Raw genomic sequence first — 119,942 nt, forward strand, 5'->3', positions numbered from 1 at the left:
AAGACCCCAGGGAGGCAGCAGTGTGATGGGGACACATGTCACCTTATATGGGCTAAGATCTGCACAGGAAGGTTTCCGTTCCATAAGAAACCCAAACTGTTGCAGGAAGGGGGACCCCTTCCAGGGCCCGAGAGTGGGCTCTTGTCTAACACTCAGAAATGAAGTGTCCAAGGAGACACACTTGCTGACAAAGCAAGACTTTACTGGGAAGGGGCGCCCAGGTGGAGAGCAGCAGGGTAAGGGAAAGCAGGAGAACTGCTCTGCCAGGTGGCTGGCAGTCTCGGGTTTTATGGTAATGGGGTTAGTTTCTGTGTTGTCTCTGGCCAATCTTTCTGACTCAGGGTGCTTCCTGGTGGTGCACGCATCACTCAGCCAAGATGGATTCCAGCAAGACGTATTCTAGGAGGTTGGTAGGACATATGGACTGGCATCTCCCGTCTCCTTTTGACCTTTCCCAAATTTTCCGGTTGGCAGTAGTTTGTTAGTTCCGCGTTCCTTACCAGGGCCTCCTGATGTAAGATAACTCATGCAAGTGGTTACTGCTGTGCCTGGCCAGGGCGGGTGGTTTCAGTCAGTGGTTCCCAAAACAAAACTAGGAAGAAACACAATTTGTACTACAAAACATTTTTATATACTTCTGTAGAATTCAGTAAGAGGTAATGTTTTCAATCTTAATCTTTGATTCTAACCCCTGAATGTGTCTCCGTTTCAAATAGGCAACCAAAGAACCTCTAAAGAAACAATAGAAAATATGTGCATCAGACAATATTGCTTCCCTCCCCAAAAACCATTTTCTTTTTTTCCTTATAACACTTATTTTGTTCAGATTTGAGGAAGCAATGTGCTCCAGGAAGTTTGGACCCCACCTCAGTCCTAGAACATTAAACATAATTAGTCTGGTCAGTCATGCTCATCTCATTTCCTTTACCAGTGATTGTTATGCAATTGGGCCTATGACCGACTTCTGGTCAAAAGGGCCAGAGGAGAACTTACGAGGGAATTCTCAGAATGATTGTTCTCCATAATTAGAAAAAGGAGGGGGGCATAAAGGAAGCACTCTCCTTCCTGTTTGGATTCAGTGGTGTGAGGACATGATGCTTAGAGCTGTGGCAGCCATTTTGTGACCATGAAATTAAAATTAAAAGAATTGCAGAGAAGCTGACCCAGAACTCACACAATTGTGCTGCTGAATTAACAAAACTCAGAACCATTATTTCCAGATTTAGGTTATGTAAACAGTTAACTTATTTTTAGGTTTGATTAAATATTCCATTTCATATAGCAAAAAGCATTCCATCTCATAAAATATTCATGAATGACATCCATCTGCTTCTCTTTCACTCAATATTTCAAGGTTATTGAAGTTATTATAAATGAAATCATTGAATTTTATTATAAATAGAATCTTCACTTTTATTTAGGTATAATTAGATATAATTCATAATCTCTACTGATAACATTTGATAGGTATAATTAGAGTTCCTGGGTATATAAAGCTAAATCTTTACAAAGGTTATCACAGCCAGGTCATCTTACAATGCCTAAAGAAAGTCTTTACCATCTTATTTTCATTTTCTTATCTGACTGGCTGAATCCAATGACTGTCCAGCCAAAGAGGCTGACAGCCAGGTGGTGTGTCCATTGCGTATGAGTCACGCTCTTGGTGCTTGACTTCAGTGTGGGCGTACAGATGGCCCAAAGCATCTCAACAGGATGAAAAGCAAAGTGGTCAAACTGGAAGATCAGCACAGAGAGCAAAGATAAGATCCTTGTGGAAAGTTTAAAAGTGAGAAACCAACAACAGTGAGGCTGAACTGCTTTTCCCAGCTAATGCAGAGTTTACCCGAGTGCCCCAGGACACAGTGGATGTTTATATGCAGTCTTCTTCATGGCCATTTTTCATTATCTTGGATATGGAATATCACATACCCAGGTGTGTAATGTACCTGCCCTAATGTGCAAAACATTTATTTTTAAACGCCATTTGTAGATGATTTCTCTCAAGCCTGCAAAAGACATGAGATAATGTGATGGAAAGCACTTTGTAAGCTGTGAAGTGCTACAAAAATGTCGCTCTTTTTATTACAACTCTAGATTGTTTTTTTGTTATTTTAAAATACTAAAGTAAGTAATGGCTTTATGAAAACCCTCCCATGGCTCCAGAGAGGCTGCTACTAAGACATTGGGAGCATATCTAGAGGTAAATCTGTGCTAATGATTTTACCATTTTTATAGGCTAAAATTCTATCCAAGAGACAGAAACAGTTCAGGAATTGCACCTTCTTCTGTTTCTTAAGACAAATATGTAGTAAGCACTTCCAACCCTGGACAACTGAAGCAGAATAAACCCTTAGATCATCTGTAAAAGGGATGCAACACCTGATCCATCTGTTTGAAGCCAAATCCGGCCTCTGTACCCAATACTAAATTAAATCGTGGAGACAGAGTTTTGGGTGAAGTAGAAAAGAATAGCTTTATTGTTTTGCAGTCAAAGAGGGCCAAAGTGAGCTAATGTCCTCAAAACTATGTGTCCCAACCTGGAGGGGGTAGTGAGGAGTTTTATAGTAACGGTTCAAGGAGGGTGTGATCAGCTCTTGGACATTCTTCTGACTGGTTGGTGGTGAGGTAAGTGGGAGTCAACATCATCAACCTTCTGGTTCCAACCAGTCTGGGGTCTACGAACTTGTGGGTGGCATACTGTTAACTTCTCCCACATGCTGGGGGTTTCTGTATCTGCAAAATAGCTCAAAGATGTTGTTATGTGTATCCCTTTATGGGGAACCAGGACCGTGCCCTAAGGTTGGACTATTGTTTCTCTTGACTGTTCCTCCCTTGTCTCTGCATCCCCTCCCTTCCCTAATTAGCAACTGTTTGAACCTGCCCTTTGGAACTCAGGGAACGTCATGGAGGCTAAATAAAGCCTACTTCCTGTAATCAAGAAATGGGGGACATAGAAAGGCTTTTGTGCCCAGGAGCCCCACAGGGCCCTGCTCAGTATCATGTTCTGATCTCTCTAGTCCCTGTGGCAAGCACTGGTAGCCCCAGGATCTAGCTCAGCAAGTGACCAATAAATACATGTTGAACTGAGCTGAATTCATGAAGGAGTGTGAAACTCTTTCTACTCAGAGTCTGGTCCATGAATGAGCGACATCTTCATCATGGGGAACTTGTTACAAATGCAGACTCTCAGGCCCCACTCCAGACCTACGAAACAGACTGTACTTTCACAAGAGTTCAGTGTCCACCTTAAAGTGTGAGAGTTCTGCTGTCTGTAGCAGATGTCATCTGTGCTGCATTCTTGTCCCTTCAGTCCACCCTGGAGGTGACCTGAGACAGTTCCCATGCATGCCTTGCTACACATCTCTCTCTGGTGGCTCTCTGACCCAGGAAAACTGCTGCTAGACTGATATGTGCCAGGCAGACCAGAAGTGCTGGGAACTTAATGCCTTCATGGGGATAGTGAGTTGATATATGAGCATCACAGTTTTCCTGGCCTTAAATAGGAAAATTCCAAGGCATATTCCACATTGTTTTTCAGAGGGTCCTCAGGGATACTAAGCTCCAGTTGCCCATAGAGATAATCCACGTTGGCTTTCCTATCTTCCTCAGTCTCACTTCCCCACACCCTCAGCATTGCTTCCTGGACTCACCTCCCAAACAAATTGCTTTCATTCTAATCCTTGTCTCAGGATCTGCTTTTGGAAGAATTCAAACTAAGACAAGTTGCCTTCCACTTCTGATAGTCTATCTTCTCTCGTCTAGCCCCTTATATTAGTCTGTTCGGGCTGCCATAACAAAATATCATAGACTGGTATTATACCATAGGCTTAAACAACAGAAACTGATTTTCTCCCAGTTTTAGAGGCTGGAAATTTGAGATCAGGGTGTCAGCATGGTCGGTTTCTGGTGACTACTCTCTTCCAGTTTGCAGACAGCTGCCTTCTAGCTTGCAACATGACAAGTTAAATAAATACCCACAACTGACGTATCAGGACATTAAACAGGTGATCACCAAGTACTGTAAGACCGAGTCCAGGGCAGGAGAGCAGGTGCAGGAACCATGGTCTCCAGACTCCAAGTCTAGGGCCCTTCCAACACACCAAATGGCTTCTCTTAGTAGTTTTGGTAGGAGCTTTAAGGGCAATAACAAAGCCCAACAAGTTATTACATTAAACTAAAAAATGCACCTCATTCTTTGTTCCTCAAACCTCAATCATTCTGATTACATCCAATTCATGACAATTCACAGTAATGAAAGGGAACATTGACATAAATAATTCAGAAACTCACTAATAATCGGCCCAGCTGTAAGACACTCCTGCCAAGGGAAACATCCCGGGAGGCCACCCCGGCTGGGTAGGTGGCAGGCAGGGCTCCCGGTGCATGCAGATGGTCTGCAGTGTAGAGGTGGCCTGCTGCCAGCCTCAAGATCAGTTTTAGGAAAGCATCAGGTTCAGGTCCTTTAGTGGTGAGGACTGAGGCGACCTTTAGTACACGTGGCCAAGAGGCCAAGAAGGCAGTCCAGGGTTTTTAAAGCTGACTAATGTATAAGTCTGTGCAAGTATTCTGCTTGCTTCCTCATCAAAACCCATCACTTCTGTGTTCCAGGAGCTTTGTCTACAGCTGCCCTCATTCCACACGGCCTCTCCTAGCCTTGGATACTGCTGCAGGAATCTGATGGAGCAGTGAGAGGAATGCCAACCATCCTGTGAAACACCATCTAGCTACTGGGCAAATTAACTCACTTCAGTATTCTCAATGGAAAATGGGTGGGGTGTTGCAGAATCACCTATTAAGCAACTTCGAGCAACACATACTCTCGTCCTTCGATCCCCTTCCATTTCCCCCTGCCAAGAGCATGACATTGTAAGAAAAGCTTCCCAAGTGGATCTGACTGAAATCTCCCCCATCACTGGAGCCATAGATCTTTGTTCTGGGCTCTCTCAAAACTTGGAGTTCAATTAAGTCGATGTCTACCTTCTCTGACGCAGAGAGGAGCACATTCTACACCACTACTCAGAAAAGCATCAGCAACCCCATAAATGTTATGCCAAAAACATGTGCATGGCACTAGCCACGGGAATGTACATCAGCCTTAGTTTAGATAAAGCACCAAATATTTGTGTATTCAACGTGAACTTGAGTCTGTACCACATTTGTGAATGCTCCAGGGCAGGAGCTAAGGAGGAGCTAGGGAAGTCCGACCAGCATGGCGTCACGAATGCCCTATACGTGGTGTGATTTGAAGCCGACTAATCCAGACTTTAGGAAATGTTCTGTTATATGACTACTGTATGATGATTTGTTGGAGCCATAGAACAAGATCATATCTGAATCTGACACCAGTTGTGTTCCACGTCACATGCTCTCAGCCCATCTTTTTACTCCAGTCATTCCTGACACAATCAACTGTGCTCAGAGGTAACCTGACCGCACATTATGTCAGCTGCCTCAATTACACTGCCCACTTTCTGCCCCCAGGCTTCTTTGTTACTGTCAGGCCATGTGAGATGCTGCAGAGCAGCCCTTCTGATCCCACAGATGTCTGGAAGTGAGAGGGAGTTAACACCAGAAAGCAACCCTTGGCCAACTGGGGATGAGAGGCAGAAAACAAATTCTCCCCTTGTCTGTCCCTCAGGGAAATAATCCTGGGGTACATTTCACACAGCTCCTCGAGGGCTCCTGAAGGGATCAAGCCCTGGGGCCCATACTGGAGACCACAAAGCACACTTAGATTGACTTTTTCCCCTTCCCACTTTCATGCTTCCCAATATAAATATCCTGAATGCAAGACCTTGTTTTGGGCACTGGTTTCAGGAAGAACCCAGACCAATAGCTGTTACCAAAAGTGGCCCTACAAAGCAGACACTCGAGATGGGATTCTGGATCTGAGTCTCTTGTGGTCAGAGAGAAGGACCACACAGCTGTTGGTGAGGAGGTAATGACTCTGGCATGCAGTGGCATCACAACCACTGACAGGTCTCAGTGGGGGACTGAGGAAAGTAGCCAAAGGAAGGGAAGCATTGGAGTATGTGCTAGCAGTGGCAGACAGCATGGGGCCCAGGATAATTATCATGATTCTGAAGCTGTCTGGTTTTATTTAATAGATTTAGAGACCTTGACAAAAGAAAATGATAGCTTTGGGTTAGCTAACTAGCAATTCAAAGTACACTGAAAAAGTCATAAAATCTCCATGTAGAGTTTAAAGAGACCCTTAAATCCTGCAGTCTGTGCTGAAATTCAGGTATAGTATTTAACTGTAAGGGCAGCAGAGCTGCAAAGAAAACTGAATGCACAGCCTCAGCAGGTCTCCTATCCAAATTCAGGGCCTGACGTGAAGAGAGGGAGACCTGGAGACATTGAAGAGACTCAGTGTGGAGACACGGCAGGGGTTGGGGGCAGAAGGACCCGGGGCCATTCTCTGTTCCCAGGACATGCATAACTAGCTTGGGAACGTTATGACTTTGGCCATAATGCCAGTGGAGTCTCCTATCACTGTAGTTTGAATTATATTTTTTAATTATACCATTATCTTCATCGTCTCCAAAAAAATAGCCTTAGATTTCATTTTATATGTATATGTATGTATGTGTGTGTATATATATATATATATATATATATATAATCTCTATATTTTAATTTTTAAGGAGTTTAAAGCAAAAGGGGGGTGGAGAACTGGCACAGGAGGTAACTTAGGAAATCAGAAAGAGCAAAGGCTTTAAAACCATGCAGATGAAGTTTCAAACAGTGTCTATGCTTCTTACTGACTGTTCGCCTTGAGGATATCAGTTTCTTCATCTGTAAAATGGGGCAAATCTTGCTGTGAGCTGTTGGGTTGTTAAACAGAATAAAGTATGTAAAGCTTCTAGCTCATAGAAAGCATTCAAAACATGTTATCTGTATTCATTTTTTTCACTATTTAAAATATTGAGCCATATCTTTCAACAGTAAATAAGCACTGACAATTATCAATATTGTATATGTGGTATAAACCAGGAAAATAATTCAATTTACTGGTCTAGATGGAAATTTCCTTACTTTGAGCATAAAATAAGCCAATTTCTCATAATAATAATATAGCAATTCCAATCTGGTTAATTTACATATAACATGTGAAGCAGTTAACTAATTCTTTAACAATAAATATAGCAAGAGATTATATTAGAAACCTTTCACTGAGGTTCAGCTTAACTTTTATTGCATTAAACTGCTGAAGAATTTGGACTGTTAGTAGTTTTTAATAATTACTGTCAAGGTTTCAAAGCTCCAAAATTGGCAAGAGTGTTATCTTACTCCAGTTTTAGTGCCATAGCATAACGTGGAGCAGATATTTGGCTACTGTCCGGGGAATCTGATCCTGTAGTCAGAAAATAAGTGAAAACATCCACTTCGGTAGCTAAACCTATGGCAGCAGACTTTGAATTGGCCACTCCATCCTGAATTTTTCTGGGCAATAATCATGCCCAGGAACACAGCTGAGAAGAAGGTTTAGAGTAGCCAAACCAAACAGTAAGAGATGGTTGCACAATTCAGTTCAGAAACCTTTCACGAGACAGAGATTGACAAGGGATTGAATCAGTGTTCTCTAGTTTACAGGCTCCCTTCAGAGAAACCATTTGTAGAGAATTTCTAAAGTGGTGATCCCTGCTGAGAAAAGTCCTTCCAGAGGGAATGTGCAATTCAACTGCCAAGTCTCATCATTTACATGAATGAGTTTTGAGTATTTAAAAATTATCTTAGGTGAATATTTTCTCCATCTAAGAAAGACAGTCCAAAGCACAACTTATTTAAAAAGCAATACTGACACACTACTATATATAAAATAGATAACCAACAAGTACCTACTGTACAGCACAGGGAACTACACTCAATATTTTGCAATAACCTATAAGGGAAAGGAATCTGGAAATATATACATATGTATGTATAACTGAATCACTTTGCTGTACACCTGAAACTAATACAACATTGTAAACTAACTATACTTCAATTAAAACAAGCAATACTGGTAGGTTAGAAAAGGATCACAGAACAGGTGATAAAGATGGGATTATAAAAATGCAACCCCTTTTTTTTTTTGGAAAGAAAATGTAGTATCATTCACTCTTCCTTTCATTCAACACATGATTATGGAAAGTGTATAATGCACCAGCATTAGGAAGGTAAAAACAATTAAAACCTAGTTCTTGCCTTCCAGAACTGCACAGTGCACTCTATTTAAAGACAAACTAATAAAATATCATGAAACCGGGCCTCCCTGGTGGCGCAGTGGTTGAGAGTCCGCCTGCCGATGCAGGGGATACGGGTTCGTGCCCCGATCTGGGAGGATCCCATATGCCGCGAAGCGGCTGGGCCCGTGAGCCATGGCCGCTGGGCCTGCGCATCCGGAGCCTGTGCTCCGCAACGGGAGAGGCCACGACAGTGAGAGGCCCGCATACCGCAAAAAAAAAGAAAAAAAAAAATATCATGAAACCATCTTTATATATAAACAGAATGTAAGCATACTGGGAAAATAGAAAGAGAGAACAAAGTTATTGAGTGTGACTGAGTTTTATACATAAAAGATTGGAACAGAAGATGGTGGAGTACAGCTTCCTTGGTGGCGCAGCGCTTAAGAATCCGCCTGCCAATTCAGGGGACATGGGTTCAAGCCCTGGTCCAGGAAGATCCCACATGCCGCAGAGCAACTAAGCCTGTGCACCACAACTACTGAGCCTGCACTCTAGAGCCCGTGAGCCACAACTACTGAGCCCACGTGCCACAACTATTGAAGCCCACGTGCCTAGAGCCCATGCTCCGCAACAAGAGAAGCCACCGCAATGAGAAGCCCGTGCACTGCAAAGGAGAGTAGCCCCTGCTTGCCGTAACTAGAGAAAGCCTGTACCCAGCAACGAAGACCCAACACAGCCAAAAATAAATAAATAAAATAAATAAAATTTTTTAAAAAGATGGCGGAGTAGAAAGACGTGCTCTAACTCCCTCTTGTGAGAGCACGGAAATAAATGCTGAACAATCATCGACAGGAAGACACTGGAACTCACCAAAAAAGATACCCCACATCGAAAGACAAAGAAGCCACAATGAGATGGTAGGAAGGGTGCAATCACAATACAATCAAATCCCACAACTGCTGGGCGGGTGACTCACAAACTGGGGAACACTTATGCCACAGAAGTCCACCCACTGGAGTGAAGGTTCTGAGCCCCACATCAGGTTCTGAGCTTCCCAACCTGGAGGTCCAGCAACGGGAGGAGGAATTCCTAGAGAATCAGACTTCGAAGGCTAGCGGGATTTGATTACAGGACTTTAACAGGACTGGGGGAATCAGACACTCCACTCTTGGACGGAACACACTAAGTACTGTGTGCATCAGGATCCAGGGGAAGGAGCAGTGACCCCACAGGAGACTGAACCAGACCTACCTGCTAGTGTTGGAGGGTCTCCTGCAGAGGCAGGGGGTGGTCGTGTCTCACCGTGAGGACAATGACACTGGCAGCAGAAGTTGTGGGAAGCAATCCTTGGTGTGAGCCCTCCCAGAGTCTGCCATTAGCCCCACCAAAGAGCCCAGGTAGGCTCCAGTGTTGGGTCGCCTCAGGCCAAACAATGAACAGGGAGGGAACCAAGCCCCACCCATCAGCAGACAAGCAGATTAAAGTTTTACTGAGCTCTGCCCACCAGAGCAACAGCCAGCTCTACCCACCACCAGTCCCTCCCATCAGGAAACTTACACAAGCCTCTTAGATAACCTAATCCAACAGAAGGCAGACAGCAAAAGCAAGAACTACAATCCTGCAGCCTGTGAAACAAAAACCACATTCACAGAAAGATAGACAAGATGAAAAGGCAGAGGGCTATGTACCAGATGAAGGAACAAGATAAAACCACAGAATAACAACTAAATGAAGTGGAGATAGGCAACCTTCCAGAAAAAGAATTCATAATAATAATAGTGAAGATGATCCAGGACCTCGGAAAAACAATGGAGGCAAAGATCGAGAAGATGCAAGAAATGTTTAACAAAGACCTAGAAGAATTAAAGAACAAACAAACAGAGATGAACAATACAATAACTGAAATGAAAACTACACTAGAAGGAATCAATAGCAGAATAACTGAGAATAACTGAGGCAGAAGAACGGATAAGTGACCTGGAAGACAGAATGGTGGAATTCACTGCTGCAGAACAGAATAAAGAAAAAAGAATGAAAAGAAATGAAGACAGCCTAAGAGAACACTGGGACAAAATTAAATGCAACAACATTTGATTATAGGGGTCCCAGAAGGAAAAGAGAGAGAGGAAGGACCCGAGAAAATATTTGAACAGATTATAGTCGAAAACTTCCCTAACATGGGAAAGGCAATAGCCACCCACGTCCAGGAAGCACAGAGAGTCCCATAAAGGATAAACCTAAGGAGAAACACGCCGAGACACATAGTAATCAAAGTGACAAAAATTAAAGACAAAGAAAAATTATTGAAAACAGCAAGAGAAAAATGACAAATAACATACAAGGGAACTCCCATAAGGTTAACAGCTGATTTCTCAGCAGAAACTCTACAAGCCAGAGGGAGTGGCATGACATATTTAAAGTGATGAAAGGGAAGAATCTACAACCAAGATTACTCTAACCGGCAAGGATCTCATTCAGATTCGATGGAGAAGTCAAAAGATTTACAGACAAGCAAAAGTTAAGAGAATTCAGCACCACCAAACCAGCTCTACAACAAATGCCAAAGGAACTTCACTAAGTGAGAAACACAAGAGAAGAAAAGGACCTACAAAAACAAACCCAAAACAATTAAGAAAATTGTCATAGGAACATACATATCGATAATTACCTTAAACATGAATGGACTAAATGTTCCAACTAAAAAGACACACACTCGCTGAATGGATACAAAACCAAGATCCATATATATGCTGTGTACAAGAGACCCATTCAGACCTAGGGACACATACAGACTGAAAGTGAGGGGATGGAAAAAGATATTCCATGCAAATGGAAATCAAAAGAAAGCTGGAGTAGCAATACTCATATCAGATAAAATAGACTGTAAAATAAAGATTGTTACAAGAGACAAGGAAGGACACTACATAATGATCAAGGGATCAATCCAAGAAGAAGATGTAACAATCATAAATATATATGTACCCAACATAGGAGCACCTGAATACATAAAGAAACTACTAACAGCTCTAAAAGAGGAAATCGACAGTAACACAATAATAGTGGGGGACTTTAACACCTAACTTACACCAGTGGACAGATCATCTAAAGAGAAAATTAAAAAGAAAACAGAAGCTTTAAATGACACAACAGACCAGATAGATTAAATTGATATTTATAGGACATTCCATCCAAAAACAGTGGATTATACTTTCTTCTAAAGTGTTCATGGAACATTCTCCAGGATAGATCACATCTTCGGTCACAAATCAAGCCTCAGTAAATTTAAGAAAACTGAAATCATATCAAGCATCTTTTCTGACCACAACGCTATGAGATTAGAAATGAATTACACAGAAAAAAACATAAAAAACACAAACACATGGAGGCTAAACAATATGTTACTAAGTAGAGATCACTGAAGAAATCAAAGAGGAAATCAAAAAATGCCTAGAGACAAATGACAATGCAAACACGATGATCCAAGATCTATGGGATGCAGCAAAAGCAGCTCTAAGAGGGAAGTTTATAGTATATAAGCCTACCTCAAGAAACAAGAAAAATCTCAATTAAACAATCTAACCTTATATCTAAAGGAACTAGAGAAAGAAGAACAAACAAAACCCAAATAGTAGAAGGAAAGAAATCATAAAGATCAGAGCAGAAACAAATGAAATAGAAACAAAGAAAACAATAGCAAAGATCAATAACACTAAAAGCTGTTTTTTTGGGAAGATAAACAAAATTGATAAACCATGAGCCACACTCATCAAGAAAAAGAGGACTCAAATCATTAAAATTAGAAATGAAAAAGGAGAAATTACAACAGACACCACAGAAATACAAAGCATTCTAAGAGACTATGACAAGCAAATCTATGACAATAAAATGGGTAACCTGGAAGAAATGGACAAATTCTTAGAAAGGTATAACCTTCCAAGACTGAACCAGGAGGAAATAGAGAATATGAACAGACCACTCACAAGTAATGAAATTGAAACTGTGATTAAAAATCTTCCAACAAACAAAAGTCCAGAACCAGATGGCTTCAGAGGTGAATTCTTTCAAACATTTAGAGAAGAGCTAACACCCGTCCTTCTCAAATTCTTCCAAAAAATTGCAGAGGAAGGAACACTCCCAAACTCATTCTATGAGGCAACCATCACCCGATACCAAAACCAGGCAAAGATACTATAAAAAAGAAAATTACAGACCAATATCACTGATGAACATAGATGCAAATATCCTCAACAAAATACTAGCAAACAGAATCCAACAACATATTAAAAGGATCATACACCGTGATCAAGTGAGATTTATCCCAGGGATGCAAGGATTCTTCAATATACGCAAATCAATCAATGTCATACACCATATTAACGAATTGAAGAAGAAAAACCCTATGATCAACTCAATAGATGCAGAAAATTCAACACCCATTTATGGTAAAAACTCTCCAGAAAGTGGGCAGAGACGGAACCTACCTCAACATAATAAAGGCCATATATGACAAACCCACAGCAAACATCATTCTCAATGCTGAAAAACTGAAAGCATTTTCTCTAAAATCAGGAACAAGACAAGGATGTCCTCTCTCACCACTATTATTCAACATAGATATGGAAGTTCTAGCCATGGCAATCAGAGAAGAAAAAGAAATAAAAGGAATACTAATTGGAAAAGAAGTAAAGCTGTCACTGTTGGCAGAGGACATGATACTATACATAGAGAATCCTAAAGTTGCCACCAGAAAACTACTAGAGCTAATGAATGAATATGGTAAAATTGCAGGATACAAAATTAATGCACAGAAATCTCTTGCATTCCTATACACTAATAATGAAAAATTTGAAAGAGAAATTAAGGAAACACTCCCATTTACCATTACAACAAAAAGAATAAAATACTTAGGAATAAACCTACCTAGGGAGACAAAAGACATGTATGCAGAAAACTATAAGACACTGATGAAAGAAATTAAAGATGATACCAACACATGGAGAGAGATACCATGTTCTTGGATTGGAAGCATCAATATTGTGAAAATGACTATACTACCCAAAGCAATCTACAGATTCAGTGCAATCCCTATCAAATTACCAATGGCTTTTTTTTACAGGACTAGAACAAATAATCTTTAAATTTTTATGGAAACACAAAAGACCCCGAATAGCCAGTGCAGTCTTGAGGGGAAAAAAAGGAGCTGGAGAAATCAGGTTCCCAGACTTCAGACTATACTACAAAGCTACAGTAATCAAGACAATATAGTACTGGCACAAAAACAGAAATATAGATAAATGGAACAGGATGGAAAGCCTAGAGATAAACCCATGCACCTATGGTCAACTAATCTATGACAAAGGAGGCAAGGTTATACAATGGAGGAAAGACAGACTCTTCAATAAGTGGTGCTGGGAAAACCGGACAGCTACATGTAAAAGAATGAAATTAGAACACTCCCTAACACCATACACAGAGATAAACTCAAAATGGATTCAAGACCTAAACGTAAGACCAGACACTATAAAACTCTTAGAGGAAAACACAGAAGAACACTCTTTGACATAAATCACAGCAAGTTCTTTTTTGATCCACCTCCTAGAGTAATGGAAATAAAAACAAAAATAAACAAATGGGATCTAATGAAACTTAAAAGTTTTTGCACAGCAAAGGAAACTACACACCAGATGAAAAAGACAACCCTCAGAATGGGAGAAAATATTTGCAAACGAATCAATGGACAAAGGATTAATCTCCATAATATATAAACAGCTTATGCAGCTCAATATTAAAAAAACAAACAACCCAATCCAAAAATGGGCAGAAGACCTAAATAGACATTTCTCCAAAGAAGATATACTGATGGCCAAGAATCACATGAAATCTGCTCAATATCACTAATTATTAGAGAAGTGCAAATCTAAACTACAATGAGGTATCACCTCACACCAGTCAGAATAGGCATCATCAGAAAATCTACAAACAACAAATGCTGGAGAGGATGTGGAGAAAAGGGAACCCTCTTGCACTGTTGGTGGGAACGTAAATTGATACAGCCACTACGGAGAACAGTATGGCGGGTCCCTAAAAAACTAAAAATAGAATTACCATATCATTCAGCAATCCCACTGCTGGGCATATACCCAGAGAAAACCATAATTCAAAAAGACACATGCATCCCAATGTCCATTGCAGCTCTATTTACAATAGCCAGGTCATGGAAGCAACCTAAATGCCCATCGACAGACGAATGGATAAAGAAGATGTGGTACATATATACAATGGAATATTACTCAGCCATAAAAAGGAACGAAATCGGGTCATTTGTAGAGACGTGGATGGATCTAGAGACTGTCATACACAGTGAAGTAAGTCAGAAAGAGAAAAACAAATATCGTATATATATATTTGTATATTTCCACATATTCCACATATGTGGAATCTACAAAAATGGTACAGATGAACCGGTTTTCAGGCTGAAATAGAGACACAGATGTAGAGAACAAACGTATGAACAGCAAGGGGGTAAATCCGCGGGGTGGGGGGGAGTGTGCTGAATTGGGTGATTGGGATTGACATGTATACACTGATATGTATTAAATGGATGACTAATAAGAACCTGCTGTATAAAAAAATAAAGAACATTCAAAAAAAAAAAAAAACGGGAAAAATAAACAGTACTTACATTGACCAAACCCGAAAGGACTTCTCAGGAAACCTGGATTGGGAACATCCTTAAATAAAATAGGTAACTATATTGCTTTTCTTGGTTAAGAGTTGTGACATGATTATGCAGCAGTAAAAGTATTTTTTAAAGTATTGTGAGAGGTAGAAAAGTTGAGGAAGTTACCCATGTATGATAGAAGAGCAGGTAAAAAAATACAGAGGCAGTTATTTCCGTAGCAGTCATATTATTTATTTTGACTCATTATTTGGACTAGGAAGAATATTTTTTTTTTTTTTTTTTTTTTTAGCTGTACGCGGGCCTCTCACTGCTGTGGCCTCTCCCGTTGCGGAGCACAGGCTCCAGACGCGCAGGCTCAGCGGCCACGGCTCACGGGCCTAGTCACTCCGCGGCATGTGGGATCTTCCCGGACCGGGGCACGAACCTGTGTCCCCTGCATCGGCAGGCAGACTCTCAACCACTGCACCACCAGGGAAGCCCTAGGAAGAATATTTGAGCAAAGCCCAGCCAATCAGGTTCCCCCTCAACTAATTTTTTTAAATTAATTAATTTAATTTATTTATTTTTGGCTGCGTTGGGTCTTTGTTGCTTTGCGCGGGCTTTCTCTAGTTGCGGCGAGTGGGGGCTACTCTTCGTTGCGGTACGCAGGCTTCTCATGGCGGTGGCTTCTCTTGTTGCAAAGCACGAGCTCCAGGAGCACGGGCTTCGATTGTTGTGGCTCGCAGGCTCTAGAGCGCAGGCTTAGTAGTTCTGGCACACAGGCTTAGTTAGTTGCTCCAAGGCATGTGGGATCTTCCCAGACCAGGGCTCAAACCCGTGTTCCTTGCCTCGGCAGGCAGATTCTTAACCATTGCGCCACCAGGGAAGCCACCCTCAACTAATTTTGAACAGGGACCCAGCAACTCCAGTCAGTCAAGCTTTCTCCATCATATGCTGGGAAGCAGAAAAAGCAGGTCAACATAGAAAAGGGGCAACAAGGCAGAGAGAGAAGCTGAGTTGCTAGACTAGGCAACTCCAGGAAAAAAGAAAGAATGGCTTCCTTTGTTCCTGGCAGGTTTCAAAACCCTGGTGTCAGTCCCACCTAAGACCCAGCAGTACTACCTTCCTGTGTTGTAGGAGACAACCTTGCATCCATCCAATAAACACCCCATTTTGGCAAAAATAAGGGTGAGTGATTTGTAGCAAATAAGATTCAGCTACAACACATCACTCCAGCAAGATTGATCTGCTTCCTAAACCCCAAAATGCTGCTGGCATTTCTAACAAATGCAATGTATCCTATCCTTTGAGTCCCACCCCCCAAACCCACCCCACCTCCAACTCAAGTCCCTGGCACTCAATAAAGTCTTCTCCAATCACAGTAGCCAACATGGCTCAATAACTTTTAGATGAACTCCTAAGAAGAGATTGAGGCTGGAAATGAGGTTTTAAGTCTTATTTCACACCACAGCATCTCCCAGATGCACCACAGTGTGAAGTCTTTGAAATCTGGTATGCATTTTACACTTCCAGCACATCATAATTCAGGCTAACCACACTTCAAGTGCTCAGTCGTGGCATTTAGCTGGTAGCTACTTAATTGGCCAGTCAGTGCAGAGTTAGAGGTTGAATCCAACCTCTGCCATTTCCTTGCTGTGTGATGCTGAAATGATTGCTTAACCTGTCCAGGCCTCATAACGCTGTTTTGCATATTAAATGATATATTACCTGCAATTCCTTTAGCATAGAAAGCTCTCGATAAACTTTAACCACTAATTTTATCACAAAATACAAGAGTAAACAGAAGGGAGAGTCAGAGAAAACTTACACTTTGGTGGAACCCAATAAAATAATTTAGAATAAAGTAACAAATGAATAAAAATCATGTATAAAAAAATCGTGTATGACTGTTAGAATTTCTGTGTTTTGTAGTGTTTAAGAGCTAGTTTGAGATTCAAATTCTGGTTCTGCTGTATGAAACTGGGAAATTTATTTAACCTCTTGATATTTCAGTGCTTCCATCTGTAAAATGGGAATAGTGCCACATATGACTGGTGAGGAGAGATGAGTTAGTAGATGTAAAGCACTTAGAACAGGGGCCAAAAGTAAAGACAAGCAGTAGCTATCATTATCATCATTATCACTATTGCTGTTGTTATCCTACCATCCCAGATAGTTAATGGTAGTGTAATTGTTGAGTCTCAGGTCCTTGGCTTTAACTAAATACAGGCTGACTTTTAGTTGACCTAAAATCAAACAATCCACTGTGATTATAATCATGAATTTTCTCTATTGGATATAAAGAGCCACACAAGGGCAAAAGCATAATTACAGCAGCCTAGTTAGAAACATCCAGTTCACAAACATCACAATCCCATTCACAATTATAAGTGCTGAGAAATAAAATTAGGATGCTGGGGACTAGGCATATAAAATGAACAATAACCAGATATTGCCTATTGGACCTGCACACGCATCCATTTCCTTCTCTGTTCTCCCTTATATCACAAGGACAGAAAGCCTGAGAACTAAATGTCACAAACTCAGTTGCCAGCAGGTTTATGGTTTAGTCCACAACAGTGAGATACACTCATGCAAGACATAGAAGGCAGAAAGGGGATAGAATTACTCTTCTCCTTCTGCTAGCTTTAGCAGACATGTGGGCTTCATAAATGGGTGGTTTTAATAATAGCTTCCATGTTCCCTTGAAATTCACCCCCTTAGGGCTGCACAGAAGCTATGAGGCTAGCAGTAGTTTCCTATCAGTTCCGGGCCTCTGGGAGGCATCAGAATCTCTCTGGCCCCTTGGATAGACTATAGCTGTGGTTGTCCTCTTGACTTTGGCTTCTTCTCAATGATTTCTGTAGGTAGCTTATTCCCCATACTAAGTCTTGTTCTGTTTGAAATACCTGGAATCATTTGTTTACCTGCCTGAACCCTAACTGATATTGATGTTTTTCTCTGAAAATTAATCTTGACTCTCAGATCTAGCTGATGCCTTTAAGAGATGCAGGCAATAAAATGTCAGGAATTAAATTTAAAAATTTTAATTAGCTGGCAAAGTTTGATTTCAACAATAGTAACAAAAACAATGAAAAGTAGCAGTCATTGCCATTTCTAAATGACAAATAACTTTTTACAATAAGAGATCTCTTTTTCATGACTCTCTCCTTAACTCGAGTCAACAAAAACCATCTGCTACAAACTGAATGCTGTGTCCCCCATAAAATTCATATATTGAAGCCCTAATCCCCAATATGATGGTATTTGGAGGTGGGACCTTTGGGGGATAATCAGGTTTAGATGAGGTCATGAGGGTAGAGTACTCATGATGGGATTAGTGCCCTCATAAGAAGAGGAAGAGCCCAGAGTCCCCTCTCTCTCCCCCATGTGAGAACACAGCAAGAAGGCAGCCATCTGCAAACCAGAACTAAGGCTCTAATCAGACACTAAATCTGCTAACACCTTGATCTTGGACTTCCCAGCCTCCAGACTATGAGAAATAAATGTTTGTAATATAAGCCACCCAGTCTATGTTATTTTGTTATAGCTGCTGCTCACACTAAGACACCATCTAACACCAAAGCCCATGCTCTTAGCCATGAGGTTGTATCTCCACATTGCAGTGTAATTGAGAACCACTGTCAACCATTGGGGAGATAGCCTTGGGCCATATTGGTACCTGTGGTCAGACTGCAGCATCAGTGCCATCACCATGGAAAGATAACTCATCCCGTAACTACTCTGCTTAAAATTTGGTTTCTTGACCACAGGAAACATTAACCATGAGTTAGCATAATTATTCTCATTTCTGGGAACAGGAAGGTTAATGCTGAAAGAATCTACAGGCTGAAAATAAGACTGAGTCTAAGATGGATCCACGTGAACTTAGATTGAAATAAATATGCAGTAAGTGAGATTCCCAGCAGTCATTTTGAAAACCATGCAGCACAAGATTTTGTCTCCATCTAATTTAGCAAATATTACCCAAAAATACCCCAAGATTCCCACTCACCCAGGAGAAAGTCCAGGGGTGGGGCCTTTTCTAGAGAACTGGGTTGAACAGAGATGTGGTCAAAGCCTCCTGTCTCGCTAGGCTCCGTCTGCTAATGAGACACAAAGCAGATGGATAAAGCAGCTGGGATTGGAACAGAGTGTTCTTTGAGGCTTCAGGCTCTTGTGTTTCCACAGCAACATCATACCTGGAGGAAAGCAGCCCTGTGATGAAGCCCGGCACATCTGTCTCCATAACGACAAGATCAAGGCAACTTGGCCATTGACTCCTCCCTATTCCTCCTCAGTAGTGACCACAGTAACTATGCTACACACCCTCACATTACAGATAAACAAGCATCCACAATGAAACTTCTTTGATGGTTGTTTTGGTCAGGTTCCCCAGATGCAGACTCTGAAAAGAGGATTTGTGTGATTTATTAAAGAAGTGCTACAAAGGGAAATGAGGAAGGAAGCAGGGGTGGGATGCGAAAAGGGGGGGAAGCCAAGCAGCAATGTCACCCCAGGTACAGTCCCCCCAGAGAGTAGCTTCAGCCTGTTCTCAGGGAGGAAGTCAGAATATAAGTTACACCGTATAGTTGCCTGCTTCCAAATGGGTCACCCCAGAGGACATAATTCCCATGTACTTTCAGCTTTCTGCCTTTTAGGAAAACCAGGCTCCGGGAGCCAGGGAGTCCAGAGAAAGGCTATAAATACTGTCTTTGGAAAGCACAGAAAACCCAGGTGGTGCACAAAAATAGTAAAATGGTATCCAAGGGGATCTGAGCAGAGCATCACCATTATCCTCTACACTGGAGAAGACTAGTGAATCGTGGAGAGATGGATATAAAAGAAAACGTGAAGTTGACCATACTTTCTTTCTCATACATCTCAGACAGTGTTTGCCTAGAGTTATCCAGGCTGAGCTTTAATACCAAGGTCAAGCCTTGGTAGCTACTGGTCAACATTGTGCCTTGCACAGGAGTAGGAATTATGGAAACATCAAATAACAGGACGTGTTATCCCATACAATAAACTGAGATTTATGCTACTCAGTGAGGGACCATGTTTTGGTGCAAGCAGCAGGAAATTAGGAGTCACAGAACTTTCTTGCATGGCTTCAATGTTGACCACTTGATAGGGACATTAGAGAGAGGATTCAAGCATTGGAAAAGGTACTAGAAAAGGATGGCTCCTCAACTCTGACATTCAGGACTTCACAGCCTAGGTTTGATCCTGCTTTATCTCTCACTTTCTGTGTGACCTTAAACATATTCATTAACATCTTTTAACATCAGCTCTTTCTTCTGTAAAATGGAAATGTTAAAACCCACCCTGGTCCTCCACTTCTGGATTTTCTCTATTCTTCCCACTAACTATGACTAAAAATTCTAGATATTAGATATAAAACTAATATAAGAAAACTCTGAAATGTAGAGAAAAGGCAGACCAGCTAGGGAACTCATGACCTAAAGAATGACACAGTGGTGAATTCCATGGGTTTTCTTCAGCTCCAGACTCGGAGCTGAAGAAGATGGCAACCTGAAAATACCAAGCCCTGACAAATGAATCAATAAATAAAATTAAAATAAAAGCTTGCTCACTCTAGCCAAAGGACCAGGAAAGGGGTAATCCAGTAAGGCAGAAAACTTTCAGACAATGACCACTCTAGTCCAGCCAAACGCCAAAAATACTGTGGTCCCAGCACTATCCATGATAGAAAAAGTAAAGTGGGAAGTCTAGTTTTCCACTCTTGCAAGGATGTAATGAGGCACCCCAACACAACCACCAGGGGCAGAAATCCAACTAGAGAGCTAGGCAATAACAAGCCCTCTCCCCCAAAGTGTCAGTGGGGACCATGGGATGAGTCAGAACTTCCATCTCCACTTGGCAGTAATGAGCTATCCCCATCTTCCCCTCAGGGGTGGTATCAGATGTATCTCCTAGTGGAGAGTCAGAACTTTCCTCATCACCCACTGATAACACTATTGTGTCGGTGGAGACCATGTGGGGAGATATTACTCCCACCCACCCCAATCCAGGGGTAAAGAGGAGCTCCTTCCCCATCTTGGGTGTCAATGGAAACCAGATGGAGAACCTGGACTCCTATCTCCACTTAGAAGCAGTGTAGTGGCATCCTCAGAGCAGTGTCAAGAAAGTCTAGCTAAAACAGAAGATTTGAATATGATCCAAGGTCATATAACATGATACAAAAATGTCTAAGTTACAGTTGAAAATCACACATGACGTCAAGAACCAAGAAGATCTTAAACTGAATGAAAAACGTCAATGAGCAGATGCCAAAAATGAGGTGACAGAAATGCTAGATTTTAAAGCAGCCATCATAAAAATGCTTCATCAAAGAGTTACTAACATGCTTAAAACAAATGCAAAATATGCCTCAGCAAAAAATTAGAAGATATAAAGAAAAAACAAATGAAAATTTTAGAATTATAAAATACGAAAACCAAAATAAAAAGCTCAGTGGATGGTTCATAGCAGAATGGACAGGACAAAGAAGAAAACACAACTCATCCAATATTAGTTAAATAATTTAAATATCCCTACAACTATTAAGGAAATAGAATTCATAATTTTAAAACTTCCAAAAAAGAAATATCATTACTTTGGAAAATAGTTTGGTGGTTCCTTATAAAACTAACCACACTCTAACCATATGACCCAACAATCACACTCTTTGGTATTTATCCAAAGGAATTGAAAACTTATGTCCACATAAAAATCTGTACACAGATATTTGTGGCAGCTTTATTCATAACTGCCAAAACTTTGAAGAAATCAAGATATCTGTCAGTAAGTGAATGAATAAACTGTGATACATCCAGACCATTGATTATTTTTCAGTGCTAAAAAGGAAATTAGCTTTCAAGCCATGAGAAGACTTGAAGGAAATTTAAATGCATATTACTAAGTGAAATAAGCCAACCTGAAAATTCTACATACTTATATGAGTTCAACTATATGACATCCTGGAAAAAGCAAAACTATGGAGACAATAAAAAGATCACGGATTGCCAGGAGTTAAGGGGGAGGAAAGGATGAATAGGTGGAGCATATAAATTTTAGGGCAATGATACTATAATTCTGGATATATGTCATTATAAATTTGTCCAAACCCATAGAGTGTACAACACACGAGTGGACACCAATGTAAATTATGGGCTCTGAGTGATGATGATGTATCAATGTAACTTTATCAATTGTAACATATGGACCATTTTGGTGAAGGTTGTTAATAATGGGGGAGGCTATATATGTAAGGGGCAGGGGGTATGTGGGAAACTCTGTACTTTCTGCACAATATTGCTATGAACTTAAACCTGCTCTTAATAATAAAGTCTACTTTAAAATAAATCAAGTCTATTTTTAAAAACAGGTGGGTTTTCTGAAGGATTCTACCAAATTTTTAAAGAAAATTTAACCCCAAATCTATACAATCTCTTCTGGAACATAGAAGAGAAAACACTCCAATTCGTTTTAGGAAGCAAGTATTATCCTAATATCAAAAAGCAGACAGAGTCAGCACAAAAGAAAAAAAAAGAAGAAGAAGAAGAAGATACTACACACCAATTTTGCTCATGAATATAGCCATGAAATTCCTTAACAAAATATTAGCATTTAGAATTAAACAATGTGCAAAAAGAATTATCCACCATGTTTAAGTAGATTTTATTCCAGGTATACAAGGCTGGTTCAATATTCAAAAATCAATCAGTGTAGACCAGCAGATTAAAAGGCTAAGAGGAAAAATCATATGATCATATCAATGCATAAAAGATATTTGTCAAAATTCAACACTCATTCATGATTTAAAAAACTCTCAGACAAATAGAAATAGAGGGGAACCTCCTCAACTTAATAAAGAACATCTAACAAAACCCCACAGCTAACATCATACTTAAAGGTAATAGATTAAATGCTTTCACCCAAAATCAGAAACAAGACAAAAATGTCCACTCTCACCATTTTTATTCAACATAGTGCTGGAAGTTCTAACAAATGAAATAAGGCAAGAAAAGGAACTCAAGAGAAGGAACTTTGTAGGAATCTACAAAACTAAAAAACAAACAAACAAAAATCTCTTGAACTAATATGTTATTCAGCAAGATCACAGAGTACAGGATAAATATTGAAAATCAGTTTTATTTCTATACACTAACATGAATACATAGACACCAAAATTTAAAAACACAATACCACTGACAATCGTTTGAATAATTAAACATTCAGGTATAAATCTAGCAAACCATGCCTGGAACTTGTATGCTGAAAACTACACAACACTAATGAAAAAAAGTCAAAGAAAATCTCAAGAAATATAGAGACACACCATGTTCATGGTCCAGAAAACTCAACATAGTAAAGATGTCAATTTTCCCCAAATAGATATACAAATTTAATGCAATTCCTATTAAAATCCCAGTGAGATCTATTGCATATATAGACAAGATTATTTAAAAATTTATATGTAAATGTAGAGGAATTGGAACAGCTAAAACAATTTTGAAAAAGAAGAAAGTGGAAGGATCAGTCTACCCAATTTCATGACTTATTATATAGCTACAATAATCAAGACTGTATGGCAATGGCAGAAGGATAGATTTATAGACTAATGGAACAGAACACAGAATCCAGCAATAGACTCAGACAAATATGTCTAATGATTTTTGATAAAGATGCAAAAGCAGTTCAATGGAGGAAGGATAGCCCTTTCACCAAATGGTGCAAGAACAATTAGACATTCATAGGCAAAAAATAAACCATGATGTAAGTTTCACACCTTATACAAAAATTAAGCAAAATAAATCATGGACTTAAATGTAAGATATAAAACTATAAACACTTTTAGAAAAAAAGATAGAAGAAATCCTTGAAATCTAGAACTAGCAACAAGTTCTTAGACTTGAAACAAGAAGCAAAATCCATAAAAGAAAAAATTTGCTGGGTAAGTAAACTTTGAGCAGAGACCTGAAGCAGGTGAGGCAAAAAAAAAAAAAAAAAAAAAAAAAAAAGATAAATTGTACATCATTAAAGTTTAAAACTTCTGCTCTGTGAAACACCCAGTTAAGAAGATGAAAAGCTAAGCTACAAATTTGGAGAAAATATTGAAAACCACATATCTGACAAAGCATGGGTGTCTGTGATATATAAGAAACACACAAAATTCAAAAATAAAAAAACTATCCAGTTAGAACATGGGCAAAATACATGAAGAGACATATCACCAAAGAAGACATACAGATGGCAAATAAACAGATGAAAAGATGTTTAATATCATTAGCCATTAGGAAAATACAAACTAAAACCACAATGAGATATTACTACATACTTATCAGAAAGCCTAAAATACAAAATGCTGAATGCATAAAATAAAATAGCAAGAATAAGTTCTAAATAACAGCAGTTATTACAAATATAAATTGAACTCTTGGTTTATATGGTAGGAAAAAATCCAACAACTGTTACTTACAACAGCCATACTGAAAACAAAACGATGTGGAAAGATTGAAAATAAAGTGAGATTGCATACAGTATTTTGCACACAGCACAGATAGATGATAGATAGATAGATAATAAAGGACAAAATAAAATCAGCTTGTCAAGTTGAATATTTGCATAACTTATGCTTTAGCAATACCACTCCTAAGTGTGTGCCCAAAGGAAACTCATGTACAGGAAGAGTTCATGACAGCTCTGTTTGTAATAGCAAAAAGTTAAAATCCTTTGATAGGATGATATTTTCAAATGGTGAAATACTTTACAGCAGTAGAAATTAATGAGATGCAGTAACACAGAGTATGGATGAATACGAGTAGCATAATGTTGAGTGATAAAAGCAGGTCCCAGAAGACTACACACAATGTGCACACTCTTTTTAAAGTTCAAAATCAGATAATAAAAAACAATATTTTGTTTACCTAGAGTACATATATGTACGTATGATGTAAGTATACATATATTTCATAAAGTAGTTTTTTAAAACAAGGTAACGATATACACAAAATTTAGCATAGCTATTACCATTGAGGGAAATAGGTGAGTGGAATAGGAGGAAGGGGAAGAGAAACACTAGGTAGATTTAATTGTTACTGTTTTAGTTCTTGAGTCAAGTGGTTAGTTAAAATTATTTTACTCTAATTTTTAAAAGGGATGAGAAAAGCTAAACAAGTTAGATATAAACTAGAAGAAATCCAGTATAGCAATTTTAACACTAGACAAAAAAAGAACATATAATATGAAAAACATCATATGGGATATATAGGAGTAGTATATATTAGCATCAGGAACAAAGGACCAAGAAGATGCAATGATCATGAACATATATGTACTTAGTAATACAGCTAAAAATATACGGAACAAGAACTGATAGAACAATGAAATAAATTAACCTTCTACTTGGAAATTTTTAAGTCATTATTTTCAGAAATTAATAGCTTAAGTAGAAAACAAAAGAGCAAAGATATAGAACACTTAATTCTCAGGTTAAAACTTTAGAAGTTACTAAAATAGATGCAAATTTTATATAACCCATTCCAACTGAATTTGGGGCTCTTCAGAACTGTCTCTTTTTCTTTTCATACATTTCAACATTTAGCCTTGAAAAACTAAAGACTCTTCTAACTCTGGCGAAAAGTCTTTGCAAAAGAAGAAGCAAATATTTCCAATTCCCGCAGAAGCTGCCAGAAAAGCATAGAATATTCTGCATCATAAAAACTGACCTGACAACTTTAATTATAACAAAGATTTGTAAGACATCCAGACTTCAGAAACTGTTGTTGTATCCTGAGGAAATAGTTCCTCATCTCTAAGAGGCTTATAATGCTGATTGGTTGTTTTATAATGTGTTGCCCTGGTGATAATATTTAAAATGGCAACTTAAAGATATAAATACTTGTTGACTTTCTTTGTTAAGCCAGAAAGGGATCATTGGCACTTAACATGCCTAGAGAAAAGAGAAAACAAGGAACATGACTCTTACGTTTCCATTTTATGCAGAATTTGATTGAAAGTCTCATGTTATTTAAATAAATGACTAACACTTGGGTTAAACAGAAAATTAGAAGCTACTTAGAACTAAATGACAATGAAAGTACCATATATTAAAATCTGTGAGATGCACCTAAATAATACTTAGAGAGAAATTAATGTCTTTGAATATATTGATGGAAGGTTAAAAACAAATTAACTATTTCTCTTCTTCTTCCTCTTCTTTTCCTTTTTTTTTTCCTGCTTTCCTTTCCTGAACAATTCAGTCCTAAACGTATTAGATGAGTCCACTTCTAAGAGATGTAGGCATCCACACCTCAGGAATGAGGAGAGGGTGAGCCATGGCAGCCCAGAGCATGGAGTTGGTATCTTAGGAAGATAAGAAGGACAAGAAGCTTCTTAGCCAGGCAGGATAAGAGGTCACCTCCACCTTGAGGCACAGGGAGTCAGAGCCCCAGCAGGGTGAGCAGGGCATCCCCATGGAAGAGCAGCCTTACACAGGAGATTGGAATAATGGGTACAGTGAGGAGGGCATCACACAGAGGTGGGCATGATGGCAGAGATGAGAAATTGATTGCATAAGGAGAATTAATCAAATAAGTAAATAAAGGATGTCCCTGAGGTCTTCATGCAATTTTAAGCTTTAATAACTTCAGAACCATAAATTCTACAAACTTATAAAAAATTAATTTGAATGTTTAAGTATTTTAAATTCTTCTATGCTTATTTAAGTTTGTATATTTTGAACAATAAATATTTAATTTTCTTTTCAGTCTGATTGAAGATGGCAAATAACCAAAATGGGATAAAAATAAAATATATTATTCAAAATTCACACCAAAAATATGTGTAAAAGAAATTTAAACAATTAAACTTTCAAATGAGGATGTAAAGGAAAAAAACTAGATTATATCTGTGATGTTGGACTGGAAATGAAGATATTGGTGCAAAATCATGGTCTTCAATTTATAAAAAAAGAAATTAATAGATGTGTTAGAAAGATATTCCGTGTTCATGGACAGGAAGACTTAATATTGTTAAAATGACCATACTACCCAAAGTAATCTACAGATTTAATGCAATCCCTATCAAAATACTCATGACATTTTTCAAAGATCTATAACAAATAATCCTAGAAAGCTAGAATAAATAATTTATATGGAACCATAAAAGACCCAGAATTTCCAAAGCAATCTTGAGAAAAAAGAATAAAGCTAGAGGTATCATGCGCCATGACTTCAGACTATACTACAAAGCTACAGTAAGCAAAACAGCATGGTACTGACACAAAAACAGACACATAGATCAATGGAACAGAATAGAGAGCCCAGAAATAAACCCATGCACATATGGTCAATTAATCTACAACAAAGGAGACAAGAATATACAATGATGAACAGACAAGTCTCTTCAATAAGTGGTGCTGGGAAAGCTGGACAGCCACATGCAAAAGAATGAAAGTAGAACATTTTCTCACATCACATACAAAAATAAACTCAAAATGGATTAAAGACCTAAATGTAAGACCAGATACTATAAAATTCCTAGAGGAAAACACAGGCAGAACATTCTTTGACATAAATTGCAGCAATATTTTTTTGGATCTGTCTCCTAGAGTGATGGAAATAAAAATAAAAATAAACAAATGGGACCTAATTAAACTTAAAAGTTTTGCACAGCAAAGGAAACCATCAACAAAAGATGATTTTAAAATAGGCAGTTACATTAAATGTGTAAATGTAGTCAAAAATGTTTAAGGGAAAAAAATACATACACAAGTGCATACACACACAAACTTCTAAATTCCCAAAATTTTATTACACTATTTTTTCTTCATTTACAATATTAGATAATCTTAAAATTATATTTGTATATAAGGGTCAAGTCTTACTTTCCTCTAAATTTCTTCTAGTTTAATATTTATTAAATAATTCTAACTTATCCCAACATAATAAAATACCAGTTTCTTGCATTTTAAATTCTCTTATACACTAGGATCTATTTCTGTATTCTCTATTTGACCCATTTATCTATTTGTCTATTCCTATGCCAGTGCCATATGTTTTTACTTGAGTGGCTTCACAGTACATTCTAACATCTGATAAGAGAGTCCCTCCTTTGCTAGTCTATGTTTTCAAACTTTTCTTGATTATTATTAGGCACCTAGTCTTACTCCTAAATTTTAAGATAATTTTACCCAGTCCCAAAGAGTTTTTTTTAAATGTCGTTGGTATTCCAATCTAAATTTCATCAGTTTATATTAATTTAGGGAAAACTGACATTTTTATTACATTTTCTTCTCATTTAAAAACATTGTCTTAACAATTTGTTCAAATCCTGTTTTAGGTCATACAAGGAGATTTTATAATTTTCTTCATAGTATTCCTGTGCTTTTCCTTTACAACTTATTTCTAAGTACTTTGTAGTCTTTGTAACTTATGTATAAATGCTATTTTTTGTATTTCCCTTACTCAGTGCTTATTGTTAAAATAGAGGAAATGACCAATTCTTGTATAAGAATCTTGTAGCAATCACCTAACCAAATTTTCTTATTAATTCTTGTGTGGTTTTATTTACTGTTGTCTTGGGTTTTCTAAAGATAAAATCATATCATCAGCAAAACGTGATTGTTTTCACTCGTTTTCTAATATTTATATCAATTACTGTATTTTACTGTCTCACTACATCACTAGTACCTCCCAATCAGTTTCAATTATAATGGTGAGAGAGGACATCCCCAACTGGTTCCAAATTTTAATAGAAATAGTTGTTATAATTTGATTTTAGGATTGTCAGGTTTTGGTGCATTGTTTTTATTTTAATTAATTCTGTAGTAAAACTGGAAATAAGCAGTTACAATGGTAATTAGTGTGTAAACAAAGACATAGGACTACAGGTTCGAGTCAATCATCAGGTTAGGCTGCATTCATCCTCTTGACCTTCAGTCTAGACACTGTATACAGTTCCCTACTGTTAGGCAAAACTAAGGTCTCATAGCATCTCATATCACAGTAATTAGCAGAATGTCATGAGCATTTTGTAACATAAAAGAGTCTGGTGGTTAGCTAAAAAAGGATAACTTGTCTGGCTAACTAGTTCTCTGGAAATTTATGTGGCCAGCTGCTTGCAATCAGCTGGTTAGCAAGTTCAGAATATTTGTATTTTATCATAAAGGTAAGAAAGCTTAATTTTTTGTTTTTTTGTTGTTGTTGTTGTTGTTTTTGTGGTACGCAGGCCTCTCACTGCTGTGGCCTCCCCTGCTGTGGAGCACAGGCTCCGAACGCGCAGGCTCAGCGGCCACGGCTCACGGGCCCAGCTGCTCCGCAGTATGTAGGATCTTCCCAGACCGGGGCACAAACCCATATCCCCTGCATCGGCAGGCGGACTCTCAACCACTGCGCCACCAGGGAAGCCCCGAGAAAGCTTAATTTTTTAAATAATCGTTGTCAGCTAAAATGTACTACCCCAAAGAATTCCCTTCTTTTCATTTTATTTCTAGTTTAATTGGGAATGAAAGTTAACTTTTATTGAAAACTTCCATATCTATTAAAATGATTGTATGATTTGCTGATATAATAAAGTATGTTGTCAGATTTCTTACTATTGATTAGCCTTAAATTCCTAAAATAAAAATATTTTTGATCAAAATGTATTATTCTTTTGATTCATTACCAGATTATTTTTGCTAATATTTTATTTGTAATTTTTGCATCTATATTCATAAAAGAGATGTCTATATTTGTCTATATTTTTTCCTACTTTCTCAGGTTTCAGTATTATAGTTATGATGATTTCATGAAATCATTTGGAGAGATACCTGTCTTTTTAGGTGGCCTGGAATCACTTGAAAAACAATGGAGTTCTTCATTCTTTAAAGATTAGATAATTGCTCTGAAACCATCTGTGCCTGGGTCTTTTCAATAGTTCTTGAATCATCTTTTCATTCTCATCAGTAGTTTCCATTTCTTCTTTTTTCAATTTTGATTGTTGATATTTTTCTAGGAAATAAACATTCCCTCTAGTTTTTCAAATTTGTCATAATAAAACTGCATGATCATGAGTTAAAACAGAGAAATAAAATGAGAGCCAGTCTCAGAAACCCAGCAGCTTCTCTCTTAGTTGTAAAGACTGTTCCTCTCCATCATCAATCTGAGTTCCTACACAGCCTTCAGTTGCTGCTCAGACATAAGCAAGTTTCTCTCAGCCACTTACTGGCCATGTGACCCTCTGTTATGACATCAGATCAAGGCACTCTAATCTCATCTCTGGACTGTAACAGCCTCTTAACTGGTCCCCTGAGACTTGCTCCACTACTGTCTATCCTCCAGACAACCATTAGAATACTTTAATAGTATAAATTAGATGAACTATCATACTTAAAACTTTCCAAAGTTTCCCACTGAACCAGAAAAAATATCTGCACTTCTTAATACAGCACTGAAATCCCTACATGAACTGGCCACCCTTCAAATTCTTCATATACATCTCACTCTACTCATACCCCAGCCACCAAGGTCCAACCGCTCTGTCCTTTTTCTCTCTCCTTGAAGATGCCAAACTTGCTTCCTTCTCAGGTCCTTTGCATCTGCTGTTGCTCGTGCTTGGAATACATTTCCTCCTTTCTATTTGTCAGTTCTTACCTCAAATGTTACCACCTCAGAAAGGCCTGATCTGACCTCCCTAGCTAGAACAACCATCCCCAAACCCAGGCACTCTCTTTGACAATATTCTCTTTTATCTTCTTCGTAACACTTATCACTACCTATTTCTGTGTTTATTATCTGTGTTCCCCCACTGGAATATAAGCACCCTCAAGGCAGGGACCCCATTTGACTGCTATATCCTTAGTGCCTAGAACAGTGCTTGCCCATAGTAAATATTCAATAAATATGTGACTAACCACCTATTACTTTCTGGATAAAATCCAAACTTAGTATGGAAATCGAGTGCTACATCATGTGACCTGGCTAATGTCTTCAGACTCATCTCTTGCTTCTTCACTATGAAGTAGTGCTGGTCTGATAAACTTAAAAGAGTAATTCTAAGTAACTCTAAATATATCAAAGCTTCACATAAAATCTTTACCACAATCCAAATACCAGGAAGGACAGAAGAAAGGAAGAAGGGAAAGCAGAAGGAAGGAAGGAAGAGAGAGAGAACAGGAAGAGGAAGGAAGGAAGAAAAGGGGGGAAGGAAACACAGTTGCCATGTGGTGGGCATGTGTCAGGGTGGGTGAAGGATACAAAAGCAACAAAGTAAAGAGCTTTGCTTCTTACAGAGGAGAATTCAAATAAAGAGAAATAGAATAAAGGACAGGGTAAGCTTCTATGGCACATGGAAAATTATGATGCCTGACAGATGATGTTGTGTTACAAGTAAGCAAGAAAAGTGTCCATAGACACTGATGATTTGCTCTGAGAACTTTATATATACATTTTAGTTCTCCAACTAGAAATTTGGTTTTTCCCAAAGACAAGAACCACCTTTTCTCCTTTCTTCCTTCCTTCATTTTGGTGGAGACCCCGAAGCCTTGAGTGCAGCATTCCACATGTAGTGGAAAATCAATAAATGCTTACTGAACAGTTAAAGGAATGGATGCAGGTCTACGGTTCATGGGGTTGAAAGTGGGTGAGAGGTGGGTTAGTGGATGGCAAGGAAAAGTTGATGCCTCCTTCTGCAAAGTCAAGAGTATTTCCATGGAGGTCGTCCATGGACCCAACCCAAGGCCAGAGTCAGAACCAAGAGTCACGCTTCAGCCACAGAGGAAAAGGCAGTGGAAAATCCTTCCTGATAAGAACAAATATGACACCCAAAGTACTTATCCTTGTAGAGAAAAGGAAACCTGTATCTGGCCCTCTAACTGGAGCCACTGCATGCTTTCAGGGCAGAGAGAGAATTTTCAAGCACGAGAGCAGAAAACACTTAACATAATGATGGTCTGAGTACAATTATCTCCTCTCCCCTCCTACTCCACTGCAGGCAGGAAAATGGCTACCAGGGTCAAGTGTAAGTGTAAGGTGGCCCTGAACAGCAGCTGGAGGGGACCTGCCTGTTTCAACACAGTCTATGGAGAAGCATTTCCAGAGCATCTGACAAATGATGCTAAGTGTCTGGGAACAGCAGGCTGAAGAGGAGAGGCTGCCCATCAGTTCCTGATCTGCTTTAGCATCTGAGCAGCACTTTCTTTTGGGCACATCAACAGCACTTGTCTCCCTATAGATGAGTAGCAAGTATGGATGTTTCAAAAGCAAAAGCATATTCTCAGTTTTAAAGTGAGAGGGGAGGAAAGATAAAGTTCTTTCTTTAAAAATAGGGAAGAACTCATTCTGTTTGTGATCAACTATGTGTGGTCAGTCTAAAGGGTTTCCCTTGAGAGAGATGGTCCTGTCCCCAAACCAACATTTCATTTCACTGAGGACACCCACACTCAGGGTAGCAAGAGGATGGAGGTGCAGGTGCTAACACCATGCCTACGCACAAGATATATAAAATGATATAAAATGATATGGATTTTGAGAAGGAAATAGCCATGTTCCAAGATGGCAGTGATGTTGCCAAAACTGAATTCTTTGTCATAAAATCAATTTAATGGGTTGCAACCAGTATCCCTTCCTTCTTCTTTTTAATGATAAGGTAAACATACATAATGCTTACTAAGTATCAGACAGTGTTTGAAGCACTTTGTGAATATTAACTCATTTAATCCTTGTACCATCCCTAGGTGAGTACTTTATGCCTCCATTTTATAGATGATGAAACTGAGGCAGAAAGAAGCTACATGGCTTGCCCAGAGTCACGCAGCAAAACCAGGATTTAAAATACAAAGACTGGGATAAAATATTTGCAAATGAAGCAACTGACAAGGGATTAACCTCCAAAACATGCAAACAGCTCATGCAGCTCTATATCAAAAAAACAAACAACCCAGTCAAAAAATGGGCAGAAAATCTAAATAGACATTTCCCCAAAGAAGACATACAGATGGGCAAAAAGCACATGAAAAGATGCTCAACATCACTAATCATTAGAGAAATGCAAATCAAAACCACAATGAGGTATCACCTCACACCAGTTAGAATGGCCATCATCAGTCTACAAACATCAAAAAGTCTACAAACAATAAATGCTGAAGAGTGTGTGAAGAAAAGGGAACCCTCCTACACTGTTGGTGGGAATGTAAATTGGTACAACCACTATGGAGAAGTATGGAGGTTCCTTAAAAAACTAAAAATAGACCTACCATAGGATCCAGCAATCACACTCCTGGGCATATATCCAGAGAAAACCATAGTTTGAAAAGATACACGCACCCCAATGTTCATGGCAGCACTATTTACAATAGTCAAGACATGGAAGCAACCTAAATGTCCATCAACAGATGAATGGGTAAAGAAGATGTGGTATATATACAATGGAATATTACTCAGCCATTAAAAAAAAAACAAAATAATGCCATTTCCAGTGACATGGATGGACCTAGAGATTATCATACTACGTGAAGTAAGTCAGACCGAGAAAGACAAATATCGTATAATATCACTTATATGTGGAATCTAAAAAAAAAAAAATGATACAAACGAACTTATTTACAAAACAGAAACAGACTGACAGACTTTGAAAACAAGTTTATGGTTACCAAAGGGGAAACTTGAGGGGGAGGGATAAATTAGGAGTTTGGGATTAACAAATACACACTACTATATATAAAATAGGTAATCAACAAGGACCTACTGTATTACACGGAGAACTCTACTCAATATTCAGTAATAGCCTATATGGGAAAATCTGAAAAAGAATGGATATATGTATATGTATAAATGAATCGTTTTGCTGTACCCCTGAAACTAACACAACATTGTAAATTAATTATACTCTAATATAAAATAAAACTTAAAAACAAAATAAATAAAATAAAATACGAAGACTGCCTCCAGAGACCTGGCTATTAACCAAGCCATTCTGACTCTCTTGGTTATGACCTGCAAATAACTGCCCCAGAACCAAAGGTCTTTAAATAAAAACTACATTGTTAATATTCATTATGGAAAATATCGAATATATAGAAAATCAGAGAAAATAGTATAATGAACGCCCTCATAACCCACAGCTTAGCTCCAACAATTATCAAATCATGGCCAATCTTGTTTTATCTAGAGCCTTAGCCCCCAATAATGGATTATTTTGAAGGAAATCCCAGGCATCATATCATCTGGAAGCATATTGGAGTGCAGTGCTGGCAGATTTTTTTAATAACAGTTTTGAGATATAACTCACATAATCATAAAATTTACCCATTTAAATGTACATTTCAATGGTTTTTAGTAGATTTACAAAGTTGCACAATTATTACCACAATCAATTTTAGAACATTTTTATCACTCCAAAAAGAAGTTCCATAACCACTAATAGTCACTGCACATCCCTCACTTCCCCAGCCCCTGGCAATCACCTATCTACTTTCTATCTCTATGGATTTGTCTATTCTGGACATTTCATATTAATGGAATCATACTATATGTGGTCCTTTGTGATTGGCTTCTTCCACCTAGCTTAATGTTTTCAAAGTTCATCCATGTTGTAGCATGTATCAGTACTTCATTACCCTTCATGGTTGCATAATATTCCATTATATGGATATACCACATTTGTTTATCCATTAATCAGTTGATAGATATTTAGGCTGTTTCCACTTTTTGGCTAATATGTGTAAAGCTACTATGAACATTCATGTAAAAGTTTTTGTGTGAACATATGTTTTCAGTTCTCTTAGGTACACATCTAGGAGTGAAATTGCTGGGTAGTATGGTGGCTCTTAGTTTAACCTTTTCAGGAACTGCCAGTCTATTTTCCAAAGCCATGGCACCATATCACATTCCCACCATCAATGTATGAGGATTCCAATTTCTTCACATACTCACCAACACTTGTTATCTGTCTTTTTGATCATAGCCATCCTAGCGGGTGTGAAGTAGTTCCTCATTGTGGTTTTGATTCTCATTTCCCTGATGGCTTATGATGTTGAGAATCTTATATGGCTGGCAGATTGAAACCAGCAGATTCTCACTTTAGGATTCTTTTTGGAACACATCTTTTAATTCTAAAATGTTTGTTCTCTCTTCTATCAAGAGAATGTTCATACAGTTTGGTATCCTATTTTCTGCTTCTTTCATCCCTGTTCCCCACACTTCCAGCTATTCCAAACTTAAGTCTCTAGCTAGAGACTCCATAAAGAGCTACTCTTTCTAAAGTAGTCCTCCATGTTTTATTTCCTTCACAGTATTTATCCCTGTCTAAAATAATCGTATTTACTTGTTTATTGTCTGTCTTCCCATACACTCTCTGAAACACAGTCATCCCTTGGCATCCACAGGGGTTGGTTCCAGGACCACCACCACCCCCATTCCGGTCCCATGGATACCAAAATTCATGGGTACTCAAGTCCTTTATATAACATGGCATAGTATTTGCATATAACCTACACACATCCTCTCATATACTTCAAATTATCTCTAGATTATCTGTAATAACTAATGCAATGCAAATGCTACATAAATAGCCATAAATACAATGTAAATGCTCTGTAAATAGTTGCCAGTGTGCAGCAAATTCAACTTTGCTTTTTGGGACTTTCTGGAATTTTTTCCCAAATATTTTTGATCTGTGGTTGGTTGAATCCACAGATGCGGAACCCATGGATACACAGGGCAGACTGTATTAGCCCCATAAGAGGAAGAGACTGTCTATTTGTTTACCACTGTATCCCAGTGCCTAGAATAGAGACATAGCAGAAATTCAATAGATATTTGGTGATTGAGTGAATAGTCAGATTGTGGAGTTCTTATTTGATTTTGTTATGCTACATTGCACATTACCTTTCATAGTTTTTTGAAATAAACTGGATTTCCTAAGGATGGTCTCTGAAATACATAAGAGTGAAATACATCTTCGTCACACATTTACAAAAAGAAAGATATCAGCAACACTCTAAATGCTTAGTATCTATAACTTGAAATACTGTGCAAGACTTTTAAATGATGTTTACAGAAAGATTGTACTACTACAAGCATGTTTGCTCTATTACATGAAAAAGAGCAGGATACAAATATGTATGACACTATGATTATAAATAGGGCTCTTTTTTCATGCTTAGAGATGAGATTGTGAGGAAATAAACCAAAATGTTTGCAGCATTTTCTTTGGGTGATATAATTCAAGGCTACTGTTTTTCTCTCTTCCTCTTTCTACTTTTGCATATTTTCTATCATGAACATGTGTTACTCATGATAAGAAACAAAAATAACTTTAAGAAAAGCTATAATCTGCATAGAAATCTCACCATAAAAAAAGGAGGCATTTTTACTGATTTTTATATGAATTTGAAGCAATAGTTTACAAAATGAAAAAAATCAAGCCAGAGTTGTTATTTACATTACCAAACGGATGAGGGGAGTTTTCTCCTTATAGTAATGTTTTCTCTTTATAGTAATGTTCAGGCTAACAAACAAAAGCTGAATAATAGAATAATCTTCAACCCCTAATAAAGTACTGGATATAAGACAATGTTCGTCATTGACTGTCAGTCACTATGTGTATCCTAATGGAAAAACACAACGTACAAATAGTTTTGACAAAAATTTAATTTAAATCTGATCAAGCTTCTAGATTAAATAAAACAGACTATATAAAGCCTATTAAAGGAAATTTTATTTTTACCTTTTTAATCAGAATTTAAAATTCATATGTAGATTGCATTATATTTCTATGGCAGTACTGATATTATTGATATTATTCAGATCCTGATTTAAACACAGAAGTTGATATATATAGAGAGATATAGATATAATTGTTTATTTCATTGCTTTAGGTATGATAATATTGTGGTTATGTTTTTTATTTTTTAGAGGTAATCTGAAATATGTAGGGATAATATGATATTATGACTGAGATTTGCTTCAAGATAATGTGAAGAGGGAAAGTGAGTAAGTAAGGGTGTAAATAAAGTTGGCCATGTGTTGCTCATGTTGAAACTGGGCAATGAATATGGGGTTCACTGTATTAGTTGCTACACTTTTGCATGTTTTATATTTTCAATGATAAAAAGTTAGACAGAGGGTGGAGGAGGCTACAACCAGGCTTACTGTTAAGAAGAGTAGGATAGTAAGTAGTCTGCCACGTCATAGAACCCTGACCAGTTACACTTCATTACAGACTCCCTTATCACCTACCCCATCCTCCCTTCTCCATCCTTCTTCTAGGCTCATGCTCCTTCCGTTGTTTAGCTTTTACTTTGGAAATTCAGCCTTGACTTAACTCTCTCATACCAGACCCTCTGGCTGATAGACCTTAACTTCATACTTCAGTTACCATTGCTGGGTAACAAATCATCCCAAAACTTGGTGGGCTGAAACAACAACTATCATTTTCTTATCTCTCATGGTTCTGGGGGTTGACTAGGTTGAGCTGTGCTGTTCTCACTCACAGTCTGTCACATAGTTACAATCAGAAGGTTTCCTCACTCTTAAATTTGGCAGTCAATGCTGGCTGCTGGTTGGGATGTCAGCTGAGGCTGTCAGCCAGAACACCTACCGGTGGGCTCTCCATGTGACCTGGGCTTCCACATAGCATGGTGGTGAGGTACCAAGAGCTAGCATCCCAGTAATATCCCAGGTAGCAAATCTATCACCTTTATAACCTAGTTTAGGAAACATCACTTCAACCACAGTCACTAGCCACACACATTCAATGGGAGAAAAGTAGGTCCCACGTCTTGATGAGAGGAGTGTCAATGTCACATTGAAAGATGAGCATGTGGAATGAAGATTTTGTTGCAGCCATCTTAGAATACTCAATCTGTCATACTTGGGTCCCCCTTGGCATGCACATTAGTTTCTCTGGCTCTGACCAGTTCCCAATTATCAGCAAACCAAACAGCACTTTTCCGCTTAGAGCTATCATCCATCTGGCCCTTCTCAGCTTGCAGGTTCTCCTTGGCACCAAATTTACATTCCAGCACTGGTGCTGCCGGCTACCCAGACTTCTACCTCCACCCGACTGCTCACCATTCTTCCTCCCTCCTCTCTTGCCCATTCCAAAATGTATAAGGACATAGCAGCAGATTACACTGGCCATATACTCTTGAAAATACTCTACCTTTACAAACCTGGCCCAAGGAATACAAATAGGCAGATATGAAATATTGTGGTAACAGACATGCTTAATTAAATTTTACAACTGTTCAAAGACTGTGCATTCTTGATGTTGGCTTGTGTCATTATTATACAATAGACAATAAAAGTTCTCAATGTCAGTATCCTGGGAAAGTTCTTACTTTTATAAGTACCAGGTAGAAAAAAAAAAAAAATCATTCTGTACAGAACATTCATGTTACCAGAAATGTTGTGGCACCCTCTGCTGTCAGGAAACAAAGTTTAAGGTACTCTGGGTTCATTTTCCCTGCAGGATTCTAGAGCATCCTCGTACCATATGCTGCCAATCATCTTATCCAGATGCAAAAGCATAAATCAGAAAGGGGAGGAAAATCATGGGGCTTAATTTGGGCAAGGTAGTTAAAGGTAAAGAATGAAAATCCAATCAGCGTATGTAGCTGAATGGTAATAAGTAGGAAAGGGAAAAGGGATCCAGGTAGAAAATCTCAAGAGGTAGCAGATATCAAAGACATCATAATATAGCAATCTGTCTAAACTCTTTACGTAAGTAAGGTTAATCTCCACAAATAACCCATGAAACACAGAAAGGTTAAACAAGTTGCCCAGGGTCACATAGCAAGTAAACGGCAGAGCCAGGATACAAATCCCAGCCATCTGTCTCCAGAGTCTGTGTCCTTAACCACTCTGCTCTACTGCCTAAGAAATAAATATGACTACTGGAGGTAGGGGGTACGGGGAGAGTTACTCCTTTAAATGTAACAACAATTATTATTAGATATTATTGCTCTTATCTAAAAGAAAACTGATTGTCAGGAAAATTACTTGCCCCAAGCTAAGCAGAGAAATTAGGAAGTAATCCAAGTCCCCTATCCACAATAAAACCATTCTGAAGTTTAGAAGATTCTTTCCCTCCTAAATTTAGCAACAATTTTGTTCTTTTGAGAAATCAAAATGTATTACAATGACCCCAAAAGTAATGTCTCTCATCACAACCTCACTAAAATCCATCAGCTGCTTTTACAAAGAGAATGGATTCCCCCTATGACAAGTTCAAGGTCTACACAACCAGACTGATTCATCCACCAACCAACCAATCAGCTGAGCAGAGTCACTCGGAGAGTTCCAAATCCAAAGACTGGTTCACTTGCCAAGAGAGAGAAGAAAAATACCTTTCCTCATAAAGGACAAGGCAACCAGTTCCTGTCCTCCTCAGTGGAAAAATGAGTCTAACGGGTCTGGGGCAGAGTCAGAGGGATGTCCAAGGGCTTAGAGAGCTCTGGGCTGCAGGCTGAATGGAAAGGACCACATTCCTGGTGCTAGAAGAACCTCATGGCTGTGAGGCCCTCTAGGCAGAGCAAGGAGCAAGGCCCAACCCACTTGAGGCCATTTGTCCCTGGGCAGACTCCCAAGCCCTCCACAGCCAGAACTCAGGTGATAATGGTAGGGCCCAGACTCAGTTCCAGTCACTGGAGACTTGGGGATACTGCTACAGTTCCCTGGGAGCACATGCTAGAGATCACCTCAATACTGCAAACAAGAAGGATATGAGCCTTGATGTCTACTGAGGGCTCAGTACACACGGGCACTATTTTTAGTGCTTTAGACTTTATCTTATTTAAACCTCACCACACAAACCCTATGAGGCTGTCACTACCACCCTTATTTCACAAAGAGTAATATGTCTGGGAAGTTAAGAACTGACCAAGGTCACATGCCAGTATGTGTTAGATTAGATTGACAGAATTTGAACTTCTGTCTCTCTGCTTTCAAAGTCATTTCTATTATATCAGGCTGCTCACAACAACATACAATTCATGACATTGGGCAACTCAGAGTTGTTTCTGGCCCTTCCCCCAAAATTTTAGACTAGCCTAAGAGCCCAAATGTTTGGATATACAAATACACCTAGATTGCAATGCTCGCTATGACATTGGGAAGTACAGCTTAGAAGATACTTCTTTATCTACTCCTCCATGTTTCCCATCTTTCTCCCATATTCCTCATGTCTCCCTTCTCCCAACCCAGATCATCTCTCTTGGTCTATATGTCTTGGGTTGGTGTCTATCAAAGGGGACAACACTATTTATTCCGGTCTCCAATGCATGTGCATTATACAGAGCCTCAGAGGAGACAATGGTGCAGAAAATAACAAGAAACTTTCCCTTTGCAGGGCTTCATAGAAAGCTGGGCAAGTAAATTGAAGTTTGCTGGGCTTCAGTTTGATCAAGCAAAACCAGAGTGGGCTGCACTATATGGTTTTCCAGGTCTAAAGTCTATGATTCCATTTTTTTTTTAATCTGTTAATCTTCACAATGAAATAGCCCCAAAGAAATACATCAACTCACAAAGAAAAACGTCAAAAGGAGATAGATTAATTCTAACAAATACTGCTCTTTGCCTAGAATATCAACATGATTTAATTTTTCAAAAAAGTGCCCAGACTTACTCCAGCCAGCACTGCTTCACCCTCAAGGTAACAGACTGGAAGGTAGGCTTTGCCTGGTGTCACAGCCCATGATCCCTGGAGGTCAGGCCAAATTTAGAGTCTATAACAGGAAGAGGTTATTTATCTTATCCTCTATAAGTTCCATTTGGCCCACAGGGTCTGACCAGATTCAGATTACCTTCCATCCAATGGATGCCAGGACAACAGGGCTTCTCCATATTCTTTCCTCAGGTAATCAATCCTGCCCCCTTTGGAAGTATTAAGAAAGCCTCCATACTTCTCCCCATGGCTTCCCCATTCACCCTACCCCATCAGAGGGAGTTACTTGATAGTGGTGAGATTTGGGAGTCACTGCACATGCATGGTGAGATTTGGGGAAAAGCCACTGCACAGGGGTGGTCTAAGCCCTTTCTTGGCTCTAACCTTGCCCCCAGCAGCTGCAGTGTTTAGGACTCACTGGTCCCCTCCTCAGGGCAGAGGACCCCCCTGTAGAGTAAAGCCTGCCATTAGTGACTGTGTGGGTAAATTCAACTTAGAATAAGGAAGAGAAAACTCAATTTGGCCTTGGTTCCAAGCCTCAATCTCCTTTCCAGCTTTAGCAGCAATATCTCACTCCCATATTTACTTCCCAATTGATTCAGAACTTGATTCAGAACTCTGGAGGAATGTAACTCTCTAATACTTTAAAGGAATACTTTAAGAGAAGGCACAGATCATATTAAGTTCAACATCAGGCAATGTACAATTTGCTCTAAAGGAAATTAGAATTCAACAAGGAGATTAAAGTGTAAATAATCTAAGCAATGCAGACTGGAACAAATGCCAGTCAGAGATTTCAAGTAAATGCTGTTCTGATGCCCAGTGGGAGGCGGTGAGAAGGAGGCAGGGGACAACAGTCCAGGGCAATTGTGGATGGGTCTCCAAAAGAAATCTTTTTGGTATTATGACCAGAGCGGGGGAGAATGTCCAGAACTGTCTTTTCAAGGTTCTCCAGGCTCAGGCAGGCTCAGTTCCTCGGGGTCCCCAGCACGTAAGAGGATGAGAAGCAATGGCTGAAATTACAGCGGCCCCTAAAGAGGCTAAAGGAATGTTTATCCTACTTAGCTCATTCTGAATTCTGACTCTAGAAAAGTAGAATATGCAACATGGTAGTAAGGACAGAGTGAAAACTGGACAGAATAGTTGAAAGCAGGTGGGTGATTAAGGCAAGTTTTGACTCCAATTTGAGCATCACATTGTTTGCCTCTGGGGGGGGGGGGCGGGGAGTGCCACCAGCATGATGCTTTGATCCTGTTCAGAGGTTTACAAGAGTAGATGTTTGGCATGCCCAAGCAACAAAATCTGGACAAGGACAATCCTTAATGAACTGGGGAATGGCAAGCATTACACCAGGGACCCTGTGTGTCACCTATCACAGAGTGGGCCTGTTAGTTTCCATCCCTATGAATTTAAGCTTAACTGCTTATTCTAAAATAGAGAACACGTAAGTCACAGGCTTACAAACCTCCCAAAGACTATAATTTTGTGGTCCCTGTGTGGCAGAACCAAGCCAAAAAACTGTCCTCAAGAGGCTATTTCTAAAGGGCTCACAACTTACTGAGCCACTTGAGTCTGTTAGAAATCAGCAAAAGCACTCCTGTAACACTACCAGCCACATACCCACCTCTCCTATGCCAGAAACAACTTGAGGCCATTTACTGTGTTACTCATTTTTTTTTTAATAATCCAGCTCTACATATTGTGCCTGGCACACACTTGATGCAAAGTAAATGCGTAGTACATGTGATAAATGAGTAGATGAACCTATCAATCAGATTCCAGCATGACTGAATTCCTGTCTTCTAGTTTGAGAAAGATATGATACCATCATACTTCAATCAATATATCCTAGTACTAACCACTTTTGTCTTCTCAAAGAATTTTTGCACATACATGTACACACACAAACTTGTATCAAATTCTTATATGCAGTAACACTTTTTTTTAAAATGTCAATAGAAATTCAACAAATTCTTATGAACAAGGTGTTTGAATAGATAAAAAGCTCCGTCACTATCCTCAGAAACCAATACAGGCTTTTCTCACCCCCAAGCCCACGGGGTTAGTGTCTGCCACAGCCCACCTTCCTTACCTCCACCTCGCTTGCCCTCTGCAATGCAGCTGGGCTTTCAGTAGCTTTAGCTGTACCGCTACCCCAGCTTTGTCCTTGAGAAGCTTTAATATCCATACCTTCTCATATACAACACTGAAATGAGAAGGGGAAAGACAAAAATTGAACGATAATAAAGGAAATGCTAAGTCCTTTTAAGGCTCATACAGTGTGCTATAGTTTAGAAAAAGGAGAAGTTAAAAAAGAGTTTTGGGGGCTTCCCTGGTGGTGCAGTGGTTGAGAGTCAACCTGCCGATGCAGGGGACACGGGTTCGTGCCCGGTCCAGGAGGATCCCACATGCCGCGGAGCAGCTGGGCCCGTGAGCCATGGCCACTGAGCCTGTGCGTCCGGAGCCTGTGCTCCGCAATGGGAGAGGCCACAACAGTCAGAGGCCCGCGTACTGCAAAGAAAAAAAAAAGAGCTTTGGATGCTAATCAGCAGTCATGGAGAAGGCAAACTTTGAGCTGGACTAGCAAGAGGCAGGCCTTTGACAACTACATTTTTCTGAGAATGATCATTCCTGAAGGAACCACTTGTGCAAAGGCAAAGAGCAAAAATGCAAAGGTTTCTTTAAGAAATATATGTAAATGAAAATGAACAATAAAACTGAAAAGATAAAACTAGAAAAATAGAGAGGGCAGATAGCAGAAGCAAGAACTACAATCCTGCAGCCTGTGAAACAAAAACCACACAGAAAGATAGACAAGATGAAAAGGCAGAAGGCTATGTACCAGATGAAGGAACAAGATAAAACCCCAGAAAAACAAATACATGAAGGGGAGATAGGCAACATTCCAGAAAAAGAATTCAGAATGATAGTGAAAAACAGAATAAAGAAAAAAGAATGAAAAGAAATGAAGACAGCCTAAGAGACCTCTGCGAAAACAATAAACGCAACAACATTCACATAATAGATGTCCCAGAAGAAGAGAGAAAGAAGGGCCAGAGAAAATATTTGAAGAGATTATAGACGAAAACTTCCCTAAAATGGGAAAGGAAATAGCCACAGGAGGCACATCGAGTCCCATACAGGATAAAACCAAGGAGAAACATGCCGAGCCACACAGTAATCAAATTGGCAAAAATTAAAGACAAAGAAAAATTATTGAAAGCAGCAAGGGAAAAAGGACAAATAATATACAAGGGAACTCCCATAAGGTTAACAGCTGATTTCTCAGCAGAAACTCTACAAGCCAGAAGGGAGTGGCATGATATGCTTAAAGTGATGAAAGGGAAGAACCTACAACCAAGATTACTCTACCCAGCAAGGATGTCATTCAAATTCGATGGAGAAATCAAAAGCTTTACAGACAAGCAAAAGCTAAGAGAATTCAGCACCACCAAACCAGCTCTACAACAAATGCAAAAGGAACTTCTCTAAATGGGAAACACAAGAGAAGAAAAGGACCTACAAAAACAAACCCAAAACAATTAAGAAAATGGTCATAGGAACATACATATCGATAATTACCTTAGACGTAAATGGATTAAATGCTCCAACCAAAAGGCACAGGCTTGCTGAATGGATACAAAAACAACACCCATACATATGCTGTCTACAAGAGACCCACTTCAGACCTAGGGACACATACAGACTGAAAGTGCGGGGATGGAAAAAGATATTCCATGCAAATGGAAATCAAAAGAAAGCTGGAGTAGCAATAATCATATCAGATACAACACACTCTAAAATAAAGAATGTTACAAGAGACAAGAAAGGACACTACATAATGATCAAGGGATCAATCCAAGAAGAAGATACAACAATTATAAATATATATGCACCCAACATAGGAGCACCTCAACACATAAGGCAAATGCTAACAGCTCTAAAAGAGGAAATTGACAGTAACACAATAATAGTGGGGGACTTTAACACCTCACTTACACCAATGGACAGATCATCCAAAATGAAAATAAATAAGGAAACAGAAGCTTTAAATGACACAATAGACCAGATAGATTTAATTGATATTTATAGGACATTCCATCCAAAAAACAGCAGAACAGCAGATTACACTTTCTTCTCAAGTGCGCATAGAACATTCACCAGGATAGATCACATCTTGGGTCACAAATCAAGCCTCAGTAAATTTAAGAAGACTGAAATCATATCAAGCATCTTTTCTGACCACAACGCTATGAGATTAGAAATGAATTACACAGAAAAAAAACATAAAAAACACAAATACATGGAGGCTAAACAATACGTTACTAAATAACCAAGAGATCACTAAAGAAATAGAAGAGGAAATCAAAAAATACCTAGAGACAAATGACAATGCAAACATGACGATCCAAAATCTATGGGATGCAGCAAAACCAGTTCTAAGAGGGAAGTTTATAGTATATAAGCCTACCTCAAGAAACAAGAAAAATCTCAATTATACAATCTAACCTTATATCTAAAGGAACTAGAGAAAGAAGAACAAACAAAACCCAAAGTTAACAGAAGGAAAGAAATTATAAAGATCAGAGAAGAAATAAGTGAAATAGAGACAAAGAAAACAATAGCAAAGATGAATAAAACTAAAAGCTGGTTCTTTGAGAAGATAAACAAAATTGATAAACCATTAGCCAGATCATCAAGAAAAAGAGGGAGAGGACTCAAATCAGTAATATTAGAAATGAAAAGGGAGAAATTACAATAGACACTCAAGAAATACAAAGCATCCTATGAGACTACTACAAGCAACTCTATGACAATAAAATGGACAACCTGGAAGAAATGGACAAATTCTTAGAAAGGTATAACCTTCCAAGACTGAACCAGGAAGCAATAAAAAATATGAACAGACCAATCACAAGTAAAGAAATTGAAACTGTGATTTAAAATCTTCCAACAGGGTTTCCCTTGTGGCCCAGTGGTTGAGAGTCCACCTGCCGATGCAGGGGACACAGGCTGGTGCCCTGGTCTGGGAAGATCCCACATTCCGCGGAGCAGCTGGGCCTGTGAGCCATGGCCACTGAGCCTGCGCATCCGGAGCCTGTGCTCTGCAATGGGAGAGGCCACAACACTGAGAGGCCCACGTTCCGCAAAAAAAAAAAAAAAGAAATCTTCCAACAAACCAAAGTCCAGGACCAGATGGCTTCACAGGTGAATTCTATCAAACATTTACAAAAGAGCAAACACCCGTCCTTCTCAAACTCTTCCAAAAAACTGTGGAGGAAGGAACACTCCCAAACTCATTCTATGAGGCCATCATCACCCTGATACCAAAACCAGACAAAGATACTACAAAAAAAGATAATTACAGACCAATATCACTGATGAACACAGATGCAGAAACCCTCAACAAAGTACTAGCAAAGAGAATCCAACAACACATTAAAAGGATCACACACCATGATCAAGTGGGATTTATCCCAGGGATGCAAGGATTCTTCAATATAAGTAAATCAGTCAATGTGATACACCATATTAACAAACTGAAGAATAAAAACCATATGATCATCTCAATAGATGCAGGAAAAGCTTTTGACAAAATTCAACACCCATTTATGATAAAAACTCTCCAGAAAGTGGGCAGAGAGGGAACCTACCTCAACATAATAAAGGGCATATATGGCAAACTCTCAGCAAACATCATTCTCAATGGTGAAAAAGTGAAAGCATGTCCTCTAAGATCAGGAACAAGACAAGGATGTCCACTCTCACCACTATTACTCAACACAGTTTTGGAAGTCCTAGCCATAGCAATCAGAGAGGAAAAAGAAATAAAAGGAATACAAATTGGAAAAGAAGATGTAAAACCGTCACTGTTGCAGATGACATGATACTATACATAGAGAATCCTAAAGATGCCACCAGAAAACTACTAGAGCTACTCAATGAATCTGGTAAAGTTGCAGGACACAAAATTAATGCACAGAAATCTCTTGCATTCTTATACACTAATGATGAAAAATCTGAAAGAGAAATTAAGGAAACACTCACATTTACCACTGCAACAAAAAGAATAAAATACCTAGGAATAAACCTACCTAGGGAGACAGAAGAGCTGTATGCAGAAAACTATAAGACACTGATGAAAGAAATTAAAGATGATATCAACAGATGGAGAGATATACCATGTTCTTGGATTGGAAGAATCAACATTGTGAAAATGACTAAACTACCCAAAGCAATCTACAGATTCAATGCAATCCCTATCAAATTACCAATGGCATTTTTTACGGAACTAGCACAAAAAATCTTAAAATTTGTATGGAGACACAAAAGACCCCGAATAGCCAAAGCAGTCTTGAGGGAAAAAAACGGAGCTGGAGGAATCAGACTCCCTGACTTCAGACTATACTACAAAGCTACAGTAATCAAGACAATATGGTACTGGCACCAACATAGAAACATAGATCAATGGAACAAGATAGAAAGTCCAGAGATAAACCCACGCACCTATGGTCAACTAATCTATGACAAAGGAGGCAAGGTTATACAATGGAGAAAAGAAAGTCTCTTCAATAAATGGTGCTGGGAAAACTGGACAGCTACACGTAAAAGACTGTAATTAGAACACTCCTTAACACCATACACAAAAATAAACTCAAAATGGATTAGAGACCTAAATGTAAGACCAGACACTATAAAACTCTTAGAGGAAAACATAGGAAGAACACTCTTGGATATAAATCACAGCAAGATCTTTTTTGATCCACCTCCTAGAGTAATGGAAATAAAAACAAAAATAAACAAACGGGACCTAATGAAACTTCAAAGCTTTTGCACAGCAAAGGAAACCATAAACAAGACGAAAAGACAACCCTCAGAATGGGAGAAAATATTTGCTAACGAATCAACAAAGGATTAATCTCCAAAATATATAAACAGCTCATGCAGTTCAATATTAAAAAAACAAACAACCCAATCCAAAAATGGGCAGGACCTAAATAGACATTTCTCCAAAGAAGACAGATGGCCAAGAAGCACATGAAAAGCTACTCAACATCACTATTAGAAAAATGCAAATCAAATCTACAATGAGGTATCACCTCACACCAGTCAGAATGGGCATCATCCTAAAATCTACAAACAACAAATGCTGGAGCGGGAGGGAGAAAAGGGGACCCTCTTGCACTGTTGGTGGGCATGTAAATTGATACAGCCACTATGGAGAACAGTATGGAGGCTCCTTAAAAAACTAAAAATAGAACTACCATATGATCCAGCAATCCCCCTACTGGGCATATATCCAGAGAAAACCATAATTCAAGAGGACACATGCACCCCAATGATCATTGCAACACTATTTACAATGGCCAGGTCATGGAAGCAACCTAAATGCCCATTCGCAGATGAATGGATAAAGAACTTGTGCTGCATATATACAATGGAATATTACTCAGCCATAAAAGCGAACGAAACTGGGTCATTTGTTGAGACGTGGATGGATCTAGAGACTGTCATACAGAGTGAAGTAAGTCAGAAAGAGGAAAACAAATATCATATTAACGCATATATGTGGAACCTAGAAAATGGTAGAGATGAACCAGTTTGCAGGGCAGAAATTGAGACACAGACGTAGAGAACAAATGTATGGACACCGAGGGGGGAAGCCACGGGGGGTGGGGATGGTGGTGTGAGGAATTGGGCGATTGGGATTGACATGTGTACACTGATGTGTATAAAATTGATTATTAATAAGAACCTGCTGTATAAAAAAATAAATGAAATAAATGAAAAAAATGCTAACTGAATTAATAAAGATTATCAAAAAAAAAACTGGAACAATACTATAAAGACATCAATGTGTGGAATCTGGGCTTAATCAAATATACGGTAGGGAACCTGTACATCATTTTGACTAAAATTATAACAAGTAAGTTTAGGAAAAGTAATCTGGCAAGATTAAGTAATCTGGACATGAGGGAGACAGAAAGTGAAATCAGATGGAAGACAACCAAGTAGGTATGAAACTATTATGGGAATGAAAACAGATATGTAAGAACAAATTACAAAAGCAGACCTGCCTAAAGGTGGCATGTAATACAAAGGATTAACTGGACAAGCACAAGGGAAAAAAATCAACATGAAAATGACAAGAAATAAGTCCACTTAGTAAGAAATAAATTCAGTGAAATAATACAAATGGCAAAAACTGTAAGAGAACTTAGAGATGATTAAAGAAATGACACAGACTTTTGAACATCCATTTCAAGTTAATTAATTCACTTCAAATTAATGTATTCACTACTGAACACCTATTAGGTGTCAAGCATCCTATAAGATAGGATGTTGGCTCCTTACTACTCACATTTGTTGTGATTCATGACCAAAATGTTTTTAATTAAAAGAAAATTAAATATGGGTACAATATGAAAATAGGTTTTAGTGGAAAAAAAACAAAAATGAGTTTAAAAATCTATGACACCATAAACACACTACTACTTCAAACATGAGCTAAAGTCAATATCATACACAACTCCACAAACTGGTTAAGAAGACTCTAGAAACTACAAGAGGTAAAAAGTGAACTTGATATACACACTTCATTAATGATAAAAGGGACCAACAGGCTTCCATGCATCAAGAAATTCATAAACATATTGAGTTACTGGTTTTTACAGTAAGTATACTGTACATACAAATCCTATGGCAAGGCAATCTGACTTATTTTAGGGACAGACAATTCTGCTCTACCTTATTTCAGGGACAGACAATTCTACCATACCACCATACTAAAGATCAGACTAAGCATTTAACATTCCTAAGCTTTTTTTAAAGTCTCTATGAACAAGAAAAGAACGAAGTTATCCATTAAAAAATATTAACAGTAGTCATCTCTGAAAGGTAAGTTTTTTTTTTAACCTTCTTTTCCTATCTCTTTCCTACAATAAAGATATTTTTGAATTAGGACAAGCCAAAAAATTTTTTAAGATTTTTCCATTTTAAGTATTATGTATTGAATGCTAAGGAACTTCTGACTGTGAATGAGAACTGTTAAAGGATTTTAAGCATTGAATTGACATGCCATGGACAAACCCTTGAAGGAACCCTTGGTACATAAACTTCAAGGGCATTTGAAAACTACTTCAAGCACATGACTGGATATCATAAACAAGCTTTTACATTACCAAATCGGCATTATTTTGGACAGATTTGCATCCTGAGTTGAAGACATAACTAATCAGATTTAGAGTTAAAAGAAGACAACTGAAAATGGAAGGTCTATCAAATCACAAGCTCCTCCATGACAGATGACTTAGCTATCAAGGGTAGTTTAGCAAAGTGAAAGTTTGAGTTAAAGGCAGCATGGAATAGTGGGTTTGGGGTCATAGACCTGGATCTGATTCCCAGCTCCAATACTGAGTGTCTGTCACTAACTCAAGCATGTCATTTAACCTCTGAACTTCAGCCTTCTCATCTATGAAATGATAGCACCTACCCTACATAATTATGGTAGTGATTAATGCTAATCACTAAGCCTGGCAAACAGCAGATGCTCAAATCAGAACTTTGTTACTATTACAATACTCACTCCTACTCAAAGAGCCAATGATTCTATGATTAAAGCATCAGTATGATTTAGATCAGTTTAGCAGGATTAGATAACAGAAATAAAAAGTAATACAACTGGAAAACTAGTCTTCCTTATCTGTATACTGACTGGTGATACCTACCAAACTATCCCATACCTTCCCCAAATCAAGATCAGCACGAGTGCTCCGCCCAGGCGGCAGAAACGGACAAAGGGAGAGAACACAAGAGCAGAACATGGAAGACAGCAAGACAGGATACAATAAAGAAGATCTGGGCCCCAAACTGGAAATCAATACTGCTGCCCTGACTTCCTTGCCAGCCCAGTGGTCAAGATTCTGTGCTTCCACTGCAGGGCGTGCAGGTTCGATCCCTAGTCAGGAAACTAAGATTCCCGCAGGCCACACAGAGTGGCCAAAACAAACAAACAGACAAACAAATACTGCTACCTTTGTCCAGGTAGAGATTTCAACAAAGAAATAAATGTACCAGAAATGTTAGGATTTTTAGTTAAAAGGCTATCTTCCTTACTCACAGGAGATTCAACTAGCTCAAAGCTGGAAACATAATTGGTGTTTAATAAATACCTGTCGACTGATATGTACACATTTTACTTCCTAACCTAAAGCTTTTTATAAACAGACTAAGTTGGATACTGGGACACTGCTGTAAAAAAGTTCAGGTCATCAAACATTTTTGTGTACCATGTTCCTGAATTAAGAGGTATATTTAATTCCATCACGAGTCCCTGAAAAAGTTACATTTCATGTCCCTTCTACTCATCCATACCTACTTTCAAGCATTTAGAGAAGAAAGAATCCACCCCATTCACAACAAAGACAACCACTGCATACATAAAGAAAAACAAGGAAAAAGCTAGTCAAGTGTGAAGAACACTAGAATGTAACACCATGTAGGCAGGGACTTTGGTCTGTATTGTTCACTGTTATCTCTATAGCATCTAGAACCATAGCCAGCACATAACAGTTGCTCACTAAATAACTGCTGACCGAATAAATTATTCTTTGAAAAAATAATTTCAGACAACCAAAACGATTATTTTCAATGTTGATGGCTTTCTTAAGGCTTAGAGTAGTTCTATTATTTTACCTTTTTCCCAATTACTCTTTTAGAAGAATACTTCAAGATAAAGAAAAGAGGATTGCTCTGAGCCAAAAATAGATAGCCTTGGGAAAAAAACTTTCTATAAAATACTGTTTCAATATAGTTTTATTAGCAGTTATTTCATCAAAATTCACATTTACAGGATCCAAAGGACCATCTTAGAAAATTCTAAAGTATATGTAATTAGATTTTAACAGTAAGATAGAACATATTCTCATAGCACACCCCTTAAAAAGTCAAGAATAATACTGAGAAGTAAGTACAGTTCTATCAAGAACTAGAAATGAATTCTGTGTGCATAGTGTCACTTAAAACAAAGTTCCATGTAAGTATAATACACCTATGGATGTGAATTTCAGTGGCAAACATTAACTTCCAAACAACAGACACCAAAGGAATTTCCAATTAAAACACAAGCATGGTGGCTTTCACTCAATGTAGAGCTGTGATAATTCTATAAAGAAACCCTGAATCCTTTAAGTCCTGTAATAAGATTTTACCCTGTGACACTAATACAAAACACATCAACTCTAATGCACAGATTCTGACGCATCATGATAAAAAGATAACCTTTTTCTATACTAGAAAATGCTGAGTTGTCCAGTGCAGTATAGGCTGGTCATTGCTGATCTACTGAAATTCTACGGCCTCCAGACTGAGCAGTATTGTAGGACTCACAAATATTACATTTCATGCCTAATATATGGAACTGGACTGTAGATTTTCCATTGCAATCATTGCAGAGAATCTGAAAAGAGATGAATTAAAATTAAGTATACTAAACCTTATAGATAGAAAGTGGCACTGTCTGCTCAAAGCAATTCCTCGAAAATCATACTGAAGATATGAAAACATACATATGTTAAGTCTAAAGTTTCCATAAATAGAAATACCTTTTATTTGTTCACTAAAAACTCTTAATAAGAGAATAGCTTTGAATTTAGAAAATGAAAATGTTGATTTGAGCTAAGAAGTCTTATTTTAAAATAGTTCCCAAATAGTATAAATAGTAGTAGCACAAAAATTAACATAGGCATCATAATCAGATCAACACCTATACTAATTCAAAACAACACACAATTTCATTATTTTTTGTTGACACTTAGAATATTATCTTAGTTAACAAAACAAATTTTTACATACTTATAATATTTTTGCTTATTCTTTAATATACTAAGTTCCTAGCCTTCCATGCCTCAAAAATGAATTAAAGTCCAAAAGAATACTTTCTAAAGTTGAACAAATAAAAAGCTTTTGGCTCGTCCCTAAAATGACAATAAGATGCCACTTAGGAATTAATCTCTTCTAGTACTGAGATCCTGAAAAATAAAAAAGGTGTTAACCTGAAAAAAGATCAATAAATTACTATGTGAGAAAAGCATTAGCTTTAGAAGAGCCACACCATAATAAGTAGAAAACATCCAAATTTTCTCTAAATTGTAATTTGGAAAGTAATTCTTTTAAGAATATGATCTAAATGTAGAAAGTAGATTACTCATTGCCTAGAGCTAGAGGATTAAGAAATGACTGCTAATGGCTATGGGGTTTTCCTTTTGGGGTGATGAAAATATTCTAAAATTGATGGTGGTTATGTTTGCACAACTCCAAGAATACACTAAAAAGCACTGAACTGGATATTTTAAATGGATGAGTTGTATGATATGTGAATTATATCTCAATAAGGCTGTTATTTTAAAAAATGATCTAAATAGGACATAGCACACTACAGCCTCTATTAAAACATGACACAACTATCAGTATTACAAAAGTGATCTTTCATTGATGTTACTAACAATTCAATTATCCACATGAATTATGAAATGCACCAGTGTGAATAAAACCGAAAATAATTTTTATCTGGCTTTGTTAAGTGGTTTTTATCTTCTTGTGTAGAAGTATTTGAAATGAAGATGTTTTGAAAATTCATATGTCAAAAAATTATTAAAGCACCAGAAAGCTATCTACTTTCCAATTCTAACCTGTAACTGAATGTACTATGCTGAGACTAGATAGCAGCACATCTCAATTAATGGAGAAAAGATGATCATTCTCCACAAGGCAAAAGGCACAGAAATACCTCTTATATTTTAGATTACAGGCTAAGACCAAATAAAGTCTTAGACTAAAAAGGGTAATAAACATTAAAAACCAAGAAGTAATCTTTAAAAAAAAAAATCAGTAAACATGTTTGCCTGAAATAAAATTTAAAATAATTAAAATTAAAACATAACTAAAATAAAACATCAAACCAGTAATCCACCTCTACTCAGTTACGTTACCAAGTGATTCTGTTAAGTAATATGTAAATTATTCAGAATAAAGTTTTTGCCTGCCATCTAGTGTTGGGAAGAATTTCACAAAGATATTCTTGGATTTTTTTTTCCTGGTCTTTTGAGTTCAGAGTAACTAAAATTTAAAGATTATTCTGTCCTTCCCATTAATCATCACATTGGCATCTACGCCCAAATAGTATTTTTTAGACAGATCTGAGCAAAAGGGCAAAAATAAACAAGAACATCAACAAGGAACCTGAAAAGTTTTTTTAAGCATTGATTCTACTCACATCCACAGTCATGTTCTGATATTCTGATGGCATAGGAGTCTGTGCTACCTCATCATCCAGCTGTCTCCAGTACCTAGTCATATCTAAAGCAGAGTGCATACATAATGGACATCTGTAGCCTCTAGGAGAGATAAAAGTTATTTCCCAAACATTAAACGGGGAGTATATCAACTCAGGTATACAAGAAGATGCATGCTAACTGGTACATAAACCATCCAAGATAGGTATTATTTTATATTTCAAGATCATCTTACAAATCTGGAAACTTTCATAAATATAAAAGTTTTCAATTAAATCCTGTGTCATAGGGTATTTTTTAAACCTACTTCTTTTTCCTCAGTTCTCTAAAATGAAGAGGAATTACTCAATATTCTCTGTAGAATATACTCAATATATTTTAAAAACCAATTAAACTGCTTTTTAGCTAAACAGCCTCCATTTCTTAATCTATTCAAGCAAAGGAGGTTGTATTCCTTAAAACTTATTCAGATCAGATTATTTCCTTTCTAAAAATTCTGAAAAAGTTCCCTTCTATCTGGCTCTTAAAGTTTCTACTCATTAGTTTGCAAGACCAAAATACATTTACACAGTCTCCTCTTTCCTAACTATTTGCATCCCACTTTAGCATCCTTTCCCCACAACAAAATCAGCATTAGATAAATCTTGTTATCAGCTTTTTTTAGCAGGTCATTATACTGAGCCAATAAAACAACTAAGAATTTTGAACAACATGCCTCAGCATTTTTATTTTTTCCAACGCTATGACTGCCTCTGGCAGAGACTGAGCTCCCCAATAAGTAGAGCCAGAAAATGAGAGTTATCTGTCTCAAGTTGCGGGATGAGATAAGGCATAGCAGAAACATGAGGACAAAGGTGTAGTCCTATGCCCCCACCATGCTTTTTGCTCAATTTAACACTACCCATCTACCCAACCCATCTCGAGAGAAATATCTACCATGTCCAATATGGTGCAAGTAACTGCAAGGTTTGCCCATTTCCCCCTTTCCTCAAAAAAACAAGAAAAAAAGGAAAGAAAAGAAAAGAAAACAGAGGTCTTACAATTACAGTTTTTTAAATCCCATGAAACACTCACTCTTTCAACATTTCTTCATAACACGTTCTGAAAAATATAACATTATTTTAATAAAGCAAAAAGTACCTCCACTATTTCCAAACATTTTTTAGGAAAAAAAACAAAGTTACTTTACCTGTGTAAAAGGTGTCCACATGGCAAGACATGAGCAACAATACGGGATGTGTGAATGTCCTGTAAAAGAAAATAAATGTTAGTGCTTAATTACATGAAGACAGTATAAATACCCAGTATTTTAAATTCAAGAGGGGATATCTCCAAAACAAAAAATATTTTAAGCTTACCTCCAAACATATTGGACAATTCTGCCGGGAAACATTTTCAATACACTGTTTAAAAGCAAAACTAAAATTATCAAAGCTTAACTAGATGGAAATGATATAACCATAGTATTAATAATAAAAACTAAGGAAACAATACCAACTTATTAAAGATAATAATGAACATTAATACACATTTCTTATATGTCAGACAAAAATTGAAGTTAACTCTCACAACTATGGCTTTGCACGTTACCTGAAACAATGAAATTGCTTAATATGTCTTAATTATTCAAATTATCTTCATTTTTTAAATAAATAATAACAGTTCATATTATAAAGATTGTACTACATGCCATATGCCAAGTTCATTACCTGTATTACCTCAATTAATTCCCACAACACTAAATGAAACAGGTACAATTATTACCCCATTTTACAGATGATGTATTTGAGGCCTAGAGAAGCTAAAGAACTCCCAAAATTATACGGTAGCAAGAGGTGGAAATATATTTGAGCTCCAACACGGTGCCCACAAGGCCTGAGTTCTTAACTGGACAAGACAGTGTCTGATTAGGTGTGAGGAGGTAAGAGAAAAAGCACCAAGCCATGGATGATGCCCAGGTTTTTTAACTAAGCACCTGAGTAGATGATACGACCATTTACTAATATAAACAATAAAAAATAACTGAGAAACAAAATAAAAATACCACAAGAGAAAATGAGTATACAGTTTTCTAAAGACAACACAGCAAGCATATCTTGCTATCACCCTAAACTCAAGACGGTAAAACCAAACCCAATCTTTCATCTCCTAGAAATTCACAATCTATTAATCAAGTACTTTAAGCCAGCACTAAAAACCTTGGGTGTCATCTTTATTCAGCCCCATTGTTTCTCCCTTATACTCATCACAATATCCCCTATGTTCATTATTCATCTCACCACCTCAGTATTTTAGACCAGTTATTATCTAGTATCTATTTTTAAAACACCCTCGTTAGTCTCTCCATTCTCTAAATTCCTGGATAGAAACAGTACTATAAATGATAGTTTATTAGATTTTCTCCTAAGTAATGAAAAATAATTTTTAACAGGCCTAGGATCATGACATAAAATTTCTACATCCAAATGAAAAATATTTGTCTAATTATGAAAGGAATACTGAATTTTCCTGGAATGCTGTGTTAACAAAAGGTTACACTGCTCTGTATTTCTCCTGTACCACACTTTTTAAAAGCTATTCTTAAAACCAATATCAATGATAAGAATCCATAAGCCAATTTAGAAGTTGTCTACATTATACTAATAACTGATGGAAGTATTCTTATAGATCAGATATTCTAAGGTGTATACTTTAGAATATCTACTTAATACTGCTGAAAGATAAAAAGCGACATGACTGTACTCGGTAATATCTGAAAATGAGCATGCTTTTAAACAAATTAGGATTTGAGCTGTTTTCAAAAACACTGTAATACTTTTTAAATCATGCAAACTGAATTATATACCTTGTGCTTTCCTTGGAGATTTATTGTGAGGCATAAGTTACATTTCAGACAGTGGAAAAAATCTTCCTTTGGACCAATCCTAAAAAAAGTATGAAAAACAAACACGTTTTTTACTACAGTGAAAATCTGTTCATCATATATGAGTTTAGTTTCATTGCAAAGAAAGTTCAAACCACACTGAATAAATGAGGTAAACCCCTACCTCCCCAACAGCGTTCCCCAAATGTAAAAGCACTATAAGCAGAATGGTACCTACCCTTCCATGTCTTTTTTTCCTATAAAATTGCCCATATATATATACAGACACACACACTTTGGGTTTTGTTTTTTACATAGATGGATTCTTTCTATATATCCTGTTCTGCAACTTTCTGAAGAAAACAATTATTTCCTGAAGAGTATTCTATGTATGAATACATAGAACCACTTTATTCCTCTCCACAGTTTCATAATATTACATGGTATGGATAGATCATAATTTTTTAAATATTCTTCTATTGATATAATTTACTATCTTTAGTTAATACAATGATACAGTAAATATCTGTATACAGACATCACTCAACCTACATGTTGATGACTTTTTGTAAGATTCCTAAAAGTGAAACTATGGGGTCAGAGGGCATTGCATCATCAGTTCTGATGCTGCCAAACTGACCTCCAAAGACAGTACAGTTTATACTCCCACCAACAATGTGTGACAGCACCCATGTTCCCCACAACCTAGCCAACACTGGTTACCTATATGACAGACGAATTTGAAAAGTCTTTTTAATTTGCATTTCTCAAATGATGAGACAGGGAGCATATTTTAATGTTTATGAACCATTTGGATTTCTCCCATGGATTGCCTGTTCATGTGCTTGGTTCATTTTTCTACTAGGGTATTTGTCTTTCATCAATTTAAAAGAGGTCTTTTTGGGACTCCCATGGTGGTCCAGTGGTTAAGGCTCCATGCTCCCAATGCAGGAGGACCAGGTTCGATCCCTGGTCAGGGAACTAGATCCCGCATGACACAACAAAGATCCCACACGCGGCAACAAAGATCCTGTGTGCCGCAACTAAGGCCCAGCACAGCAAATACATAAATATTTTTTTAAAAGCTCTTTTTTAAAACTGAAGTATATACTTGATTTACAATATTATATTAGTTTCAAATATACAGCATAGTGATTCAATATTTTCATAGAGGACTCCCCTGGTGGCACAGTGGTTGAGAATCTGCCAGCCAACGCAGGGGACACGGGTTCGATCCCTGGTCCGGGAAGATCCCACATGCTGTGGAGCAACTAAGCACGTGCGCCACAACTACTGAGCCTGAGCTCTAGAGCTTGCAAGCCACAACTACTGAGTCCGCATGCTGCAAGTACTGAAGCCTGCACACCTAGAGCCCATGCTCCGCAACAAGAGAAGCCACCGCAATGAGAAGCCCGTGCACCGCAGCGAAGAGTAGCCCCCGCTCACTGCAACTAGAGAAAGCCCGTGTGCAGCAACGAAGACCCAAAGCAGCCAAAAATAAATTAAAATTAAAAAAAACATTTCATAGATTATACTCCATTTAAAGTTATTATAGGGCTTCCCCGGTGGCGCAGTGGTTGAGAGTCTGCCTGCCAATGCAGGGGACACAGGTTCGTGCCCCAGTCCAGGAAGATCCCACATGCCGCGGAGTGGGCCCGTGAGCCATGGCCGCTGAGCCTACACGTCCGGAGCCTGTGCTCCACAACGGGAGAGGCCACAACAGTGAGAGGCCCGCATACCGCAAAAAGAAAAAAAAAAAAGTTATTGCAAAATAATGGCTATTATTTCCCTGTGCTGTACAATATATCCTTGTTCCTTATCTATTTTATACATAGTAGTTTGCATCTCTTAATCCCTTACCCCTGTATCTTGCCCCTCCCTCCCCTCTCTCTTCCCACTGGTATCCACTAGTTTGTTTTCTATATCTGTGAGTCTGTTTCTGTCTTGTTATATACATTCATTGGTTTTTTTTTTTAGATTCTACATATAAGTGATAACATACAGCATTTGTCTTTGTCTGGCTTTTCACTAAGCATAATACTCTTTAGGTCCACCCATGGCATTGCAAATGGCAGAATTTCATTCTTTTCCTGTGGCTGAGTAATATATGTGTGTGTGTGTGTGTGTGTGTGTGTGTGTGTGTGTGTGTGTGTGTGTGTGTGTGTGTGTGTGTGTGTGTGTGTGTGTGTGTGTGTGTGTGTGTGTGTGTGTGTGTAAGTGATACTGTTATGAACAGTACCACTTGGGGTGCATGTACCTTTTCAAATTAGTGTTTTCATTTTTTTCGAATATGTACCCAAGAGTGGAATTGCATATAGTATCATATAGTAGTTCTACTTTTAGTTTTTTTGAGGAACATTATTTAAAGGAGCTCTTCACATATCTTGGGTATTAATCGTTTTCACTTGCATGTTACAATTATTTTTCTGGTATGTCATCTTTTGTCATACAGTCATTTTAATTCTTATGTAATAAAAAGACGTATTTCCCTTTATGCCTTATGCTTCTGCCTCTGGTCTTGAAAAGACTTTTGAAACCTATAGGTCATGAACATATTCCTCTATATACTTCTGATACTATGGCTTATAATTTTTATATTTTTCTTTCATCCATTTGAAATGTATTAGGTATGGTAACTATGGCTTATAATTTTTATATTTTTCTTTCATCCATTTGAAATGTATTAGGTATGGTAAAGGTGAGATTGCTAGTTGTCCCCACATTTCTCTCATACCTCTTCTTGCACAACAACAGAACATTTAGCTAGGCACAGGGCTGTCCAGAATAAAAACTATTTTCTAACTTCTCTGAAGGTATGAACAGAAGAGACAAATGAAAATTCTGTCTCATGCCCTTAGGAGAAAAGGGTATACCTTCCCTTCACCTATTTCCCCCTTTCCACTGACCAGAATATGGACTCTTCTAAACTATGTAGGCAAGAAAATACCTTATGGATGGCAAAAAAATAAGAGGAACCTGGACTTCTGTTTAATTAACTACATGGTTCAGACTTTTCCATAAGAAACATAAATGTCTACCTTTTTTGAAGCACTTGTTATTCAGAGTTTCTGTCACAACATGCTAAAACCATATTCTAATGAATGCACAGTTTTAGTAATCAATTTTTTGTTCCCAAATGGATAATCAATTTTCCTAATGCCCTTTCCCCTGATCTGAAATGCCACTTTTGTTATAAATTCATATGTATAAATATGTGAATGTACACACACACACTCACAAACACACTGTTCTTCCCTTGATCTATTTGTCTATTCCTGTACAAAGAACACACCATTTGAATTACTCTAACTTTATCATGTTTTGATTATGTGGAAAGGCACCCCCTCCTTGTTATTCTTCCTTTTCAAAATCTGCTTAGCTATGTGAATTTTCTCTTCCAGGTGAAATTTAGAATCAGCCTGTCAAATTCCACAGGTAAAACCCTGCAGGGAGGCTTCCACTACTGCCCAAGACAGAATAAGAGAGACTGGATCTACCCTCCTGCCTAAAACAACCACCACAAAACCCAAACAAAATATATGAAACAAGTTTCACTGAACATCAGGCAATGAAGGACAGTGATCTGTGAGATACAGGAAGCAAATTAAGTGAGCCCTACAATTGCCCCAGTTTACTGCTTAGAGCACCTCCAGGCCAAACAAGTTGAAGGAAGTAAGGCAGAGTCAAAAAGACTTCCTGACTGAGAAGATGGCTGGAGTTCACAGGACAGAGTACCAGAGAGGACAGAGCTGCACAGGGGAGCCCCTCAGGTATTTAGCAGGATACACATCAGTGCGTGCATGTGAGGAAACTACCCAAGGCCAGAGAGAGAACCATCCAAGAGAACTAGAAGGAACAGTGCTCAGCATTCAGACATGGCCAGGATCAGTGCTTACTCCCATCAGCCAGATTGGAAAACCTTAGAACTCATGGGATACTGGGCAGAGTACTCAGGAAGGTACTGAGTAATACCTCAGTAGTGAGGAATAATTATTCCTAGAATAAGCACACCTCCAGATCCATCTAACAAATTATAAAAGCAAGTCCCAGAAGTACCAAACTGTTTCCAAGTAACTTAACTGCATCTCAAAATAAAGCTCACGAAGATTTGTAGGAATATGAAAATATCCCAACAAGGTAAAAATCACAATGTCTGGTATCCAACAATGATCAGTGACACAAAGCAGCAGGAAAACCCAACCAAAAAAGAATAATCCATCAATCAGAATCAATCCAGAACTGACACAGACGTTAGAATTAGCAGAGAACATTAAACCAATTATTATTACTATATTCCATACGTTCAAATAGTATAGACGTGAAAGATATAAAAAAGACCCAAATCAAACTTCTAGAGTTAAAAACTAGAAAAGGTTGTTTGCTTATGATTGGTACATCTTTTGGTATAAAAACAACTACATAAAAGAAAAGAAAGCGATTTAAAATTCTCCAGTGGGATCAAGGAGAAAGGATTAACAGAGAATACTTAAGAGCTCCAGCAGTATTGGTAACGTTCTATTTCTTAAAATGAGTGGCTTGTTGTATTAGTATACTTTAAAACGTACACATGTTACATATATGCTTATGTATACATCTAACACTTCAGGATTTTTAGAAAGAAAAAAAGTCCTATATACCAACATGTCAATAGTACCTTGTCAGTGGGTGATTGGATTTCAGGCTGTTTTATCAATACTTTCATTCTTTCTACTTTTCTGTATTTTCCAATTTTTAAGTCTGTAGTGATTTTATCAAAACTTTTGACAACTTTTTTTAAATTAATCTTCAAAAAGGAAAAAAATCTACCCTCATTTTTTACCTTCGTTGCCTACAAAACACTTCATATAAAAGCGTATTTTCTACCCCAAAGTCAAAATTTAAATAGGCACACAACTGTTGATGGCCTAAATGATGAAGGCATGAAGAAACTTTTTAGAATGGAAATTTTTTTTATCTTGATTTGTGTTGGTAGTAACACAGTATATATATTTGTCAAAAGTTACTGAACTGGGGGCCTCCCTGGTGGTGCAAGTGGTTGAGAGTCCGCCTGCCGATGCAGGGGATACGGGTTCGTGCCCCGGTCTGGGAGGATCCCATATGCCGCGGAGCGGCTGGGCCCATGAGCCATGGCCGCTGAGCCTGCGCGTCCAGAACCTGCGCGTCCGGAGCCTGTGCTCCGCAACGGGGGAGGCCGCGACAGTGAGAGGCCCGCGTACCGCAAAAAAAAAAAAAAAAAAAAAAAAAAAAGTTACTGAACTGGATACTTAAAATGAATGTATTTTATAAGATGTATCAATAATTATATTCCAACTAAGTTTATTTTAAAAACTACTATTCCTCAGATATATCAAAAGCAATTAGAAAAGAATGCATACAGTACCTACAAATTCCACAGTTTTCACAATGATACTGTTTCTTGTCTTTGTCAAACAGATGGCACAAACTGCAATAATATTCTCCAAACAATGTGCTACATTCTTCACAAGTCTGTTGTGCCTAAAAAAAAAAAACACACATGTAACTAAAAAATTAGAGTTTACCAAAACATTCTGAATTACTATTTAAATATCCAGAATTTTTATTAATGTACATGCAGTTTTATCTTGACAAGTTTTTATATACTGAAATCCAAGATAACGCTTACTTTAAGAGCTAAAGAAGCCATACTGGCAATACTCTTGATTAAAATTTTAAAACCACCTTAGGATAATTTTTTTAAAAAGAAAGAAAGTAGAAATTTGTGATAAAATCTTACACGTTGGATTTTTTCACAGTTTATGCACTGCACTTCCTTTACTTTAAAGCGATCTAGCAGATGATCTTCATTGTTATCATGACACAACCGGCAAGAATAAAGCTTGTCACAGCATGGTGCCTAATCCCCAAGGGAGAAAAACAGTTATAAGAAGCAAGAGTAGACAAGTTTGCAATGCAAAAAGAAATTTCCTTCCTCCTCCTCCTTGGAACAAGGTCAAAAGATTACAACCAATAGATCATTTGGTAAACTGACACTGAACATGACATTTCACTGTTTTTCCTTCAACATCTAAATTTCTGTATCAAGCTGAACACAACCTTGTAGTTAAAGACAGAAGAACTGTGAAGGATGCAGTTCCCTAGATTGCAAAACTAATCCCACAACACCCTAAACTCATTCTCAGCCTAAATGGCAGGCAGGCAATTTCTACCTAGACATTCCAGATAAATTCATTTACCAACTTCAAACCCGAAGCATTAAATACTATAAAGATTATATTTTAGTCCTCTTAAGTTTACTAACCATCAACTATGTATCTGATACTTTAGAAGATGCAATAAACGTAAAAAACAGTCCTTGTTTTCAAGAGCAGCAAAGACTGCCAGTTGTCCAACAAAATCTACTGTCTCCTTCTTCCCGGGCACATGACTGCCCAGCTACACTACAGTTTCCTTGCTGTTACCTGTGACCAAATGACTAAGTTCTTACAAACAGAATACACACGGAAGAAATCAGTGCCACTCCTGGGCCTGCGTATTAAGAAACAGGGCATGCCTCTTCCTCCATGGCAAAATAATACAATGGAAAAAACTTGTCCCTAGGATGATCATGTGAAACAGAGCCTCATTACCAAACTGGATCATTCACCTTGAATTGATAGGTGAGAAGAAATAAACTCTTTATTCTTTAACTCACATTACTACTGGGTCTTTTTGCAGACCTTACCCTAACCAGTACATGGAGAAGTCTGCAGGCCAGTAAGCTAACCTGATACTTTGCAGTACACTGTGACCTTTCAGATCCTCTCATTTCTGAAGACTTCCTATGCCATGACTTCCCATAACATAGCTCATTCCTTTCTTATTTTAACACTCAACTGGCTCCTCTTCTTTCCAATATTACTCTTGTCCTAAATCTTAGTTAACTGCACATCCAACAGTGATAATCCCTCCAATACCCTGAACTCTCAGTTCCCTTTCTCACTTCCAATGGCCTTGTCCTCCAACCCTCCTCAGCCACATTCTCAGTCATGCCGCAAAACAGTGGTTCTCAAATATTTTGGTCTCAACCCCTTTACATATAGTCTTAAAAATTATGGAGGATCCCAAAGAGCTTTTGTTTCTGTGAAATTATTATCTATTGACACCTACCATATTATAAATTAAAACTTACAGGTTTTTAAAATATTACTTATTTTTAAAATAATAGCAACAAATGAATTACATGTTAACATAAATAACATATTTTAATGAAAAACAGCTATATTTCCCCCCCAAATAGGTAGATTCTCATATGTGCTTCTGTATCCACTCAGTTTTGGCTGAAGTATATGAAGAAATTTTGGGCTCACACAAATATGTAGTTGGAAAAGGGAGGGGTATTTTAATAACCTTCTTAGAAAATTATGGATATTCTTCTGATACTACACCAAAACTCAACAAATCTTAAGAACAGGTAGTTGCAACATGAAATCTGAAACTAATCAGTGAACTTTTCTCCCTTCCATTGATCTATCTTGCATTGTGAATGGACCTTTTATCCACCCACTGGTCATTTGGAAAATATCAGTTCACTGAATTATGTAGCTCTTCCCAATGTTCCCACATTTGACATGCAATATCAAAAAATCACATTTGTTAACATCACTAACCATCTTATCAGAAAACTAAGTATTGTGAAGCTTTCAAGCTCACAGAAGCTAACACAGGTTTTCCAAAACTCTAATTTTTACATGAAAGCTTGAATTTTATCACTGCTGATTGTTTTCCTTGCAATGACAGTCTCACTTCCCTCCTAGTCGAGAAAATGTCCAGCAAATACTCAAGTCTGATAATCATAGTTCAAGTAAAAAAAGGCCCATTAAAAAAGAAACTCATTCAGTTCATAATCCAATTGCACAGAGCTTTTCCTCATAACAAGCACCTAATATAAGTCTGCAAAAGTGCCTGATGAAAACATCCCATTTCAAACGTACAAAAAGACATGTGTTCAATGGTTGGCATTTTATACAATTAATAATTTTACTGCTTTAATTCTATCAATAACATTATTAAGTGAAACTGGCTTTTTTTTTTTTTTTTAAACTATAGGTTTAGTACAGTTCAGTGCCACTGCCTTGATTCATGTTAAGGTGCTAGCAGTTTTAGTCATTAGTTTCACACATGCTAAAAAAGACAATAATGTCTTAGCAGTACAAAGTAGTCTTCTAATGGGCCTCAGGAATTCCCAGGGGTCCAATCACCCACACTTTAAGAACAAGAACTGAATCCTGTTTTTATCTTAATTTCAAGCATTAAATTCTCTAACCACTACCTCCTCCTTTTCCAACTAATTCCGCTTCTTCCCTTGCACACACCCTAGTTCCTTCCTTCTCTATTTACATACTCACCTACCCAGAACCCCAACTCTGGTTAAATCCAATTCTCTCCAAGCAAAAGCACCACCACAGTGGCTGTTCTCACGTTTAAGTCATAACCCCTAATAAAAAGTGGGCTCTTACTACCATGTTTCCCTAGTCAATTCCTTTATTCTTCCACCATCTAGGACTGAACACTTAGATGATTATTTCATATCTTCTCCTCTCTCTTCAAACCTCAAAAACCTCTTCTTCCCCTATGAAAACAGAAATAATCAAAAGAGAACATTCTCCCACAAACTCTGTCAACCTACTTGCAAATGTACCTCACACTGTCCTTCTGTTACAGCCTACAGCCCATGTTTTTATCTAAGGCCAACTCCTCTCCTTGTACACTGGATCCCATCTTCAGTTTGGCTACTCAAAGACAGGGCTCCTACAGTTTCCCCCTCCCTCCTGCATGATAAATGTTCTCATTTTGGGGGGTCACTTCAAAGAATATACATACATGCTGCAACACCTTACATCCTTCCCTCCCATGGGAAAAAATAAAATCCCATGATCCCACATCTCCCAACAACCACAGCCTCAATTTTTTTTTCTCTCTTTTACAGCACAACTCCAACAATTGTCTATAAAGGCTATGTCCATTTCCACTAATCCCATTCTCTCTTGAATCCACTCCAATCACACTCTGTCCCAACCTCTCCACAGAAACTTTTCTCGTCAAGATCACCAGTGACCTCCTCCTTGCCAAATTTAAAGGCAAACAGCAGCTTTTAATTTAGCTGATTACTTCCTCCTTAAAACTCTTCACTTGGTCTCTGGTATTTAAGGGAAGGGAGGCGGGGGGCAAAAAAGCATTTGATACTCAGGGTCAACTACCTGAGTGCTATGAAACACAGAGGTATTTGTGTGATTTCTTGGGGGGAGAGGAGGAGGACGAGGATGTTGAATTCAGTTTTAGACCTGAAGTTTGAAACTCTTAACACATCTCGATGGAAATGGAATCATACGGATAGCACTCACTCTCCTTAAACAACACCTGGTGAATGACCACCTTTGAAACAGCTTTATCCAGTGCAGTGGAGGAATGGTCACCAAACCACCGCCTACAAAAAAGGCTTTAGGTTATCCTTACACGCCTCATACTTTTTTATGAAACAGGAACTTCTATCACCCATATTTTATATGTGGGGCATTAACCAGTAGTTTTCTCAAAAGTACTGAGTTATCGGGCTTCCCTGGTGGCGCAGTGGTTGAGAGTCCGCCCGCCGATGCAGGGGACACGGGTTCGTGCCCCGGTCCAGGAAGATCCCACATGCCGCGGAGCGGCTGGGCCCGTGAGCCACGGCCGCTGAGCCTGCGCGTCCGGAGCCTGTTTTCCGCAACGGGAGAGGCCACAACAGTGAGAGGCCCGCGTACCGCAAAAAAAAAAAAAAAAAAAAGTACTGAGTTAGCAAAGAGCAGAGCTAAAATTTGGGGGGTAGGGTTGTGAGACTCCAAAGCTTAAGCTTTCTAAGCAAAATCTTTAAACCGCTTCTTGCAAGAAAAAATTAATGAACTTTAATTGGATGGATGCGAATTTTTAAAATTCGACTAGGAATTTTTCTCAAACAGCTAAAGTAACAGTATATGCATACTAGCCACTCTCCTACACATGATTCCCTAATTAGTGGCAATTACATGACTGTCTTCCTATTACACATACGTTTCCTCCTTGGCAGGCTTAGGCATACTCACTGACTCTAAAACGAAGCTGGCAAGCTGTAAAACTTACTTACGACAGGAGATGAAATCGTATTGATTCTACACCTGCTTACCGCTCTTCGCTTATTTCATCACACACCTGAAAGTGATCCTGGAGAAAAGCCGGCACAGGCCTGAGGCTGCCTCAGTCTACTTCCAGCAGCGAAAGACTAAATAAATGAACCTACCGATAAACTAACCAATGTGCAAGGCCAGGCTCTTCCCAAGCAAGACGAGCTTTGCTCGCAAAGCACAACACAAGAGAATAAGTGGGGCCTGTGGTCGCCTTGCCAAAAACGTTCTCTACAGCAGGAACCCAGTGAGAGGGGAAGGTATCCTGACAACAGCTTAACCTCAAACTTGAGCCCCAAAGCCTAAAACCGCCCTGCCTGCCCACCCCGCCCTCAGCCCAGCCCGGCGGAAGCTCGTAGGGGAAGAGCCCACTGAAATCCTCACCTTCAGGAGACATCCTCTGTCATAGTGTTCGCAGCCCCGCCGCACTTGCGCTTGCCCGCGGGCGCCGTCTTCCCGCGCCGAGGCTGCCATCTCCTCCACCTCCCCTCAAATTCCACGGACCCTTCTCCCCGGACGAAAGCTACGCCCTGAGGAGCATAGCAGCTCTACCCTACCCCCTCCCGAGTACAGCTCCCACCGGAGCCAAGATGGCGGCTAGGCACGTGACCCGGGGCAGTCGGACTTCCGGTTCCCGAGCTGACGAGACGGAAGCGAGGGAAAGCGCAATCTCTGTTGTCTGCCTTAGTCTCTGTGTTCGCCTCTAAAGGCAATGACTCTTAGGTTGCCTCCCCTTTTCCCCCCTTAGCTACCCGCCCACACCCTGGGCGTGGTTCGGGGCGAGGAGGAAGGCCCCAGAGGAAGGGCCGCTCTCCGGCCGCATCCGCACCTGTGACAGGGCGGCCCCTCCCTCTCCCGGCGGCGGCCGGAGCCTCGAGAAAGGGGCGGAGCTCGGCCCGGCCTCCTGGCTCTGAGCTGGTCCGGAGCGTGCACAGCCGGCAGGTAGGCACCCAGTCGCTTCTCAGCGTCTAGAGCTCCTTTCTTACGTCCTCTTCTCCTTTACTTCCTCTTCATTCCTTCAGTATATATCCTAACATTTACTTTGTGCCAGTCAGCAGCTACGCCGTGGGGACAAAAGTGAGAAAAAACGCACTCCCCACCGTGCCCTCAGGGAGCTCACAGACTGGTGTCGAGAAAGACGTTCATCGGGGACTCTGAAATAAATGGAGGATTACAGTTTTGAGAAGTGCTAGGAAGGAGACGTGTGTGTTCCCCGAGAGCTAATCCTAGAAGGGATCTGACTTAATCTGGCTGTCAGGGAAGGTTTCCCTGGGGAAGCAACGCTTGGGCTGGGAGCTCAGCCTAGGTTAGGGTACCAGGAGGAGTCAGTGTGCCAAGGTGTGGTGGCGAGGGAACATGGTGCCTGTACGAAGCGGTGGAAGGGACAAGTACCGGCCTCCTAAATGGAAATCGGGCGCCTCAGTGCATCGCTAAATATGACTTGCCTTATTAAAGAGCCAAACCCCTAGAAAATTGTATGAGCAGAGCTGCAGGTTTTGGAAGAAAATATTTCCCTTTGGCTTTCTAACATGATTTCATGTTACCTAAAACATACTGTAAGGTACCGGGAAAGGTAACTATGTTACCCTTAGCTTTGGAGTTAACTAACGCTTACCCTTTTAATTTTCTTTCAGTTCTGGTATGAGTTGCTAAAACCATGGTGAAATGTTGCTCGGCCATTGGATGTGCTTCTCGCTGTTTACCAAATTCCAAGCTAAAAGGACTGACATTTCACGTGTAAGATTCTGCTGTCGTTAAGCCAAGTACTTCTGACTGTTAGAAAAAGCAAAAGATAGTTCTACTTAAATCATCAGTTTTGCAGCCAAATGCTCTACCCCTGAGCTATACGCCCTAGACGTTCAATTTTGAACTTTAGTGCTCAGGTTCTTTTTAAATAGCCTTTTGAGTTGAATTTGAAATGACAGTGATACTTTTACACTTTTATCATTTCGTTTAGAAGCTTAAGATACCTGCAAAGGTATCACAGGCTGATTAACAAAAATATCATCAACCTCATTTTTGCTAATATTATTACTTTGTATTTTAACATAGCTTCTAAGAAGTTCAGTGTTGTTTACGTATAGTTTACAATCTGAAGGATCTTTGCTTAAATATATTCTGTCCTTTAGAAATAGATCAAGCCTATGTTGTAGAGAAAAAATATAAATTACAAGTTCAGGATGGTCCTGAACCAAATTACAACCAAGATGGTCCTAATTTAAAATTTTAGTCATTCTTCTGACAGAATAGGAAAGAAGGAGCAATAAGATTTCATAATTATGCATTTGCTAAAGGTTTATTTTGCTGCTTTTGGGCCAGGCACTGTGCTGTGTGCCAGAGAAAGACCTGCTAACTACTTTGCTAGGTATAAGGAAATCAAAAATGAGTATGTGTACCCTACTGTATTCCAAAAAGGATTTGAACCAGCTGGAAAAATTGGAAAAGATATGGTTATTGGCTTCCAGATCTCAAAATAATTCTGATCTCCAGAATTCCAAACTCTGCAGGTGTTCTCTGCATTCATTCACTAAACATTTATACCCCTCTTTTGTATTAAATGCTGTACTAAGCAACTTTTTTGATGCCTACAGAAGAATGAAAGTACAAGTATCTCTGTTCATCTGGGATAAATTCCTCAGATAGGAAAAGGCCCAAGTGATATTCTTTATCATCTACAGATGAAGAAAAACCTTCAATTGTGGATCTTACTAAAAGGTGTTAAATGTCGTTTGAAACTTTTCTTCTTTATAATATGAAAAAGATGTAAATGAGGGCCATATTCCTGCAGCATGTTTGGTAGAAAAATCTGACTATGAAAACTGAAAGTTAAGATAAGAAAGCATGAGTCATGATGGTTTCCTCAATATTCCAGTTCCCAAGAGTAATACCAAGAATCAATTTAGGCACAGCCTTAATTCAAGTATATATCTGTAGTGTTTAATTTTAAAATACTTCTTGTATGTTTTTCTAGATTCCCCACAGATGAAAACGTCAAAAGAAAATGGGTATTAGCAATGAAAAGACTTGATGCGAATACTGTAGACATTTGGGAGCCTAAAAAAGGAGATGTGTTGTGTTCAAGGCACTTTAAGAAGACAGATTTTGACAGAAGTGCTCCAAATATTAAACTGAAACCTGGAGTCATACCTTCTATCTTTGATTCCCCATCTCACTCACAGGTTTGTTTATGAGATTCTGCTTACCATCATTACCCACTTTTTTTTTTTTTTTGCAGTACACGGGCCTCTCACTGTTGTGGCCTCTCCCGTTGCGGAGCACAGGCTCCGGATGCGCAGGCTCAGTGGCCATAGCTCACGGACCCAGCCGCTCCGCGGCATGTGGGATCCTCCCAGACCGGGGCATGAACCCGTGTCCCCTGCATCGGCAGGCGGACTCTCAACCACTGCGCCACCAGGGAAGCCCCATTACCCACTTTTTATGGTACTATTTAAGAAACTTCACCACACTTGCTACCATTTTTATTGTTTGCTTATTAATTTGAAGCCCATTCTTGACGTTTTTAGGTTTGTAAACTGCTGCTTAAGCTCTTGTAATGAGTAGTAGGAGAATTTTACCAGTATCCACTCAGAAATATCTGTCTATTACTAGGGTTTGGTGAAGCGGCCTACCTTAGGAGTTGGTATAGCTCAAGATTCGTATCTGAAAACTGGAGGAACATGAGAGGGTTGAACTGAAGTTCCAAGCTGGCAGTGCTCCTCACACTGCAGCAGAAGTCAAGAGCAGAGCCTCTGACAGCCCCAAAGTATACTTTTAGAGCCTGATACATTCAAGCTTAAAGCCTAGGTAGGACTAGAAGGTAGCAAACCAAAACAGGATTAGGAAAGGAGAAGAGAGGTCAGAAAAAGACAATTAAAGGATTGTTGAAGTAAACTCTGGTTGAATTCTGTGTTTTTTCCTCAGTGATATTAGTGCCGTGGGTGGGCTGCTTCACCCTCAGTATCTCACTTGACTTCGTATACCTAGAAGTGTATTCGCGTCCAGGAACTATAGAGACTGACTGATTCCAATGTGGAGAATTCAGGGAGAGCCTGTGGGTTCCCACAACAATAGTCGTGAACCTCCATTGAAAGGTGTCTCCTTCCTGACAGCTGGAAACGAGGGAAGTAGTCTAGAAGAGTGCCTGCTCCCAGGTGGTCTGGGTCACGTTCGCGGGTGTTCATATTGCAGTACCTGAGCTATCCAGTGGAGGCTGCCTCACCTTCTTCCATATTAATAAGTGTACAGTATCTTGTGCAATTTGCTCTCAAGGGTTTGTTTCCTATAGCAGGGAGTCATCTGTAATGTTAGGAAGACCTTAAGAAATATGGACATACTAAATCAAATAAACGATAAATTACTAACTTTCAAAAACTATTTCCTAATAACAAGTAAATTTTTTATTATAGGAAATTAGATGATACAATCAAAAAGAAAATTAAAATTAACAATAATCACGTAATCCAGAAATAATACTGTTAACACTCTGATGTGTATCTTTCCAGTCATTTGTATGTGTATGTTTCTATATAAATTCTATATAAATCCATCTCTATATATTCTTACAAAATAGAATTATACTGTATATCCTTTTTATTTTTTGCTTCACTCTTTCGTTCTTTCAACATTCATATAGTGCTGGCTGTGTGCCAGGCACTATTCTAAGCACTTTACATATATATTAACTCTTTTAGTCCTCAAAACAGCCATAAGTGTTAAATACTATTATTATTCTCATTTAACCACTTGAGAAAACTTAGGCTCAGAAAGCTGGAATACATTCCCCAAGTCGCACTGCTGTTAAATGGTAGAGGCTGGATTTGAACCCAGGCATTTTGGCTTCAAAGTTCACTCTTAACTACTGTTTTCCATGATGTTAAATATTTTTCCACAAGGAGACTTCCCTGGTGGTCCACTGGTTAAGACTCCACGCTTCCACTGCAGGGGGCAGTGGTTCGATCCCTGATCAGATCCTGCAAGCCATGTGGCATGGCCAAAAGAAAAAAAAAAAAAAGACACAAGGACAGTGTGACAAATGTCCTCTTAAAAATATTTTTTTTCCACAACAATGACTTTCAAACTTTAGTCTACATAAGTATTATCCAGGGAGCTTGCTTAAAATGCAGAATCCTGTGCCCCTCTCCCAAAGAATTTGATTCAGCAAGTTTGGTTTGGAGTCTAGGAATCTGCACTTTTTAACAAGCACCATGCATGATTGTGTTGCAGCTCAAGGGATCACGTTTTTAAGAGAAACCTATATGGAATATCAATTTTTTAACTAAACTTTATAGTGAAGTCAACATATATAAAGGCCCACCATAAAACTTATACCAATCTGCTTACCTACTACCTACTAGTTATGCATAAAAGTGTCTGTTCCCCCCTAATCCTCAGTGTAAGTTGTGATTTTAACCTTTGGTAAAATTGATAGGCAAAAATGGCATCTTATTGTTTTAATTTATCTCTGAATATTAGAAAATATTAGAATATGAATATTTCTAATATGACTATTAGAAAATGTGTTTCTGCATTTTTCATATGTTTATTAGACGTTTTTATTTCTTCTTATGTGAATTACTTATTCAGGTCCTCTTCTATTTTCGTCTTTTTCTAAGCTGTTTTGGAACAACACTAGATATTGAAGCTATGGATCATTCAACTGCCATCTATGTTGCAGTTACTTTTTGTTATTTGTCTTTAGCTCACATTATAGGGTTGTTTTGTTTTGTTTTGTTTTGTTTGAAATTCAGACTTTTTTTTGAGTAGTCCTATATTTTCTCTTGTGCTATCTGACTTTAGCCTTCCCCTTTAAGATTATGTAAATATTTCCCATGTATTTTTCTACTTCCTCATTGTTTTCATTCTTACATAAATTTTCAGTATATAGAATTTCATTTTGACTTATTATACGTAAAGGATATAACTTTTCATAATTAGTTCATTTTTTCATGATTTATAGCCTTTCTCCACTTATTTAGAATGACACTTTTTATCCTAAAGGCTCTTATCTACATGATCTATTCAGATTTTTCTAAGAGAGTAGTACACTTTTTAAACTATTGTTACTGAGTAGGGTATTTTTAATACTTTGTAGGGTATATCTTCCCTCATTATCACTCTTTTTTTTTTTCCAGAAAAATTCATGTTTCCAGATCAACTTTAGAGTTACTTTGGGGAAGTTCCTTTAAAGTACTCTCAGTAAATTTAAATTTTACTGACTTTTTTTTTTTTTTTTTTTGGCAGTACACGGGCCTCTCACTGTTGTGGCCTCTCCCGTTGCGGAGCACAGGCTCCGGACGCGCAGGCTCAGCGGCCATGGCTCATGGGCCCAGCCGCTCCGCGGCATGTGGGATCTTCCCGGACCGGGGCTCGAACCCGTGTCCCCTGCATCGGCAGGTGGACTCCCAACCACTGCACCACCAGGGAAGCCCCTAAATTTTACTGACTTTTAAAAGCAATTTCCATAAAAAGAAATATATTAATTTTACTACATACAGTTAAGAAGGTTAAAATTTTTCAAAAGGACAGAAAATCTACAATGATTGTTATTAACTGTTCTTAACAGGGGAAAAGAGAAAAGCTTCATTGTAGGAAAAACTTCACCCTCAAACCCCTTCCAGTCACAAACCACAATCACCAGCTTGTTGGTGCTTCCTCGTGTATCGAAGAATTCCAGTCCCAGTTCATTTTTGTAAGTAAAATTACCTACTGGGCTAATGTTAATATTATTAAGATGACCATGTCCTCTCTATTAGGATTAAGTTTTCAAAATCTTATTGAAAAACTAGGAGTTTAGGTGTTCGAGATTTTTTTTCAATATGTAATATCCAGAAATACTTCTTCCCAGGGGCATTATAATTTATATATTTGCAATAACGATCCACAGGTAGTTAATCTTTTGTTACATGGTTCAAAGAGTGCTTTCACTAGGATATTTCAACCAATAAAATACAATAATTAATTCTTCCCTATGGGTATTATAGTTTCTATATGGAAATATCTAATTTTAAAAATAGTTATGTCTTTAGGTTTTCTTAAAGGACAGTCGTACACACACATTATTGAAGCTTTATTCATCTCATTGCCTGTTGATGTTAGAACCAGGCCTGGAATCCAGATCTGTTTTACTGTCTTGATTACTATAGCTTTATAATAATTCTTGAAATCAGACAGTGTTAATCTTCCAACTTTGTTCGTTTTCAAAGTTGTTTTGGATATTCTGGGTCCTTTGCATGTTCATATGAATTTTAGAATTACTTTATAAATTTCTACAAAAATCCTGCTGGAGTTTTGACTGGGATTATGTTGAACCTACAGATCTATTTGGGAAGAATTGACATCTTAATAAGACTATTTTATGTCTTCCAACCCATGAATTCATTGTATCACATCATTTATTTAGACCTTTAAATTCTCTCAGCAGTGTTTTGTAGTTTTCAGTGTACAGGTCTTTCACTCCTCTTATCAGATTTATCCCTAAATATTTTATATATTTGGATGCTATTATAGACAGTGTTATTTTATTTACTGTTAATGTGGGGAAATAAATTGACTTTTTTTTTTTACTTTTTTTTATACAGCAGGTTCTTATTACTCATCAATTTTATACACATCAGTGTATACATGTCAATCCCAAATTCCCAATTCATCACACCACCACCCCCCCTACACTTTCCCCCCTTGGTGTCCATACGTTTCTTCTCTACATCTGTGTCTCAATTTCTGCCCTGAAAACCGGTTCATCTGTACCATTTTTCTAGGTTCCACATATTTGCGTTAATATATGATATTTGTTTTTCTCTTTCTGACTTCCTTCACTCTGTATGACAGTCTCTAGAACCATCCACATCTCAACAAATGACCAAATTTCGTTCCTTTTTTTGGCTGAGTAATGTTCCATTCTGTATACGTACCACATCTTTATCCATTCGTCTTTCGATGGGCATTTAGATTGCTTCCATGACCTGGCCATTGTAAATAGTGTTTCAGTGAACATTGGGGTGCATGTGTCTTCTTGAATTATGGTCTCCTCTGGGTATATGCCTAGTGGGATTGCTGTTTCATATTGTAATTCTATTTTTAGTTTTTTAAGGACCCCCATACTGTTCTCCATAGTGGCTGTATCAATTTACATTCCCAACAACAGTGCAAGAGGGTTCCCTTTTCTCCACACCCTCTCCAGCATTTGTTGTTTGTAGATTTTCTGATGATGCCTATTCTGACTGGTGTGAGGTGATACTTAATTGTAGTTTTGATTTGCATTTCTCTAATAATTAGTGATGTTGAGCAGCTTTTCATGTGCTTCTTGCCCATCTGTATATCTTCTTTGGAAAAATGTCTATTTAGGTCTTCTGCCCATTTTTGGATTGGGTTGTTTGTTTCTAATATTGAGCTGCATGAGCTGTTTATATATTTTGGAGATTACTCCTGTGTCCGTTGATTCGTTTGCAAATATTTTCTGCCATTCTGAGGGTTGTCTTTTCGTCTTGTTTATAGTTTCCTGTACTGTGCAAAACCTTTGAAGTTTCATTAGGTCCCATTTGTTTATTTTTGTTTTTATTTCCATTACGCTAGGAGGTGGATCAAAAATGATCTTGCTGTGATTTATGTCAAAGTGTGTTCTTCCTATGTTTTCCTCTAAGTGTTTTATAGTGTCTGGTCTTACATTTAGGTCTCTAATCCATTTTGAGTTTATTTTTGTGTATGGTGTTAAGGAGTGTTCTAATTACAGTCTTTTACGTGTAGCTGTCCAGTTTTCCCAGCACCATTTATTGAAGAGACTGTCTTTTCTCCATTGTATATCCTTGCCTCTTTTGTCATAGATTAGTTGACCATAGGTGCGTGGGTTTATCTCTGGGCTTTCTGTCTTGTTCCATTGATTTATGTTTCTGTGTTGGTGCCAGTACCATATTGTCTTGATTACTGTAGCCTTTGTAGTATAGTCTGAAGTCAGGGAGTCTGATTCCTCCAGCTCCGTTTTTTTCCCTCAAGACTGCTTTGGCTATTCGGTGTCTTTTGTGTCTCCATACAGATTTTAAGATTTTTTGTTCTAGTTCCATAAAAAATGCCATTGGTAGTTTGATAGGGATTGCATTGAATCTGTAGATGGCTTTCGGTAGTATAGTCATTTTCACCATATTGATTCTTGCAATCCAAGAACGTGTTATATCTCTCCATCTGTTGGTATCATCTTTAATTTCTTTCATCATTGTTTTATACTTTTCTGCATACAGGTCTTTTGTCTCCTTAGGTAGGTTTATTCCTAGGTATTTTATTCTTTTTCGTGCAGTGGTAAATGGGAGTGTTTCCTTAATTTCTCTTTCAGATTTTTCATCATTAGTGTGTAGGAATGCAAGAGATTTCTGTGCATTAATTTTGTGTCCTGCAACTTTACCAAATTCATTGATTAGCTCTAGTAGTTTTCTGGTGGCATCTTTAGGATTCTCAATGTATACTATCATGTCATCTGCAAACAGTGACGGTTTTACTTCTTCTTTTCTTATTTGTATTCCTTTTATTTCTTTTTCCTCTCTGATTGCTATGGCTAGGACTTCCAAAACTGTGTTGAATAATAGTGGTGAGAGTGGACATCCTTGTCTTGTTCCTGATCTTAGAGGAAATGCTTCACTTTTTCACCATTGAGAATGATGTTTGCTGTGGGTTTGTCATATATGGCCTGTATTATGTTGAGGTAGGTTCCCTCTCTGCCCACTTTCTGGAGAGTTTTTATCATAAATGGGTGTTGAATTTTGTCACAAGCTTTTTCTGCATTTATTGAGATGATCATATGGTTTTTATTCTTCAATTTGTTAATATGGTGTATCACGTTGATTGATTTGCATATATTGAAGAATCCTTGCATCCCTGGGATAAATCCCACTTGATCATGGTGTATGATCCTTTTAATGTGCTGTTGGATTCTGTTTGCTAGTATTTTGTTGAGGATTTCTGCATCTATATTCATCAGTGATATTGGTCTGTAATTATCTTTTTTTGTAGTATCTTTGTCTGGTTTTGGTATCAGGGTGATGGTGACCTCATAGAATGAGTTTGGGAGTGTTCCTTCCTCTGCAATTTTTTGGAAGAGTTTGAGAAGGATGGGTGTTAGCTCTTCTCTAAATGTTTGAAAGAATTCACCTGTGAAGCCATCTGGTCTTGGACTTTTGTTTGTTGGAAGATTTTTTATCACAGTTTCAATTTCATTACTTGTGAGTGGTCTGTTCATATTCTCTATTTCCTCCTGGTTCAGTCTTGGAAGGTTATACCTTTCTAAGAATTTGTCCATTTCTTCCAGGTTGTCCATTTTATTGGCATAGAGTTGCTTGTAGTAGTCTCTTAGTCTCTTCTCCTTTTTCATTTCTAATTTTATTGAGTCCTCATCCTCCTTTTCTTGATGAGTCTGGCTAATGGTTTATCAATTTTGTTTATCTTCTCACAGAACCAGCTTTTAGTGTTATTGATCTTTGCTATTGTTGTCTTTGTTTCTATTTCATTTTTTTCTGCTCTGATCTTTATGATTCCTTTCCTTCTGCTAACTTTGGGTTTTGTTTTTTCTTCTTTCTCTAGTTCCTTTAGGTGTAAGGTTAGATTGTTAGAGATTTTTCTTGTTTCTTGAGGTAGGCTTGTATAGCTATAAACTTCCCTCTTAGAACTGCTTTTGCTGCATCCCATAGGTTTTGGATCGTCGTGTTTGCGTTGTCATTTGTCTCTAGGTAATTTGTGGTTTCCTCTTTTATTTCTTTAGTGATCTCTTGGTTATTTAGTAACATATTGTTTAGCCTCCATGTGTTTGTGTTTTTTATGTTTTTTTCTGTGTAATTCATTTCTAATCTCATAGCGTTGTGGTCAGAAAAGATGCTTGATGTGATTTCAGTTTTCTTAAATTTACTGAGGCTCGATTTGTGACCCAAGATGTGATCTATCCTGGAGAATGTTCTGTGCACACTTGAGAAGAAAGTGTAATCTGTTGTTTTTGGATGGAATGTCCTCTAAATATCAATTAAATCTATCTGGTCTATTGTGTCATTTAAAGCTTCTCTTCCTTATTAATTTTCTGTTTGGATGATCTATTGATGTAAGTGAGGTGTTGAAGTCCCCCACTATTACTGTGTTACTGTCGATTTCCTCTTTTTTTTTTTTGCGGTATGCGGGCCTCTCACTGTTGTGGCCTCTCCCGTTGCGGAGCACAGGCTCCGGACGCGCAGGCTCAGAGGCCACGGCTCACGGGCCCAGCCGCTCCGCGGCATGTGGGATCTTCCCAGATCGGGGCACGAACCTGTGTCTCCTGCATCGGCAGGCGGACTCTCAACCACTGCACCACCAGGGAAGCCCCGATTTCCTCTTTTAGAGCTGTTAGTAGTTGCCTTATGTATTTAGGTGCTTCTATGTTGGGTGCATATATATTAATAATTGTTATATCTTCTTCTTAGATTGATCCCTTGATCATTATGTAGTGTCCTTCCTTGTCTCTTGTAACATTCTTTATTTTAGAGTCTATTTTATCTGATATGAGTATTGCTACTCCGGCTTTCTTTGATTTCCATTTGCATGGAATATCTTTTTCCATCCCCTCACTTTGAGTCTGTATGTGTCCCTAGGTCTGAAGTGGGTCTCCTGTAGACAGCATATATATGGGTTTTGTTTTTGTATCCATTCAGCAAGCCTGTGTCTTTTGGTTGGGGCACTTAATCCATTCACATTTAAGGTAATTATCGATATGTATGTTCCTATGACCATTTTCTTAATTGTTTTGAGTTTGTTTTTGTAGGTCCTTTTCTTCTCTTGTGTCTCCCACTTAAAGAAGTTCCTTTAGCATTTGTTGTAGAGCTGGTTTGGTGGTGCTTAATTCTCTTAGCTTTTGCTTGTCTGTAAAGCTTTTGATTTCTCCATAGAATCTGAATTAGGTCCTTGCCAGGTAGAGTAATCTTGGTTGTAGGTTCTTCCCTTTCATCACTTTAAGTATATTATGCCACTCCCTTCTGACTTGTAGAGTTTCTGCTGAGAAATCAGCTGTTAACCTTATGAGAGTTCCCTTGTACATTATTTTTCCTTTTTCCCTTGCTGCTTTCAGTAACTTTTCTTTGTCTTTAATTTTTGCCAGTTGATTACTGTGTGTCTCAGTGTGTTTCTCCTTGGGTTTTTCCTGTATGGGACTCTCTGTGTTTCCTGAACTTGGGTGTCTCTTTCCTTTCCCATGTTAGGGAAGTTTTCTACTATAATCTCTTCAAATATTTTCTCGGGTCCTTTCTCTCTCGCTTCTCCTTCTGGGACCCCTATAATGTGAATGTTGTTGCATTTAATGTTGTCCCAGAGGTCTCTAAGGCTGTCTTCATTTCTTTTCATTCTTTTTTCTTTATTCTGTTCCATGGCGGTGAATTCCACCATTTTGTCTTCTAAGTAACTTATCTGTTCTTCTGCCTCAGTTATTCTGCTATTGATTCCTTCTAGTGTATTTTTGATTTCAGTTATTGTATTGTCCATCTCTGTTTGTTTGTTTTTTAATTCTTCTAGGTGTTTGTTCTTTAATTCTTCTAGGTCTTTGTTAAACATTTCTTGCATCTTCTTGATCTTTGCCTTCATTCTTTTTCCACAGTCCTGGATCATCATCACTGTCATTATTCTGAATTCTTTTTCTGGAAGGTTGCCTATCTCCACTTCATTTTGTTGTTTCTATGGGGTTTTATCTTGTTCCTTCATCTGGTACATATCCCGCTGCCTTTTCATCTTGTCTTATCTTTCTGTGAATGTGGTTTTTGTTCCACAGGCTGCAGGATTGTAGTTCTTGCTTCTGCTGTCTGCTCTCTGTTAAATAAATTGACTTTTGTATATCAATCTTGTATCTGTCAAACTTGCTAAACTCACATATTAATTATCAAAGCTTTTTTAAAGAGGTTATCAGATTTTCTACATAGACAATCATGGTGTCTGTCATTAAAAACAGTTTTATGGTATCCCTGGCAGTCCAGTGGTTAGGACTCCATGCTTGCATTGCTGAGGGCCCAGGTTCAGTTCCTGGTTGGGGAACTATGATCCCACAAGCCACGTGGCGTGGACAAAAAACAAGAACAGTGTTAATTCTTCCTTTCCAATATGAGTGCCTTTCATTTCTTTTTCTTGCTTTATTGCACTACCTTGAACCTCCAAGGTTATGCTGAAGAGAAGTACTGAGAAATGATCTTTATGCTTTGCTCCTGATCTTAGGAGGAAGTTGTTCAGTCTTTCACTATTAAAGATATTCATATGATATTAAATATGATGTTAACTGTAGGTTTTTCATAACTGCCCTTTATCAGATTGAAGAAGTACCTTTCAATTTTTTTCTTTCAGTTTTACTGAGATATAATTGACATATAGCTCTGTATAAGTTTAAAGTGTACAGTAATGGTTTGATTTATACATATCAGGAAGTGATTATCACAGTTGAGTTTAGTGAACATCCATCATCTCATCTCATATAAACAAAGTTAAAGAAATAGAAAAAAAAATTTTTTCCTGTGATGAGAAGTCTTAGGATATACTCTCTTAACAACTTTCATATATAACACAGCAGTGTTAATTATATTTGTCATGTTGTACATTATATCCCTAGTACTTATTTCTCTTGTAACTGGAAGTTCTTACCTTTTGACTGCCTTCATCCAATTCTCCCTCCTCCTAACCCCTGCTTCTGATAACCAGAAATCTGAACTCTTTTTCTGAGTTTGTTTGTCTGTTTTTGAAGTATAATTGACCTACAACATTATGTTATTTCCTGTTATGCAACATAGTGATTCCATATTTCTATACATTTCAAACTGATCGCAATAAGTATAGTTACAATATGTCACCATACGAAGATATTACATAGTTATTGACTGTATTCCCAACACTTGTACATTTCATACCTTTGACTCATTTACTTTGTAACTGGAACTTTGTTCCTCCTACTTCATCACCTGTTTCTTTCCTCCCCACCCCTTCTAGCAATCACCTGTTTATTCTCTGTATCTACAACTTTGTTTCTGCTTCATGTTTGTTCATTTGTTTTGTTTTTTAGATTCCACGTATAAGTGAAATCATACAGTATTTGTCCTTCTCTGTCTGACTTAAATTCACTTAGCATAATACCCTCTAGGTCCATCCATACTGTTACATAGGAAGTGCCTTTCTGTTCCTACTTTGCTGAGAATTTTTATCAGAAAGGAATGTTAGTTTTGTCAGATGCTTTTTCTGTGTCTGTTGAGAGATCATTTGGGTTTTATTTTTTAGTTTGTTAGTATGATTAATTACATTGATTGATTTGTTTTTATTTTTTTTTGGCCACACCACCTGGCTTGTGGGATCTTAGTTACCCCACCAGGAATTTGAACCTGGGCCCTTGGCAGTGAAAGCAGAGTCCCAACCACTGGACCACCAGGGAATTCCCCAGTTAATTTCTTAATGTTAAACCAGCCTTGCATTCTGGAATAAACCCTACTTCTTCATGATGTTATCCCTTTTATATATTGTTGGATTAGATTTAAAATTTTGTTTAGAATCTTTCCTTGTATGTTCACAAAGAATATTGGCCTGTAGTTTCCTTTCCTTTGAATGTCTTTGTCTGGTTTCAGTATCAGAATAATGCTAACCTCAAAGAACGAGTTAGAAAATGTTGCCTTATTTTTCAATTTTCTAGAAAAGTTTGTATAGATTTGCAGTTATTTCTTCTACAAATATTTGGTAGAATTCCCCAGTAAAACTATCTGGGACTGTAATTTTCTTTGTGGGAAAGTTTTTTAAGGAGCATGTTATCTTCCAAGGGATTTTTCCATTTTATTTCAGTTGTCAAGTTTATTAGCTTAAAATTATTCAAAACATTTCCTTATTATCTTTTCAATATCTATAGAATCTGTAGTGATACCATCTGTCTCATTTCTGATATCAGTAATTTGTTTGTTTTCTTTTATTGCTGATCCGTCTGCCTAGAGATTTGTCAGTTTTATTGATCTTGTCAAGAACTAGCTTTCACTGATTTTTCTCATTTTTCTTTTTTGTTGTTTTTATTTTCTACTTCACTGATTTCCACTCATCTTTATTATTTCCTTTTACTTATTTCAGTAAAATGTGCTCATCTTTCTAGTTTCTTTTTTCTTTTTTTTTTTTTTTTTTTTTGCGGTACGCGGGCCTCTCACTGCCGTGGCCTCTCCCGTTGCAGAGCGCAGGCTCCGGATGCACAGGCTCAGCGGCCATGGCTCATGGGCCCAGATGCTCCACGGCATGTGGGATCCTCCTGGACCAGGGCACGAATCCGTGTCCCCTGCATCAGCAGGCGGACTCTCAACCACTGCGCTACCAGGGAAGCCCTCATCTTTCTAGTTTCTTAAGATGGAAGCTGAGGTCATAGATTTGAGGCTTCTTCCTTTCTAACGTTGGCATTTAGTGATATTAATTTCTCCTTAAGTATTGCTTTAGCGGCATTCCACAAATTAAATGTGTTTTTATTTTCATTTAGTTCAAAATACTTCCAGGGCCTCCCTGGTGGCGCAAGTGGTTGAGAGTCTGCCTGCCGATGCAGGGGATACGGGTTCGTGCCCCGGTCTGGGAGGATCCCATATGCCGCGGAGCGGCTGGGCCCGTGAGCCATGGCCGCTGAGCCTGTGCTCCGCAACGGGGGAGGCCACAACAGTGAGAGGCCCGCATACCGCAAAAAAAAAAAAAAAAAATACTTCCAAATTCCATTTTGATTTGTTCTTTGATCCATGGGTTGTTTGGAAGTGTGCTATATAGTTTTCAAATATTGGGGAATTTCCCTGATATCTTTCTATTATTAATTTCTAACTTAATTCTGTTGTGGTCAGAGAATATACATTGTGTGACTTGAATGCTTTTAATTCTTTTTTTTGAGACTTATAGCCTACAGTATGGTCTGTCTTGGTAAACGTTCTGCATGCGTTTGCAAAGAATGTATAGTTTGCTGATATTAGCCAGAATGTTCTATAAATGTCAATTAGGTCAAATTGATAATGTTCAAATCTGCATTCTTAATTAATTTTTGTCTACTTGTTCTATCTTTTATTGAGAGAGAGCTGTTAATCTAGTATACCTGTGGATTTGTGTAATTCTCCTTAAATTGTCAGTTTTTGCTTGTTACATTTTGCAGCTGTTATTAGGTACTAAATATTTAGTATTCTTATGTCTTGATAAATTAACCCCTTTATTTTTAAGAAATGGCCTTCTTTATCCCTGGTAATATTCATTGCTCTGAAGTCTACTTTGATAGTAACATATCCACTCTAGTTCTTTGTTTATTAGTGTTGTTGTAGTATATCTTTTTCAACTCCTTTACTTTCAACCTGTTTGTGTCTTTTTATCTTTAAAGTGCTTTTTTTCTGGGCAGCATGTACTCTTGGGTCTTGATTTTTTTAATATAACCTCATCATTTCTGCCTTTTAATTGGATTATTTAAACTCTATACTTAATGTGATTATTATTACATTACTTTAAATTTTTTATATCACATTACTTAATGTGATATGGTTTGGTTTAAATCTGTCATCTTACTTATTTCCTGTTCCATTTGTTCTTTGTTCTCATTTTCTTCTTTTTTTGCCTTCTTTTGGATTAACTGAATTTTTTTTACAATTCCATTTTATCTCCTTTTTTTCACTCATCAGCCATAACTCTTTGATAGTTGCTTTTGAGTTTATAGCATCCATCTTTAATTTACCACAGACTACATGATAAGTGATATTATTCCACTTAGCATATAGTATATGAATCTTATCATAATATACTTTATTTCTCCTCTCCAACCTTTTTTGCTACTGCTATCATACATTTCACTTTACATATGCTATGAACCCCACACTACATTTTATTATTTTTGTTTAAACAATAAATTATCTCTTAAAGATATTTAAATAATATAATATTTAAATATATATTATTTATTATGATAATAAATCTATTAACTTTATTATAAATAAGTTTAAATTGTAAGTTTTATGTCCGGGTATCCTATTTGATTCTTTTTTAATATCTTTCTTGTCCCTGCTTAACTTTTAAACATATATAATACAGTTTTAATAACTTTGTTAATTCCCTTGTCTGCTAATTCTAACATTTGTGAGTTCTGGGTTGGTTTCTACTGATTGGTTTATCTCTTATTATGGCTTGTATTTTCCTGCTGCTTTGTGTGCCTGGTAGATTTTGAGTGCCGGATTTTACTTTGCTGGATGTTGGATAGTTTTCTGTCCTGTTTTCTTGAGCTTGGTTATGGAGTTTGGTTATTTGAAAACAATTTGATCCTTTCAGGTTTTGCTTTGTTAGGCAGGACTAGAACAGTGCTCAGTCTCAGGCTATTTGTTCTCCACCACTGAGGCAAGACTTTTGTATACTCTGCTCAGTGCCCCATGAATCTGGTCTGCCTGGTGGGAGTAGTGTCTATGCCCTGTGAGCTCAGGGCACTCCTGATCTTTTCTGGTCACTCTTTCCTCAACCTCGAGCAGTTTCCTACAAGGAAATACTGGAGCGGGAGCCTCTGAAGATCTCCAAGTTTCTCTCTGTGTGTAGCTCTTTCCTCTCTAATACTTTGCCCTATGAACTGTAGCCACCTTGGTCTCCCTGGATACTTTGCACTATCTCCTCAACTCTATCTACCAAACTCTACCTGGGTTTCCTCCCCTTGCACTGAGGCCTAGAACTCTCTCAAGGCAGTAAGCTGGGCAGTCATAGGACTCACCTCTTTGTTTCCCAGCTCTCTGCAGTATCTGTCTTCGTTGCCTGATGTCTGTTTATCTTCAAACAGTTTTATATCTTTTGGCCGTGTGTTGGGGTTTTTTTAGATAGGAGTCAATCCAGTCTGTTATCTCATCTTGGCTGAAAGCAAAGTCCTCTTCACTAATTTTAATATTAAGTAACAGCTTTTCAAAATTATTTTATGTTACATTTATAAGATATGCCAGTGTTGTTTTTGGATGAAGAAAAGTCTACCCAGCAGACATAAACGTAACCACAATAAATACTGAGAACTTAAATTATCTCTTTAAAACCCCAAGACCAGAGTCCTCTCTAAATCCATAACACCCAGCCTGAGGACCTGCTTCAGTGCTCCTTTCCTGTCATACCTTATAAAGTGAAATATTCATCAAAATAAAGCAATTCAGTTAAAAGTTTAAAAATTTAAGTTTTTGTGATAAGTAAAACTTAAACTTAGCAGCTGCACACTTAGGGACCAAAAGCTGTATAGTCATTGTGAATGTCATGCTGTTCATAAGCAGATACCTACCTCCAGGTGAGAAGTACTTCCCATCCACAGGATTCTGTACTCCTCGTGTATGCCTGGCCTTAGACAAAGAGGGAGGCCCTAGGCGCCTGAAATACTGTTCTACCCCCATCCTCTTCCTGTGTTCTTTAAACCTCTTAGTATCACCAACTTAAAGATCTTCTCTAAGTATAGTAAGTGGAGAAATAGCTGAGGCCTAGTTATAGTTTTTTATCTCACTGCTTGTCTGTCTGGTTTAATAACTTGGTGTTCATGTTTTTAGGAACATAGCTACAGTGTGATGGACAGTCCAAAGAAACTTAAGCATAAATTAGATCAAGTGATCAGCGAGCTAGAGGATACCAAGAAAAGTCTGCGGAATGTATTAGGCCGAGAAAGACGTTTACAAAAATCATTGAGAAAGACAATCAGGGAATTAAAGGATGAATGTCTCATCAGCCAAGAAACAGCAAATAGACTGGAAGCTTTCTGTTGGGAGTGGTGTCAGGAGAGCATAGAACAAGACTATATTTCCTGAAATAATTTCATGTTATGTTCTACCTGAAATTGTTATTGGTACAGCTTTTCAGAAAATGATTACCATCATTAAATAATATCCATCATTTAGAGTGCTTCTTTGGATCCTCCGCAGCGTTACGCATTAGTGTTATTACCCAAAGGCTTTTTTTTTTTTTAAGATGTGCAGAAATTTGTGCTGGTTGTCATGTTTTTGGGTGACTTGGGACAATTATGTTTTTATAGACCTAAACTAGTGCCAGGTCACTATTGTCAGATGTTAAAAATCAAGAAGATTCTGTAGGACTAAGGAAATGATTTCAAATCAGCCACATTAAGCTGTAATAGTAGAAACTGGACACTTTAGCAGCATCAGATTTTTGGCTTCAAAGGAGTACCTTTGCTTATGTAGGCTTTATGGTAAGTACGTTGAATTGTACTTTAACTGTATTTTACCACAAAGCAGAATTCATTTATAACACATGTCCATCGTGGATCCAATCCAAGGTGCTTTTGTTATCAGTAATACCAAAAGATCTTTTTACAGGGCATCCCATGGTACTGACCTTGAGAACAACATATGGTGCAGATCTTTTGGCTTTTAAAGTTGTTCAGAGCCAAGTTAAGAAGACCCCTGATGAGGTCTTGTTTTTTCGGTACAGTACATCATTTCTCCTCACTAGGAGTACTTTGATGTAAACCAGCATAGCTTTAACAAATTTTTAAAGAGGGTCATAAATCTGATTTTCAAATGGTTACTCTGACAGTTCTGAACAGTTTGTTTCATGACTGTTATTTGATCATAAAGGTATATCTTCAAAATCTGAATGCCAGTAGTAACTGGATACTTTCAGTGCTGTTTTGTATTTTACAGAAAGTAGTGTTACTAACGTTTTTTAAAATATGAAATGCAGAAGAAACCATTAAAAATAATGATGTGGCTCTTCTAGTTAAAATAGGAATTGGAGAGAGTTATAATATTTTCCTTTAATTAGGAGAGTAGATTACTATCCAAGAGCTTTTATTTAGAGAAATAGATAAGTAAACAGCAATTTTAGAATAACTTCTTACTGAATTTACAAAGGAATAACTCTTAGTTATTTTCTGATTAATCCAAGGGTCAGAAATTTAGGTTCATCTCCTAATTTCTTAGTAAAAACAACTGAAATGAAGAGTCATAAACACTGTGGATCAGAACAAAATTACTAGGCCAAAGCCAAATTCTCCTTTGAAACATGTACATTCATGAACTTCATTCACACGTCCATGCTATAATAGTTACAATTTGAATATCAGTTATTTCAATGTGTTAACTAGAAATGAGCTGCATTTTTTGCTAATGTTCATTGTAATTTTACTTGTGTTATATTAATATCAGTAAGGATATGGTCACTTGAATTTTTTTATATTTAAGAATGTTCTGTTTTAACACATGTTACATTTTCATATAGGATTCCAAACCTTCCCTCTAAATGAGATTTTACCCACATTTGAAAGATTAGCATTATGCTAAGAAGAAATCATGGGGGCCCTATCTTTTTACTACCTTAAAAAAAACTCATTACCTACCCATATTTATTTGAGTTATTTAATTTTGAATTCATAGTGGACACTCTAATGGGAAGTTTGGGTATGACCTTAAGTTTTATGGAGATTCTGTGATAGAGATGGAGACTCTTTCCCTCAACCTGTTTTTGAATAAAAAAAAAATTAAAGTCAGTCGACAGTGGAGAAAACTAAGAGGATAGATCCAAGCACAGTATGTCCAAATCCTAGATCTCTACTGGCTGCTTAGAATAAATCAAGCCCAGAAGACCTTTCCAAGAATCTGTTCCCAGTTTCTGCCACTATCGTTACAGTTGCCGCAGTCACTTCTACTACTAGTGTTCACAGTGAACTCAGCTTTTGTGTTCTTTTTCATTGGTCTTAGTATCATCAAGAGAGAGAGAACTGTGGGCAAAGTATTGGTATCATCAAGAACCCAGAGCTGCCCACTTGCCATTTATTTTTATGGAGAAATGATTACCAATAGATAGAAATCTGACATAAGAGATAAGGTCCTCCCTACCTGCCACCCAAACAAATGCCTGAACACGGTACATACCTCAGTCCACTGTTCCCAGAGATTCCAGCTTAGCCTGAGAAGGAACTGTCCTATGCAGAGCAGAGCCAGTCATCCCCCATCCAGAGGTTCCTTAAGCAGCCAAGGCCAACCTAAGGATATCACTTTGCTTTCAAGCTTGGAATAGCCTCTGGATCCTGGAACAAACCAATACACCGGTTCAACCTCAGCACCAAATCAGGTACAAAGGACTTGATATGGCATTTTTCTCCATATCAAGTTTAAATTTCTTGAAATGGATTTTGGTTGCTAAAGATGATCACAATTATACCATAGTCATTCATTTGAGAAAAGATGAAATGTATTAAAAATATATATTTAGTTTTAATAAAAAGATAAAATTATTATAGAAATAATTTGAGTGGTGAAGAGTCCATTATATATTTGAAGAATAAAATTTTTTTCCAGTAATGTTCTCTACGTGGTTTTTATACATTCAGTTATTCAATAAAATGAGCAGAGAAAAATCGAGAGTATGTATACAGTGGTTTTGCTTTAACTTCTGCTACATTTTTTCCTCCACCAATAACTGTAATATCTTAGAGTCTGCTAGGCTAGGTGACCCAAGTAGCAGGCCTGCTTCCACCACAATATGAATCTGCCATAGACCTCTTTCCTTTCAGCCTCGCTCGAAACTGGCAGCCTCATGTCACCAGTATATAACTGAGAGCAGTATTCTTAGATTTGTAATACACTGCCGCCAGAACCCAGAGAGGCTTATTAGGCATTGTGCTTCCTTATTCGTAGTGGGAGATGCAACTTTTACTAATTTGTCTTTTACTTCAGAGGGCATGTCCTAGCCTGTCCCTGGTCACTGGACACTCCTCCCCCAAAATTTTACTCATGTGGTAAGTAGGCCCCTGAATTTCATGAGTTTTATCTCACCCTCTAGAGCATATGTACTTTATCAAGGCCTCAAATTTACTGGTCACATCTTGCTCATCCCATTTGATTAACATAATCCATCAATATAGTGAACTAAGTGATTTTCTGTAGAATATCTACCTGGATTAGGTCTCTTTCAATTATAACAGAAGCAGGAGAGTTATAACGTAGGCTGTTAACATCACTTTTTATTAATTCCATGTGAATGTGAACTGTTTCTGATCTTGTTTTTTAATAGGGATGGGAAAGCATGCACCCAACCGATCACTGATCACATACCACGTACCCAGAGCCATGTTAATTGAGTCTGGCAAGATGTCACATCTGGCACATAGCCGTAGTCAGGGCTACTGCTTGGCTGAATTTGCTTTCGTCTGCTGTCATCCTGCAGCATCTATCTAAATATGCAGGAGCCAGAGTGGTGAGTTAAATGGAGATATGATGGGGGCCACTGCTCCGACATCCTATAAGATCTGTAAAGGTGGCACACCCCACACACAAATCTGAAGCTGAGGGGTCTGAAAAAAAGGAATCAGCATAGCAGGCCTGAGACTGCTGTCCATAGAAAGACCTGATTGCAAGGTTGGCTCTTGGCTGGCATCTGGGAATTTGGATTTCAGAAGGGTTTCCACCATTCCCTAGCTGATAAGAGGGGCTCTCTGTGCCTCAACAGTTTGTAGAAACAATGTGGTTTATGCCGAGCACATTTGATAATGTGCTGATATTGGGGAATATCTTAGGCAAAGAGTACCTACGTGAGCAGCCCCAGGGAAGTTTGGACACTGAATCGTTCATGAGCTTCCCTGGTAGGCAGCGTTTCCTATGTGTTGTCACAATTCCATGCTACAGGCATTAAGTACTGCACTGAGAGAGGACTCTTGGAAGCTTACACCTGATTACCTTCAGACTTTGATTCCTCAGACTGCATTTCACCATACTTCTAAGAACTGTCACATCTCCCGTTTGGAGATTTGCTCAGGAGAAACCATGGTGCCCACGCTCCCACATCCCTCACCTTCCTCCCAGCTGTACTTCTGCTTATAGAATTGTGCCTGATGCAAAGCAGGAGCTGGAAGAGATGGAGTTGGGAGAAGAAAATGTCGGACCAGTACAGGGAAACCTCAGAAGCAGAAGCCAGATACCATCTGTCATCTAAGAACTGCATGGGGGTCCATAGTGAGCACCAGTAACAACAGTTTAAGAGGAAGTGCTGAGAACTTAGCACATTCAACAATTTCACAAGTATTTTTCAAGTTTTAGGAACTGTATGCCAGAAAATGTAGGCACTAGAGAACCTATAAAGAAAAGACCAGTTCCTACCCTCAAGGAAGCTAGAGACTAGTAAGACGTTCCAAAAGTCATAATCCAGGGACACCAAGGAGTGCATTTTAGGAGGATGGGCTGCCTGATGCCTTTCTCCTCACTGTGCCCTGCTTTATTAGTAGACACACATGCGCCATAGAATTCATACCGCAACATCTTAAAGTATAAGCGCTTCAGTCTCAGTCTCATTCATTTAATATTTATCTTAGGCATATAAAGAAGTTTATAGACTAACATATTTAATATCATAACCCATCGAGTGTGCCACTTTCAAAGCTCCATACACTGTTGCGAGGGATACAAAGATGATTAGATGAAGGAATTCACAGCCTACAGGGACGCACGTGTATGTAACACAAACACAGAGAAGTGGGCAACGTGGTAGGACCGTGGCAATTAAAGTAGGTGACTATGAAATTAATGGAGCCTCCAAGTTCCAAAATGGAACTTAAGTGTGTCAGTGTGGGCACCTTAAAAGGTTCTGTCCAGGGCCTGGATTCTGTTAGCACCCTCCTCAGATGTGAGAGTAGGAGACCCAACCACCTGGGGAGAACCAAACAAACCTGGGTTCAATTCTCAAGCCAGTCAGTTTATTACATATGGGACCTGGGCCAAGTTACTGAGCTTCTCTTGAGTATTTACAAAGTGGACAGTAATACCTTCCTCACCCTGTTGTAGTGAGAATTATATTTAACTGGTTGTAAAACATAGACCATACAATGAGCTTTCCATACATTATTTTTCTCTCTTTAAATTCCATGGCAGGAGCATGGGAAAAGGAGATAAGAACAGTAAGAAGGGCAAAACACAAGAAGGGAAAATGAACTTGATAGGGAGATAGGGAATAGTAGTAGTACAGGCAACAGTGGCCAGTTGAGCTATTTGTGCCTTAAATAAACTTTCCCTCTCTGTGGCAGCTCAAAAGCAGGCAAGGAACATTGTCCCACTGAAAGGGAAAATTTTATTTAATCATATCCTCCCACATCAACCCTGAAAAGTCATTTAATCTATCTTAGATATGTCTCATTCATTCATTTATTCATTCGATTTCATAAAGCACTTTAAACAGTGCTACTCATCATGTGGTTCAGAAACCAGTGTCCAAGTGAAGGAGCTGGTACCAGAAAGCAAATCAACTACATCACCAAGCCCACTATTTAGTCAACATATTTTTCACAGCAAGATTTTCTCCCTGAATGAAACAACATGTTGATTTACATTGTAGAATGACGAGCACCTTATCTCATTCTGGACTAGCTACTTCGAGTAGCACTGTCTCAGAGTACCCAGTCACTTACTAAATAGACAGTCTTTGAACTAACCTTAGCTGAGGAGTCCCCGACAGATTTGTGTCAGATAATAAATTTCCCAAATCCTTGTGGTAGAGCTTGTGCAGTTAAAAAATAACATCACACATGACTCAGCAAATCTGGCCTCATGCTTTTAAAAAGAGAAGTGTTTTATCAAACAAAGGTAATGAAGCATACAGGCTGTGCAGAATGCTAACCACAAATACTAGAGGTGAGCACCTTGTGGAGATGGGCGTCAGTGGCAGACTTGCCAGCAAAGTGTACTCAACATAGAATTTAATTAGAAATGAAGGGACTGGTGCTTATAAAAGAGGTAGACTTTATAATGGTACAAAGTGCTGCCAGGCTTTACAGCTGAAGGGAATGACCTCTGAAATCCTGAGGATTTAAAAAAATGTTTTGGCTGCCACTCTATGAGTGACTATGACTTGTGGGTGGGTCTTAAAAGTAGGGAATGCCTTATTGAGATGTACATTTCACCTTTCTATGGCTGTCACCATTACCTGGACATATTTTGTTGAAAAGATAGGAAATGGTTTTAGCCAGCAATGAAATGTGGCTATCCAAAGGATCAAACTCACCAAGGCCCATAGGGACTGGAAAATTTTAGAGTGAAATGAAAACGTATTCTATAATTTAAATCTAAAAACAGTTTCAGCAGGTTATTTTTAAATGTACCTTATAGCAAAGGCACTCTCCATGTGCCCAGAGAGGGCTATGGGAGGATTGTTTGTAAGAGCAGAAAATGGAAAGCAACCCAAATTCCACCAAGTGGTGAATCAATAAATAAAACTATGGTGCACCCATACAAGGCAATAACAAGCAACAATTCGAAAGAAAGAGATCAATCTTTATGGATTGGCATGGAAAGAAAAGACATTTTAAGTGAAAAAGAAATAATTTAGAAGGCAACACAAAATATCCCATTTATATAAAAATTTTTTAAAGCCACCTACAGAACCGTTTCTGAGTGTGCATGTATGTAAATATATAGAAAAAGGAATGGAAGGATATATGGCAAACTGTTAAAAGTGCTTAGTTCTAGAGAAGAGAGCATATACTTCCTGTGGGGGCGGGGGGTGGTGTGAGAGAGAGAGAGAGGAGAGGAAGGAAAAAGGCAGGCGGTGGGGGAGAGAGAAAATAAAATGTTAACAGCATTCTACAAATTTAAATCAAAACTATGCCATTTCTGACAAACTAGTAGTTGCTTGTTACCATTACCCTCATCATCTCCTGGAGACATTGGCTAAAGTTGGATCCAAGTCTTAAATTACTACCATTTCCTGTAACTCCTGGATATTTCAAAGAACTCTCTCAACCCCCTGCCAGCTTTACTATTGCTAGTTACAGAAACCACTGTCTGGGAAGGTATGATGACAAGATTTTAGTTAGCTTGCCTGTGACTGATCACCTAGCAGAAGCCCAAAGAAAACCCCCTTCATTTCCTGTTGAGAAATTTCCCATTCAGCTTGCCAACTGACTCAATACCTCAAAAAACTAAAAAACTGGACTTCAAAGTACTGCTACCTGAGAAGTATTGCACACTCTCATAGAACTTTTCACAATTTTCATAAATCCTAACATTCTGCCTTTTCTTTGTTTTGTTTCAGATATCCAGGTTCTAGAGGAGATGTTTGTCCAAGACAGAAAGTTATTATTTTTCAGTAGTAATGATAGCTAACATTTACATGGCACCAATCTCCACTGAAAGTGCTTAAATGGTATTAACTCATTTAATCTCCCAACAAACCTATGAGATATGTACTCTTATTATTCTCATTTTATAGATGAGGAAATTAGAAAAGTCAGATAACTTGCTCATGGTCTCACAGCTGGTATAATGACACATTTTCTTGCTATTATACAGAGACACGTTGTTGACCCTGATCTACAACGCCAGACCCAGAGATTTCGATTCACTGAATGCTGAATTACTATTGAATATTCAAACACCTGAAGGCCAGACTTAAATCATTCCATTCAGGAGCTCCTACTGGGGCAGTTAGAGGCTAAAGGATAAAATGTGAACTCACCCTATGTCTGAAGCTGGGGAAAGCCCATAGTGACTCATCACCACAATCTGGATCTGTCTGATGCTACCGCCAAGCATAAACAGGGTGGCTGAGCACGCAGGGTGAAGTCACCTCACCGCATATATAGCCAAGACATTCAGGTATCCACAGCTTCCACCTGCTTGAGAGTCTGTCTAGTCACCGGGTTTCTCTCAGCTCTCAGGAAGAATGCATGGAATGAGAAAAAGATCAGTCTTGATCTCTGCAAATGCCTTACCCAGCCACTGGAACTGACATAATTTTCTACTCCCTGTCTACTTCTATAGTTGGTAATCAAATACAAGAATATAAAAGTTAATAGCTCTTCTTTCCATTTAGTAAGCAGCAGTAGACTTAGAATCTTTATTCTCTATGTGATTTGTTTCTATAAGTCTATGTTGGGAATACTTTAAAATCCATTTTAGCATACCACATGCCGTGCACTGTGTATGGCTTCAGGTATAGCTGGATTCAGAGGTTCAAATGATGTTGTCAGAATCTGATATCTCTCCACTCTGTTTTATTGAGCAGACTCTCTCTTCATGTCTCTTCCCAACTTCAAGTCCAAAGGCAAAATGTGTGCCTCTTTTCCAGTCACTTATACAAAAGACCCAGGACTAGTTTTTTTTTTTTTTTTTTTTTTTTTTTTTTTTTTTTTTTTTTTTTTCTTTTTTTGCGGTATGCGGGCCTCTCACTGTTGTGGCCTCTCCCGTTGTGGAGCACAGGCTCAGCGGCCATGGCTCACGGGCCCAGCCGCTCCGCGGCATATGGGATCCTCCCAGACCGGGACACGAACCCGTATCCCCTGCATCGGCAGGCGGACTCTCAACCACTGCGCCACCAGGGAGGCCCCAGGACTAGTTTTTTTTTCCTTTTTTTTTTTTTTTCTTTTCTGCCATACACAGGCCTCTCACTGTTGTGGCCTCTCCCGTTGCAGAGCACAGGCTCCGGACGCGCAGGCTCAGCAGCCATGGCTCATGGGCCCAGCTGCTCCACGGCATGTGGGATCTTCCCGGACCGGGGCATGAACCCGTGTCCCCTGCATCGGCAGGCAGGCTCTCAACCACTGCACCACCAGGGAAGCCCCCCAGGACTAGTTTTGACTGGGCCTGATTGACTTGGCTTGAGTCAAACACCCATCCCTAACCCAGTCGCTGTGACCATAGGAAAGCTACTCTGTGACTGGCAAATGTACGTTACAGACAATCCTGAAGCCAGGGAAAGTAGGGAAATGATGGTTCCCCAGAAGGAACTCAGGGTAATCAGGAGAACTGGGAAGTATCCTGGGCTGGCTGGGCAAGCAAAAACAGTGGCAATGGAGCTCAGAGCAGTGTTGTCTCTGAGAGGTGTGGTGGTGGGGACATAGCTTCAGAGTGAAGGTTTCTGTGTCAGTAAATCTCTTCATGTACATTTGTCCACCAGGATAAGGTATAGGAGTATTTTGGTCCTTGGTATGATGGTGATAGATAAAGATGCCTTTAAATGCACAATTTGGTTAACTGAGAAACATACAGAATCATTCATCATTATATCTGGCCCAGAAATTAGATTCTATTTCCTGATCTTGTGACAGAATATTTCTCCAACTCATTGTGAATAGGATTCATTCCCATTCATTCACCCATATGCTCATGCATTCACATAATCCATAAAGAATCCACTAAGAGTCTGCCATGTGGGAAGCACTGGGGGTCACCCTCAAATCAAATCAATGACCCCCTGGAAGGCAAACCTCTGAAACAGTGTCCCACCCCCTGTCTCCCTATGGGCTGTCATTCTTCCCACCAGCCCTGAGAAGTAGGTCCATGGGGCTTTGACATTTCTGAGAGAATAAAACAAAAACTTATACACAGTGATTTTTTTTTTAACTTTTTATAATGGAAAGTTCCAAACAAAAGTAGAGAGTGTAATAAGCTCACACGCACCCATCACCCAGCTTAAACAATTATTAAACATGGACAATCTTGTTTTATCTAATGCCCCCACTCACTCCCCATCCTCTGATTATTTTGAACTAAATCCCAGACAACTTATAATCTGTCAATATTTCAGCATCCATCTCTGAAAGGTAAGGACTCTACTTTTTTTTTTTGACAGTCATTTATCTTTATCACACTTACAATAATCACTTAATATCATCAGATATCCAGTATGTGTTTACATTTCCCCAATTGTATTTTCTTTAATGATTTGTTTATTTGAAGCAGGATCCAAATAAGGTCCAGGGCTTCCCTGGTGGCGCAGTGGTTGGGAGTCCACCTGCCGATGCAGGGGACACGGGTTCATGCCCTGGTCCAGGAAGATCCCACATGCCGCGGAGCGGCTGGGCCCATGAGCCATGGCCGCTGAGCCTGCGTGTCCGGAGCCTGTGCTCCGCAACGGGAGAGGCCACAACAGTGAGAGGCCCGTGTATGGCAGAAAAGAAAAAAAAGAAATACAAATAAGGTTCAAACGTTGTAATTATTTGATATGTCTCTTAAATCTCTTTTAATGTGTAAATTGTCCCTCTACCTTTTTTTCTTTATTTATTTTGCCTTGGAAAAAAAACTGTTTTAACAAACCAAGTCTTTTGCCCTACAGTACATTGGTGAATTTTCAGGATAGTTTCACAGAGCTTTTACAGCAGCAAGTTGATGCCCAGGGGATCAGAGCCCACCTAGCACAGTGATTAGAGCAAGAATTCTAGAGCCGTATTGCCTGTGTCCATATCATGGCTCTGCCATGTACCAGCCACGTGACTTAACCTCTCTGTGCCTCAATTTTCTCATCTGTAAGTGGGGATGACAATAGTACCTACCCCATTGGGTTATGTTGAGAATTAAATGGCTTAATGTATGTACAATAATTAGAACAGTGATGCTTAGAATACAGCAAATGATATATTATACAGATGAGGAAATTGAGGGTCAGTGAGGCCGACTGGTCCAAGGTCTCACAGTTAATGGGTGGCAAGACAGAGACTAGAACACTGATTTATCCCACTGTTTTAATACTGTTTCAAACCATTGATAAATGAGGCCTCTCATGTCTTGGGCATCACTCTGATCCTGAGCAGGATGTTATTGCCTTTCTGTTGTTAAATCACTAGGATGATGTTAGGAACCTTCTCCAGGCCTCAGTCTCTGATCTGCAAAATGGTGGAGTTGGAAATATGTCTCAGGTGCCTGAAATCCCTTTTAGGAGAAATCCCAGCAGAAGACGCCCTAGCAAGCCTAGCAGGAGAGTCATACAGGCCATTCCAGAAGCGGCACCTTCAAATCGGCGCCAACCACAGAACTTATAGATTCCCTGAAGGAGTATGTGCCCCATTCCTTCTGACAGAGAACGCCACCCCCAGGCCACCGGGAAATAAGCCTCGCAGCGCCAGCCGCTACACTCTCAGCCTGACTCAGGGTGCAGGCCCGATACCAATCACTCCCCATGCTACCTGTAATCCTGATTCGCGGGAGTCGTGATGGCAGCTTCCCAGATTATTCACACGGCCATGTAAGGGGAACGCCTCCTCCAGACAGCTTCAGCGGTTTCTGCAGCAGGAGACCAGCCTCACTGGACATAACTGTAGCTTGCCTTTGGTTCTCTAAGGCTTGGAAGCAAAACGGGGACTTCATCCCAATAGGACTGCAGAGATGAACGAGGCAAGGTGCAGCTGATCATCCCTCAAGCGGATAACCTGGGGGTCCCTGAGCATGTGAGAGGCAGTTCTGCAGAGCGGCCCTCAAAGCTGCAGATGGACAGAGCAGTCCAGCCTTTCTCAACATCACTGGGCTAAACTGCAATATACAAATAAATAAGACTGTCAAGACTTACTATATACACCAACAGTAAATATATGTTAGAATTTTCTGTCAAATAAGAATTCAATGAGGGACTTCCCTGGCGGTCCAGTGGTGAAACTTTGCGCTTCCATTGCAGGGGGCACAGGTTCAATCCCTGGTTGGGGAAATAAGATCCCGCATGCCACACGGCCAAAAAAAAAAAAATTAGGAAAAAAGAAAAAGAATTCGATGAAACTTTAAAAAATTTCGTTCCCTTTGAAGTTTTATTCCTTTATAAATTTCAGGACAATAGATGCGAACAGAAAAAATATATATACAATTTTGCTTTTCTTATTTATTTTCATCAGCATTTCAAGTGAAAGGTCATCAGAAATCCAATACAGAAAAGAAAGAGGATCAGAAGAAATAATACAAATGTCCATCAACAAAAAGTTTGGTTAAATAATTTGCAATAAATCCATAAAACAGAACACTGGGTAGTAAAGAGAGTATGTGGATCTAATTTTATTGGCATGGCAATGTAAGGATGCAAACACTCACCAACTAGGAAATGGTAAATTCCACAGGCTTGATGATAATCCTAGGCAAAATTCTAGAAACAGATGATTAAATGGACGATTGGTCAGCAGTTTGGAAAGGAAGTAGGGAGCAAGCTCAGTTCCTTAGATTCAGTGGCTCTGTTGACGTCGTGTCCTGTGCCACATCTAGCTCTGGTGTAGGTGCTGGGGCTAAAGATAGGGTTCCTGCTGTCATGGAGCTTTCAGTCTGGCAGGGACATTAAATATTAACTAAGGAATAACAGGAAAGGGTTTGAGTGTTACAATAAAGGAAGTACTGGGGGCTACGAAGCAGAGAAACATAATTAATTTTATGTCAATTGGGGTGTATTACATATACTACTTTGCCCTCTGCATTGGAATCACATTGCCATGCCACGTTGAGCAGAATATTTTCCTGGCTGTTGCAGAAGGAACAAAAGAGAACGCAGGTCCTGGCTTTGAAGGGCTGCTCGATGTAAAGGCCTTTGAGTGATCGAATGAGTTGGCAAGTATAGCCTCCTAAGAGAACAAAGAATTGGAGTCACTGTGATTTAACTGCCACAACAACTCCCTTTCATGTGCCAGGCACTGTGGTTTCAGCTTTATGTCAATTACCTCTTTTATTCATCACAACACTCCTCTGAGGGAAATACAAGCCACATTTTACAGATGAGGTACCTGAGGCTTCAAGTCACCCAGCTAGTTGAAAAGGAACCAAGGTTGGAACCAGTTTGTCCTAATTCCAAGGTCCATGCTCTTTTTTCTTTTTAAATTTATTTTATTGAGGTATAGTTGACTTACAATGTTGCATTAATTTCTACTGTACAGCAACGTGATTCATTTATATATACATTCTTTTTCATATTCTTTTTTTTAAATTATTTATTTATTTTTGGCTACATTGGGTCTTCGTTGCTGCTTGCGGTCTTTTTCTAGTTGCAGAGAGTGGGGGCTACTCTTCGTTGTGGTACGCAGGCTTCTCATTGCGGTGGCTTCTCTTGTTGCGGAGCACAGGCTCTAGTTGCGTGGGCTCTAGTAGTTGTGGCCCACGGGCTTAGTTGCTCTGTGGCATGTGAGATCTTCCCGGACCAGGGATCGAACCCGTGTCCCCTGCATTTGCAGGCGGATTCTTAACCACTGTGCCACCAGGGAGGCCCCATATTCTTTTCCATTATGGTTTATCACAGGATGCTGAATATAGTTCCCTGTGCTATACAGTAGGACTTTGTTGTTTATCCATTCTATATATAAGTTTGCATCTGCTAATCTCAAACTCCCAATTCATCCCTCCCCCAATCCCCCTCCCCTCTGGCAGTCACAAGTCTGTTCTCTGTGTCTTTGAGTCTGTTTCTGTTTCATAGATAAGTTCAGTTGTGTCGTATTTTAGATTCCACATATAAGTGATGTCATATGGTGTTTGTCTTTCTCTTTTTTTTTTTTTTTTTTTTTGCGGTACACGGGCCTCTCACTGTTGTGGCCTCTCCCGTTGCGGAAAACAGGCTCTGGACGCGCAAGCTCAGCGGCCATGGCTCACGGGCCCAGCCGCTCCGCAGCATGTGGGATCCTCCCGGACCGGGGCACGAACCCGTGTCCCCTGCATTGGCAGGCGGACTCCTAACCACTGTGCCACCAGGGAAGCCCGTGTCTTTCTCTTTCTGATCTACTTCACTTAGTATGATCATCTCTAACTCCAACGTCCGTGCTTTTAAGCACTTGTGACTGCCCACTCCCATTCCTCCAGCAGCTGACAGGAAACAAACCAGGCATCTTAGGGCAATTTGATGAATCAGAGGGGGACTTGGAAGGACAAATCACTAAGTTAATCTCCCAAAATTTTCATGTTTGTTTAGACAGTGACCATGATGGTTACTAGAGAAGACCGTTTTCTGACTCTGCTGCTCTTGGCTCCTTGACAAAAGCAGAGAAGAAGCCTTAATCCCTGATCCGAGATCTGTGAACAGCCTCTTCAAACTGCCGGGGTCACAAGGCCTTTAGATAATGTCCTCCCTGTCCTGTTTGGTTTTGTTAAGTAAGTAAGCTACACAGAGGGAAGCGGTGCTGAATATTTCCTGGACAGATTCTTTCTCTTGCTGAGGGAGACCTATATACACAAGTAATGAGAAGGCACTAAGAGGGAAAGATGTGAAGGAATTAAACGGATAGTGAGGGCGTGGTTGTCCACAATCCCAACTCCAACCAAGGACAGATGAATGGTGTTTGGCTGTCATTACAAGAAGCTCTCGTTGACAAATACTGTCTGGTATTTCCTTGCTGATTTCTTACCCTCACACCGCAGGCCCTAATCCCTGTGGTCCACTATGCAAATGAAAACTCCCTGAATCAGGCGGCCGGTGACTCACCAACCCCTTTTAAGCCACGTTGGGTTCAAGGCAGCAACTGCTTGGGGTAGAAGCCATGGCTCACAGACTCTGCTTCTCCTACTGGCTGCTGGTCTGCTGGTTGGTGGTAACTGTGGCAGAAGGTAAGGGTTTTGTTTTTATTCTACTGTGGGTCCAGTAATTAATAAGTTGTGTGAAAAGACAAAATTTGGCTCCATGATTATACATATCATGAATTGGAAATATTTATGTCAGCTTTCATCAGCCTGTGTGGTTAAAAAGAAAGAGGCTGAATTTTATCATAGGAAGACCATCGGAAGGTCCTAGTCTCAGCCCTAGCTATGTGACTTTAGACACACTTAACTGCTCTGATATCCATTTCCTCAAGTAGGAAGTGACAGCATCAATGATGTCTATTATGGGGTCGTGGGGACCAAATGAGCTATCATGCAAGAAAAGCTCTTCATCCTTCAAGCACTATATGAATACTAGTTATTATTGATATAGAGCTAACAATTTCCACCCTGAATTACAGCAGTGTCCACCTCTTATATGCTCAACAGCACGGTATTTTGCCCATGGTGGGTGTTCCGTCTCTGTTTATTAATTGCTTTAGTTCATCACACCTAGTCAGTTGTGTCTTGGTGCTGCGGAGGTTAGCCTAGACTTCTTTCTTTAAGATTCTATTAGATTCAATTTCTCCCCTACTCCTTTCTCTTTCCTTTTCCCCCACTACAAAATTTCCAGATGGCCTGAGCCAGAGCATTGGTTTGCAAACCCTGGGGACAGGAAAGAAAAGGGGGAGAGCCCCAGCAGTCAAACTGAGTCCTCCACCACTTTCACGTGGCCTGGGGCTTTGCAGGGGCTCAGTCAGACCCTAGTCATCCCCTAGCAAGTTCCCTGCGCCCATCCACCAAAGCTCACAACAGAACAGAAAGGGGCAGGGACATCAGAGGTGGTGGTGAGGCCACCAGAGATCACCTTGTCCAATCTCTGCATGAACTCAGGAGATCAGAGGGCAAGGAGACAGACTGCAAAGAACACCTGCCCGATTCCCAAGACAAGACCTGCAAACATCACCCACTAAAAGTGACATCTGAAAGTGGCACCATAAAACAAAACCTGACACCGGACACCTTTCCAGAAAGTCAACCACTCTTGAGGAAACCTTGTAAATACGTAGCTAAATAAGTTATAATGAGATTAGACGTTTATTCACATTTAAAAAAAAAAAAACCATTAAAATGTGATTTCTGATTTAGGCTCACTCTTCCCCACTATCCCTCAGACTAGCCTCAAAGATCTTCAAATGCAGCTTCACTCTCTCCAGGCAGCCCTGGCTCCAGGCCATCACCCACTTACACATGCCCTGGCTCTGCCAGACGGGGTCATGTGTGGGTCTCCAAACCCACCCTGTTCTCTCTCTCCTCCACAGCAGCAGCTATGGCTGCCCCCCCTCCTGATGTCACCTCTGTTTATTGAAATTCTGCTTCACATGGTGACGTTTAATGTCACTATAGTATTACCTTCACATAAGGCTTTCTTAAGACACATAGCTTTAAAATTGCAATCTTCCTCCTCTGACATCTTTGAGTTCTTATAGCAATTTGTATATCACCCATGGTCCATACTGCATTCTTCTCTGCATTATAGATCCATGTATTTGTAGCGTCTCCCCACCTCTCAAGGGCAGGCCCCATGTCTTTATCATCTCTGCATTTGTCACAGCACGAAACAAAGTAACCTGCACACTGTTGAAACTACTAGACTTATAGCATAGGATTGAAAGAGGCCTGTGTAAACTTGTATGAACTGGACTCCAATATCTTTACCTGTAAAATTAGAGAGTTGGCTAAAATAGCCAGTTATTCTGTGAGTCTACAAAATGAATTAAGTCGCAGTTACTGTGAGCAAATTAATCACAGGACATATTTCTTTTTGGTTCGACTCTAAAGGCACCTGAGAATTTTTGTGATACTCCAAGTGTAAAAGAAGAACTGCATACTTATACATCAAGTATAAAACTTACTTCTCTTAGAAATCAGGGTAGTTCACTACAAACCAGCTATTGTCTGCCCAAATAACCATAGACTACAGATAATTATATTTTTTTTAAAAAGGTCATCTCACCCTTACTTTTTTTTTTTAAAGTACTAGTTGTTAGCATACGATGAATTTCATGTCTAGACTATAGTAAACCCACTTAAAATTGATGTCCAAACTCCAAGCAATATTTTGGGTCTTGATTATTTTATTATCCTTTAATTTTTTAAATTTATTTTATTTATTTTATTTTTGGCTGCACTGGGTCTTCGTTGCTGAGTGAGGGCTTTCTCTAGTTGCAGCAAGCGGGGGCTACTCTTCGTTGCGGTGCGTAGGCTTCTCTTTGCAGTGGCTTCTCTTGTTGGGGAGCACAGGCTCTAGGTGCACGGGCTTCAGTAATTGTGGCTCGCGGGCTCTAGAGCACAGGCTCAGGAGTTGTGGCACATGGGCTTAGTTGTTCCGCGGCATGTGGGATCTTCCCTGATCAGGGCTGGAACCCGTGTCCCCTGCATTAGCAGGTGGATTCTTAACCACTGCGCCACCAGGGAAGCCCTATCCTCTAATTTTGAATGTAAGTTATTGCAATTTTCCTGGGACTGGAAGGACTTCCCTAGTGGTCCAGTGGGTAAGACCCTGCACTTCCACTTCAGGGGGCACAGGTTCGCCCCCTGGTGGGGGAACTAAGATCCTGCATGCTAGGCAGCGAGGCCAAAAAAAATTTTTTTTAATTTTTTTCTGGGACTGGAATGAAATACTGAGCTTCACAAAAATCTACAGAGAGGAACTCAGCATCTACACTCAACATCTGCCTCATTCAATTAATCAGCTATGTACTGGGCACGAAGCTATGTCAGGGACTGTTCTGGGTACTAGGGACATAGCAATGACCAACAGAGTCAACAGGCCTTGTCTTGATGGAGGCCCAATAACAGCAGCTAAGACCTACCAAATGCATATGTCAGGCATGTTCTCAGCACTTTACATATCTTATTTTAGACACTACAACAAGCCAGTGAGATAGGTAGTATTATTTTCTCCATTTTACAAATAAGGAAAAGAAGACTGGGAGAAGTTAAGGAAGCTGTCAATGGTCACACAATTATTAAACAGCAGAGCTCAGGGATCCTATGCCGTTCTACCTCTCAAAATGTTTCCAGGGCTTCCCTGGTGGCGCAGTGGTTGAGAATCTGCCTGCCAATGCAGGGGACACGGGTTCGAGCCCTGGTCTGGGAAGATCCCACATGCCGTGGAGCAACTAAGCCCGTGAGCCACAATTACTGAGCCTGCGCGTCTGGAGCCTGTGCTCTGCAACAAGAGAGGCCGCGATGGTGAGAGGCCCGTGCACCGCGATGAAGAGTGGACCCCACTTGCCACAACTAGAGAAAGCCCTCCCACAGAACCAAAGACCCAACACAGCCATAAATAAATAAAATTAAAAAAAAAAAAGTTTCCAATCTGCACTTAAATATTTGACCTACTTTGGTCTAATTAGGGCTGCAAAAGAGCTCTTTGTGTTTGATATTCAGTATCTTCGGTGTCATGTCAGTATGTTACATAATGAGAAATATTTGCTTATTAATGATCACATTATCCCTGAGAGGTAGGAATGTGGTAACTTTTGAAAATTATGGAAACTGAGATTTCTCTCAGTCTGTTCAGGTCCACTGTAGGCACTGGGCTAGCAATGAGACCAGGTATAGAGAATGATCAGGCAGATACTTCCGTGGAGGAGGAATATAACCGCTGAAAAGTAATCACATGACTGATGAATATGATGAAAGTGGACTCACGGGGTGTGAGGGAAGCATATTGCCAGGGGCCTTAAGCCAGCCTCAAGGGAGGGAAGGCCTCCCTGAGGAAATGAGACATGATCTACCATAAACTTCTTTGGATCTACTTCTCTCACTTCAAAGAGAACTGTACACACTTCTGAGTCTTTTTTCCCCACCTATTTAATCCACTGGAATCTGACTCGGTTTCCTCCATTCCACAAAAACTACTTCAAAAAAATCATTCATGGCCCTGGGCTTTTAAAAAGCTGGTTCCAGATGCCTAGAGCACCATTGTCAGGAGGATTTGGAGAGTAGCCTCAGTTTTAAGAAATAGAAAAAGCACAAGGGGTGGGTGTTTTTAAAAACCGGAGTCCAGCTTACTGAATGGCAGAGCCCAAGACCTAGCTAAGCCTGCTCTGATAGCAAAATGTCAAGATGGAGCTTAAGAATAAGGCTAGCTTCAGATTTCCCTGGTGGCACAGTGGTTAAGAATCCGCCTGCCATTGCAGGGGATACGGGTTCAAGCCCTGGTCCAGGAAGATCCCACATTCCGCGGAGCAACTAAGCCCGTGCGCCACAACTACTGAGCCTGCGCTCTAGAGCCCGCGAGCCACAACTACTGAAGCCTGCATGCCTAGAGCCCATGCTCTGCAACAAAAGAAGCCACCGCGATGAGAAACCCACGCACCACAACGAAGAGTAGCCCCTGCTCGCTGTAACTAGAGAAAGCCTGTGCACAGCAACGAAGACCCAACGCAGCTAATAATATATAAAAAAATTTTTTAAATTTAAGAATAAGGCTAGCTTCTCCCCTAGTGACTGGATTCTCAGCAGAAAGTTTTCATGTTATAAAGGTTCAGAATTGATCTGATTGAGTAGAAGAAAGAATGAGTAATATGGGATTTAATCACCTTCTGTAGTTTGAAATGTCTTAATCTAGTTTCAGCCATAAGATTTCAATACTCAGTAGCCTGGGTGGGTATGGGAGAAAGAGTCAGTATTTAATTCAATAAACAGACACCCATTCAAGCTGGCTTAAAAGAAAAAGAATAGGGCTTCCCTGGTGGCGCAGTGGTTGAGAGTCTGCCTGCCGATGCAGGGGACACGGGTTCGTGCCCCAGTCCGGGAAGATCCCACATGCCACAGAGCGGCTGGGCCCGTGAGCCGTGGCCACTGAGCCTGTGCGTCCGGAGCCTGTGCTCCGCAACAGGAGAGGCCACAACGGTGAGAGGCCCACGTACCGCAAAAAAAAAAAAAAAAAAAAAGAAAAAGAATAGAGCTGGAGGTGGGGTGATTATTATAAAGATATTTCCAAGGACCTTAAGTACAGCCAGCCCTCAAAAAGACCAGCCCTGAGAAAGTCAAGAGCCAAGGTTACTCTCATCATCACTCTGTTACCACATAGGCACTTGCCTCTTTTTCTCTTTGAGAGGCTTTCCCCATTTTACAGCTATGGAAATATTGGTTTCTCTGTTTATTCAACATTCAACTGGCTAATATCTGACACCCCAGCCCCTGCCCTACCACTTCCACTAACATTTTCCACTAGCTGTGCCTCTTTGTTGAAATTCTTGAGTGAGAAGCTGATTAGTCACTGGCCAGCCAATGAATGAGTTGAGTGTCTAACAACAGTCCAATCAGCCATAGCCAAAGGAGTGTAGTACTGACCTTTCCAGGTATTATGGGTGAAACAGAATCTCTAGAAGGGGCTATGAATAAGCATACCCAGTACAACCAAGAAACCTGAATTCAACTGTTTTAAAGGTGAGGGGAATCTAGCTCTTAACTTACTGTGAGGAATTCATTTTTCCATCATTCACACTCAGCAACCCTTTCCAGGCCTGTTTTGGTAAGTCTCTAAGGGAGTGAAGAAATAATTTCCTAAAGGAAAGCTTGCTTTTTCGTAGCCAGTTTGATTGTATGATACAGCTAGAGGGAAGACCTTGACACTGGAGGTTGATCCAAATTTCTTCTCAGAAATTAATGTCATCCTGGTCCTCAGTGCTCATTCCCCTGGAGCAAGTAGATGTTCCCTCCCTTCCTCTTCAGGGAATGATTTCACTGCTGGGGAAGTGAAGCAGGCCTTTTCTTTACATTACTTTTTTTCCATCAAATTTTCTTTATTTATTTATAATTTATACACAATAAAATGCACAAATCTTAAAGGTATATATTGATCACATTTTAGATATGTGTGTGTGTATACATATATGTGTACATTTGTATTTTTGTGTATATATGTATGTATGTGCAAATGTAAATGTGTGTGTATATCTATCTCCATATTCATGTAACAACCACCCAGATCGAGATCTAAAGAATTCACTAGTTACTTTTTCCACTAAATAACACCTACGCTAACCCTAAGCTATTTTTGACTTTTTTTTTACCATAGATTAGTTTTGCTTGTTCTTGAACTTCATAAAAATGGAATCTCACAGTATGTACTCTTTTGTGTCTAACTTCTTTGCTCGACATAACATCATAGGATACATCCATGTTGTTGTATTAGTAATTCTTCCTTTCCATGCTGAGTATTCTTTCATTGTATGAATACACAGTTTGTTTATCCATTCTCCTATTGATGGACACTGGCATTGTTTGCAGGTTTGGGTTAATATGAATAAGACTGTTGTGAACGTTATTGAACTAGTCTTTTGTAGATATAAGCACTCATTTCTCTTGGGTAAATTCCCCCGAGTGGAATTCCTGGGTCATAAGGAGTGTCCGTGTCTCATTTTATTGGCCTGGGCAGTTCTCTCAAACATGTTTTGAGACTCTAGAATTCTCTCTTCCCCTCTTTCTCCCCTGCCTCCACCTGAAGACTTTCCCCTCTGCTCCTGTCATCAGGCCTGTTTCCTGACTTGCGCTTTTCTCCCCACAGGACAGGAAGAGGTATTCACCCCTCCTGGAGACTCACAAAATAATGCAGAGCCTACAGACTGCCAGATCTTTACACTTACCCCTCCTCCCACCACAAGGAACCCAGTGACGAGGATCCAGCCCATCACCAGGACACCTAGTTGTCCCTTCCATTTTTTCCCGCCACAAAGGCCCAGAGTCCACATTAGGTTCCCATACAGACCTTTCCTCCCTCCGATGTGCTACCACCCTTTTCAGTTCCATCCACTTTTTCGGCCGCATAGTCGCCTTCCTCCTTATTATTATTTCCCCAGAAGAAGACTCTGGAGAGGAAGCTCCTCTGAGGAAAGCAGAGAAAAGAGAGAAGCCCCAAACGTGCTGAAAAAGATTTCTGTTTTCAGTTACTAACCTAAACCTATTGGACTGGAAAATTAAGCATCTTAAACTCCACCGACTAGAAATTGTTCTCCTTGTCAGCAGTGAACATATTGGTTTATAGGTTATTCATGTTTGCAAAATAGAAGCAATAACTACATTATGCTTACCTCTTAGTTTTTATGATCACAGGATACTTACGCAAGAAAAGTTCTAAAACAGGTGGTTCCAATAATACCTATCATCCTGCAATACCAGAAGAATCAGCTCCATCTTCTAAATTACAACGAAGAGCATTTAAATAAATTGAGATTGTTATAAACCAAATGGATACATTAATGACACCCTTTTATACTCACTGGAAAACTTACAAAGCAAGGCGTATTTACAAAGTGAACTTTGAAAGAAATTATAAAAAACTGAAAGCTTTATTTTATTCTCTGGCAATGGTTATTTATTCATTTTTAATGGAGATATAATTGACATACTATATTAGTTTCAGGTTATATAACATAATGACTCGATATTTGTATATATTGCAAAATGATCACCACAGTAAGTTCAGTTAACATCCATCACCACACATAGTTACAAAACCTTTTTTCTTTTTTTTTTTTCCTTCTTTTTTTTTTTGCAGTACGCGGGCCTCTCACTGTTGTGGCCTCTCCCATCGCGGAGCACAGGCTCCGGATGCGCAGGCTCAGCGGCCATGGCTCACGGGCCCAGCCACTCTGCGGCATGTGGGATCTTCCCGGACCGGGGCACGAACCTGTGTCCCCTGCATCGGCAGGCGGACTCTGAACCACTGCGCCACCAGGGAAGCCCCAAAACTGTTTTCTTTTGATGAGAACTTTCAAAATCCACTCAGCTTTCTAACAACAACAACAACAAAAGAAATTATAAAGATTAAAACAAAACAAAGTTATGTGGAGTCTGACTATAAGTAATACTTTAAAGGTATTATAAGCTAAATTACCTAACCAAAAAACTATTTTTTAACTGTAATATGTACTTCAATGTTAACTGTTTCAGCAACCAATGAAAATTAGTTTGATAAGTATCTCACTGTTTCTCCCATTATCATCATATAGATACTAGTTTAAATGATGTACTTCCCCTAAAACTTTCAACATGATTCCAGGCTCAAAATTCCAATTAAAAGTTTACAGGGATGTTCCTCTAACTCTAGAACTCCACAGACACTCAGTTCACTCAGCTATAGGAACCTTGTGTTCTGAGGATACAATATAAGTAAAAAATCCCACAGGCTGCATTCACTGGTTATTTCTTTAGCCATTCTGTACAATACTGCCTCCTGTTCGTGCTACTCACCTTGCCTGTAACATAGGAACTTTAGTTTCTCATATGCAATCAGTGGCTTACACCTGTTGCTCTCAAAATCTGTGTGCAAAGTTGCTGCTGCTGCTTCTACAAAGGAAAAAAAAAGGGAGGGAGGGGACATAAAGACATGAAGACACTGGGAATGTTACCTGGGAAATGGAGAGAGAGAAAACCGTCATGCTCTGTTTCTTCACTATATTAAAAGATAAAAAGAAAAACAATATTTGCTTTACTCACTTCATAGCAAATTTTCATTCTAAGAACAGCCAGGCTTAAATAAAACCTGTATTTGAAATCCTCACTAAGTATAAAATTCTATATTTTGTAATAAACTTGCTTTCTCTTTTGCTTTCTTTTTGGTTCGTGGGGCATAATCAGAAAAGGGCCAACCTTGGGCAAACTTGAAGACAGCTCAGTGGTGTGTTTGAACCTCACCTCCCTCCCTGGACCCCTCCTTCATTACGACACGCTCGCCTCTCACAGCTGTTCAGTGAGTTCATGGCTCTACACTGCCCCAAACCAGCCCGGCTCTGATTGGGCTTTCTCTCCCCAAACATTTGAACTTTTGCAACCCAAAATTTAACTGCTCTGCAGTCCAGTCCCTAAAGACCTTGCTAGGTGATATATAAACCTCAGGAAAACCAAGACAAACCAAAGAGGGAGTAACAGCTTCGGTGCAACTATTATAGAAAGTGGGCTACTCCTGGCGCGTTTCCTAGTGAGGGCCTTTTTCAAAATAACTCCAGGTAGGGCCTCCCTGGTGGCGCAAGTGGTTGAGAGTCCGCCTGCCGATGCAGGGGATACGGGTTCGTGCCCCGGTCTGGGAGGATCCCATATGCCGCGGAGCGGCTGGGCCCGTGAGCCATGGCCACTGGGCCTGCGCGTCCGGAGCCTGTGCTCCGCAACGGGGGAGGCCACAACAGTGAGAGGCCCGCATACCGCAAAAAAAAAAAAAAACTCCAGGTAAAATTACATCATTCCTGCCCTTGAACATGCAGAGAGTTTCCTACATGAAAAGCAGCCCACAACTGCAATGAAAAGCATATGCCTTTGTGACTTTGGGTTAGTAAATTTTTCTTTTAAAATACAGTGGTACCTAGAAGGTTTATTGACTTGGGGGGATAGTTTTCAAGCACTAATATGTCAAAGTGAACTAGTTTATCACATGTGTTCCTCTTAGCATATAGGTGGGATTGTCTGCTTTTGAAGCAATGGCAGCCTGTTGAGAGTGTGTGATTTTTTTATGCATCTTTTATGATCTTTTATACACGCTTAAATGCATCTTTTGCTTTGTGGAAGAAATAGCGTATGTAAGTCTAAAGTTCTAATTATGCTAAAAAGGCATAACCTGAATAGAATCATCCAGCAAACCCAAATTGAAAACATTTATAAAACAACTGCCCTGTAATCTCCAAACAATGTAGATTTCATGGTAGACAAAGTTTTAAAGGTGATTAAAGAGACGTGACAACTAAATGTAACATGGTCCTGGAGGTAAGGAGGAAAGGGACAACTAGCAAATTGGGACAACTAGCAAATTTTTTATGTGAACCATGTTTTAGGTAATAGTCTTATATCAGTGTTAAATTTTTTGATAATTATGTAAGAGAAGATCCTTATATAAAAATCTGTAGTATTTGGAGGTAAAGGAATATGATTTCTGCAACTGTCTTAAATTATTCAGGAAAAAAAACCTGTGTGTGTGTGTGTGTGTGTGTGTGAGAGAGAGAGAGAGAGAGAGAGAGAGAGAGGGAGGGAGGGAGGGAGGGAGGGAAAGTAAAGAAAGTGGCAAGATGTTTTTACAATTGATGTATTTGGGTGAAAGGCATATGGCCTTTCTTTGTACCATTCTTGCAACTCTTCTGTAGTTTGAAATTATTTCAAAATGAAAGTAAAAAGACATTATTAAAAACAATACAGGATTTAGCCACAGGGGTTTAGTTGTGGAGGAGGAGGTGAGTGGCCAGTTCAGGACCTCAGGGGACAGATGGGGAGGTGACAGAGTTAGAAGAGACTTGGGGGGGGGGGCAAAGAGAAGGAAGGTTAAAAAGAAGACTAGATCTTGGAAGAAATATCCTGGGAAAAGCTGCGTTGAAAGTGCTTCTTTCAACGTAATTACTAATCATTTTCTTCCCTTTGACAGAATAAATAAACGTTTGAGTTCTAAAGCACCCCCAGAATAAAACACAAAAAATTAATCTTGAATTTATCCATGTCTTAAAGATAAGTTAAAAATAAAATTCTACGGGACTTCCCTGGTGGTCCAGTGGTTAAGAACCCATCTTGCAATGCAGGGGACGCCGGTTCAATCCCTGGTCGGGGAACTAAGATCCCACATGCCTCAGGGCAACTAAGCCCGTGCGCCGCAACTACTGAGCCCGCACGCCACAACTGGAGAGAAGCCCACACCGCAAGGAAGAGCCCCGTGCACCGCAATGAAAGATCCCGCGTGCTGCAACTAAGACCCCATGCAGCCAATAAATAAATAAATAAATAAAATTTAAAAAGCATAATTCTATTCCTACAGCCCACAATACCACCAACCTTGTAATGATTCACACATTGGTTACAAGAGTCACAGGGCATGTAGACTGGTTGAGCTGGGACTCATGTTCCCTGATATTTGTGGAGGGTAGATTTTAATTGGGGAAGGAGGGGGAGTTTGTTTGGAAGTTTGGGTCTCCATGGGAGAAATCAAAGGTATAAGATGGCACGTACTTCCACAATCACCACTTGGATTGAACTGGAGCATAGTCAGAGTCAGCAGCAGAAGCTGATCAAAATGTCTTTAAGGGCTTCCCTGGTGGCGCAGTGGTTGAGAGTCTGCCTGCCGATGCAGGGGACACGGGTTCATGCCCCGGTCCGGGAAGATCCCACATGCCGCGGAGCGGCTGGGCCCGTGAGCCATGGCCACTGAGCCTGCGCGTCCGGAGCCTGTGCTCCGCAACGGGAGAGGCCACAACAGTGAGAGGCCCGCGTATTGAAAAAAAAAAAAAAATGTCTTTAAAAGATACTTTAGGAGCCTCTGAACATAGCAGAGCTGCTTTGGGGCCAACGTGACAAAGTGTCACACAGATTTGAGAAGAGGGCCCTTCTCCCCACCTCTGCACAGAACTCACTCCTTCTCTGGAAGATAGCCGCTACTTTTGGGAAGTCAGGAGACAGTAGCATTCTCGCACTAGGTGGTGGTTTCATCACGGTTGGGGGTAGGGTGGTGTGCTGTAAACCTCAGCAGTGATGAAGCGCCTTCTGGGGCTCTGTGGGCAGCAGGTGTCGACGAGGGACAGCCAAATCCGAAAGGAAGGCTACGCAGGCTGCATGGATCTGCTACTGAATGATTGGTTTGTGGCACATTCACACACTGGGGTTTGCTAAGTTCCTGATTAAAAATGAAAAATTAAGAAAGAGCCATCTTATTTTGTAAATGTTACCCTATGGTGTTTGGAAAATTATTTGAGGAGGTGTGTTAGTTTGCTTGGACTGCTTTTACAAAATACCACAGACGGGTTGGCTTAAGCAATAGAAATTTATTTTCTCACAGTTCTGAAGGCTGAAAGTCTAAGATCCAGACATCAGCAGGATGAGTTTCCTCTGAGGCCTCTCTCCTTGGCTTGCAGATGGCCACCCTCTTGCTGCCTCTTCACATGGCCTTTTCTCTGTGCCTGTGTGCCCCTGGTGTCTATCTTGTGTGTCCAAATATTCTCTTCTCAATAAGGACATCAGTCAGATTGGATTAGGGCCCACCATAATGGGCCTGAATCATCTTTCCAAAGGTACTATCTCCAAATATATCACATCCTGAAGTACTGGTGGTTAGGGTTTCAGCATGTGAATTTGAAGGGGATAAATTCAGCCCATAACAGCAGGTATCCAATTTTGATAATAGTAATTACAAACTCCCAGAAGAGCTGCATAATCTAGAGAGAGCTGCCTCTGATTCTAAAGAAAACAGGGGTTACAATGCTCAGGTATTTTTTATTGAAATATAGTTGTTGTACAATATTATATAAATTACAGGTGTATGATACAGTGATTCACAATTTTTAAAGGTTATACTCCATTTATAGTTATTATAAAACATTGGCTATATTCCCCGTGTTGTACAATATATCCTTGTAGCTTATTTTATACCTAATAGTTTGGACCTCTTATTCCCCTCCCCCTATATTGCCCCTCCCCCGCTCCCTCTCCCCACTGGTAACCACTAGTTCATTCTCTATATCTGTGTGTCTGCTTCATTTTTGTTATAGTCACAGTTTGCTGTATTTTTTAGATTCCACATATAAGTAATATCATACAGTATTTGTCTTTCCTGTCTGACTTATTTCACTTAGCAAAATGCTCTCCAAGTCCATCCATGTTACTGCAAATGGCAAAATTTCATTCTTTTTTATGGCTGAATAGTATTCCATTGTATATATGTATACCACATCTTTTTTATTTATTTATTTATTTTATTTATTAATTTTTGTCTGTGTTGGGTCTTCATCGCTGTGCGCGGCCTTTTCTCTAGTTGCAGTGAAGGGGTACTACTCTTCATTGCGGTGAGTGGGCTTCTCATTGCGGTGGCTTCTCTTGTTGTGGAGCACAGGCTCTAGGGCACATGGGCTTCAGTAGTTGTGGCATGCGGGCTCAGTAGTTGTGGCTCACGGACTTAGTTGCTCCGCAGCATGTGGGATCTTCCCGGACCAGGGCTCGAACCCATGTCCCCTGTATCGGCAGGCAGACTCTTAATCACTGTGCCACCAGGGAAGGCCCAACACATCTTCTTTCTCCATTCATCTGTTGATGGACACTTAGGCTGCTTCCATATCTTGGCAATTGTAAATAATGCTGCTATGAACATTGGGGTACATGTATCTTTTCAAATTAGTGTTTTTGTTTTTTTCAGGTATATACCCAGGAGTTGGATTGCTGGAACATCTGGTAGCTTATTTTTTAGTTTTTTAAGGAACCTCCATACTGTTTTCCACAGCAGCTGTACCAATTTACATTCCCACCAACAGTGTAGGAGGGTTCCCTTTTCTCCACATCCTCATCAACATTTGTTATTAGTGTTCTTTTTGATGATAGCTATTCTGACAGGTGTGAGGTGATATCTCATCGTGGTTTTGATTTGCATTTCCCTGATGATTAGTGATGTTGAGCATCTTTTCATGTGCCTGTTGTCCATCTGCATGTCTCCTTTGGAAAAATGTCTATTCAGTTCTGCCCATTTTTTAATCAAGTTGTTTGTTTTTTTGATGTTGAACTGTATGAATGCTCAGGTACTTTTATACATAAGAAAAAAATAAAGAAAACCACTTCTTTCCTTTTTCAAGCACAGAGCATATTTGACTAATTTTTATAATAAAATGTAAGTAAATATCAGGTTCCAATAGGAACTTCCTTGTTCTAAACAGCAGAAGGACCAAAGAATTGAGGAGTGGGAGGTACAAACAAGCAGACACAACTGGAACAATGTATTTGGGGCAATAAATTCTGAGCAACTCCTAGAGTTATCACCAGGTAAAACCACTGAGTCATCATAAAACAGCTCTAGGGCTTCCCTGGTGGTGCAGTGGTTGAGAGTCCGCCTGCCTATGCAGGGGATGCAGGTTCGTGCCCCGGTCCAGGAGGATCCCGCATGCCACGGAGCAGCTGGGCCCGTGAGCCATGGCTGCTGGGCCTGCGCGTCCAGAGCCTGTGCTCCGCAACGGGAGAGGCCACAGCAGTGAGAGGCCCATGTAATGCAAAAAAAAAAAAAAAAAACAAACCAGCTCTAAACTGGAAACAGCATGAATGTCCACCAACAGTAGAAAGGGTAAATAATTATCATATCATATCCTAGAATACAACACAGCAATGAAAAACAGCAGATTGCTGCTTCATACAACAACATAAATGAATCTCACAATTTCGTGTTGAGTGAAAGAAGCCAAACACAAAAGAATACATACAATAAGATTCCATTTATATGAAATTCAGGAACAAGCAAAACCAACCCATGGTGATAGAGGTCAGAATAGTGATGACTTTTGAGGGGATATTGGCTGAGTAAGGGCAAGAGGGAGCCTGCTGGGAGCTGAAAATATTCCATTTCTTAATCTGGGTGATGGTTACACAAGGTGTACACATTTCTAAAAGTTCATCAAGCTGTATGTTTAAGATTTATGTATTTTACAATATGTAAATTATATATCAATTGAAAATGTTTTAAATGCTGCAGTGCAGAGGAAATCAGTAAAGGTATGCTAATTATAACTGTAGATTTAATTTGTTAAACAAGCTTTCAAATATTTCATTGGTAGTTAGCAAGGTTATATTAAGTAATATTTCACTGATAAGTCAGACATAGAAAGACAAATACTGTATAATATCACCTATATGTGGAATCTAAAAAAGCCAAATTCACAGAGAGTAGAGTGACTGGGAGAGGTGGAGAAATGGGGAGATATTGGTCAAAAGGCACAAACTTCCACTTACAAGATTAACAAGTCCTGGGGATCTAATGTACAGTGTGGTGATTATAGCTAATAATACTGTATTATATATTTGAAAGTTGCTAAAAGAGTAGATCCTAAATGTTCTCATCACAAAAAAGAAATGGTAATTGTGTAACGGGATGGAGGTGGTAGCTAATGCTTTGGTGGTGACCGTTTTGCAACAGGTAAGTGTTACAAAATTAATATGTTGTACGCCTTAAACTTACACAATGTAATATGTCAATTACATCTCAATAAAGTGGTGTGGGGGGGAGGCACTATTTCACTGAAATATTACCTCATAACAGTAAGCAGAAGGGACTTCCCTGGTGGCGCAGTGGATAAGACTCCATGCTTCCAATGCAGGGGGCCCAGGTTCTGATCCATGGTCAGGGAATTAGATCCCACATGCTGCGACTAAGAGTTCACATGCCACAACTAAGGAACCTGTGCACCGCAACTAAGGAACCTGTGCACCACAACTAAGACCCAGCACAACCAAATAAATAAATACTAAAAAAAAAAAAACAGTAAGCAGAAGACTTTGCATATTTTTTAGCACGAAGCAATATGTATTTGTCTTTCCCAACTAAGGCAAATTTAAACCAGAAATTTTTTAACAGCCTCAAATATAACCCTATAGTTGGCTATCAAAAGAACCATAAAAAGAGAGAAACACACGTTCTGAACAGAAGATATCTCCCACAATGTTGACATTGGAAATTTACGATAAGCATGAATTGGACAGTAGCAGTTCAATGATTTGTGTAGAAGGGGCCATCTATACTAATACATCTGAAACCTCTTGACACAGACGTCCAGGTCCTTAACAGTGGCCTGCATGACTCGGCCTCCCCAAGCCTCATCCCCAGCCTCTTCCTCTCTGACCTCATCTCACACTACTCTTTTCCCTTCTCACTCCACTCCAGACACACTGCCCTCCTTGCTGGTCCTCACACCAAACGCACTCCCTCCTGAGGACCTGTGCCCTGGTGGTCCCTCTGGCTATGGTGCCTTTGACCCAGATAATCCAGGTTATCCATAGGGGTCCTCCCCTCACTCCTTTCAGGACCTTCATAAAATGCCACCTCTCAGTTCCTGGCCACCCTAATTAAATGTGCATGCACAGACCTACTTCCTCTTCCCATTCTTGGCTTTATTTTTATCCTTAGCATGAATCACATTCAATCATTCTATATGTATTCATAGTTACCTCTTTTATTATTTGTCTTTCACATCAGAAAGTAAGCTCTTTAAAAGCAGTGATTTGTATCTATTGTGTTCATTCCTTTATCTCCAGGACTTAAAACAATCCTTGCATATAGTAGGGATTCAATAAATACTTGTTAAATAAATGAACTTTTAAGGCTCCTGGTATTTTAACCCTATTTGCTTCCAAATCAATTCCCACATGTCAGAGGAAGTCTTAGGATTTTAAAATCTTCTCCAGCAAAAAAAGAACTTCTATTGAGGAGAGAAAGATAAGGTATAAACATCTCTCTCAAATAAAACAGTTACTGGCCACTGGTGCATGCTTTCAAACTTCTTTGAAGAATTTTAACATGAGTCTTTCCCTTTTCAGTGCTGATAAATTTTTTCCCTTCTAGTAGTTCATTAGAAAATAGGTCAGACTGGTAACCAGAGACAGAGAATTCTCCAATTTAATTGCTCACTTAATTCTGTAATTTTTTCAGGCTTTTATTAGTAGAATCTATCACTTTTTTCAAAATCTGAGTCCAATCCTCTTTGTAAAATCTCTCCAGGCTAGGTCAAGACATACAGATTTCCTGGGAAAGCTATTATTTGAGATGCCTCTTCAACTTGTTATTCTTTAAATATCTGTTCAACAAGCAAGGAGAAACTGATTTTCTGACAACAAAATTTATAGATATCTTGGCTTATGTTCTAAATAGGAGATTTATTACATGTTCTGCACATAGTAAACACTACCTTTTTTTGGAAATATCTTTCACCATTTTCCTTCACTTGGGGAATTAGATGCACACCATCACTCAGAATAGAGGTGGATTTCATATAGTCATAGAATTGTGCATAAAATGTGTTTTAAGTTTCTGTTTCCATGCTGGCAAAGTATTTCCCTTTTTCTATAGCCTCTTTTCAGTTTTCATTGGTGATTTTTTTTTCAAATCAACATGTTGAGAGGTATATTGAGGACTTTATTTTTACACACATAATAGATAACTTGTTTCCCCTAAACAACATGCCCTACACTTTTGTAAATTCAGAACTCCAGTGGACTGACTGCTGACTTAACATACATGTCAGCTGACTGATACCAAGGTTGGAAATGTGCCTCAGGCTGTACCATGCAGACTCCCTATGTTGCATTCCAATATAATCAAGAAAAATTGCCAGAGCCAGTGTGGACTAATTTTTCAATTTCCATTCATTGTGAGCATCAACTTACATTTTGCTGCTTGTAAATCACACTTGAAAACCATATTTCTGGGCTTCCCTGGTGGCGCAGTGGTTGAGAGTCCGCCTGCCGATGCAGGGGACACGGGTTCGTGCCCCGGTCCGGGAGGATCCTACATGCCACTGAGTGACTGGGCCCGTCAGCCATGGCCGCTGAGCCTGCGCATACCGCAAAAAAACAACAACAACCATATTTCCAATTCATTCCAAAGATGTTCAGCGCCCTTTTTTTGGATTAGCTCTCTTGGAAGTAGTCTGATCAGCCTTCCTGCCACTCTGCATTTGCCCACCTGCTCCCATTTCATCGTTGTGAGGCAAATTTACTTTCATAACTCTTCAGGTTCTTTTTCTTTTACTCAGGATTCTCAGTGAAGTCCACAGTTCCTCATTGCCCCCACGCTCCCACCAGCCTAGCTCTCCTCCAGCCACTGGTTCTACCTTGCTGACCTCTGAGTCACCAGCCACCTGCTGACAGTAGGGGAGCCCTGATCCAATCAGAGAGACAAAGGCCACGTGCGTTGGGTCTCCTGTGCTCCCACTATGCTTCCTAAACCTTTAAGACCGGACTAACAGAGAGTTTAACTATCAATGTCCACCAGGGCGCGCCACTCAACGGCCGGCACCACCTGATGGCCCGTCTATTACAGTTCTTCCTTGCCACCCCTGCGGTTCAAATAGATTACGCAATCCTTAACACTGGGCCCTTAAAAACGGGGAAAGAAGACGGCTTATTGCATGGACAAAAGAGCAAATAATACCCCTCAGGTGAAATTCATCGCAGGTTTTAGCGCTTCTCTCCTTGGGAAGGAAATCACTTACAGTGAATGGGGCTCTACCGCCCCCTCTTGGATCACGCTTGGCAGCCCTGGGCAGTCCTGGGTGGAGCCAAAGGAGTAAAGTGTCGTCGTAGTGAAATGGATGTAAGGCCAGCTGCAGCAACCCGCGAGCTCAGACCTTACACAACCCTCCTTAAATAATTCCTGTCCATCCGAACAGAGCTGACGTCTTCATTCCTCTGCCCTAGAAGGGAAAAAGTGCTTCTCTCGCATTAACTTATTTCCTCCCAAGACCCAGCAGAAGAAAGGGGATCTGACCACCTTACTTAGGATGACAAGTATAATTTAAAATACATTCTTCTGGCTGGGCTGCATTTCCCAGTTTAAAATAATTTTTGATCTACAATATACTTTGAGCCAAACTATATTATCTGAATCTGATGTTTACCTTTGTTTTCAGGAAGTATGAAACACATCTACAAAGGAAAATCTCCAATACTCAAGCTAAAATCTGCCTCACTTTTTAAGACCTTTAGTATCCTTTATTCAAAGAAGGAACCCAAATGACCAATAAATATGTAAAAAGAAAAAATATATGAAATTATGTGTAACCTCAGTAGTAATCAAGAAAATGTAAACTAAAGCAAGACAATTTTCACTCAGCAGATTGGTCCACATGGAAATTATTAGTAGTATTATCTAACATAGTCCAGGCGTGGGGAGGTACTTTCCCAGACACTGTTGGTGAGAATGGAAATTGGTACGGCATTTTTGGAGGACAACTTGGCAGAATGGGTGAAAATCTAAAAGGAAGCATACATTTGCAGCTTCAAAACATCCTTATCTGGTGAGCACTGTGACTGTTTCTCCAGCATCCATGTCTTGTATGCCTCCCCAGCTATGCGGAAGCCTGGTGGTTCCAATGGGTAGGCTGTCATTAGCCTAACCCAATCAGTATAATCCTGTTTCCTTTTGCTCTTGTTATTAATTCAGGCAAAGGAATTTAACAGAGCCCCAAGCCGATCAGTGCACACCATTCCCCTGGCTACAATGCTTGAGTCAAGGTGAGCGGTATCCAAATCTGGCTTAATAAGAGTAAAGTGAAGTTTTGTTTACGGCTGGAGAAACATGCTTCCTCCTCTGTAAGTGGATGAGGATGCATTTAGCTCCAGGAGCCTAAGCTCCCAAAGTTTTTATTATCTAAACAAAAAAATTTTTAATTGATTCCAGATCTAAGTAATCATGACCATATATCTATTTCAACAAACACCTATGGCTCTATCATTTATTGAGTGACACCTTCTTAACTTTCAAAGCCTATGCAGTAAGTCCCCTACATACGAACGAGTTCCGTTCCAAGAGCGCGTTCGTTAAGTCCTGTTTGTTCATAAAGCCAACAGGGTTAGCCTAGGTGCCCAACTAACACAATCGGCTATATAGTACTGTACTGTAATAGGTTTATAATACTTTTCACACAAATAACACATAAAAAACAAACACAAAAAATAAAGAAAACATTTTTAATCTTACAGTCCAGTACCTTGAAAAGTACAGTAGTACCAGCTACATCACTGCTGCTTTTATGCTTGCTTCCAGGCATCCTGGGCTTAAAATAAAGATACTGTACTACTGTACTCTATACAGTACTGTACAATGAAGTACACAAAAGCACAACCACTTGTAGAGGATGCACGCACATGACAATGTACGCCAGACACGTGAACTAACTTACGTGACTGGACACATGAACGCACGTTTACAACTTTGAAAGTTCAAAAATTAAAGGTAGAGGACTTACTGCACTTTGCCTCTAAACCATGACTAACATTCCTACCTTCACAGGGTTACTGTTATTATCGTCACGTAGAAATCACAGAGCTAGATGGTGTGGAACAGAAATAGACAAATAAGATGTAGTTCCCAATCTTTAGAGACACAGAAATTTTGGTGGGGGCAGTGACACTGGGTATTGTACTTGCCCGTGTGCCTTCAGAATCTGGC

At 39.2% G+C, this 119,942-nt stretch overlaps 3 protein-coding genes across 9 annotated transcripts; 2 read left to right on the forward strand and 1 right to left on the reverse strand.

Annotated features, from left to right (window-relative positions):
• Positions 1-51,292: 51,292 nt before the first annotated feature.
• On the reverse strand, positions 51,293-67,490 carry RCHY1 (ring finger and CHY zinc finger domain containing 1). Of its 2 annotated transcripts, XM_060113413.1 has the most exons (9): positions 67,179-67,490; positions 62,396-62,515; positions 62,021-62,136; positions 56,623-56,701; positions 55,136-55,180; positions 54,967-55,025; positions 54,852-54,878; positions 53,759-53,879; positions 51,293-51,943 (listed from the first exon to the last, which is right to left on the reverse strand). In XM_060113413.1, exons 1-9 carry the CDS (start codon positions 67,266-67,268, stop codon positions 51,815-51,817), a joined length of 786 nt encoding a protein of 261 aa, XP_059969396.1. In that variant the 5' UTR covers positions 67,269-67,490; the 3' UTR covers positions 51,293-51,814. The 2 variants fall into 2 exon arrangements, with proteins under 2 accessions (XP_059969396.1, XP_059969405.1); XM_060113422.1 differs by lacking the exon at positions 54,852-54,878 and having other exon boundaries at positions 67,179-67,489.
• THAP6 (THAP domain containing 6) lies at positions 67,444-99,878 on the forward strand. 6 transcript variants are annotated; one of them, XR_009533824.1, is made up of 8 exons: positions 67,444-67,736; positions 68,429-68,531; positions 69,766-69,973; positions 73,357-73,482; positions 87,767-87,830; positions 88,773-88,955; positions 93,035-93,508; positions 99,830-99,878. XR_009533824.1 is itself a non-coding variant. In XM_060113438.1 (7 exons), the coding sequence occupies exons 2-6, from the start codon at positions 68,452-68,454 to the stop codon at positions 88,934-88,936; spliced, it is 642 nt and encodes a 213-aa protein (XP_059969421.1). In that variant the 5' UTR covers positions 67,444-67,736; positions 68,429-68,451; the 3' UTR covers positions 88,937-88,955; positions 93,035-93,833. The 6 variants fall into 6 exon arrangements, 3 of the variants coding, with proteins under 3 accessions (XP_059969421.1, XP_059969414.1, XP_059969440.1); XR_009533826.1 differs by lacking the exon at positions 99,830-99,878 and adding an exon at positions 96,399-97,703 and having other exon boundaries at positions 93,035-93,340; XR_009533825.1 differs by lacking the exon at positions 99,830-99,878 and adding an exon at positions 92,778-92,888 and having other exon boundaries at positions 93,035-93,833.
• A 16-nt stretch (positions 99,879-99,894) lies between these two features.
• ODAPH (odontogenesis associated phosphoprotein) lies at positions 99,895-108,566 on the forward strand. The gene is made up of 2 exons (XM_060113467.1): positions 99,895-100,015; positions 106,572-108,566. The coding sequence occupies exons 1-2, from the start codon at positions 99,949-99,951 to the stop codon at positions 106,955-106,957; spliced, it is 453 nt and encodes a 150-aa protein (XP_059969450.1). The 5' UTR covers positions 99,895-99,948; the 3' UTR covers positions 106,958-108,566.
• Positions 108,567-119,942: the final 11,376 nt, after the last annotated feature.

This window comes from Mesoplodon densirostris, chromosome 1 (genome assembly GCF_025265405.1).
Source record: "Mesoplodon densirostris isolate mMesDen1 chromosome 1, mMesDen1 primary haplotype, whole genome shotgun sequence".
NCBI classification, from domain to species: Eukaryota; Metazoa; Chordata; class Mammalia; order Artiodactyla; family Ziphiidae; genus Mesoplodon; species Mesoplodon densirostris.

Excerpts from the sequence above, each read along its gene's own strand:
- RCHY1 (XM_060113413.1), bottom strand. The coding sequence starts at position 67,268 with ATGGCAGCCTCGGCGCGGGAAGACGGCGCCCGCGGGCAAGCGCAAGTG. Across the intron at positions 56,702-62,020 it reads GAAAACTGTGGAATTTGTAG|GATTGGTCCAAAGGAAGATT; the intron begins GTACTGTATGCA and ends TACTTTTTTTAG. Across the intron at positions 55,026-55,135 it reads ATTGTCCAATATGTTTGGAG|GACATTCACACATCCCGTAT; the intron begins GTAAGCTTAAAA and ends TTTCTTTTACAG.
- THAP6 (XM_060113431.1), top strand. The coding sequence starts at position 68,452 with ATGGTGAAATGTTGCTCGGCCATTGGATGTGCTTCTCGCTGTTTACCA. Across the intron at positions 69,974-73,356 it reads ATTCCCCATCTCACTCACAG|GGGAAAAGAGAAAAGCTTCA; the intron begins GTTTGTTTATGA and ends TGTTCTTAACAG. Across the intron at positions 73,483-85,294 it reads TCCAGTCCCAGTTCATTTTT|GAACATAGCTACAGTGTGAT; the intron begins GTAAGTAAAATT and ends TCATGTTTTTAG.
- ODAPH (XM_060113467.1), top strand. The coding sequence starts at position 99,949 with ATGGCTCACAGACTCTGCTTCTCCTACTGGCTGCTGGTCTGCTGGTTG. Across the intron at positions 100,016-106,571 it reads GGTGGTAACTGTGGCAGAAG|GACAGGAAGAGGTATTCACC; the intron begins GTAAGGGTTTTG and ends TTCTCCCCACAG.